At 43.2% G+C, this 121,896-nt stretch overlaps 1 protein-coding gene across 1 annotated transcript; it reads left to right on the top strand.

Annotated features, from left to right (window-relative positions):
* Positions 1-56,215: 56,215 nt before the first annotated feature.
* Positions 56,216-108,403, top strand: ISM1 (isthmin 1). Its single transcript, XM_069954367.1, has 6 exons — positions 56,216-56,881; positions 88,653-88,874; positions 98,213-98,477; positions 98,809-98,952; positions 104,311-104,400; positions 105,924-108,403. The coding sequence occupies exons 1-6, from the start codon at positions 56,762-56,764 to the stop codon at positions 106,439-106,441; spliced, it is 1,359 nt and encodes a 452-aa protein (XP_069810468.1). The 5' UTR covers positions 56,216-56,761; the 3' UTR covers positions 106,442-108,403.
* The last annotated feature ends 13,493 nt before the right edge of the window (positions 108,404-121,896 follow it).

The following is a 121,896-nucleotide window of genomic DNA, read 5'->3' on the forward strand; positions in this document are numbered from 1 at the left end:
AGGGCAGTACTAGCAGTACTGCTCTAAGGGGCCCGGACTAGATGAAAGATTAAGGGGGGCCCGTCTGACGCCACCTTCTCAGCAGCTCTCATCACCCTTCTGCCTCCACATACTGGCAATAGGACTGTGAGTTCGTTAAATGACCAGCCCCTTGCAAGGCAGCAGGGCACGATTATTCTCCATATTAAAATAACCAGGGCTTCAACAGCCCCTTGCCCCATTCTTGCAGTCAGCAGCAGTGGGTACAGAAGATCAGGAAGACTACCACTGCTGCCGGGGATGTCATCAGAAGCCAGACACCAGGGAGGATGAAGAGGAGGAGGGGTCCTGGCATCCCTTGCCTGTATATACATAATAGGGGAGATTTATCAAACATGGTGTAAAGTGAAACTGGCTCAGTTGCCCCTAGCAACCAATCAGATTCCACCTTTCATTACTCACAGACTCTTTGGAAAATGAAAGGTGGAATCTGATTGGTTGCTAGGGGCAACTGAACCAGTTTCACTTTACACCATGTTTAATAAATCTCCCCCAATGTGTGTGAATCTTTGTCTATTGTGCATGTGCATCAAGTATGTATGTGAGTATTGTGCATTGTCTGTGCGCCAGGGGCGTAGCTAGGGGTTCAGCCTAGGGGGGGCGAGCAAGTCTGAGTGGGCCCCCAACCGATTATGTTACCCAAAGGGAACCTCGCTTGACAACAATGCTTTCTAAATAATAAAGGGTATATTCTGCTCCATTACTCATAGTGAATTAAGAGCAGTGTTAGAGGCTTCTACATTTACATATATAGACACATAAAATGAAACAGTGACTTACAAGGGGTGTCTTCTCATCGGAGTCGCTCACTATCCCAATGTCATGGATGTATGGGCAGTATAACAGGTTCACCTGAGATCTGTAGTTAAAACTGTAAAAAAAAGTTAAATCCATTATGCAAAGACTATTATTTTCCCTATACACTGACTGACCCATATACCATAGAGGTAGATAATTTGCATTCTGCCTAAGACAGGTGCATCACTCACAGGGAGGTACCTCAGGCTCAATCACTAGCTAACTCGGGCAGCCACTACAGGCTGCTGCACCCTGCTCTCTGTGATCCGAATCACAGCTTTCTGATTTAAACATACTTGTCCCTTATCCTGTAAGAGACTGGGGTGGAGGGGTCGGACCTCTGCCCCCATTCCCCCAGGATCTCCAGATCAGCCCCCAGCTCCTCTATGAAGCTGCCAGAGAGAACTGGGCCAAATAGGGTTAAATCAGAAAACCACTGTTTTCCACATGTCCAGCTCCCCCTGGTTTCCACATGTCCAGCTCCCCCTGGTTTCCACATGTCCAGCTCCCCCTGGTTTCCACATGTCCAGCTCCCCCTGGTTTCCCCATGTCCAGCTCCCCCTGGTTTCCACATGTCCAGCTCCCCCTGGTTTCCACATGTCCAGCTCCCCCTGTTTACCAGCTCCCTCTGTTTCCACATGTCCAGCTCCCCCTGTTTCCACATGTCCAGCTCCCCCTGGTTTCCACATGTCCAGCTCCCCCTGGTTTCCACATGTCCAGCTCCCCCTGTTTACCAGCTCCCTCTGTTTCCACATTTCCAGCTCCCCCTGTTTCCACATGTCCAGCTCCCCCTGTTTCTACATGTCCAGCTCCCCCTGTTTCTACATGTCCAGCTCCCCCTGTTTCTACATGTCCAGCTCCCCCTGTTTCTACATGTCCAGCTCCCCCTGTTTCCACATGTCCAGCTCCCCCTGTTTCCACATGTCCAGCTCCCCCTGTTTCCACATGTCCAGCTCCCCCTGTTTCCACATGTCCAGCTCCCCCTGTGTCCACATGTCCAGCTCCCCCTGCGTCCACATGTCCAGCTCCCCCTGCGTCCACATGTCCAGCTCCCCCTGTTTCCACATGTCCAGCTCCCCCTGCGTCCACATGTCCAGCTCCCCCTGTTTCCACATGTCCAGCTCCCCCTGTGTCCACATGTCCAGCTCCCCCTGTTTCTACATGTCCAGCTCCCCCTGTTTCCACATGTCCAGCTCCCCCTGTTTCCACATGTCCAGCTCCCCCTGTGTCCACATGTCCAGCTCCCCCTGCGTCCACATGTCCAGCTCCCCCTGCATCCACATGTCCAGCTCCCCCTGTTTCCACATGACCAGCTCCCCCTGCGTCCACATGTCCAGCTCCCCCTGTGTCCACATGTCCAGCTCCCCCTATGTCCACATGTCCAGCTCCCCCTGTTTCTACATGTCCAGCTCCCCCTCTTTACCAGCTCCCCCTGTTTACCAGCTCCCCCTGTTTCCACATGTCCAGCTCCCCCTGTGTCCACATGTCCAGCTCCCCCTATGTCCACATGTCCAGCTCCCCCTGTTTCTACATGTCCAGCTCCCCCTCTTTACCAGCTCCCCCTGTTTACCAGCTCCCCCTGTTTCCACATGTCCAGCTCCCCCTGTTTCCACATGTCCAGCTCCCCCTGTGTCCACATGTCCAGCTCCCCCTATGCCCACATGTCCAGCTCCCCCTGTTTCTACATGTCCAGCTCCCCCTCTTTACCAGCTCCCCCTGTGTCCACATGTCCAGCTCCCCCTGCGTCCACATGTCCAGCTCCCCCTGTTTCTACATGTCCAGCTCCCCCTCTTTACCAGCTCCCCCTATGTCCACATGTCCAGCTCCCCCTGTTTCTACATGTCCAGCTCCCCCTGTGTCCACATGTCCAGCTCCCCCTATGTCCACATGTCCAGCTCCCCCTGTTTCCACATGTCCAGCTCCCCCTGCGTCCACATGTCCAGCTCCCCCTGCGTCCACATGTCCAGCTCCCCCTGCGTCCACATGTCCAGCTCCCCCTGCGTCCACATGTCCAGCTCCCCCTGCGTCCACATGTCCAGCTCTAGTCTATTCCTAAAGATACAGACTGCCTGTGCAGTCTGTATCTTATGCTTTTACCTATAGCTGTGTAGCGGAGCGGAGCGGAGCGGAGCAGTAAGGCCGGGGGCGGCCATCTTGATGACGTCAGTGGTGCGTTCCAGCGCTGGAACGCAAGGGACGTCATCAAGATGGCGCCCGGCTTAGCTGCACCGCTACAGAGGACTGGGTAAAGTATAAGATACAGACTGCACAGGCAGTCTGTATCTTCAGAAATAAACTTCATGAAGATACAGACTGCCTTTGCAGTCTGTATCTTATACTTTACCCAGTCCTCTGTAGCGGTGCAGTAAAGCCGGGCGCCATCTTGATGACGTCCCTTGCGTTCCAGCGTTGGAACGCACCACTGTGACGTCATCAAGATGGCCGCCCCCGGCCGTACTTCTCCGCTATACTGGATTAGGTAAAAGAATAAGATACAGACTGCACAGGCAGTCTGTATCTTCAGGAATAGACTTAGGGAGAGAAAATTCAATAGCGATCTGAGTGGGCCCCTGCCAGAGTGGGCCCGGGGGCGGCCGCCCCCCCTGCCCCCCATCAAATTTCACTACTGCTGTGCGCGCTCTATCTATATATGCACTGTACATTTCCACCTCTGCCCCAGCTTTAGCTGAATATATGTGTATCATTAACCCCCTTATGAACTGTGCCAATGCCTCCCAATAAACTGTCACTGTCCCCTAGATAACTTGTGCCACTGTCCCCATAAATCAGTGTTTCCCAAAATGCAACTCCCATCATGTCCTGTCAGTAGTGCATGATGTAAGTTGTAGTTTTGCAGCAACTGGAGAGTGAGTCACTTGTTGAAGAACACTGCACTAAACTCTCCTCCTAAATCTGTGTTTCCAAACGAGTGGCTTTTCAGCTGCTGCCAAATTAGAATTCCCATCATGTTCTGCCAGTAGTGTACGGTGGGAGTTGTAGTTTTTTAGCAATTGAAAAGTCATGTTAGAGAACACTGGACTAATAAACTGTCCCCTAAATCACTGTTTCCCAAGTGACTTCAGTCATGTCCTGCCAGCAGTGCATCGGAGTTGTAGTTTTGCATGAATTGGAGAGTCACATGGTCTCTAAACACTCCACAAAACACTGCCCCCCCCCCCATTCCTCTTTGTAAATTCACCAATCTCCTAGCATCAGGAGCTGCTCTGGTCTCTAACCAGGTCTGGCCAGAGCAGAAAGATGCAGGAAGTGCTGATAGCACTGTCTGCATCACAGAAGAGACGCTGGCCGGGCAGGGAGGTGAGTGTTCCTAGTCTGATTGAGTGAGTAATGAGAACTGCCCTGGAAGGACTGGGCCCCTAGGGCTGCTGTGGTCCCTGGCACTTGCCTAGGCAAGCCGGGTGCTGACGCAAGCCCTAGGCCAGGTGCAGAAAGCACCCGGCCTATGGAGTGCAAGACATTAAAGGGGTTCTCCAATGCTATAAAAACATGGCCACTTTCTTCCAGAAACAGCACCACTCTTGTCTCCAGTTCAGGTGTGGTTTGCAATGAAAGGACAACTCCGGCATCCCCGTCAGCTCCAGTCGGCGTCTTTGGATCTTTCTCACTTCCAGGTTCCAGTGAAGTGGATGGGGGAGAAAATGCTACTGGTGCGCATGTGCATCAGCAGCCTTTTCATTGGCTGAATTGCATCACATGGCTTCTAGCTTACTCAGCCAATCAGGGCTGAGCAAGGTGGAAGCCATGTGATATGCTCTAGTCAATGAAAAGGCTGCTGGTGCACAAGTGCACCAGTAGCCTTTTCTCTCCCATTGATTTCTACAGGAAAACGCAGAGGAGGAAGAAGACCAGGTCCGCCCCCTCCCAGCTCTGACAACACAAGATGGCACCAGGAGAAGAGGATGTGGTCGACAGTTATTGGGTATGTATGCTTTCTTTCACTTCCGGGGAGAATCCGGGGAGGGCGAGGGGGGAACAGGGCCAGATAGCTTATTAGCATACATTACAATATCTTTGTACTGTGTGTTAATTAAGATAAAAACATTAATCGCCAGAGTTGTCCTTTAAGCTCCATTTATTTCAATGGAAACTTTGTTAAAAAAATGTTAAAAAAACACAATCACCAGAATATCCCTTTAATGGGTAAGTGACACAGTGCAAGTTAAAAACTAGTATGGGGGGGGGGGGCTGGGCACTCTCACCGTGTGGGGCCCCACATTTCTTGATGGCAGGAGCTGTATAGTGGAGAACTAGAGGTCTCAGCATGTTCATGTTATATATATTTATCACAGCAGGAGCTGTATACAAGAGAACAAGAGGTTTCCGCATGTTCATGTTATATATATGATAACAGGAGCTGTATACACTAGAACTAGAGGTCTCAGCATGTTCATGTATTTTATATATATCAAAGCAGGAGCTGTATACAGAAGAACTAGGGGTCTTACCATGTGCATGTGTTATATATATCACTGTAGGAGCTGTATACAGAAAACAACTAGAAGCCCCAGCACATGCAGAGCACTATTAATTTTCAGAGCCTACCATTCTGCCCTCCATCAGGTGTCCGATCACATGACCAGTGACATCATCAAAGGTCCTTCATCTCCCATAGCTGCTGCAGCTACTCAGGCTGTAGGGAAGTTCTGTGCCGAGAAACATGTGCCCCGGGCCAGACTCCAGTATGTACTGGCACCCTCTAGCTGTCCCATGCGGGCCTCTAGGGGCCCAGTCCCATCTGTTACTACACTTTTTACTGACGGGAAAAAAAAGTGTCTTCTGTCTTCTACAGGCGAGGTAATTTCTGAAAAGGCAGATCAATAATTGTATCTAATTAAATATAAGTTCACTACAGAGATGATCCTGGGGCACCCATAACAGAAAGGATCACCCTGAATATAACATCAGAGCCAGAACAAGATCAAGATGACTACAATCCTCTGATTGAGATCCCAGGAGAAGGCACCATGGTGAGATCTCGTGCCCACAAAACCTATAGAAAAAAAAAGCATATCTTGGACCACGTGGGTGCTAATCATCTATATATGTCTTTGCATACGCTTCATCAGAGATATGTGGAACAGGCATGGCGACAAGATACCCGTGGATAAAATTTGAAATATATATTACAAGCTGTAGGACCAAGGATAACACCTTCCACCTGCCTGGAAACCTATAGTGGAGACATTACCATCCTTTCTAAAAGATAATACTGTGACTGTCACAAAAACACAGGAGATAACAGTAAATTCGAACACAAAAGTCACCACTTTGGATGCTGAAGCTCTTTATACAAGCATTCAGCACCACTTGGGAATACGAGCAGTAAAATACTTCCTAAGTACCAGAGGGACCCCTTTTCAAGCAGATAACCATTTGGTGACACAACTATTGGAGTTTCTGCTTACCCTCAACATTTTGTTTTGAAAACAAATATTACTTGCAACGGACTGGCACAGCGATGGGCACTTCATGCGCACCAACCTACGCCAACTTACTCCTCGGATGGTGGGAAGCCGAAGTAATTTTTACAGACACCTCGCTCACTACACAGAAGACATCATATACATTGATGACATCCTAATTTTGGCAGATGGAGATCCCAAAACAATGAATTAGGCCTCAATTTCACCTCAGAAATTACGATCACCATACCAGCTTGATCTCACTATCACCACACAAGACACTGGGTGCATCTCCACACAGATATACTGCAAAAAGACAGCAACCAACAGCTTCCTGCAATGGACCAGCCACCACCCTCTCCCATTCAAGAAAGGCATACCAATTGGACAATATTTACGTGCGAGACGCAGCTGCTTGGGGTCGAGTATGAGCTTTGTGATTTAATCAACTGCCAGACCATGGGCATTGTCTATGCGGTTAAATACCTGTGTGATCTAATTTATGTAGCAAAGACCATACAACAATTTTGACAAACGCTTTAGCAACGTAAATACAAAGACTGAAATTAGCCTAGCAAGGTGTGTTAATGAAATATATATGGGTAGTCCATGAGTTTTTACCCTATGGGACATAGAATCTGTTAAAGAGTGAAGCAAAACATCAAGAATCAAAAATATACAAAGAACTTATTATCTGTAGACTATGTCCCAGTGCACGCGCATTGGTGTATTTTTAACCAACATGACAATAAGTCTACCTACTTACAGTACAAACGAATGTTATGGACAGGAGTAAGAGAAGGCGAGGTATAAATACATGCGCAATCATGGAGAAGACCTGGGTTCAAAAGCCTACGTGCAGACTCTGCATGAGCAAACAATAAAAAATTAAAACAACAAATATGCGATGGCATTGCATCATATACTCTATAATTCAGTATGACGTGTGTGTGATGGGACTAAAGAATGAATTGTTTGGGGATAGTAAAAGCAAAAAGGGGTTCTTCATGTTGCTCAATCCTAACTTGTTAGAAGGGTTCAATGAGAAAAAAGTGATCACAAACATACCACCATTCATTTTGGTCTAACACCACCACAGGGGAAATTGAGCATTGCAGAGTGCACATTCAAGTAAATGGTTTGTCTGTGTAAGGCCATGTTCACATGCTGTAAGAGACTGACCGTTCTGTGACCCGACTGGGTAACGGAACGGCTGGTCTGTGAATAGATCATCCCAGCCAGTACTGCAGTACCGGCCCGGATGATCTTTCAGGCCGCAGAGTTCTGATGCGGGCGCATCTTTGATTTGTCCTCTGCTCAAATCCATTCTTGGCTTTGGCTTCAAAAATCTGTCAGAAAAATCTGTCTAAGCACACCATTATGCAGGACAGGATAAGCCCTGCAGAGCAAGAGATGCTCCTGGTAACCATTTTTTTGGTGTTGAGCGGAAAGGCCAAACTGTTCGAGTTCAGCAACATTCTCCAAACCTGAATGCTGAGCATTTGACTCCCTGCCACTGTAGAAGCGAGATGCAGCCCTAGGGCTACAACTAACCTCTGCAGCCCAGAGGAGTCAAATGCCAATTGCTCAGGCTCGGAGAACGTTCCTGAGCCCGAAAAATTCTTCCTCTCCACTCAACACAAATGATACCAATAAATGAGTCAGTGAGTATTTATAGGTGGACATGCTCCCTGCTAAAACTTAGCTTACAAAAAAAAAATTCCTTTCTGCCCATCCTCAAAAATTTCAAATCTAGAGATGATCGAACAGCAGTTCTATCAAACTCGAACCTTCCGCATTTGATTCCCGATGCCCTTCCGGTCCATGGGGAAGGAGGAGACAGCCCAGGTACCACCTGGAATCCTGGAATACCAGGCAGGACCCAGGCTGTCTCCTCCTTCCCCACAGACCGGGAAGGCATCGGGAATCAAATACGGAAGGTTCAAGTTCGATAGATCCTAAGATTTTCTGCTCCTTCCCCACGGACCGGGAAGGCATCGGGAATCAAATACGGAGGGTTCGGCAAGGTTTGAGTTTGATAGAGCCGAAGAGTTTCCGCTGTTCGATCATCCCTATTCAGATCTTTATATTTCTGCCAACAAGTGGTGACCACATGCCTGTTGAGTGCTTTCATCAGCCTGAAGTGCTCATTGCCTCTCCCTGGGGAAGCCTTTCAACCATGTGTGCCCTCTACAGTACACCTTAACAACAAAGTATTTTTGTTACAGTACATAATGAACATTCCTACATTTCAGGGTTACACGGTGATGCTCAGGGACTTTATGGTATATGGCATTCATCAGATACGAACACTCTAAAACTTTAAAATAGCTTGTGTGTATTCTGAACTGTGATCATAATGAAGAATTCTTTCAGCACTACGCCGGTCCTGCCAGCCAGAACGCAGCCAGCACATCTGAACCCTAAAGTGTTGAAAGATAAATACCATTAGACACATCCACTATAGATTTAGAAAACAGCTTTCAAGTGGTCGGACGGAGTCTTGAAGATATTTTAACAGATTTCTAAATTGACTGCTGTTTTGGTGCTAGAAACAAGTAAAATATTAAAATCTGCTTTGGTACAGAATGATAGCATGAACACTGTTCCATAAGATGAGCAGATTTACAGTGCGAATCGCCAAATCTGAATATCAGGCATTGGCAAGTCATTCATTTTGTCTAGAAAAAGTAGTCCTAGTAGGGGATGTCTAAGTGTCATCTCAGACCACTTTACAGAGAATAAGGGCACTGGCAAAGCCACTTTATTTTCTAGACAAAATGAATCGTCAGCCAATGCTTGAGATGGAGATTGGATATTCGTAATGTAAATTTGTCCATCTCTACCAAAATTTTTGATGGAGGGAATAAACTCCCTTTGTCAGCACATAGACCCCATACACATATGCATCTGCCTATTGGATTGCTTGTCAGTGTAACAACGACTAACAATAATAAGTATTCCAAGGCATTGTGTAAGTGATCACACTATCGCTGGTTAAAGTCTCCAAGTAGAACAAAAAATAAGAAAAATTGGTCCAGCAATGTGGTAGCAATAAAATTCCACGTATAGGAAAAAGAAACAGTCAATGTGTTCTAGGTTCACAGCTCTTACTCATAGACAAAAAAGGGTATAAGAACACCTTTTGTATCCGGTAGTTTGGGATATGCGTGTACACAAGAAGTAGTACTATTTTTGACCAATAAATAGTTTGCATATGGTCTCTTCACCAGATTTCTGATATCCAATTTTTAGCTGTCCCTAGTGTGTGGAGCCTGGTTTCTATGATTTCTACCATTCTGTGCGCAGAAGAGGGGAACCGATTTTCAATGTCTCTACACAGCAGCATGGGGACACTATAGAGAAATAAGAAGTCTACTTGTGCATATATGGCCTTGGTCTGCTTCTGGCTTCTTCCAATCACTCCCCTTCCTATCTCCCTCCTGAATCCTATCTCCATAGACATGGATGGGTTCCATGTAATCTTATTCCTAGCAGTAGGAAGATGGTGAAGAGGATGTTCATAGGGGCTCCCTCTGTTATTGTTGCCTAGAGTTCTTGTGCTGTGGTCTGCCCTTTCTTCCTTCAGGTGCACTCTCTCTTCTCATTCATCATATACCCCGCTCCCTCCATACCTTAGCTTTGACCCCCTAAACCTCTGTGTTCGCGTGTTGTTCCCTACTCTTGTATTACCATGACCTCTGTTCCATGTTTCTTGCTTTTCTTTTCCAATTTCCCAGTTCATGTTTTCTTCCCATGTATTAATCCCTACAACTGTGCAAAACAAAGAGCCTTCAGCTCTTCAAATGCAAAAAGATGACAAAAAAAAGTAGGAAAACATAAAAAAGCTATATATATTTAACCCAGGAAAATCTTCTCAAAAGTCAGGGGTCATCTTATACACCAGGTGTCGTATTATTGGGTGGGTGGTGAAAAACTTCGGAAACGGACTAGAGAATCTGCAGTCTACACATACAGTGGGGGGAGTTCAAAAACGTCCGCATCCCCGCCGTATACGGCGGCCGTATGAAGGACAGAGCAAGCTGCAGGCGTCTGGGATATGGAAAAAAGAGATAAGGTAGAGTGGCCCTGTGCCCAGAAAAACACACCTCTTTCACCCGTCTAGCCCGCCCTTGTATCCTACCGGTATTACTGTAACTCGTGCTATGCCTCTCAGATCTCGCTGCTGTCTGATGTTTTTTTAGTAATTCTTATTTGGTCTGTGTTGGAAGAGGGGTAGAGTATATCCCAAACTCTATATTTTAACTGGAACAGTAGGGGGTTGTCTTATATGCCGGAAAATACAATAAATATATATTAGCAACCATGTCACTGCAACAATAGTGATTTATCAATAGTAAATAAAGTGGATTCCCACTGACCCATATCGTTTCCTTATTTTAGTGATATCTAATTTTTGATGACATCATAGCTGCCATTATGAGGTCATATGTGTATTTCCTTGTTAGCATTACTGGGTGCTTATGATAAATATGGTGAAATATGGTACATAACTATTCACAAATAATTGAAATTCCTACTGAGCTAAGGCAATAGATTATTAATTTGCACGCTCCATATAAAAGTTTAATATTAAGGTCTTAACAATCCTTTAAACCTCGCCGGAGCTGAAATACACCGATGTTTTCACTTAACTAAAACCAGAGGAAAGAAAGATTAACATTAAAACCAATATACATAGGCTTCTTAATATTTTTATGCGACCCGATCTAGGATTTCAAAAAAAAAAAAAAAGCCAGACTATCAGACAAGGTGGTGGGATGTGGTTTCTTTCCAAAAATATTGTGAAAGTCAAAACTTGATTGAAATGAATCGCGGTCCTAGATCTGTTCGAGAACAAGTGAACTCAATAAATACAACTTCCATTGAAACCATTCCAAGTTATATTATGAAGTGTGTCACTTTTTTTTTCTTTTTTTTTTCTTTTTCCAGAATGCTTTTTAATCTTTTTTATATAATGGGCCCGGGCTGATATATTGACTGAGAAGTGACCTCTGGATATTTGTTATTGTCATTTTAATCATCAAAGTTCAGTCCTCTGGCAGAACTTCAGATGTTTTTTTTCCAATGATCCGTCAGCAAGTTAACATTTTCAGACACTTACGGAGCAGACGTGAAATCTATTCTACCGATGTCAGCATGAGTAAAACCATTTAACACAGCTCTCTTCTTATTGTACACTCAATATATATGATGTATGGGACTGTATTAAACGGCTACAGTCACAAAAAGAAGAAAGACGGAGAAGGAAGGGGGGGACACGACTGGAAAAAGTCAAGACAAACATCACCTTCCCTTAGCTGAATAGCCTGTAGATATCCTGTCTCGCCATATGGTGAATTACTGTGGTGAGGGTGATTCTATAAGAAATTACAGGATAACAAAACTAATTTTCAAAGAAACTGCAGGAGATAAAAGTCTGCCTCCCAGGACCCAGCAGCGTGAGTTAGGTTTACTTTATGTCGGCCACACACAGCAAAGTCCTACCAGCTGGTCAAAGCACCACGAGAGAGGATCAAAATCCGATCTGACCACACATGGATGTGACCGAAATGAATGAAATCTGTTCATTTTTGCTCTCGGACTAGGCAGCTGCACCACTTCTTCTGTAATAGGTTTGATTTACTGGGGTTGGACTGAATCTGAATTTACGTAGGCCCTCTTTCTCAATGTAAGATTTGTTTGATGGTCTATGACGGGAGAGACTGACATTTTTTTTTGGTCTGACTTTGCAGCCAGTTTTGATGACACTTTCACTAATGTAAAGTAATGTACAGATGTTTTCAATGAAAGATTCAATATGTTATGCTGTTCCTATCAGGAAAGAAAGAGTTACACTGTCATAGCATAATATAACTTGGTAAGTTGTCAATTTATTCAAAGGTTCCTGGAAGAATTAAAAGGGAAAATCTTTTTTGAAAATCAAATTATTTCAGAAATGTATATAGTTTTGTAATTTACTTCTATTTAAAAATCTCCAGTCTTCCACTACTTATCAGCTGCCGTATGTCCTGCCTTTCCAGTATGACACAGTGCTCTCTGCTGCCACCTCTGTCCATGTCAGGAACTGTCCAGATCAGTAGCAAATCCCCAACAGGTCCTGACATGGACAGAGGTGGCAGCAGAGAGCACTGTATCAGACTGGAGAGAATACACCTCTTCCTGCAGGACATACAGCAGCTGAGAAGTACTGGAAGACTGGAGATTTTTAAATAGAAGTAAATCACAAATCTATATAACTGTCTGAAACCAGTTGATCTGAAAGAAAAAGGTTTTCTTCTGAGTACAACACTTTAAAGAGAGACTAAAGCCACAATACAGAGTTCTTCTGATAGGATGATCCTGATATATACATTTTACAGAATGAGATGAAAAGTATACAGAGGGCCTCCACAGAGTTTATTCAATACTCAATATACTTTTTAGAGTTAACCGTCTGGCATTGAAAACCTATATCATATTGGGACTTTTAAAATTCAGAACTAGTCTCAGAACTAGTTAGAGGAGAGATGAGCTGCAAAGAGTGTCTCTTGGATAGGAGGACTGGTAGCTCCGTGCATTACAAACAGACTGTAATACTTTATTTTTTTCTGTGGTGCTGCAAAAAACCTTAAACATTTTCTTTAACGTGTCCCTGTCGTTATAACTTTCAAAATCTAAATCAACAGTAGATGTGATATAAAGCAAGTTTACAATTTACATTCATTAAGTTATCATGGAAAAAAACTTCCTGTTTTCTGACAGTTTTTTTCTCAAAGAGTCAGAAAACATGAAATCCAGAGTATCCCAGGCAATCTGAGCGCTCACAGAGAGAAGGCAGTCATGTGACTGATGGACACATGGAGCCGTGACTCTCTGTACTGGCCGGAATTCCTGTGTTTAGTCAGTTTTTTACAACCAGGACAAGTCAGAAAATCTGCCGTCAGGAGACTGGACCTGGATTTCTGGTAGGTACAGCTTTGTTTTACAGCATGATGACAAAAAAAAAATAATGAATGTATATTGCAAACTTGCTTTATATCACATCTACTGTTGATTTAGATTTTGAAAGTTATAATGACAGGGACACTTTAAGGGGCCTATTCCACAGGAGCGATTCGGACGATTTTCGCTCTGTGGAATAGAGAGAACGATCAGAGAGACCGTGTCATCGGCTGATCATTCATTTAGGTTCAGACCTTAAATCGGCATTCGCCACCAGCGCATCGCTACTGTTGAATAGCGGTGTGCGGCAGCGACCGACGATATCAGCAGAACCACACATTACCTGTCCGGGCCGCAGGTCTTCTTTTCTTCTTCTGAACTTACAGACCGCTAAGCCAATCACTGGCCGGGACTGCCGCGGGCAGTGATTGGCTGAGCGGTCTGTTCAGACAGCCCCGCTCCGAAGCTGCTGCGGCTCGTGGGACAGGGAGAAGAAGACCTGCGCCCGGACAGGTAATGTATGAAGCAAGGGCTGCAAGGACATCAGAAACAATGTCCCTGCAGACCTTGTTTCACGATCATCGGGCCGTGGAATAGGCCCAGTAAACGAGCACCGATCTAGCAGATCGGCGCTCGTTTACGTCGTTGATCAGGTCCTGCTCGTCCGGTGGAATAGGACCTTAAGGTTCCTTTGCGGTCTTGAACTAATTGCTATTTCTATTAGGAATAACTTAGGGCTCTATTACACAAGACGATGATCTGCGGAATCGGGTAGAATTGGTCAGATATCGCTCTGTGTAATAAAGACGATGATTAGCCAAGTAGGCAATCATCAGCTGATCGTTGTCTTTCAATATGTTATAAAATCATCGGCCACCAGCTGTGCATCGCTATGAGTAATGGTGCTGTGCCGCCGATGGCTGATGAGAGGGAAAAGAAAAAATAAAGATGTATGCTTACATGTCCATGCTTCCCCGGTGTTCTCCTGGCTTGTTTCTTGGATTCTCGTCTCTGATACTTCTGAACCTTCTCTGAAGTGACTGCCAATGGGACAGTGATTGGCTGAGCAGTCTGTCACTTCAAAGATGGGTTCAGAATCCCACAAACCAAGATGAGCAGGGAATCCCACAAACCAAGGGGACAACCAGAGGAGCGTGGAGAGGTAAGCTTTTTATTATTTTCTGTACAAAGCAAGGGCTGCACAGACATCATTAACAATGTCCATGCAGCCATTGCCACATGAAAATCAAGCCTTGTAATAGGCTCGGTAAGCGAGCCGCTTCTGACACTTACATAATATGGCCATTAAGAGTGGCAGGTCTAGGTCTAACAAAAGGTGCCCCATACAGGGTTTTAGTGTTAAACTAGTCTCAAAGTAGTGTGGAAAAAGTGATTGTATGAATTATTCTGCCTCCTTTTCTAGCTCAAAAGAGTGTCTAAAATGGAGAAGTGCAGACACATTCCTTTACAACTTGAAGGATATCACTTGTTTTCAAGTACAATTAACAATACATCCATAGTGTCACACTATATACATGTATTGCCTTCAATGAACTTAGGCAGTATACAATGAACCAATAGTAGCAGACAAAACAAAAACTATGTATTAAATAAACAATACAAAAGCGATGGACTGCCTTCAAATCATGATTACGTAAAGTGAACAAATGCTTTCAACATCGTGAAATGTCAAGCCCTGGGGATTCCTCCTATGGCATTCCCAACATGTTTCACGACGGATGCATCTTTATTCCCGAGTACATTCCTTACATGTTCAAGGAGCCGACGTCAAAATTGTCAAACAGTTTTGCCTATATAATTTATTGGACAAGAGCGGCATATGAGGTAAACGGTTCCATGAGATGTACAGTTCATGATACTTACTGATAGTGTCATTGACAGGACTTTAGAACATACTGCTGGTATGAATTCCATACAATTTCACAGATGGAAAGCCGCATCAGGCACAACTTAAAGTTGTCAAATGACTATGGATGAAGAGATCTTAAGAATTCTGTTGTCTATTTAAATTGGTGGATGGATTTCTTGAAACAGCTTAGCCGCTCAATAAATTTAGCCTCACACCACTTCTCCATTCTTTCATTGGGGAAAGTTGGCAGGTAGAGAACGGTGTTTGGAAGTTTATAGAACAGAACAGGGATATTCTGTATTGATAACTCTCTGATCCAATTGTTAAAAGAATCCAAGAGGAAAGAATCGTTCTGCTGACGCCTTAATGTTTGTAAAGTGTACGATGGTCTCTTCTTTGAGTTAAGGAGTTTCCAAGATCTAACAAGATCTTACAAATAGAGATGAGCGAACCAGGTTCGGGTTTGAGTCCATCCGAACCCGAACGTTCGGCATTTGATTAGCGGTGGCTGCTGACCTTAGATAACGCCCTAAGGCTATGTGGAAAACATGGATATAGTCATTGGCTGGTAGGTTAGCATCAGCCTCCACAACAAATCCATGGTATCACTCTATACATTTGATACCTTCAATAAACTTTCATAGTAGACAATGAACAAATAGCAGCAGATAAAATCAATTCACATATCCCACCTATGAAACTACGTTCCACTGATGCAGGACTGCAGTGCCCATTGTGTTACTGACACATTGCACCTTACATGTTTGCAGATGGTGCATGGCTTTGGCTGCAACTAGATGCTACCATTTTGGTATACAGCTCTAGGCTCCATAAAAAGATAAGTTTATTTAAGTTTATTTAACAAAGCAAAGATGTTGAAGTTTGGGATGTACTTCATGTCAACAGCTTTTTGTGTCTCTAGTAGTTATCATTTTATAATGTAGTCCTCGGAAAAAAAAAAAAAGCTGTGCATCACTGCTGTACAACAGGTGTGTACGAAATACATATGTTTTCCTTTACATGTTAGCCTTTATATGTCCAGATGCTATTCTATGGTAAGTGCTATGCATATTATACAGATGTTTAGATGTTCTAAGTCTCTATAAGTCTCCTCTTATAAAGTTTCAATATCCTAAGGCTCCATTATTTTTTTTTTTATACGTTCAACCACACAACAAAGTAAGGGTCCACTTAGTTGTATGATTTTGATTCATCTTTGTGGCAATGTAAATGTTTCCATCTAGAAACTAGTCTAATGTTGCGCAGACATGAAAGGAAACCACATTCTCATAACTTTATATCACATCCATCTTTTGTTTACTATAAGGAAAAATCTTTTGTCTTTGATTGTTCGTCAGTCTCTGCGGTCAGGTTAAATTGCACTTTTAATTTCGGAATGATTGCATACAATTTGGCAGAAGTTCAGTATGTTAAAGAATAATATTTGGTCATCTAATTTTTTTATTTTTTCTCCGGTGAAATACGTAGCAAGTTAGAAATGTTAAAGTCTCTTGACTTTTAGTAGTAGTAGTAGTAGTAGTAGTAGTAGTAAGGGTGCACCTGAGAGCAAAAACAGTAAAGTTTCTATTTTTGTGGCAAAAAAATTAGAAAAAAAATAAATTACATAGTCTATTATATTACATTGAAGGTCAAATAATTTCAGTAGACTTTGTGTTCTGTATAGGAGGACCAGGAGTACAGTCTTAACATATCCTAAAATAGTTAACTACTTTAATATCTGAAGCACCATGTTCTTCAAACAACTGTCATAAAAGGGGACATCCTTATAAAATTGATGACATATCCACATAGGGCCGCACCATGCAAGTGCTATAACTACAGATGAGTATACTTTGAAGCAAAGTTCAGGTTTGTCCAAACCGAACCTTAAAAGAACCGCACCAAAAAAACATGTTTAAAGAGGGCCCGTCGCCAGCCCCGACCCCCCCCCCCCCCGTGCCGGGTGACAAGCTCCCAACCCCCCACTAGAGCACCTTATACGTACCTCATCGCTTCTTGAGACGGTCGGGTGAAGGAGATTTCAGGGCCGGAAGGCCGGCGCTCGCGCTCCTGGGATGAGACCGACGCTCATAGAGAATGAGGGAGCGTCGGACTCACCAGTCATTCTCTATGAGAGTTGGACTCATCTAAGGTGCTCTAGAGGGGGGACGGGAGCCTGTCACCCCGGCACCGGGGGTGACAGGTTCCCTTAAAGTTTGAATGTTGCTATTGGAAAAAAAAAATACAGTAACATTGGAACGGAAACATGCTGTCATATATACGCAAAAGAAGCTGGCAGGAAAAGAAAGCAATTAACATACATGGGGATTGCATCTATGCAAACCTAGCATACAGAAAACTAACTGTATGCAACTGCTTAACACACTAAAATAAAATAATTTAATAAATAGTAGGTGGTCTATTCGCGCTCCTATAGCCAACAATAGTACCCCTGGTACTGCAAATTCTTGCCAGGTAACTGCTAACATATTTTATGACATACAGTAGTTCTAAGTTGTCAGAGGGGAAGTCCAGGCTGTATGAGGATTTTCCTGCTGGTATAATACTCAGCAGGTCTTGTTCTTCTGCTACTGGACACATCTGTAAATCTTATCTGCAAGGTGTGCACTCTGGATGGTGGTGTGTATTTTATTCGCTGATACAGTGCTTCCAAAAAGTTCATGTCTTGTGTGAGGTTACCAGCATTAACGTTAACCAGACCAGATATCTTGTGAAAGATTTTGAGTCAACCATAAGATATGCACAGTGGCCATTTTCCCTTGAGAAGAACACTCTCGTAGAAGACCACTTTTTATGTTAACTCTGAGTTTATTAAAGTTTTTCCAAAATTTTTAAAACATACATACACAATCTGCATTGTATAAACAAAGTACACTCAAGTAGAGCACAGAGAATCCATGTGCTGATACAAAAGCTTAAAGAGTAGGAAACACATAGATAACAGTCAGCTTGATGCAAATGGTGAGTCCAGGTTAAACAAATGAACACACATCCCATCTGGACAGTAGTGAAGCCTCAGGAAAATGAAAGCACTCAGGACATATCATGAGCTCTCGGCACCAACTAGCAAACCAGAGCCTGGACCCCGTGTTGGGGAAAGATAGGACACACACAACACAACACATTCATGACAAGACGTGAAATAAACATACTTAAGACCAAATGTACTCTGACGAGACCGGGTAAAGGGAAGGGTAGGGGGGAAGAGAGAGGAGAAGGGGGTGCTGAGGGGGACAGAAAGAGGAGGGTTGTCAATGGTGCAAAAGATCCTTTCCCACTCGTCCCCTATGCCAGCGAGAAATGAGAGTCAACACAGCAGATTAGCAAAATTAGGAGAGCCTACCCTACGAACAGAATCCAAGGGTTCCAAACCTGTGAGTATTTTCCGGAGCGATCCTGCGCCCCAGCCACCAACTCCTCTGCCCTTTGGATATTTGTGAGTTCGCTATACCATTCGGACAATGAGGGGGCACGGTCCGTCTTCCAGTGCCTCGGGATCACTGTGCGGGCCGCTGCCAGAAAGTGTCTCAGCATGCTTTTTTTCTGACTTGCCAGCGTGCCTCGCAGCAGGGACAGCAAGAGGACCTGTGGTGTGTTCGCCAGTGTCTTACCCGAATAAGCCTCATAGACCCTCAGGACCCCCTCCCAGAACGGTCTCAGCTTGGCACAGCTCCACCAGATGTGCAAAATAGAGCCTTCATCTATGTTGCAGCGCCAGCATCTGTCTGATACCTCCGGGTAGAAATGGTGCAGGAGTGTGGGGCACCTATACCACCTGGACAGTATTTTGTAGCTCTTCTCTTTCGAGTGGGAGTCCAGGGACAGGCCGTGAGAGAAAGTACAAATCTTAAAGATATCTTCTGTTGAGAAAGTGACATTGAGATCCCTTTCCCAAGCAGCAAAAAAGGGTGCTCTGGAAGAATTGCAAATGGATAAGAGTAGCGAATACATCCGCGACAGTGTCCCCGGACTCCCCTCGTCAGACAAGATCCAGTGGTCGAATTCTGTCAAGTCAGGGCTCGAGGGGGACCCCATCCGAGAGGTAAAGAGGGGACAGAGGACCTTACTCCAAGATGGTGGAGCCTAGGGGCATCCGCTCGTGCCCACAGCAAAAATGCTTGGCTGGCGAGGCCAGGTGGGAAGGATGGGTTAGAGAATAATGGGGTCATAGGACCTGGGCTGAAAGATAACCGATTTTGAGTCACCCATTTGTCCCAGATGCAAAACGTGTGCCTAGTCAGATAGGCCCAAGAGGGCCATGGGTCTCTGTCAGTTTTGGTGATCCAAGGGGCCCCACTTAGATCGATGAACGCAATTTGTGATTCCACTTCAACCCATTGCTTAGCCGTCGTCCCCCGCCCCCAGTCGACGATCCTGGAAAGGACAGCTGCTTCGTGGTATAGCTGCAAGTCAGGCAGGCCGGTCCCCCCCCCCCCCCCCCTGAGTTTAGGTTGCGTGAGAATTTGGGTTTTAATCCTAACTTTACCGTTTCCCCAAACATACTGGGAGAATGCTTGTTGCAATTGTTTAAAGTAGGCTGCAGGGACGGTCTGGAAAACATACAGAAAGCGAGGGAGGACGTCCATTTTGAGGACATTCATGCGGCCAAACCAGGAAAGGAACTTACGATGGTAGGCCTGTAACATGTCCAGAATCTTCCGGTGCATGGGAAGGTAATTCAGAGTGAACAAAAGCTCCAGTCTGGCTGGGATCTGTATCCCTAGGTATTTTATACTCTCCTGCTGCCAGTGGAAGGAGGTAGAAGACCACTTTTTAATGCAATTGTGGTAGATCTTGTCAAAGAGGTTTCACAGTAAATTTGTAAAATAGGTGTAGAATGATGATTTCTCCATAGGAGTTACACATCTTAAAGTGTTCCTGTCGTTATAAAAAAACAAAAAGTTTTGATCGGTCTGGGTCTGAGTGTTCAGACCTGTACCAATCAGGAGACAGAGCGGGGAGAAAACGTGCGTTCACTCTCCGCTCTGAATTTTATAAAAAAGAGTCGGACTTCTAATGGGCTCCTATAGACTTTTTTTTAACTCATACCGGGGAGAGGACGTGCTGCAGCTGCGTTCCTCTCCTAATCGGTATCGGTCTTAACACTGAGACCCGAACCGATCAAAACTTTTCACATGTCTCTATGACATTTCAAATGTTTTTTGTAATGACGGGTACACTTTAATTTACAGAAATATTACGCTTACAAAATATCAGATCACTCAGCTCGGCATCAATAGATTACTACCCGAAAGTAATCTGATGGATGCTACGAGACTTATCAGATCAAACCTATGCGGCTCTGATTAATCAGACGAGCAGCATCCTTCCACTTTCATAGACCATCTGTTTTATTAATGCCCTGTGCCTCTCATGTACTCCGGATTTTGGAAGGATTTTATCATGGAAGCAATAGTTCAAAGGAGGATAAATCAGTCAGCATAAAGGGCTTTAAAAACATGTGTTCAGGTAATGAGGACATAAATTATGGTTTCAAGACAAACAGATGAAGGGACTGAACTCTGCATCCCAAGTCGCCATCATGTCCACCATAACAGCTAGCACAAATCTTGAACCACAGTCATAGTATTCCATTAAAACTATTTTTACCTCAATTTTTTTTGTTTGTTTGTGCATTTGAATTGACCTTCTATAAAGTCACCAAATTGACTTATGGAATAGTTAAAATGGCCCATGACCATCAAAGTTATTGATGGGACATAACTAAAAAATAGAAGTCACTGTCTTTGGGAAAACTTTTGACTTTTGACCGGTCAAAATTTTGATCGGTCCAGGTCTGAGTGTTCAAACCTGTACCGATCGGGAGAACAAGCGCGAAGAGGACGTACTAAAGAGAGGTCCACTCCCGCCCTGTGTTAGAAAAAAAGAATCGGGCTCATAATGTAAGTCTATGGAGTTTGACTTTTTTTTTTTTCTTACACAGAGCAGGTCTCTCGATCGGTAAAGGTCGGTATGCAACAGCTCACTGCAATGGCAAGATGCAGACCCAATACAGATATGAAAATCACTAAAAGCAGCCCCCACTAGCTGCTAAAAAAAAACTCCATAAAAATAATGAGGTTCTTGGTTAACATTTGCAAATAGTGTAAACCATCCCATTAACAATAAGGTGGCCTCATGCTTGGGATGAGCCTACACTGTACTTTGGCCCCTTCATGGAATATAATAAGCCTATGCTCTGGGCATGCAAGATCCATCTAATACCAGCAAAAATAACCCCTTGGGTGGTATGGGTGGAGTGCACAACCAAGTAGAGGCAGCCACTGCCCCCATCAGAAAAATACATATTTGGTAGGCTCTCCTACAACACCATTCACACTAGGCAGGAGCACGTTGCTACGGCTAAAATTGTAAACACACAAAAACACAGAAAAATGCAACAGCTCACCGCAATGGCAAGATACAGGCAAGATACAGATATAAAAATCACTAATGAGGCATTAGGTTACCATTTGCAAATAGTGTAAACCAGTATAGGGCTAGTACAGTATAGGCCCATCCCGAGCATGAGGCCACCTTATTGTTGTTGGGATGGTTTACACATATATATTAATGTCTTAACCCCCTTCACGTCGGTAATACATAGATAAACGTTCCTACTGCACATACCCCCTGCAGTAGGAATGTATATCTATGTTCCTGACTTTAGGGGCTGACTGATGTGTGAGGGACCGCTGTAGTGAGAGCGGCCCCACACACATCAGTGTGTCCGGGGCTGAGGATAATCCTGTGATTGCTATAGATCGCAGCATTTAAGGGGTTAATGAGGGGTTAAGGTACTCATTGACAGGTCAAGCTCCTGTCACTTAGTGATCGCGACCCATGCTGCGGGGGTCACGATCACCTGTGCCGACGAGTGGGGGTAAGTCACTTACCTCCGTCCTGTTGGATCGGCCATCCATGCATAGAGTCTGCTCACAGGCAGGCCTTAGGCATAGACCGCTGATAACACTGATCAGTACATGCAATCTAATAATTGCATGTGTTACAGTGAAACAAAACTGTTAAAGAAAAAGTATAATAAAAAAAGTTTTTAAAAGTATTTAAAAAACCCTTATAACCCAATAAAAGTTTAAAATGCACACCTGCCCATTATAAAAATAAATATATTTTAATAAATAAATAAATAAATAAATAAACAAACATATTCTATATCGTAGAGTGCAGAATTGTCCAATCTATTTTTCTTACCTTTTATATATGCAAACAGTCGACATGACGGCAGGATTACAGCTGTCCTACATGTTTCAGGGTTACCCCCTTAATCATGAACCATCGGTACCTAGGTTGTAAATGTGCTGGACGTCTTCTTACATATTTGTTTTTGCTTTAGGCTGCAATACTTATCAGCTGGTCTGTGCACATTTGGTGGTGAGAGGATAATAGACCGCTTATGCCTTTATTGTGGTCCATTGGGTATCATCTCTGTCATAAAAAAGATCCAGCACAGCAAGGTTTTTCATTATTTTGTTCTTCCCAAGCAGAACATTGAAAACAATTACGGAGACGTGAATAAATCCTTACACTCATGTGAAAATGCCCTTATGCATAGAAAGTAGACTATATAGTGCTATAAACAAAGGCTTTGTATGATGTGTATGAATTCCGGTGGTGGGTCTACATCTGTTTGATTCCTCTAGGCTGTGGCTTCCTCCTGTACGGTATAAGTAAACAGGTATTATATCAGTGTTTACCATTCATTCAGGTGTTGACTTAAAGTTGTTCTCTATGTGCTTATAATAATCCCAGACTTCCTCTCTATGCACAGGGATAGCATCACCGTGCCTGCCAGAGAGAGACAGACCTATTCATACAGAAAGAAACTTTCTCCTTGCATACACAATAATTGGGATTAGTGAATCATCACAATTATGTGAAGTCAGTAAGGATGGGGCAAAGCCTGAGAAGTTCTTTGTTTAAAGTATAGACTGTACATACAGAATAGGTGAATACCTGTGCACAGAATATAATATATGATCACACAGATGCTTGACTTATTACATGGGACAATAATCGTGCAGAAAATCGTTATATCGTTTGAATTTAAATGATAATCGTCCTGTGTAATTGGAGGCAACGATCGAAAAATCGTTGTGTGTCATTGATCGTTGATTTAGATCTGACCCTAAAGGGCCTATTCCACGAAGTGATTATCGGCTGTATTTGGCCCACTATCGGCCATTATGGTTGATAATTGCTTTGTGTAATAAAAGGCAACAATCAGCCAACATGCATGATGTCGGCTAATCGTTGCCTTTCAACATGTTCAACAGTCAATCAACAGTAGATGCGAAATAAAGCAAGTTTGCAATATACATTTTTTTTATCATGCTGGTGCTAATTAAAAAAACAAAAAAAAACAGACTAAACACAGGAATTCCGGCCAGTACAGAGAGTGACGGCTCAATGTGTCCATCAATTACATGACTGTCTTCTCTCTGTGAGCGCTCAGATGGCCTGAGATACGCAGGACTTCCTGTTTTCTGACTGTTTCCTGTTTTTTTTAAGAAAAAAAGAGCAGAAAACAGGAAGTGACGCGGTTTCCATGATAACTAAAAGAAAATAATGAATGTATATTGCAAACTTGCTTTAGATCACATGTACTGTTGATTTAGATTTTGAAAGTTATAACGACAGGGACACTTTAAAGAGACTCTGTAACCACAATCTGACCCGCTTGTACCTTTAGATAGCTGCTTTTAATCCAAGATCTGTCCTGGGGTCCGTTCGGCAGGTGATGCAGTTATTGTCCTAAAAAACTACTTTTAAACTTGCAGCCCTGTGCTAGAGTATCTGTGCCCTAGCTTTGCACCACCCCTCCATCCCTCCTCCCCACCCTCTTCAACATTAGGAATGCCACTGGCAGGATTTTTCCTGTTCCTCTGCAGTGAACACTACACAGGTGCCTTAACGATCCATCCCATGTGCAGTGTTCACACAGCTGATGAATAGGAGAATACCTGCCTGGGGCATTCTTAATGAAGAAGAGGGTGGGGAGGAGGGACAGAGAGGTTGTGCCAGCCTAATTCACAGACACTCTAGGTTCTAGTTTGACACAGGGCTGCAAGTTTAAAAGTTGTTTTTTAGGAAATAACTTCATCACCTGCGAACGGACCCCAGGACAGATCTTGGATTAAAAGCAGCTATCCGAAGGTACAAGCGGTTTGGGGGGGGGGGTCAGATTGTGGGTACAGAGTCACTTTAAAAGACACACAGACACATATATGAAAGGTACCATGTGTCTCCTTAACCTAACAACTATCTAACAGTGTCACCAGTTTGGAATGTGAATTTCAGCTGACAGAATCCCTTTAAATAGAAACTGTGCTGGAGACCCACACCAGCAACAGCACCAAAGTCTGCTCAGTGATTTGAATGTGGATTTTTAAGCACAGTTTTTCTCCCACGAAACCTGACTTATCTATAGTAGTTTTATCCTTATCTTACAGTACTTTGTTAAAGGGGTTATGCCGACTTAGAAAAACATGGCCGCTTTGTTCCAGAAACAGCACTGCCCCGTCCTCCGTCTGGGTGTGGATTCTACAGTTCATTACCATTGAAGTCAATAGAGCTGAATTGTAATACCATACACAGCCTGAGGAAAGGGGTGGCGCTGTTTGTGTACAAAAGTTGCTGTGTTTTTTCAAATCCTGGATAACCACTTTAATTATACTTCAAGATTTAAGTTTAAAAAAAAAATTGTTTAGGAAAGAAAAAATACAACCTCACAAGTTATAAAATAGATTTTCTCTGGAGGAAGCCTAGCATTGAAGCAGTTAATACTGGATCCGCATCTCATTGTGCACTGTTTAGTCGTATTTATCTCATCCAGTGGAATATTATTTACACTGTATATTACAATCAATGCGGAATCTCTCCCTATTGTCCCCATCTGCTTTCTTATTCATTACTCCGGCCTGTAAATGGCTCAATAGGCTCTTACATGTTGCTATCATATATCAGGACCTAAAAACTAACTCTAGTTGCCATGACAATCCCTGTTATCTGCCTATGTGAAATTTAACACATGGGCTAGAAAGAAAAGCTTTTATTAGTTGTTTGGCCTACTCACTTTAAACATTCGGCCCAGTGACTTTAACAAGCGTCTACATTAGAGCTGAGCCGTCCCCTCTCTCTGAGTAGTCATATGGTGATGTAGAATGAGGGCAGATAGCCCATACAGCCCCCAACACAATCATCACACTATTGGGCTACATAACTACTGGTTATGTGACATGAAGATGCTAGGCCTCAATGCAAAATCTATAACCGGGCCCTAAATTATAACACCTCATTTATGATACTGGTCTCCTCATATAGGAAAGAGAGACATTATAGGCTTCCTCAGGCTCCTGGGTCCTCTGCACCCCCTATAGTTATGCCCTTGACTGACACCTCACTGACACCTATAGCAGACGTCATCCTGGGGTCTTAATAATGGCTCCCGGTACTCCATTGCCCCCAGGTTCTAATAGAACAGGAGAATAGGAAGGCAAACCACTGCCTTCACACTGCCTTAAAATCTTGGAAAAACTAAAATTAAAACAACATTTTTTTTGTTTGTTTGTTTTTGCAAAAACACCAGCGGCCAGATGTTAGGTGGAGCTCAATGGAAGTTTATGATATGCCTTACATACATGGTGTTTTTTTTTTTTTTGGTGCAGCGTTTTTCTCTTCTCTGTGGCGTTTTTGAGGCTCTTTTTTCCAAAACACAGCTTGCTGGGGGTGTGGCATTTTATCTACCATAGACTTCAATGGGATTGTTCTGCTTGTCTCAAAAATGCCATTGCTGTGTGTATGGCTTTTTTTTTTTTTTCCCTGGCATTTTTTTTCTGGTCCAGCAACTAGGTCATGTGATGGCAGAGGGAAAAAAAAGTTCAGCACACAAAAACGCCTAAAAAAGATCATTCACACATAAAGTCGAAAACGGAAACAGAAAAAAATGCAAATGCATGGAAAAAAAACACCATGTACCCCGTTGAAGTTTTTTTTCGGGGGGGGGGGGGGCACCAGACAGAAAGTGTGAGGGCACCCTTAAAGCAAATATACCATCATGTACATTGCTTTAACATTTTTACATCAATAGACTGGCCAAGGGATACCAGTGCTGCGGTCTTTATTTTTGAACCGTGGCGGGTCTATTCCTGGTCACCGGCATGGTCTGAAGCACTGGAGACAGTCTCAGTGTTACGATCTCCTCTCCCCTCTGTGACGCAGCTCCATTAGAATTAATGGAGCCACGTCACAGAGGGGAGGGATTTCATCACACTAGGGGTGGGCAAGCCTGCCCCAAGTGCTTCAGGCTGGTCTATTGATGTCAAAATCTTAAAGTGATGTACCTTATGGTACATTCGCTTTAAAGAAAATAATTTCTTTATCTAGCTGTGCTCAGGGCCCAGTTAAAAAAAAAAAATCTATATACTTAACCTTCTCACTCCCTGACCGTCACTTTTATCTTGTGCTGCACAGCTCCCTCTGATCTTAAAATGGTGTCATATTTGTTTTTGTGGGAATATTGTGTTTTTGTCATGAATTAATAAAAAATATTGTAATTTATTGGAGTATATTGAGTTTTTATTTTATTTTTTTCACTTTGTAGGACATGTCCCATCAAATAAGCTCTGTGTGGCACACAGCTCTATGAGCCCTACAACCTAATAACTGCTAGGGCTGATGAGCCTAGACCATAACATAAAGATTATTATTATTATTATTATTATTATTATTATTATGTGGTTAGTGTTGTTGCTTTATAAGAGCTGGGATCCTAGGGTCTGAATCTAACCAAGGATAACATCTGCATGGAGTTTGTATGTTCTTCCCATGTCTATGTGGGTTTCCTCCAGTTTTCTCCCACACTCTAAAAATATACTGAGAGGTTATTTGGCTTTCTATAAACCTGACCCCAGTGTGTGTGTCTGAGATAGCCTCGCTGGGCACAGGGCCTGATGTGAATGGTGACAAGAATATATATTTGGCGCTGAGTAAACCAAAACAAGTAAACTGACCAAATTTGTCTGGGCCACATTTATAAAACTTTTTTGTTCACATGTCGGTTCTTTACTCTGCTACTTTTATCCACTTTGTGTACTTGAAATAGTTATGAAATATTTTATGGATATGTAGGCTGGTGACTGACAAATGTAAACCTCTCTATGTAAACCTCTCTATGTAAACCTCTCTGTATATAGCAAAAAACAAAATCAGCATCCATTAACATAAGTTTTTATCCCTCTCAAGGAGTACAAACCATAGTGAGAACCCAGATCTATATAAAAGCTTAAAGGCTTTATTTTAGTTGTATCTCTTTGCCAGCAGCAGTGACTATGGATTGGATAAGTATAGGCAGTTTATTGTAGTGACACTATAGACATACACAGGCAGATCTAGTTGAATATGAACATGTGTGAGCCAAGCACATGAGCCAATAAAATCTACAGGAACAATGTCAGACTATGGTACGTTGAACCTATTAAAGAAAAATTGCTTAACAAAGAATGCCGTGGTGGTCAAAAGCACAAACACAATAACAACACCCTCATACAATATAGTCCCAAAGGGCCAGAAGAAGACAGCCCCAATTGGAACTGGCTTTGGAGCTTTGTTCTTATGGAGGAATTCTCATTTTACAAAGTGCCTCATTTAAAAAAAAAAAAAGCCTGCTACCACGAATGATTTGCCCCCCGGCACCTACTACAGACTGGCACTTGATTCAATAGCGCTGAATTGTTGGATCTCTTCAGAGAACCAACAATGCTGTGGCTACTGAGTGGGCCACTAGTCTGCCCTGCTGCACCGGCATCAGTAGGGTCTGACTGGGTCCTGGTGTCATTATTCAGAGTACCCAGTCAGATGACAGCAAAATTCAAGGGCCCCCTTTAGAGAACGGGGCCACAAAAGGTCGCTCCCCCATAGTTCCGGTGCATAAGTAACGTCACATCACTCATGCGCTCAGAGCGGGGCTTACTACCAGGAGACAAAGGCTATAGGTGAGGGGAGAGAGGCTTACTACCAGTGGACAATGGGGGAAATTTATCAAACATGGTGTCAAGTAAAACTGGCTCAGTTGCCCCTAGCAACCAATCAGATTCCACCTTTCATTTTCCAAAGAGTGTGAGGAATGAAAATTGGAATCTGATTGGTTGCTAGGGGAAACTGAGCCAGTTTTACTTTACACCAGTCTCCTCCAATGTCAATATGTGAGGGGAGAGGAGTTTACTACCTGCTCTCCCATATCTCTGGCCTGGATGCCCCCACTCACTCCTATGCTACTGGGGCTTCTTTCTGGAGGAGCAATATCCCTGGGGGCCGGCTCCTCCTAGTCAGTGTGTATGCAGAACCCACAGAGCAGCCCCCAGCCATATTCATAGGCACCGTCAGGCTGTTACATACCCTATATATTTCTGTAGGGCGAATATTACATAACTACAGCAATGCTGACCCACAGAAGTGACAATCAGTCTGCAGTTTTATTGATCAGCTTTCTAGGCCAGCTTTATATATGTATAAAAACGGTCTAGCAGTAACACTGTCTTTGTTACCCATAGCAACCAATTAGAGCTCAGCTTTCATTTCATATAGGACTTTGAAAAAATAAAAGCTGAGCTCTGATTGGTTGCTATTAGCAACAAAGACAGTGTTACTGCTAGACCATTTCCATACATAAAAATTAGAATAAAAAGTGATCAAAAAAACACATTCCAATATGGTACCAATAACAAAAAAAAACACTTCAAGTGTAAAACACATCGTATTGTGTTTAACTGCTTTTTGAGTAAATGTAACATACAGGGCCCGGGCCCCGGATGTTTTAGTACTCTAGCAACACCCCTGTCTCTGTTTATAGAGAACGTGCCATTCATGCGTATGGGGGGACATGGTAAGATAGCTGTTCATAAACATTGAATAAACATTTGACAGCGATTGTGTGGCCACCTTTAAAGAGTGATGCCTTTTCAGCAATGGGATATAGGCTCAAGGCAGCTGTAATGATATCTAAAGATCTCCATACACTTTATACTTATATCAGTCTCCTGAGACTCCACCAACAGACGATGGGGGAGATAGGGGTCGGACATAAGGGAATTTTACTGCCTGGCCCCTTTGTTCTCAGAGAGATAAGCCACCAAAATAGCTGCTATTTACCCTTCCCCATCGAGAACATAGCCTAGTGAATGTTCATGTGTATAGGGAGGATGAGAGAGATAATTGTTGAGCTGACAATCACTGAGGCTATGTTCACACTGCGTATGAATCCGTCCGTAGTTCGTACGCCGCTGTACATGTGCGGCTGAAACTACGTGGGAAAAATCCACATGCGGCCGGATGCGTACGAACCGCGAACATACGCCCGTAGTACAGTTATGCTTCCCTAGCTTGATTCGAAGCGATCTGAGGCAGGTCATGTACTTGAAAATCTTTGCCCAGCCCCGTAAACCACACAGAACCTTTTGGATCGAAAAATCAAGTTCAATTTGGCTGAAATAAGTACTGCGTACAGGACCGCATGGAAATCCACGGCCGTGAGTTTCAACATTTCCATCCTCAAACAATGGTCTTGTTCATTTTTCACAAGGCCGTATACGGTCCGGCCATAAGCTCATACGTAGTGTGCACTGTGCGGGTGTATATCGTATACTTTCACGCGAACGCATTAACCTCAAAACTACGTGCGTATATTCGCGGTTCGCACTATGGACGGATTCATACGCAGTGTGAACATAGCCTTAAGGTGTGTTAGCACCTTAAAGGCCCTTACACGGGCCAACTATGGGCAAGAAGCATTGCTATAAACGCTCATGCGGCCGATAATTGGCCTTTGGAAAAGCATGAGTGATCAGCCAAGGAGCAGAATAACGCCCACTTGTCAGCTCATTGCATCTTTTCTGCAGGCAGTAAAATGTATCGCTATTGGCCCCACATCTCCCTACATATACAGGAGATGTGCAGCCGATAGCAATAGATTTAAACAGCTACACAAACTATTCAGTGATTAGGCCCTTGGGCCTTCTAAAGGCAATGCAAACGAACACTGATCCCACTGATCGACGCTCACTTGCATCCTTGCACGGTCCCATATCGGCCCATGTAAAGGACCGATAGTCTTTGCAGCACAGATGCCCCTCTAGCAATGGAAACAATGGCTCAAACCAGTAGGAACTGTGTCTAAGGTTAGACTAAAGGCCCTATTACACAAAGCGATTATCGGCTGTATTCGGACGATAACGGCCATTACGACCTATAATCGTTTCGACTAATAGAAGACAACGATCAGCCGACATGCAAGATGTCGGCTGATTGTTGTCTTTCAACAGGCTGGAACGCCAACAATCAGCCTGTTAACGATCTGTTACCATCGTTCCACGGAACAGAAGCGGCGGCAGCAGACCACCCCCGTCTCCTATGAGCTGCTCTGACGATCAGACTATCGCCCGGGCAGCCCCTCCCCCACAGCTCCCCGGCTCTTACCTGCGTCTCCTTGTTCCCTGTCGGCACATGTAATAGTGCCAGCAGCGGGCTGGGAAACAAGGTGCAAGCGAGCGCTGACATGACAGGTCGGCGCTCGCTTGCTCTCCACATTGCCCCGTGTAATAGGGGCTTGAGTATGAGGATGCTAACCTTCCTCTTCCTCTAACCTTCCCTCCCTCTTCATAGAGAAGCTGAAACTATCTTCCGCCTAGATACACGTAGACCTAGGGGGATGAACTATAAAAATGACCTCTTATTTCATTATTTATGATCTTCTAATAACCCCCACACATAGTGTTTCTGCCCTTCCTAAGCACATCAGGTATTCTGGATCCAAAAGGGTTAACATATGTTCATTGCCCCAGGATCCGCCCCCACGTATCAGGACGTGACTTCCATACAATTGGATGCTTTGTGTTTTTAACTAACTTTTTGCTCACTTACACTCAGACCATGATTAAGCGCAGTCGCGTGAAACGCGTTGGTCCGTCTAGTGACATCCTTTTTTAATGCATATTTATTAAACGCTAAGTTTTAACCTCACGTCTGGAGTGCCGGTATCCACCACTTTTTTCTTTCATCTACGCTCAGTAATCAGTGCCTAGCCAGCACCGGACATCCGTGCACCCTCCACACTCTGTGATTGCTGCAAGGAAGACAACGCCTAGGTGAGCTGAATCCCCTTTTTAATCTTTTTTTCTCTGTTAATTTACAAGGCCTTTGTGGGATTCGTGTCTCCCTTTGGAATTTTCGGGGTGCATAATATGAACTTTTCTCATTCATTCTTTCTATTTTGCTTTTTGCACCCCGTTTTCTAATACTGCAACAAAGTTTATGCAACAATCATTCTTTCAAACAAAAACATATACCTGGTAGCTTCCCCTTTTTCACCCTCATATGTGATAAACCATGTCACAAGAACTTGCACTAACCCTAGAACCTGCTCAGGCGACTGTACCAGCTGAATCCGAAATTGCTAATTTTGACCTGAATGGATTAATGGAGGAAAGGAAACGCAAAATAACCGCTGTGTTTGACTTAACAAGCACCGGTAATCCCGAGTGCAAAAACTTGTTCCATAAATGGGAGAAACTCCGGTCACAGGAATTGCGCCTGTGGTGGGATCTGAATACCCTCAATACGTATGCAGAGAAAAATATGATCCCCAGAGGCTTACGAATATACAAAAGCCCCAGTGCAAACATATCGGAGGACTTCCAAAAAGAGTGGATGGAGGCCATTAATGATTTTTCATTCCGACTAATAAAAATTATCACAAAACATGAACAAATTAAATTGGAAGATCTAAAAACGCAGCTTGAAACCACCAAAATTGAACTACAGACTTTTTCCAACACATCGGAATATGACCAGCTCAATAAAACAACTAAAAACCGCATTCAGGAACTAGAGGAATACATCCTAAGCGTCAAAAAACGCAAATTCCAGAGAGACAATGATGACTATACCTATGACCAGGTTTACACCTGGAAAAACAACAGACGACAAACACCAAAATCTATTTTAAAAAAAGTCAACAAAGAGCAAACATACCAAGACAACACAGCACATGTTAGTTTTTCCTCTATAGACCTGGACACAACGGATTATACAGACTCTGAATCAGGACTGGAATCCAACCAAGAACAACACAATAAACCTAAGAAAAATCAAAAATACACTACTAATAAAAAAAACAAACAGGAGGGTGCACGTGGAACTACAACAACTAACAAACAACCTTCAAAAAACGGATACGACGTGCGGGACGAAAACACAGAAAAAGAAAACCGATATCCCGCACGGAACAGACGACACAACAAAAAATATTAATGCATCAACTGGAAAATGTGGAAAAGTCTACAACCAACGAGTCTACAGCATCAGAAAGCATAATCAATCTATCCTCTTTTCCTTTAAAACCTAACCATATAAGAATACTATCCAAAGGACTTACGTTTGTTCCATCACAAAAATTTTAAATTTTTAAAACCTTAATGGATGTGAACAAGTTTGCAAGGTTGCTCACACTGAAGCGTCATTTTTATGACTCATGTCAAGGGCATACCAACACTCTCAACCCTAACTCTCATGCCTCATATGAAAATGAATTTGTCAACTTATTATTTTCAGAACAAGTCAACTTAACCGAGTTATTGGATTTGGAATATGAAGGCAGGTTAGAGAAAGAAAAAGAACTGCACAGTGTACACATACATACGTGTAACCCCACATATTATCCTCTCAAGTCCAGGGTAACTGCGCTAGATGAATTTCAACACGCCATGGAGAGAGATCTCAGAAATCTGCATCTTAAATCCTGTGTGAATAGCTATCAATCAAACACTACTTGGTCAGATAGGCAGGCCATTAAAGAACTACAAGCAACTAAAAATATAGTGATTAAAATGGCGGACAAGGGGGGAAAGATCGTGGTCATGAACTCTCAAACATATGAAGAAACAGCATATACAATTCTGAATGATATGTCCACGTATAAAAGACTCACCCATGACCCAACGCTTGAATTTGTGGCCATCCTCAAAAATCTTGTACAAGAGGGCGTCGCCCTAGGCATTCTGGATGAGAAACAAGCGGATTATCTTATACCATCTCACCCCACTTTGTCCATATTTTATGGACTTCCAAAGATTCACAAGGGACTACACCCTCCACCATTGCGTCCCATAATATCGGGGGTAGGCTCGCTCAATGAGCGAATATGCGAATGGGTTGACAAGCTATTACAACCCCTGGTGACACGTGTGCCGGGCTATTTGAAGGATTCAGGGTCTGTACTTACAGCTTTTGATAATTTTACATGGTCTCGGAGTTTCACTTGGCTGACCTGTGATGTGACAGCCCTGTATCCTTCGATCCCCCATGATCTTGCTATTACTGCCCTGGCTTATCATCTATATAGGTATAGCAATTACTCCAATGAATTGAAAGAATACATTATTGATGTCACGGTGTATCTATTGAAACATAACTTTTTTGTGTTTAATGAAGAATTTTTCTTACAGATTAGGGGAGCCCCTATGGGGGCGCGCTTCTCACCAACTCTTGCCGGTCTTTACATGGCATGGTGGGAAGCCACATACATTTTTTGCCCCATCAATCCATTCCTCCAATGCATAAAATGGTATGGTCGTTTCATAGACGATCTCTTGCTGGTTTGGGAGGGAGATCCCATAAACATTGAAAATTTCATTGTATACATTAACAATAACGACTTAAATCTTTCCTTCACCCATCATTATCATCCTACCAATATGGCATTTCTGGACATCAATCTTACCATGTCCACATCAGGCACTAGGGTATGCACATCAATATACAGGAAACCCACAGCTGGCAACACCATACTGCACGCATCTAGTCAACACCCCCAACATACCATCAGAGCTATACCAGTCGGTGAACTCACCCGTGTAAAACGCACCTGCTCTGATGCAGCTGAGTATAACATCCAGTGTGAACTGGCATCAGAGCGCTTGCGTGCCCGAGGCTACACTGGCCACCACCTCAAAAGAGCCAGGAGAATTGTAAATAACAAACACAGGGGTACCTTGCTACAGGGCCGTGTGAACAAAAACCCTGCCAATATGGATAACAAGGAGCCCCATCCTCTTACTTTTTCTACCACCTATTCTCCGGAGTATCCTGATATCATAAAGATATTAAACAAAAATTTATCTATTTTAAGACAGGACGACACTCTGGCAGAAATTTTAGAGCAAGGCCACAGATGTGTAGCATGTAAAGGCAAATCCCTGGGAGATATTTTATCCCCCAGCATGTATCATGCTCCCAATACAAGCAATGCTGATAACATTAAGGGGAATTTCAGGTGTGGTCACAGCCGCTGCCAGGTATGTGTTCACACTAACACCAGGAAACGTTACACTGACAGCACTAACACCAAATCTTATGAAATTACCAATTTCATTAATTGTGAAAGCAACCATGTTATCTATATCATTGAGTGCAACCAGTGTAAGCTCAAATATGTCGGTTGTACTATCAGAAAATTGAAAAACCGCATCAGTGAGCACATCGCCGGCATAAGAAAGGGCAACACCGTGAACTCTTCTGGTGCGGTAAAACATTTTCTTGAAGTACATGGTGGCAGCTTAGAGACATTTGGTTTCTATGGTATAATTAAAGTCAGCAAACCACATAGAGGAGGGGATTGGCGCAAGATTTTGCTTCATAGAGAAGCTGAAACTATCTTCCGCCTAGATACACGTAGACCTAGGGGGATGAACTATAAAAATGACCTCTTATTTCATTATTTATGATCTTCTAATAACCCCCACACATAGTGTTTCTGCCCTTCCTAAGCACATCAGGTATTCTGGATCCAAAAGGGTTAACATATGTTCATTGCCCCAGGATCCGCCCCCACGTATCAGGACGTGACTTCCATACAATTGGATGCTTTGTGTTTTTAACTAACTTTTTGCTCACTTACACTCAGACCATGATTAAGCGCAGTCGCGTGAAACGCGTTGGTCCGTCTAGTGACATCCTTTTTTAATGCATATTTATTAAACGCTAAGTTTTAACCTCACGTCTGGAGTGCCGGTATCCACCACTTTTTTCTTCCCTCCCTCTGCACATAGACGGCTCTCAGAACTTGTTTGTAGTATTTTGTGCCTGTTTACCATAGGCAGGTTTGAGTGATTAATTCTATTGCTCAATAACCAAGGGATAATTTTGTCTGAACATGCACTGTATATGTTGCTGTTTAACTCTGACAAATTATGAATAAATATTGTCCTGCGTCTATGACTCACATTGAAGCTTTGATATGTTGGCTAACCCCTTCCTCACATCTACAAATATTCCTGTATCCAGTTTCTAGAGTTTCATATTATCAAAAGGAATGACCTGGATTACAATACAGTGAGTGTATAGAGCTGCTAAAGTTCTTGCAAAACTTCAATGGGAACACTGCAAGTTATAATTTAACTGTTGTATATTCGCAGCTAAGTTTATTTTATTGTAGTAATCCAAGCAAATCATGTCCTCAAAGTAAAGCTGATTTACACAAAAGGTTTTATGTCCTAAGGTAAACCATTAGTAGTTCTTATCCATCTGCTTTTGTGCGGCTTTTTTTTACTTGATTGCACTAAAAGCAGTGATAGATTTAACAGCTCACGGTCTCCAAGAGCCAAAATGACTGCCAGAAGGGAGTACCCAGCTCAGTTTTCAGAGTAGATAGGTCAGGCCATGCGTAATTCTTTGTAATGACTATTCCCAATTCTAACATTATCTACAGAAACATAGTAGTGTAAAATCTGTCCAAGAAGAAGGTGGCCATGGCACTCGCCGAAGGCTGTTTGGATAAAACAATGCTTTGCTGTCTGTCAACGTGTCACTTGGTACAAATAGAGTATCGATGATTCTAACAACCACAGGGCCGCACTTGGCTCTGCAAATGGCTCAAAGGATAAGCAATAGGGGAGGTTTACAGGACAAAGTTCAAACAGGCCCCACACATTCTGTCTGCTGCATCAGACTTCCTCAGGGGAAGTCAATCTATGTTGTTGGTACACCAGAATACCATAGTTTATCATTGCCTCGATGCAACTTGGGTCCAAAACTGTGTAACCTTACACTGCTTCTACTAAAAGTACATTACAGGTACTGAGCACATGAAAACACTGAAGAGGCTGTGGTGTGCTCCCACAAGCGCCATGGCACCTCCAAACAACTGATCATCCAATATAACATCAGGAGGATAGGTGGATAGGTCATTTTAAATACCCTGATAAACCTGTTACCAAAAAAATTATAATAATTAAGCAAAAGGCAAAAATTTTAAATATAGAAGACGCTGAGGTGATCAGCACAGTATGATAGCTAAAATAAATAAATAAAATAAAATAATAAAAATATAATAATATAATCAAAATAAAATAATAAAAATGAATGTCTGTCCTCTATAGACTTTCCAACGCCTGAACCGTTTGACCCCAAATTTGGTCAGATACAGTAGGTATCCGGGAGGGTTAGAGTGAAGGTCTCGTCCTTGCCAGATGTACAGAAGAGGAGGGGGATGGGGAAGAGCGCCCCATAGAAATGAATGGGAGAATCTCCACACTGCACACACAGGTGACATCATTAGAGCTGAGTATCTCCCCCACAATGCACAGGTGAGGGAATTACCCTCAGCCAGACCTATAGAGACATGAATGTGCAGATCCAAAGAATCACAGTCACAGATATGACAGCCAGGCCTGTTGGTAGTAGAGGGTTGGGGACAAACTGACCCATAGAAATAAATGGTAGAATGTTCTGGAGATCAGATTTTACTTCACAAAAATTATGTCTGACCACCCCCCCTCCTCACATATATATATATATATATATATATATATATATATATACATACATACACACACAACAATGGCAGTTGGGAAGGTACACTGAAGCCTTAGCAACCAATAGGATTACTAATTTAATTTTCGGAGGAAGCTGGAATCTGGTTGCTAGGGGCGGCTGCCTCAAAACACACCCATAGAAATAAATGTTAGAATGTTCTGGAGATTTTATTTTACCTCACAAATATGATGTCAGTGTCTGACCACACACCCCTACACACACACACATACACAATAATGGTAGTTGGGAAGGTATACAGGATGAGGGCATCGATTGGCCTAAGCACCCTTGGAATAAATCTTATTAACACACTGACACTTTATACCAGAGCAGCGCCAGGTATTTTCTAGTATATCAAACTGTACCCTGTTTGTGAGCTGTTATCTATTGACCATTGACAAGTGGCTTCCCCCATATGGTATTCCCCCATTATTAGGGCCTATTCACACTACGGAATCGGCACTGATTCCATAGTGTGAATGGGCTGAAATTTATAACTGAGAGCATTCAGTCGCCTATAGGTACAGCGTTGCATCTTTTTGTAAAACACCTTTAAGTAAACCAACTAGTGTGCAGGTAAGTGTTGGTTAAAGGAATTAACCCTGGGCTCATTGTAAATGCCAGGTGTGTTGTTTCAAACGTCTCACAAACATCTGCCTTTTTGGGATTCTGGCGTACAATGGACTCAATGGTCTAACAAAAATAGCACCACAAATAAAAAACATCAACCTAAACATTCCTGTGTCTCAAAACAACCTCTTCAAACAATGGTATTGACATGAATTGGGTAAGCAAGCTTGTGCCTCATCACTGGACAAATTGCCCATCATTGGGACAATAGTTTGCAGACAACCATGCCCAAACCCCATGACTTATTGGACCTTGTCACAAATGAGCTTTAACAGTAATTAAACAATATGTCCTCCTCCAACATCTATAAAATATATATATATTTGCAGGTCGGGAACCAAGACTAAACAAATGACAAGTGTATGCTAATAATATGATTTTGGCATATGCATATGCATCAGGGACGATATATGTTCGGTAGGGGTATAATATAGAAGAGAACTTTATTACCAGGTGCAGCACTCTATGGTTACTTTATTGTCTGTACCAGATGAATACTTCAAGAAGGACCATTCATACCTGATTGATTTAAAGGCTATAGTTAGTGGCATCCCTGCTTTCTATTGGTCTACTTAGTGAATATTGCTTAGTAGAAAATAATTTTTGAGGTTATAATAACACCAGGGCCAACCCTGGGAAAAATAGCATGTTGTGCAGAATTTTCTTTGCCCCCTCGTGAGAAAATATGAGATCAACTGATTATAGAATTTAGAGTAGCTTAAGGGGTTCATCTAGCGCTACAAAAACACAGCCACTTTCTTCCAGAGACAGCACCGCTCTTGTCTTGTCTCTCTTGTTTTGTAACTTAGTTCCATTGAGGTCAGTGGAGCTTAAAGTGACTCTGTATCTACCAACCCACCCCACTAAACTAAAATTAATTTTTAAACTTGTAGCAGTCATACTGGTGTGGCCTAGAGTGTCTGTGCCCCAGGTCTGCGATGCCTCTCCTTTCTTCCTCCCCATCCTCCTCATCATTAGGAACACCTCCAGGCAGGATTTTTATTCATCACCTGTCTAAACAGTGCATATGTGCCATAGCGACAAAGGTGCACTGTTTAGACTAGCAATTCAAATAGAATAAAAAATAGAATAGAAATCCTGCCTGATGATAAGGAGGGTGGGGAGGAAGAAAGGAGAGGCATCACAGACCTGGGGCACAGACACTGTGGCCATGTTTGTAGTGCTGGAGAACCTCTTTAGGTTGTTTAGTCCACTGAGAAACAACCAAACTTCCTGCAGTGCAAATCAACAAAACAAGATCTTTATCGGACTCCTTGTCGATGTGAGATTGGTTCAGCAGAATCACTGGATGCCCAAGTGCTTTGCATGTTAATATAGACAGTAAAATGTCCATATTACAGCAGTGTGTAAGCTGCCTAAGCCTCTTGCTGGAGATTTATATTCACTGCCAATTTTACACCTATAGTAGAGGTCAAGCAGGTTCATAGTCAAGCATTCAAAGTATTAAACAGAGTGGAATAAAGTACAGAAAATGATTATCAAAAATCAATTCAGATCTCAAAATAAATTAAAGGGGTAGTCGGTTTCGCTGAGTTGTTCTGCACACACCATAGTTGTGTGTTGTCTTTGTACAGTGGATCCGTGTAGAATGTGAGATGTACATTATTGCATTCAGTTTGTGTGTGACATCGGTGCGCCCAGTCTAGCTGTGTGTTTTGGGTTCTTAGTAGCCGCCTGCTATTTGTACAGAGTAGCTTTCCCCCGAGTGTTCACTGTGTGCTCAGGTGGTTAGAGAGATGACCATCATAAGCTGTCCATTGAGTGTAAATCAATCTACGCCACTGCCTGTTAATGTGTTACTGTCATTGAAAAAAATACTTTTGACATGTCAAACGTTTTCATCAGAGCCTGGGTGCCCGTGGATTTGGGGAGGTTTACAATGAGCAGGGAGAAGCGCTCATATAAGCACTTTTTTCCTTGTCTCTCTCCTCACTAAGAGTCAGGTTTTGTACATATAGGGGGAGATTTATCAAACATGGTGTAAAGTAAAACTGGCTCAGTTGCCCCTAGCAACCAATCAGATTCCACCTTTCATTCCTCACAGACTCTTTGGAAAATAAGAGGTGGAATCTGATTGGTTGCTAGGGGCAACTGAGCCAGTTTCAATTTACACCATGTTTGATAAATCTCCCCTACAGTGTATATATATAAAAATTGGGGTAGTCCAATCAAAAAAAGTTTTTAAATCAACTGGTACCAGAAAGTGTATACCAGTCTGACACAGTGCTCTCTGCTGCCACCTCTGTCTGGAACTTTCCAGATACTCTTAGCAAATCTCATCTTCTATGGACAGTTCCTGTCACAGACAGAGATGGCGGCAGAGAGCGCTGTGTCAGCCTGGAAAGAATACACCTCTTCCTGTCATACATAGAGTAGCTGATAAATACTATAAGGGTAGCTTCACACGTACCGTATCCGCAGCAGATTTCACGCTGCGAGTTTGCAGAGAAATCGGCTGCTGATCCTGTAGTGTGAAGCTGAATGGGTCCCATACACGCAGCAGATCCGCTGCGTGTATGGGCCCCGGCCCCTTTAACACTAGAAAACCCTCTTTTAAGGTACTTAGGCACTGTTATTTATTAAAAATGTTATGTGTGGAGATGAGTGAAGCCAATCTGACGAATTACGATTTGCCCCTTTGCGATTCATAAATTCGCCAGAATCGCTTCACAAATTCGCTAAACATGGCTGCAATAGCAAGCGCACATTAGCTTACAGTTACACAGTTGCGTACATCACGAGATAAACGTTTGCATGTTTAACCATTCCGATCATCGAACAAATTGTTCGTATCGGTGAACACAGACAATTAGCGGCATGTTCGTACAAACATACAAACATTTACGAACATGTTCGCCACTATTTTTAATAAAATTCGTTTGTACGCAATTCTCAAATATTTGCGAATTTTGCGAAATAAATTTCAAAGTGATTCGCTCATCTCTGGTTACGTGTATTTCATCATTAGGTATAAAAATAAATATTTCATCTACAGTGAATGATTAAAAATGATTTAGAATCTGTTATGAGCTATCTCACATTGATGTGATTGGTGGCGCCCTCTGCTGCTCCCTACTCCGCTGATTTCTTTGTCCACCCCTCATGCACCCACAATTCCATTGCTGACCTTCTCTCCAGGTGCACTGATACCTGTTTACATCTAATATACTTCCTTTGCACTTCCATGAGCCTCTATATACAAAGATATGTGGTATCTTGCAAGGTCTGCAATGCATCCTGGGAAATACAGCTGCTTCCTAGGACATGATCAAACTGAAACCCTACAGGTGGATTCAAAAAAGATGGTGAATAACAAAAAAAATACTCTGGTTATGGTGCTTTTTTTCTGGTGTGCACTATAGCTATCGACTCCGTGAATTAACTTTTGGTAGATAGACCTAAACAAGAGGGATCTAAGAATATCCGATGCATCGGTACCTATGATGTCAACAACCGAAAAATAATGGATATTTTCAGAAAACACTGGCCTATTTTATTAGCCGACAATGATCTCAAAGAAGTTCTTCCACAATACCCGTCCATCACTTACCGTCGTGGGAAGAACCTTAAAGATTGTTTAGTGAAAGTCTCTATCGAGAAGAGAAACCAGAATGTTGGGTAAGATCCATGGAAAAGGGATCTTTTCCATGTGGTCATTGTTCCTGCTGTCACTATATGGAAAAAAAAGAGAACATTTGTTAATCCACTTGATCAAAAAATATACAATGTAAAAGAATTCATCAATTGCTTCACAATTTGAGTGATATATTGTATACAATGCCCATGTATGAAACTATACGTAGGCAAAACAATACAACCTTTGAAAAAACGAATACAAAAACATATAAGTACAATTAGGACCCTTACTGACTCACCATTGTCAAGACATATGAGAGAGACACACAATGGCGACTTTAGAACGCATAGGGAAATGTACACCAGGCCCAAGGAAGGGCAACTTTAACCAACTTTTGCGTCAAAAAGAAGCTCGGTGGATATCCGGAGGTTAAAATTCTGCGCAGCTGAACTTGCACATACCCGGAAGTATTGACATTTAAACATCAGTCCTAAGGCTAAGTCTTTGTACAGTTCCTCTTGCGCAAACCCGGAAGTACCGATACCTGATACTATACTAGTTTGGGCGTAAGTTCTCGTGCAGCCGCCGCAGCGTATAATCGGATGTATGGCTACCTTGTTCTGAGACTAAGAGCTTGCGCATCTCCAACAGCGTAGGTACGTCATTGGCTTACGCCAGTCGGCGGGTGTGACGTACATACACTCTATCATGTAGAAGCTTATTATCCAACTGACACGAGATTTGTGATAGGGCAACGGGATGCGAAGAGTGATAGGTCCAAAGTAGTAAGTATGAGAGAATGATGCATGGATAGGTAGCCTATCTGCCCGCCCACACATACGTCATAGCGTGAGGTTATTTAATCCCCGGAATGGCGTGCAGCGTCCAGTCTCCATAGCCCTTGACAAAGCCACTGATGTGGTGAAACTTTGGGTGCATGGGGAACGCATATGATTTTAGCAGAACTCAGCAGCCTCTAGATAGATACACAGTAATAGATACACAGCGAGCAGAGTCAGTACATGACAGTATAACAGGGCTAGCTGGGCTAAAAGATTTTAATATTGGCATAGAATAAAGTTTATTTCATTTAATCATGTTAGTTGAGTTGGAAAAAGAGTGGGATTGAACCCTAGAGCACTTCTAACAACAACAAAAAAGTCTAAACAATCTGTATACACTATATACTGTAACAAATGACATCTAGGTAGACAAATAAATATTGCTCAGCTGGTATGAGGCGTAGTAAATGGCAGAAACGTATATACGTGTCACACAGTCGCCTTAGTGACACAACAAGCACAAACAAGTCCTGAAATGGAACTTGGCATTCAGTACATATGGTGCTGACAGTGCACGGGGTCACACGATGGTAGATCATCTCCAATGTGCCTGTATACACCGGCTTAATGGGATGTATGTTATGACAAAGTACAGGTTACTCTGCGTGTCTGCACACCATTTGCAGGATACAACTTTCTCTCTGGAGTGATGAGTTCCTTTCTGTCATTGCTGGTTTCCATTTTCCTTAGCACATTAAACTGGACACCTGCAAATATTTAGAGAGAGAAAAGAGAAAAAAAAAAACACATTGTCCATTACAATTCTGATGAGTGCTATATATAGTGCACAATTTACAAGTCACAACTGCAGTTAACAAGTGACAAGTTACTTAGCTGTGCAAATAAAGTGGTGGCTGCAGGTCTCCAAACCTTAAGAGGGTGTTCCTTTTCTGTTTTTTATTTTCATTTTGCCCTATTTCTAAAAAAAAAAAAACAATACTTTTATGAGTATATATATATATATATATATATATATATATATATATATATCTGACATCCACAGGACTATGCAACCCTGCAAGAAAACATGGCCGTATGCTTAGTGAGTATATAGTCTCCACCTTTAGGGCCAGTTCACACAGAGTAAAACTGGCGGAATTTGGCGCAGAATCCCAACAGCCTCCATGTCAATACAGTCTATGGGAGGGCTCGCGCCTCTCCTCTCCGCGTGGAAGAATTAACAATGTCAACTCTTCCGAGCAGAGCGGCGCGGAGAGACGAGGCGCGCGAGCCCTCCCATAGACTGCTGTGTGAACTGGCCCTTACACCTGCACACTGCACAAGAAAGAGATTTATATTGGGGCAGTGTCACATACTGATGCAGGAGGACAGAATCACCTCAATGCAAAATATGGGTGTAAATGAAATGCAAAATATTTTTTAAAAATTTTAAACAAATTACCAAATATGGAAATTTTAATTTTTTCGAGATATAACGCTTGTAAAATAGTTCTTTGTAAGTTGTCGGAAGAAGATCAAACAGTTTTTATAACAGTGTTGGCTGGCATATAGTTAGATGAATTTGGATTACCCTCAGTATTAATAGGGGTATAAACCCTCACCCCAAATGTTGTCCATTCCTCCACTATTAACCCCATTGAATGGGTATTCCTGCCCTGTAAAACTTTTGATATGTTGCTGCCCTGGCAGAGCCCTTAACAAACATGCTATTCTTACCTCTTCACGCTCCCCCAGTGTCCGCCCACAGCATCTCTGTGTCCCCCATTTAACAATCCAACCTTCATTTCCAAGATGGACTTTTCTCGGCAGTGACAGGCTGCTCAGCCAATCACTGACTGGCTGACACAATCACTGACACTCAATGATTGGCCGACACAATCACTGACACTCACTGATTGGCTGACACAATCACTAACACGCACTTATTGGCTGAGCGTGTGGAATAGGGCTGCGCACTATTTCCATGGGGGGTGAAAATTGAAAAACAGTCATTTATTTGAGGAAATATCAACTGCACTATATAGTTTTCGATTGCTCTTAGGCCATAAGGTTTATTTAGTATTTACTCAGTATTTACAGTTCGATAACACAAGAAATCAGCATTTTATGAGAAATCCGCATTTGTACATTCGTACACTTTGTTAGTATACCATCATGTCATTAGAACAAATTTCTCACATGTAATAGTCAGATGTCAGAAGTTTGTATGGTGGGGGTTCGGGTGCTGAGACCCCCACCGATCGCTGGAATAAAGGGGCAGCGCTTAGCAGCATGCGCCCTGCCCCCTTGTCTCCGCTCTTGCTGCTATTGTACCAAAAGGCAGAATTTTCAATGTCATTTAAATGTCACTTTGCATAAATGAATAAATATCAATAGTACAAGTGACTTTAAGAAACTATTTAGAAATAGGTTTATTGAGCAAAACAGTTTCCTTCTGTACTCAAAAAGCTGTTTTGCAGCCTCCCCCTGTCACTTCAGAAGAAGCTGATTTTCCGTGTCCATCATGGTCTATGGAGGGAGGAGGGGCTGAGTTGGCTTGAGTGAGCAAAGAGAGGAGAAAAGGCAGCCTCACACAGCATAACACGCTGCAATCTTCTCTCAGCAAGTTCCCAGACCAGCACTGATCAGTCTGACCTGTGAATCCAGCGTTTTATGTGCCCAAACTGCAGGGCTGCTTCTCTCCAATTCCTTCTCACTCCCTCCCCCTTCCATAGGCTATAATGGACTCAGGAAACCAATCTTCACTTTGTTCCTCTGTAATGTAGACAGATCTGCCTGAAGTGAGGGGAGAGGCTTTAAAACAGCTTTTTTGCGTACAGAAATTTTCCAGACCTTATTTCCTATTCTGTGAACCCTATTCCATAGAACGATCGTGGTCCTGTATGGCTTATAATCACTCCATTTACAAGGGTCCTAAGTTCAAACCTTAGAAATATCTCTAGTACTTAGTATTTTTCACCTATTGCTGGGGATGACTGCTGTAAGATATATACAGGGACTTGTTTGCCAGCAGTACAGCAAGTTATTATAGGATTGTTCCTTGTTGGAAGGCGAACAATCCCATTTTATTTTATTGAAATGCTCTTGTGCTTCCAAAGTCTTTTTCCCTGTGTGTAAGAAGCCGAAAGTATTGCTGCGTACAGCCTCCTGTCCTCCTGACCCCGGCCTATAATATGTTTCAAGATCTAGGGAATACAGATCAGGATTTCTGTTATTAACATACATTTTCTGCATACCTATAAACCTGCAGTCTGTGGAAGTTATACCCAGCCTATAAATAATTTTCTAACCTATTGATTTCTTTGTCTGGAAAAATTCAGTCCAGAAAATGTAAAGAAATATGGAAAGATTAAAGTATAAACCGGCTGCATTTTTCTCAGACATCGCAGATCGCAGTGTGTCAGTCGCTGCTGATATCGCTTATAGGGCAGTGTCCATTAAATTATAAGGTCATTGTGTTAACTTGTCAAGTTGGAGGGGAAAAAAAATTCTATCCAACTTTTTGATGGGTTATATTAATTTTAATATAAACCGGGTGACACAAAAATAAAATTAAACATTTTCTTAAATTTCTTCATGGCAAATCAGCCAAAGTTTGCAGTGATACAGTCCTTGCATAGTAAGACCAAAATGCCGCACATACCTGGTTTCTATTGATTTGGCTTTGGGTTAAAGGGGTAGTTCGCCCCCCAAAAAAATTATTTCAAATCAACTGGTGCCAGAGATTTGTAACTTCTATTAAAAAAAAATCTTCCAGTACTTAACAGCTGATGCATGTCCTGCAGGAAGTGGTGTATTCTTTCCAGTCTGGAGAGCAGGAGAGGTTATCTATTGGCATTTTCTATTGCTCTGGACAGTTCATAACATGGACACAGGAGGCAGCAGAGAGCATTGTGTCAGAATTCTCACCCCAGGATTGGTAGATTGGTAGGTTATAGGTAGGTAAAGCGTCACAGCCATGCAAGACCTGAACAACACCACCGCACCAGACCTCACCATACCTCCCCCCACCCCCCTCAAAAAGACACCAGATTTATTCGCAAGTCTGAATGGGAGGTGGGAGACAAAAAAAAATTTTAAAAAAAATTTCTTCCTGGTGCTGCCCCCCTGCAAGGTGCTGCCCTAGACACTGGACCACGGGTGCCTAGTGGTAAATACAGCCCTGGAGAGAATACACAATTTCCTGCAGGACATACTGGAGGTGATAAGTATGGAAGACTTGAAATTTTTTTTTTCTAAGTAAATTACAAATCTCTGACACTTTCTGCCACCAGTTGAGTTGAAAAGTGTTTTTTCTTTTGTGAACTACCCCTTTAAACCTGTGTGTACCTGTCACCAGAGAGACATAGCAAATGTTGAGTGTTCAGACCCTGACCGATCAATAGAATGAGCAGAGAGATGACCACGTGGTTGTGCAGTCAACTCCCCATTCAACTTATACAACTTTGTAATGTGTGTTATGTAAGTGAATGGCCCCCTTCCCCGTGTTCCCCCCCCCCCCATCCCAGAAGTGTGGTGCTTTATACACAACGCATAATCTTGGGACAATGACAACATCTTTGGGACGCCGGCCGAACCGCTCCAGCCGTCCCCCATGCCGGCCCCCCCTCTGTCGCGTAATCAGCTGCTTAGCCGCGATTGGCTGAGCACAGTTATGCTCTATTAGGGGCCGGCATGAGGGAGGGCTGGAGCGGTTCCGCCGGCCTCCCGAAGACGTCGTCATTGTCCCAAGATGGCGTCCGGGGGTTGACAGTAATGCGGTGAGTATAATGCACCACACTTCCGGGGTGGGGGGGGAAACACGGAGAAGGGGGCTATTCACTTACATAACTCACATTACAAAGTTTTATAACGGCTTCTCCTGATCAGTCAGGGCCGGAACATTCAGACTCGAATGTTCAGGCCAGGGGACAGGGTGGTGCTAGGGGCCCAAGATCCACTCTCACTACTGTGAACCAAGATTCTTGTCGGGAGCGGAACTGCACACACCTGCTGGACCTTGCCATTGTACCTGCACTGCTTTTTATGGTGGGTGCTATAGATGTCTTTAAAGCTTAACTGTCAATTAAATGTAATATGTCAGAAATCAATAAATATCAATAGTACAAGCAATTTTAAGAAACTCTGTAATAGGTTTTATTAAGCAAAAGAGTTTCCTTCTGTACTTAAAAAGCTGTTTTCCTACCCCCCCCCCCCTTCACTTTAGAAGAAGCAGGATTTCTGTGTCCATTATACTCAATGGAGAGGGGAGGGTTCGAGAGGGGTGAGTGAGCAGGGAGAGGAGAAAAGGCAGCACTGTGCAGAACATCATCCTGCAATCTTCTCTCACCAAGCTCCCAGATAACCATTGACCTTTCTGACCTCCGAATACAGTCTCCAAACTGCTGGGCTGCTTCTCTGCTCTGCCTGCTCATTCATCCCCCTCGACCCCCTCCCCGATCTCAGCAATCTCCTAAAACCATGAACATCAGATTAGGGAACACATGTGAGGACTTGATTGTACTTTCTTACATAAACAGATAGGAAACAAATTTCTTCCACTTTGTCAGACACCAAAAATTGTCCTAGCTGAAAAAAAGGATTTTCTTTTAAGCATGCCCCGAGCATTCCTTAGTTATGAGTTGCCATATTTATGTGAAAGTCAGTCGCTATTAGTCAGCGTACTCGGAACGTGAGGATGAACCCTCCGCCACTGTTTATCATGCCATTTGGCCCAGGCACCATCTGCAAATCCTTTTTACAACCCCATAGAGCCGGGGCCACATTCCCACTTCTTATTCATATTTCCGTTCCTATGAAGAACACTCGGAGAACACTTACAGCGAAGGCACTTGGGAACCATGTGGCAAAAATTACAAAAACCACAATGAGGCTCCTGTCCACACGCTGCCCAGGGTCGACCTCAGTGACCTTTCACTGTCATATCCTACAGTTTATTTTTGTTCTTTTTTTTTGTACACTGTGTTGTGACCTTGTGTCTGATGTTACGCTTTATGTACTGTAAGTATGCCAGCCTGTCATCTCCGATATAGGCATTACATGGAATCTTTCTTTCTTACGGGAAACTTAAGCTTCTGAGACTTCAGTTCTCTAACACATGTGAAAAACGCTCTCTAGGAAAGACAGAAATTTCGATAGGTAGTAAAAACATCCCGGTCATTGATGGAAAGCATCAGTGTCACATGAAGGATTAGTGCTGTAATTCACTTACTGAAGATCAAACTTGGGGCAAATTTCCAGAAAATATTTGGGAATTGCTCAAAGAGGATCTGTCAGCTCGGCTGACATGGTCTGCTAAATACTTGGATTTCCCATAAAATAAGAATAAGAATTCTGTTCTGTGACGCTCTTCTGTTACTCTTGGAAATGTATAAATAAATTGACAACTGGTGCTTACAGTTCTCCATGTAAAAATGGCATGGGTGCTTCTGAGACCCAAGGAAATTATTCATCACCCACACATATTCAGTATTTATATCTGTATATGTGGTGTGAGCCCCCGGAGATGATGTTGTTATGTCGGCTGGTCACTTGCTTGGTGGCGAGGTGTGACTCCATTCCGGTAGTGGTTGGCCGAGATACAGCCGGACCTTGGGGTGTTATATCGTGATGCCAGTGGCGGTTGGGCACACAGGTGTGATGGCACGTCTGCTTTTATTTTACAAGGCTGGCTGTACCCTTTTCCCCCTGTGGTCAGTGTCCTGCCGGGTTGCTACTGGGTGCCTTGGGTTAGTGTGATCACAGATGACCTGAGTGGTATAGTGACCCTCCCGGACTATCGGATCTGCCACCCACAGAAAGGGAAGGTGTCCCAAGGTTGCGGTGTGTGCTGTGTCGGTGTGAGGTGAAGAATCACAGAGTCTCTTTATCATAAATAAATTGGATTTTACTGGAAAGACTTGCTGGAGCCGGATACACTATTATGAGGTTTCTCTTGATAAAGCACTGGATAAAACACTTGATAACACTTGATAGGCAAATACTTGGCAATACAGCGACTGAATCTTCGACAGGAATTCAGTGTGAAGAATAGTCGTGCTAAATAAGTAGCTGGCTGAGTGATACAGAAGAACAGAGTAGCAGAAAGGAGGATGTCGTGAGAGTCTCAACCCAGGTAGTACTGTGCTCTGCCGGGATGTTGGAGGATGAGGAGAATATTTAGAAGAAGTAGAACACCTGTGCCCGTGTATTGACCTTTGATTAGTCTTCACACCACATTATGCCCACTAGACTCGGCTAAACCTTCCTAGAGGGTGACACAGGCCCCAGACCTTGTTACCTGGGATGAGCGGAATGCTGAGGGTTTCCTGCTGACAACCGTGTTGCGAAATAGAGTTCCTAGGCTTACTGCAACTTTGCTCTATCTGGATCAGTTCCTAGCTTCTGTGGCTTTTGTGGATACTCTCCTGCTCGGTTATTCTCCTAGTCCAAGGCGTAGGTTGAGGTTGTCTCTAACTTGTCCTCTCTTAAAGGGGCTTTAACACTGTATAGTGTTGTGTAGCATTAGTAAGAAGAAACTGCTGGCGGTGTACTGTCTTGCTTCCTACTTATACAGGGTTCTAGCTAAGACTGACCTACTCTTCCTGTCTCCCACGTGACTTCCTTCCTCAGCGTAACTAACGTGGGCTGTATGTGGGTGAAGAGTGCAAACAGATAAAGTAAAGAGAGAGGTGATAGGAGAGAAGAACAGATTCCTGTTGGTTCGCAGACACACAAATGTGACACACAAATAAACAATAACCCTTTACACTCTTCAGCTGTGCAGCATCTGAATATACACTTATAACATAGCGACATCTACTGGTGAGACTCTATCACTACATTCATCAATACAATAAGTACAGGCTTTTATGAAGGGTGTATATAGCAGTAACACCCGTGGTAGGACACTACATATAAATCATGAAGACAGGGGGGAGAATTTCAAACTGCTTTTTCATGATAAAAATAAATTTTTCGGCTAATAAAACTAATTACAAAGTATCTTAAAATTGCCTGTACTATATATTTATGTAAAGTTTGTTGAAATTACTTTTCACAAGTCACAGAGGTTTTAATCTGTCGGGCCTTAATGCTGAGACCCAATCAACTAGAACAGGTGGTGAAAAATGCTCCACTGAGCCCATCTCTTCCTGCTCCTTCTCTCTCCTCACTGCAGGAGATGGATATTACAGTGAGTCTGTGAAGCTCTTCTCCTACAATAAGGAGAGGAATGTAGAGAGAAGCTCTTCACCCAGCACTTCTCCCAGCTTATTCTAGTGATCAGTGGAGGCCTTAGCACCTAAACCCCAACTTTTCACATGTCTCTATGACAATTTAACCTTAAGAGGTGGGGATTTGTGGAATAGATTGAATAAGTAGCTGCTCACAACAGAAACAGGTGATTTCTTCATAAGGGGCCTAGATGTAAGAAAATAACAGGAATATTTCTGTGAATGTAAATTATGATTGTTGATGCAGTTTCATTTCCACTTGAGATCAAGAGAAAAGTTCCTCCTTTCTATTGCTGACTGGGTCAGTGGGAAATGTATCATCTTCCTGAATCAATAGGGAAAAGTTATCCATACCCCTTCCCTTCATCTAAGTGTAAGTCTAGATAGATAGATAGATAGATAGATAGATAGGCGATAGATAGATAGATAGATAGATAGATAGATAATAGATAGATAGGAGATAGATAGATAGATAGATAGATAGATAGATAGATAGATAGATAGATAATAGATAGATAGGAGATAGATAGATAATAGATAGGAGATAGATAGATAGATAGATAATTGATAGATAATTGATAGATAATTGATAGATAGATAATTGATTGATTGATAGATAGATATATAGATAATTGATAGATATGAGATAGATAATATATAGACGATATAGAGATGATAGATAGATAGCAGTGTTGCAAAACTAGAGCTCTGCTATCTCCAGGCAGGCTGTGGGTAGTAGTAATGCTGGGGGTAGTAGTGATGCTGGTAGTAGTAGTGATGCTGGGGGTAGTAGTAGTGATGCTGGGGGTAGTAGTGTTGCTGGGGGTAGTAGTGATGCTGGTAGTAGTAGTGATGCTGGGGGTAGTAGTAGTGATGCTGGGGGTAGTAGTGATGCTGGTAGTAGTAGTAGTAGTGATGCTGGGGGTTGTAGTGATGCTGGAGGTTGTAGTGATGCTGGGGGTAGTAGTGATGCTGGGGGTAGTAGTGATGCTGGGGGTAGTAGTGTTGCTGGGGGTAGTAGTGATGCTGGTGGTAGTAGTAGTAGTAGTGATGCTGGGGGTAGTAGTAGTGTTGCTGGGGGTAGTAGTGATGCTGGGGGTAGTAGTGTTGCTGGGGGTAGTAGTGATGCTGGTAGTAGTAGTAGTGTTCCTGGGGGTAGTAGTGATACTGGTAGTAGTAGTAGTAGTAGTAGTAGTAGTAGTGATGCTGGGGGTAGTAGTGATGCTGGGGGTTGTAGTGATGCTGGAGGTTGTAGTGATGCTGGGGGTAGTAGTGATGCTGGAGGTAGTAGTGATGCTGGTAGTAGTAGTGATGCTGGGGGTTTTAGTGATGCTGGTAGTAGTAGTGATGCTGGGGGTAGTAGAGATGCTGTGGGTAGTAGTGATGCTGGTAGTAGTAGTGATGCTGGGGGTAGTAGTGATGTTGGTAGTTGTAGTGATACTGGTAGTAGTAGAGATGCTGGGGGTTGTAGTGATGCTGGTAGTAGTAGTGATGCTGGGGGTAGTAGTAGTGATGCTGGGGTTGTAGTGATGATGGGGGTAGTAGTAGTGATGCTGGGGGTAGTAGTGATGCTGGGGGTAGTAGTAGTGATGCTGGGGTAGTAGTGATGCTGGGTGTAGTAGTGATGCTGGGGGTAGTAGTGATGCTGGGGGTTGTAGTGATGCTGGGGGTTGTAGTGATGCTGGGGGTAGTAGTGATGCTGGAGGTAGTAGTGATGCTGGGGGTAGTAGTAGTGATGCTGGAGTAGTAGTGATGCTGGGTGTAGTAGTGATGCTGGGGGTAGTAGTGATGCTGGGGGTTGTAGTGATGCTGGGGGTTGTAGTGATGCTGGGAGTAGTAGTGTTGCTGGGGGTAGTAGTGTGGCTGGGTGTAGTAGTGTTGCTGGGGGTTGTAGTGATGCTGGGGGTAGTAGTGTTGCTGGGGGTTGTAGTGTTGCTGGTAGTAGTAGTGTTGCTGGGGCTAGTAGTAAAGATGCTGGGGGTAGTAGTGATGCTGGGGGTAGTAGTGATGCTAGGGGAAGTAGTGATGCTGGTAGTAGTAGTGATGCTGGGGCTTGTAGTAATGCTGGGGGTAGTAGTGATGCTGTGGGTAGTAGTGATGCTGGTAGTAGTAGTAGTAGTGATGCTGGGGGTAGTACTGATGCTGGTAGTAGTGGTGTTGCTGGGGGTAGTAGTGATGCTGGGGGTTGTAGTGATGCTGGGGGTAGTAGTGATGCTGGAGGTAGTAGTGATGCTGGGGGTAGTAGTGATGCTGGAGGTAGTAGTGATGCTGGAGGTAGTAGTGATGCTGGTAGTAGTAGTGATGCTGGGGGTTGTAGTGATGCTGGTAGTAGTAGTGATGCTGGGGGTAGTAGTAGTGATGCTGGTAGTAGTAGTGTTGCTGGGGGTAGTAGTAGTGATGCTGGTAGTAGTAGTAGTGTTCCTGGGGGTAGTAGTGATACTGGTAGTAGTAGTAGTAGTAGTGATGCTGGGGGTAGTAGTGGTGTTGCTGGGGGTAGTAGTGATGCTGGGGGTTGTAGTGATGCTGGGGCTTGTAGTAATACTGGGGGTAGTAGTGATGCTGGGGGTAGTAGTGATGCTGGTAGTAGTAGTAGTAGTGATGCTGGGGGTAGTAGTGATGCTGGGGGTAGTAGTGATGCTGGGGGTTGTAGTGATGCTGGGGGTAGTAGTGATGCTGGAGGTAGTAGTGATGCTGGGGGTAGTGGTGATGCTGGAGGTAGTAGTGATGCTGGAGGTAGTAGTGATGCTGGTAGTAGTAGTGATGCTGGGGGTTGTAGTGATGCTGGTAGTAGTAGTGATGCTGGGGGTAGTAGTAGTGATGCTGGTAGTAGTAGTGTTGCTGGGGGTAGTAGTAGTGATGCTGGTAGTAGTAGTAGTGTTCCTGGGGGTAGTAGTGATACTGGTAGTAGTAGTAGTAGTAGTGATGCTGGGGGTAGTAGTGGTGTTGCTGGGAGTAGTAGTGATGCTGGGGGTTGTAGTGATGCTGGGGGTAGTAGTGATGCTGGAGGTAGTAATGATGCTGGGGGTAGTAGTGATGCTGGAGGTAGTAGTGATGCTGGAGGTAGTAGTGATGCTGGGGGTTTTAGTGTTGCTGGGGGTAGTAGTGATGCTGGTAGAAGTAGTAGTAGTGATGCTGGGGGTTGTAGTGATGCTGGGGGTAGTAGTGATGCTGGAGGTTGTAGTGATGCTGGGGGTTTTAGTGATGCTGGGGGTAGTGGTAATGCTGGTAGTAGTAGTGATGCCTGGGGTAGTAGTGATGCTGGTAGTAGTAGTGATGCTGGGGGTTGTAGTGATGCTGGGAGTAGTAGTGTTGCTGGGGGTAGTAGTGTGGCTGGGTGTAGTAGTGTTGCTGGGGGTTGTAGTGATGCTGGGGGTAGTAGTGTTGCTGGGGGTTGTAGTGTTGCTGGTAGTAGTAGTGTTGCTGGGGCTAGTAGTAAAGATGCTAGGGGTAGTAGTGATGCTGGGGGTAGTAGTGATGCTAGGGGAAGTAGTGATGCTGGTAGTAGTAGTGATGCTGGGGCTTGTAGTAATGCTGGGGGTAGTAGTGATGCTGTGGGTAGTAGTGATGCTGGTAGTAGTAGTAGTAGTGATGCTGGGGGTAGTATTGATGCTGGTAGTAGTGGTGTTGCTGGGGGTAGTAGTGATGCTGGGGGTTGTAGTGATGCTGGGGGTAGTAGTGATGCTGGAGGTAGTAGTGATGCTGGGGGTAGTAGTGATGCTGGAGGTAGTAGTGATGCTGGAGGTAGTAGTGATGCTGGTAGTAGTAGTGATGCTGGGGGTTGTAGTGATGCTGGTAGTAGTAGTGATGCTGGGGGTAGTAGTAGTGATGCTGGTAGTAGTAGTGTTGCTGGGGGTAGTAGTAGTGATGCTGGTAGTAGTAGTAGTGTTCCTGGGGGTAGTAGTGATACTGGTGGTGGTAGTAGTAGTAGTAGTAGTGATGCTGGGGGTAGTAGTGGTGTTGCTGGGGGTAGTAGTGATGCTGGGGGTTGTAGTGATGCTGGGGCTTGTAGTAATACTGGGGGTAGTAGTGATGCTGGGGGTAGTAGTGATGCTGGTAGTAGTAGTAGTAGTGATGCTGGGGGTAGTAGTGATGCTGGGGGTTGTAGTGATGCTGGGGGTAGTAAAGATGCTGGAGGTAGTAGTGATGCTGGGGGTAGTAGTGATGCTGGAGGTAGTAGTGATGCTGGAGGTAGTAGTGATGCTGGTAGTAGTAGTGATGCTGGGGGTTGTAGTGATGCTGGTAGTAGTAGTGTTGCTGGGGGTAGTAGTAGTGATGCTGGGGGTAGTAGTGGTGTTGCTGGGGTAGTAGTGATGCTGGGGGTTGTAGTGATGCTGGGGGTAGTAGTGATGCTGGAGGTAATAGTGATGCTGGAGGTAGTAGTGATGCTGGGGGTTTTAGTGTTGCTGGGGGTAGTAGTGATGCTGGTAGTAGTAGTAGTAGTGATGCTGGGGGTTGTAGTGATGCTGGGGGCAGTAGTGATGCTGGGGGTTGTAGTGATGCTGGGGGTAGTAGTAGTGTTGCTGGTAGTAGTAGTGATGCTGGGGGTAGTAGTGATGCTGGGGGTAGTAGTGATGCTGGAGGTAGTAGTGATGCTGGAGGTAGTAGTGATGCTGGGGGTTTTAGTGTTGCTGGGGGTACTAGTGATGCTGGTAGTAGTAGTAGTAGTGATGCTGGGGGTTGTAGTGATGCTGGGGGCAGTAGTGATGCTGGGGGTTGTAGTGATGCTGGGGGTAGTAGTGATGCTGGGGGTAGTAGTAGTGATGCTGGGGGTAGTAGTGATGCTGGGGGTAGTAGTGATGCTGGGGGTAGTAGTGATGCTGGGGGTAGTAGTGATGCTGGGGGTTGTAGTGGTGCTGGGGGTAGTAGTGGTACTGGGGGTAGTAGTGGTGCTGGGGGTAGTAGTAGTGATGCTGGGGGTTGTAGTGGTGCTGGGGGTAGTAGTGATGCTGGGGGTAGTAGTGGTGCTGGGGGTAGTAGTGGTGCTGGGGGTAGTAGTAGTGATGCTGGGGGTTGTAGTGGTGCTGGGGGTAGTAGTGATGCTGGGGGTTGTAGTGGTGCTAGGGGTAGTAGTAGTGATGCTGGGGGTAGTAGTGATGCTGGGGGTTGTAGTGGTGCTGGGGGTAGTAGTGATGCTGGGGGTAGTAGTAGTGATGCTGGGGGTAGTAGTAGTGATGCTGGGGGTAGTAGTGGTGCTGGGGGTAGTAGTAGTGTTGCTGTGGGTTGTAGTGATGCTGGGGGTAGTAGTGGTGCTGGGGGTTGTAGTGATGCTGGGGGTAGTAGTGGTGCTGGGGGTAGTAGTAGTGATGCTGGGGGTAGTAGTGGTGCTGGGGGTAGTAGTGATGCTGGGGGTAGTAGTGATGCTGGGGGTAGTAGTGATGCTGGGGGTAGTAGTAGTGATGCTGGGGGTAGTAGTGGTGCTGGGGGCAGTAGTGTTGCTGGGGGTTGTAGTGATGCTGGGGGTAGTAGTGTTGCTGGGGGTAGTAGTGGTGCTGGGGGTAGTAGTAGTGGTGCTGGGGGTAGTAGTGATGCTGGGGGTAGTAGTAGTGATGCTGGGGGTAGTAGTGATGCTGGGGGTAGTAGTGATGCTGGGGGTAGTAGTAGTGATGCTGGGGGTAGTAGTGGTGCTGGGGGTAGTAGTGATGCTGGGGGTAGTAGTGATGCTGGGGGTTGTAGTGGTGCTGGGTATCCCCGGGTTTGGGCTCTGGCGCTGGAGCCCTGTGCACCTCTGTGAGGAGAATGAGTGGGGTCAGTGGGTGACCTGTAGGCATGACCTCTGACCCCGACCCCCATGTAGCAGTGCGGGCGGCATCATCCCCCTGAGGAGAAGAGAAAGGAGATTGTTTGTAAAGTGTCCGTGACTGATCCGGAGCAACCTCCAGCACAGGGGAGAGAGGAGAGAATGGAGGGAGGGAGGGATGGCAGGGGGAGGGGGAACACACACAACACCCGGGGACCGCACTATAAAGCCCATCTCACACACCGGCCGTCTATGTGCGGAGAGGCTTCTGTCTAGGAGGAGTAAGAGTAGTAGTAGGGGCAGGGACACGCAGACCGGAGGAGGGCGCTGCGCCCTCTATACGTGCGCTAGGTAGGAGATCGCATGGATTCCTGTGGGATGGATCCGCCGCGGAGCCCTGAGATGTGACTGTCGTCTGTCACACGGCATCAGTCCCGCACAGCGACCCCCGCACCGGAGCCGGCGGATTGCGGTACTGCACACCTGTGCACACTTTGGGGATACGGCCCATGTTGACTCTGGATCTCCGCTGGCTCAGACTAGTCCTGCCCGCTGCTGATCCGCCTCCACCCCCGGCTTGGGGAGACCCTGTGCCGCCTCCTCCGCCCTCTCCTGCAGCTTTCCCTGGGGCTTTGTTCCTTCCTGTCCCGCAGTGGCTCCCAAGTGCTGCTGCTGCTGCTGCTGCGGTGGTGGTGGCGGTGCTGGCGGCGGCTCCTCCACCCAGCCCGCCCCCCTGGACCCGGAGAACGGGGGAGCAGCTGGCCCGAGCCGGAGGGCACTGAAAGCTGGACGCATCAAGAGGATGGTGCGGCTGGCGGCGGAGCTGCTGCTACTGCTGGGACTTGTGCTGCTCACACTGCACATCACTGTGCTGAGAGGGAGTCCTGCCAGCCCTGCCAATGTCAGCAGCAGCCAGCACCAGGTGAGAGGGCATGCAGCACAGCTGGGGGGTCTCCTGGCACAGCAGCTCTATGTGCATGCAACTTTATAGGAAACTTATACTATGTTATCTGAAGAGGAAGCAATGTCTGCTCCAGCTCTGCTACATGGGATGGAGAATGTTGTACTACAGAGCAAAAAAAATGTAACTGCTTAGGCTAGGTTCACACTACGCTTTTGCAATCCGTTTTTTTGCAAAAAAACAGATGAAAAACGCATAGCAAAAAACCGATACATGTGTTCGTTTTGATCCGTTTTTCCATTGACTTCCATTATTAAAAAAAAAAAAAAGGATTAGTTTTTTAAAGGGGAAACAAAAATGAGGTTGGCCACGTTTTTGTGTACGCTAAAAAATCGGATCCGTTTGGATCCCTTCATTCTATAATGTAAGTCAATGAAACATGCACACAGTTGCGTCCCTTTTTTTCGTCAGTTTTTCATCCTTTTTTTTACAAGAAAAGGATTGCAAAAACGTAGTGTGAACCCAGCATAAGGCTAGGTTCACACTACATTTTTGCAATCCGTTTTTTTCATCTGTTTTTTTGCAGTTGTGTGCATCCATTCTTCCACTGACTTCCATTAATTAAAAAAAACGGATCCGTTTTTTTTAACCGACACAAAAATGAGGTTGGCCACGTTTTTGTGTACGCTAAAAAATCGGATCCGTTTGGATCCCTTCATTCTATAATGTAAGTCATTGGAACATGCACACAGTTGCGTCCATTTTTTATCTGAAAAGGATTGTTAAAACGTAGTGTGAACCCAGCCTAGGGCTAGGTTTACACTACGTTTTTGCAATCCGTTTTTTTTCACCCGTTTTTTGCATTTGTGTGCATCCGTTTTTGCATTGACTTCCATTGTAAAAAAAATTTGGATCAAAACGGATCCGTTTTTTTTTAAATGGACACAAAAGCTAAGTTTTTTTGTCCGTACAAAAAAAAACGGATCCGTTTTTTTTTTTTTTTTTTACAATGGAAGTCAATGGAAAAACGGATCAAAACAGTGCACACAAATGCATCCGTTTTTTGCAAAAAAATGGATGAAAAAAACGGATTGCAAAAACGTAGTGTGAACCTAGCCTAAGGCTTTATTCACACACCCGTAGTGCAGTCCGCAACCGCGGGACTGTGGCCTGCACTACAAAAGTTCACACTTCATTACCCTAGCGATCCGTGCCGCAAAAAAACGGTCAGAATTACAACATGTCCAGATTTTTGGTGGCACGGATATACATTTACAGACGTGTGAACGGGGCCATTGAATAACATTGGTTTTATGTTCTGTCCGCAATTGCAAACAGAACAACGGACGTGTGAATATAGCCTATAGATTTTAACTAATATTTGGAAATCTACAGTATCCCATCCCATTAACGTACGGTTAGGGAACCTTGACTCTCCAGCTGTGTCAAAACTACAACTCCCATCATGCCTGGACGGCAAAAGCTAAAGCTTTGGCTGTCCAGGCATGATGGGAGTTGTAGTTTTGTAGCAGCCAGAGAGCCAAGGTTCCCTACCCCTACGTTAAGTTAACCCAGACATCTCAAGCCATTACAGATTCCATTCCTTCCTCCCCTGGTAGTGTTGGGATGTCAAGATGGGAGTTGTAGTTTTCCAATGGCTGGAAATCACACACTGCTTTAGAAGAAAAGAAGGGCATTTACTTGGTCTTTTACTTTCTTGCTTTACGTACAGGGCATGATGGGAGTTGTAGTTTTACTGTGAACACTGACTTAGCGGAACAGAAAGGCATTTACTTTTTTCTCTGTGCACAGATCATGATGGGAGTTGTAGTGCTACAACAGTTATAGTCCCAGGTTAGGAAACACACTGGTTTGTGGGTATGTGTGAGATGGTAAGGATCTGCCTTTGTGAGGTTTAGTCGTGTCTGTATACATGTATGTGATTATTATGGTATTAGTATTGGACAGTATTCGGGTGATACTATGGAGCATGTTCCGGTTACTGCGCAGCCGCCACATGCAGCGCAATGTCAGATTATCGGTGACAAGTAGGTGGTGAAAATGGCCGTGTACATATTCCAATATGTGATAAGTGTTAAATAACTTCATCTAAAACAGATGCTATCAATGCCAGAAAGCATAGGAGGATTCCTACTAAAGTGGTGTATCACTGCTGTATACATACAAGATCCATGCTGGATATTCCCTTTTAGTAAGTAAACCCTTCCGAACCCTACCCTTCTTTCCTCTAGATCAAGGGTAGGGAACCTTGACTCTCCAGCGGTTGCAAAACTACAACTCCCATCATGAATGTTAAGCCAAAGCTTTGGCTGTCCAGGCATGATGGGAGTTGTAGTTTTGCAACTGCTGAAGAGCCAAGGTTTCCTGCCTCTGCTATAGTCTGCTCTTTAGTATAACCTATATATTGGCGACCAGCGGCTGTACTATGTGTAGTCTAAATATTACTACCGTAGCACTATACTAGACTTGGCATGAGATTAAGAGAATCCATCGCATGAACCATCAGAACCTATTCCATGGATCTGCTAGATTCTAATTTATAGAGGAAAGAACCAAGGGGGAGATTTATCAAACATGGTGTAACGTGAAACTGGCTCAGTTGCCCCTGGCAACCAATCAGATTCCACCTTTCATTTTCCAAAGAGTCTGTGAGGAATGAAAGGTGGAATCTGCTAGGGGCAACTGAGCCAGTTTCACTTTACACCATGTTTGATAAATCTCCCCCCAAATGTCCAAGGGTAAACTTCAGGATTCATTCCCTGTACCATAGCAAACCTGAACACTTCAAAGTTGGCATCAAACTCATAAGTAGTGATGAGCGAACATGCTGATGTTCGGTTCGGATCTGGAACCGGAAAAAAAATTATCATAATCGGTTCGTGTTCGCCAAACATTCACCAACAAATAACGAACATACAGTAGAATCGTACGTTTCTGTCTACGCACATGCGTACATGATTATCAGGCGCAAAGCTTAAATGACTTAGTTGCGCACGCTTGCAAGTTCGAATATTGTTCAGAAATGATCGTTATAACCATTCCGATCATCAAACAAATTTTTCCGTGATCGACGAACAGTTAGCGTCATGTTCGTGGGAACATACGAACATTTATGAACAGGTTTGCTTATGGCTATGTTCGCACAACGTTTTTTCAGCTCCGTCCGTCATTTTGAGTCTAAAATAACGGACTTTGTTTAGCTGTCTGGCCTCCCCTTAGTTCAATGGCGGCTGTTGGTACATTATTCTAGTTTGGAGTTCCTAATTGTCCTTTGGGTGCGGCTTAAAGGGGTTATCCAGTGCTACAAAAACATGGCCACTTTCCCCCCTACTGTCGTCTCCAGTTCAGGTGTGGTTTGCAATTAAGTTTCAAAACCCCACCCAAGCTGGAGACAAGACGGGGAAAGTGGCCATGTTTCTGGATAACCCCTTTAATTGAGTTTACTAGTAAAAACGGAGAAAGAACGGTAATAAAATAAAAGCTGTGTGAACTAATAAAAGACGTCCGAAAATAATGATCATGTTCATTATTTTGACGTCCGCGGTAATAACGTCCGTTATTCAATACATTGTGTGCATTGGACGTCCGTCTTTCCATTAACTTCAATGCAATGCCATTGCAGTCAGTTAAATCGCTGCAATAACGGACGTTTTAAAAATGTCAAAATCGGCCGCCTTTTCTCTGTTTTTGACGTTGTGTGAACACAGCCTATCACTACTGATAAGGTAGCTGGGATAACAGTCCTGTAGATAGGTAGTAAATTGAGAATTTTAACACCGGGTGCGGGGGACGCATAAAAGATGTTGGTAACACGGAACAAATAAGGCGTCGACAGTGGTTGAAATATTAAAATACTAACCCAATCTGATGAGGATTGGATGAATTTCCACCAATTATTTAGATGTAGTTACGTCCGATGAACATTGGGGTGGTGTCAGTCTCTGCAGGAACAAAAAAAATCTGACTATTTTCACTTTACCAAAAGTAGTTTCTGGCTTTAAAACTAGAGCCGGACTGTAATGCATTGAGTATGTGTATATCCGACCCCCACCTTCCCATTACGGATGAACACATATTGAAGCAATTGTAACGAGGAAGTTGAAAGGCGCACAGCGAGGTGCTGCTACTACTGTGCGCTCATCTCATACATTGTGCAATACTTACATGGGCTTAGAACAGGGATGGGGAACCTTCCGCCCTCCAGCTGTTGCAAAACTACAATTCCCATCAGGCCTGGACAGCCAACGGCTGTCCAGGCATGATGGGAGTTGTAGTTTTGCAACGGCTAGAGGGTCGAAGGTTCCCCATGCCTGGCTTAAAAGGGTTGTCCAGCGAAAATCTTTTTCTTTTTCAAATCAACTGATATCAGAAAGTTATGTAAATTTGTAATTTGCTTCTATTAAAAAATCTCCAGTCTTCCCATACTTATCAGCTGCTGTATGTCCTGCAGGAAATGTTGTTTTATGCTCATTCAGACACAGTGCTCTCTGTTGACATCTCTGGCCGAGACAGGAACTCTGTCTCGGTTTACTATGAATGGGTGCGTTCAGACAACGGAATCCGCGCGGATAAATTCCCCTGGATTCCGTAGCTCGTACCTGCTCACGGCCGCACGCCTCCATAGACACCATTCTATGGGCCGTCCGATTACGTTATCCGACAAAAGAATTGACGTGTCAATTCTTTCGGCAGAATGCGGAATCCGCCCGTGCATAGAATGGTGTCTATGGCACGGGTGGAGAGGCGCGCGGCCATGAGCGCATACAGGCAACGGAATCCGGCGGAATTTATCTGCGCGAATTCCGTAGTCTGAACGCACCCAATCCCCATAGAAAACCTTTCCTACTCTGGACAGTTCCTGTCTCCACCAGAGATGTCAGCAGAGAGCACTGTGTCAGACTGAAAATAAAACATTTCCTGCAGGATATACAGCAGCTGATAAGTATGGGGAGAATTACGCTTTTTTTTTAATAGAAGTAAATTACAAATCTATTTCACCTTCTGACACCAGTTAATTTAAAAGAAAAAGATTTTCACTGGACAATCCCTTTAATGGTGCGTTCACACCTACAGGATCCGCAGCAGATCCGCAGCAGATTTGATGGTGCAGATTTGATGGTGTGTTCAGTTATTTAAATGAAATCTGCTGTGGATCAGTGTGAACGTACCCTAAAAGGTTATATATTCCCTATATCAACTCTATAGTGATGCATTGGCTGAGGGCATGTACCAGCGCTTTTGTGTTTCTGGTCTATGATGTGCAAGAATATTGGGGCTGTGCAAATGTATAATAATCATAACTAAAGTGTATGTGAGTATCCGCTGTGGCCAATGATATATGTGTCGGTTTTTATCAATGGTGGCAGGAGCTGAATCTTCACGGGGAAGTTTTAAGTCAGCTGCGAATGGGAATTACAGTCCTATTGCTTTCATGCCAGCACCATTTATTCGTATGTACAGAAATGTCCTATTAAAGCCAACAGAAGGGACTGAGCGTCTATGTTTATAGAGATTCCTTGGGATTTATGCTTATATGACTCCGTGATAACTTCTTTCAGCATGTCAGAAGATTATAAGGACCCTCTGAGGGGAAAAAGAAACCTCAATGTACTACATATAAGATAAAGATTGTGGCATCAGCTGGTGGCTCTCTAATAATGGGTAGAGCCGCAAGTTGAGGGCTCCTGACCTAAGGGTAAACAACTTAAAGGGGTACTCCGGTGATAATCTTCTTTCAACTGGGTTCAGAAAGTTATATACATTTGTAATTTACTTCTGTTTAAAAATCTCCAGTCTACCATTACTTATCAGCTGCTGTATGCCCTGCAGGGAGCGGTGTTTTCAGTCTGACACAGTGCTCTCTGCTGCCTCCCCCGTCCGAGACAGGAACTGTCCAGAGCAGTAGCAAATCCCCATAGAAAACCTCTCCTGCTCTGGACAGTGGGCAGGTAAGAGTGTGTGTGGCGGGGGCTACATGACATGGGGAGCTGGGAGAGGAGCTCGGAGCCCGCAGGAGATAGCGGCGGCTCCTATTGCTCAGACTGCCGTTATCGTTGAAGTTTTTTTCAACATGTTGAAGGACAAGGATCGGCTGACAACGTGCATGTCGGTGGATTGTTGCTTTTTAACACTAGCTATTACACCAAGAGATTATCGGCTGTAGTGGACGATAATCGGCCAAATATGGCCGTTAATCGCTTGGTGTAATAGGGCTTTAAGCCAGTCTATGTAGCACTGAAAACTAAGAAACTACAAAACTGGTCCTTAAAGGTGTCCATACACATTAGGTAAACGTAGGTTGGTGGTTCAATCAATGATTATCCAAAGAGCTATCATTTTGCAGGCACAGGCATACACATCGCGGGAGATTTATCAAACATGGTGGCTCAGTTGCCCCTAGCAACCAATCAGATTCCACCTTTCATTCCTCACAGACTCTTTGGAAAATGAAAAGTGGAATCTGATTGGTTGCTAGGGGCAACTGAGCCAGTTTCACTTTACACCATGTTTGATAAATCTCCCCCATAGTGTAAAGTAAAACTGTCTCAGTTGTCCCTAGCAACCAGATTCCTCCTTTCATTTTCCAAAGAGTCTGTGAGGAATGAAAGGTGGATTCTGATTGGTTGCTAGGGGCAACTGAGCCAGTTTCACTTTACACCATGTTGGATAAATCTCCCCCTATGTGTACCCTTCAACATCTGTATATAAGTGACACAGTCACCTGCATTACCACGTGAGATGTTATAAAGCATCAGCACATGGTGTGTTGGTTCATAAGTTTAAAATCAGAACTTTATATAGATTTGTAATTTGCCTCTATTTAAAAATCTCCAGTCTCCCAGCACTTATCAGCTGCTATATGTCCTGCAAGAAGTGGTGTTTTCTTTTCAGTCTCTCTGCTGACATCGCTATCCGAGACCGGAGCTGCCCAGAGTAATAGCAAATCACCATAGAAAACTTCTGCTCTGGACAGTTCCTGTCTCAGACAGAGATGTCAGCAGAGACTGAACAGAAAACACCATTTCCTGCAGGACATACAACAGCTGATACGTACTGGAAGACTTAAGATTTTTAAATAGAAGTAAATTACAAATCTATATATTTTTCTGAAACCAGTTGATTTGAAAGAAAAAGATTTTCGCTGGATAACCCCTTTAATTTCCTTTAGAGTCCACAAGATAACCATTAGAAAAGCCAATTGCTCCCCTACCTGAAACTTGAAAGCTAAATATACCCCAATACACCCTAACATTCCTGAAAACATCTACTCCAATATTGAAGGGTTTAAATTATCCTCTTGGATGTAACAGGATTTGAAGCCTCAGTAATGTAATTCTATCTCCTCGGATCCTTTCAAGTAAACTATTCTGGTTTAGGCAGCTGTATAACTATAAATTGTAAGAATAACAAATATTAGCAGGCCCATATTTATCGTGTACACATCAATATAATCTCGTATGGGCTTAAAAGATCTTGTGTATATATATTCGGATGTGGTTAGTGCTCAGAATATACAGAACTATTGTGTCCTTTCAGTTTTTATTGTCTCATTATAAACTATTTCTGCTCTGGTACGATGTCTAGAAAGAGGCCACAGTCTTCGTGACCAGGGTCGGAGTAGAGGTGTCTCTCTTTATCATCTTTAATTTTATGGGTGCTAAAAACATCTTCTGTGGGAGCATGCGGTCGGCCTCCTGCAGGTGACTGGCAACCGGTCCGGCCAGTTGTGGGGATCGCGCCAACTGTGTCCCTGACAACCAGCCAGCGTCGGCGAAGGTGTTCTTTGTTCTTGACGTCCCTTGGCGATCCACACAGGTGTCTTAAATAATGTTATGCTGACTGGCGACCAGCACCACCAGTCAGCTCTGTGTATTGTTGGGGGCGGAAGTCTCTGCTCCAATCACAGCCTCCATAAAACTACTACCACTATCATGTCTCATTGCCTGCGATAGAGCCTATTTTGAGTGTGACTAAGGGTCCCAAGGGCCAATTATCGCTCCCTGGAATAGAGACAATGATCAGCCGATCGTGTCATCGGCTGATCGTTTATTTAGGTTCAAACCTAAAATCATCGAGCACCGACCGCGCATCGCTGCGTGGAATAGCGATGCGCGGCGGGCGACCGTCGATTTCACAAGCACCATGCTTTACCTAAGCATGTTGCAGGTCTTCCCCTGCGCTCCTTTTTCCTCCTGGTTGCGCGCACAGCAGCAGCTTCGGTGAGGCCTGTCTTAGCTGAAAGACCGCTCAGCCAATCACTGGCCAGGACCGCCGCCACCCGTGATTGGCTGAAGGGTCTGTCAGCTCAGACAGGCTGCACTAAAGCTGCTTCTGCGTGCGGCACCAGGAGGCAGAAGGAGCACAGGAGAAGCCCTGCAACATGCTTAGGTAAAGTATGCTGTTTAAACAAGTGCTGCAAGGACATTGGTAACGATGTACCTGCAGCCCTCGCTAAACAATTATCGGGCCGTGTAATAGGCCCAGTAAACGAGTGCCGATCTAGCAGATCGACGCTCGTTTACATTATTGATCGGGCCCCCCTCGGCCCATGGAATAGTACCCTAAGCTAGCGTTTGTATCTTGATCGTGTATTTCCTGGTTTCCTGATTTTGGCTTGACTTTCTGACTATTCCCCCTGACTTCCGATTCTGTGCTGCGGCGACCGATAATTACCAACCCGTCTAGTTGACCTTACGAGTATTGTGTTTTGTCTTGTCTTTATCTTGTGTTCCACTAAACAGCGATCAGTCTTCAGGTTGGGTGTGGCCTGCTAAGGAGCCGATCACTCCAAAAGAAAGAGACATCGGGCAGGTGCCAGCGTTAGGGCTTCACTTTTCCTGTATTCTTGGGTCCCAACCTGACATATAATAGATTTATGTGACATTGAAAGTGTGGGGAAAAAAATCTGGCTATTGGTTCTCTCCGTTCTTTGGAGTTGACTCATTTACCTCATTCCATATGATCTTTATAGGTTGGCAAATGAACTGACCCTGTCGCCTCTCCTCACATGTCTGACCTCATAAATCGCTGTATTCCTCATGAAATTACCATCTTTTCTTAGACCACTATGTTGCGTTGTTCCTCAGTAATATTAATTATTATGTTTATGAATTAATTGACAACTGGGTATTACCAGATGGGGAAGTGGCCAGTTTGACTTAGGAATGGTAACGCCCAGTTGTCATATTACCGTACTCCTAGTTGAATTCTGCACTGGAAGCAGTCCCACAGTATCAGAACGTGCTGCTTTAACTTGGGATTTGTAATGCTATACAGTCCCTTTTGCTGCGTGTTACCGCACTTCTGGGTGGATTCTTCCCACATATTTTTGTGTTTCTTCAGCATTATGTGAACATGGCTTAAGATTTTCCTCCACAATTAATCATTGGCTTTGCCACGTCTCATTGCTCCATGGAAAGTTTAGTGGTGGAGCATAAAGAGAATTTCCCATAAGTAACCATGTCACTCCTTACTGAGATCTGCCGGAGATCATAAACCATTGTCTATTTCTATTCTGTATCTTTATAGACTTCAGCTATGTAGTGACCAAGCATGCACAGCTTGGAATGTGACAGGAATGAAATCCTGCCTCCTCTTTCTTGGAATTGTGTGTCCCTCATAGTCCCAGCCTGGCCTAGAGATCGGTCACATAATCTCTGTAATAAATCCCTCTAAATTGAACAGGCGTTCCCCATGATGATCAACGACATGTAAGTATTGTTGTGCACAGGGTGCTGAGGCTGAAGGTAAGTTACCTTCACCCTCAATGCTGTTTCCGTGCAGTTGGTAGTTAAATCCCTAGGCTAATTGGGTAGTTTGGTGCACTGGGGGCAGGATTACTGACCCCAGTGTATCAATCCAGCCCACTCACTGATAGGGAGGCCGGGGTGGATCTGTACACTGGGGGTGGTAGCCTTGACCCCCAGTGCACTACACCACCTTATTAGCCTAGGGATATAACCACAAAATGCACGGAAACGGCGCCAAGGATGAAGTAAGAAACTTTCCTTCATCCTGTGCACTATATGGACATATCAACAGGTTGCCTTAATCTTTAACTTCCCTTTAATTATTACCAATAATAGCAATTTGATTCATTTGGGTTATAGCTTCCTTCTGGAAGAGCATGCACCTGTAAAATATACATAGAGAACACAGGACTATTATATGGCTCTTTGTTTAGTAGTCCCTTTTTATAAGATAAAGAGTGGTGGGGTGTCAAGTTCCCACAGTTGGCAGCGGTGGATGTTGATGAAACCTTGACAGGCGCTGGCCGACAGTAGATATGGGACAAAGTCCAAAGCAGGTACTACTAAAAACACATTTTTATAAGATAAATTATAGTCCCAATGATCTTAAGGTCCCCATACACCTTAAATAACTGACAGCAGAACAGTCCAGCTGTCAGTTTTTTCCTGCCCGGCCCCTGTCCTCCTTATACAAAGTAGTTCAGCACAGCTGATCCTGTGTTTTCATTGAGGAGGGCAAGATTTAAAGGGGTTATCCAGCGCTACAAAAACATGGCCACTTTCCCCCTACTGTTGTCTCCAGTTTGGGTGGGGTTTTGAAACTCAAACTGCACCTGAACTGGAGACAACAGTAGGGGGAAAAGTGGCCATGTTTTTCTTGCGCTGGATAACCCCTTTAAGCCACAGAGCTCTGGCTGCAGCTTATCTCTTCCAGAACAAAGGGCTTGGGCGGTTACTTTCCATCATGCCCGAATCTTATCTCAACTGTCATCTGTTGGTGGATGGTCGGGGGGGGGGGGGCAGCAGAGACTTCATACCAAAGGCCAATCCCACCACGAGCAGGCAACAAAATGTAAGGTATATGGGGGCCATTATCACCCTCTGTATTTGGGCTGGCTATTAGATGACTAGCAATCCAATCCTTGTCAAAAAATTCTCTGTCATCACATCTCCCCATAAAATAGGGAATGTATTGCCAAAGACTGATGGCAGAAAAGGGCCACACAAGTGATCCATCAACCCATGCAATAGGCTCTGTAAATAAGCGCTTGTTTACAGCACGTCTCAGGCTTTATAACATATGCAGTCGAAACCATACCCCTATTTCTTTGCTAATAACCACTCTAAGTTGCCATTTTTGGCAACATCTCGTAGTTATGGGTGACAGCATGGGACATGGTTTCGGAAACCGAGAATTAGAAAACACGGCCTTAGAGTATGCTCTAATGTTGCAGCTGCTGCGTATAGATAAAACCATACCTGCATGCAATAGCCAATGGCTGCACAATGTTGCCAGTATTACCAGAACGTTTGGCAATTGACCGCCACATCCTATATAAGTCTTTTGCTCACTACGTTTCTGCAATGTTCTTTTCATCTGAAGGGGCTTGATGCCATGGAGGTTCCTAGGACTTCTTCTATAAGACTCCTATCAGAGTCCATATGACTCCAGCGAAAAATAATGCCGTGTTCCATCAAATTCCTCTATGTACAGAGGTATTCTTTCCCAGTGTAACACTCCCTAATGGAGCTTCCAGTGTAAGGAGAGGGTTTTGGTTTGTTTCACCTTCTCACTCCTGAATCTTAACAAGAGCTTGTGTGGTATGCAGGAGGTCGTCACTCTTCTGCCAGGGGCTGACTTAGGAAATCCCCACCTAGCTTGGTACACACTCAATACACTATAAGTGATATACTCACAGAGAGTATGGAAGTAACATAGAACCAGGAACCAATGTAATGCTTAGTAAAAATCAATACTGGGCTTGACAATGGGGTAAGAAGAAACAGGCAATGGGTATGGCATAAACATAAATGGGGCAACACAGAACTCTTCCCCTGAAAGTGGAACACTTCAGCAGCAGGTAGGGGGGTTGTTTGGTAAAAAGGGTGACTAGTGTGAGCACTCTAACGATTTAGACTGTAGGAGGTGACTCTCATCACACACAGTCACTGCACACCAGATTCATTGGAAAATGAAAGGTGGAATCTGATTGGTCGCTAGGGACAACTGGACTGGTTCTACTTTACACCAGTTTGATAAATCTCCACCATGGTGTTTGTAAAAAATAAATAAATTCCAAAACAAAAATATTATTCCGTCATTTTTAACAAAAAAAAAAAGTGCCTAAAAAATGACGTATTAACATGTAAAACCACCGCTGTTCTAAAAACGTGATCAGAACGTTGAACAAGTAGCCGCTAACATTGAGTTTCATGTAGCTTTGGTAATGTGTTGGACGTTATTTAAGAGCAGACATTGTCTGGGGGATATACATGAGGATTTTCCTTAAGCGATTTTGCCAGTAGCTTTGAACTTGACTTTGCTTCTGATAAATTGGAGAAGAGCAGTCACAGCTGGAGAAGTGATAAAGAAATGATGGCACTTCTAAAAAGAAAACCACTGACCATCCCCGAACAAAATCCTTCTGTTGAAAAGATCATTGATTTCCCCCCTGACAATTTAAGTGAACATCTGTGCGGTATTGAAGTGGATTTCTTCTGAGGTAGCATGTGCCGTGGTGTGTGATATTTGAGATCACAATGCCAGGCCTTCTTTCCGCACCCTATAATGAATATAGCAGGTCTGTTGATATTTCATTATGCCGCGCTGTTGTGTTTCATCACTATTTAACGTGCATGTTCCAGGAATGATTGCTATGTCTCGTCTCTCATGAATTTTATTTATGCGCAAAAAATATTTAAAGGGTTTCGTCAACAGCCTCCATTCTTTTCTTCCCTCTTATGTCATAACAAGCTGGAATGGCAGTGATAAGGCGCTCGGCAAGTCTTTACAAGATAAAAATATTGTTGGGGGGGGGGGAGAGAGTAATAATTGTCTTCTTTTACAAGCAGTAAACTAAATTTATATTTTAAAAAACTAATTTATAATGCTAATGTTTTATTAAAATTCATTCTAGAAATTTTTGCATTTTTTTTTTCTTTTTCTGTTACGTCAGCAATCACTGATTGGTAGTGGTGCAAATATTTTTTTGCAAAAAAAAAAAAAAAGTGCTAGGACCTGTGCTAGCCAATACTAGACAGGTTGGAAGATGACCATAGAGCTGGGTTCACAAACATTGTTTTGAAGGGCTTTAGGGTATATTCACACGGGCGGGCTCGCAGCGAGATTCTCGCTGCGAGCCCGGCAGGTCCTGTCAGTTCCCATAAACTACATACTTGCTGCGGACCGCAGCGAGTATGTAATTGTACCGCGCTTAACCCCTTCTACTCCCGCCGGCTCCCCCGCTGTAAGCAGCATACATTACCTGTCCTTGCTGCACGGGTCCGGCGTCCTGCTCTCCCGTCCGGCCAATTAGTGTGTTGCCCAGCCGCAGCCACTGATTGGCCGGGCGGGAGAGCAGGACGCCGGACCCGTGCAGCAAGGACAGGTAATGTATGCTGCTTACAGCGGGGGAGCCGGCGGGAGTAGAAGGGGTTAAGCGCGGTACAATTACATACTCGCTGCGGTCTGCAGCAAGTATGTAGTTTATGGGAACTGACAGGACCTGCCGGGCTCGCAGCGAGAATCTCGCTGCGAGCCCGCCCGTGTGAATATACCCTTAGAGAGGTTGAGGAGGCAAAATGAACTTGAGATTGTGGGGGTATGACCTCCAGACCCCCACCGTTCTACGTATCGCCCCGTCGGCTTCTTTGTTATAACTACAGCCGCGTGACCAGCATGTGACCCACCAATCGATGATCGGTCGTATTTGGCTGATTATCTCCTGTTAAAAGGCAACGATCAACATGATGTCGGCTGATCCTTGTCTTTTCGATAACTATGGTCTGCTCTGGCTGTCGCTCCGTATAATAGGAGTGGTGGCAGCAGACCACCGCTATCTTCTATGGCCTCTCCTATGAGCACCTCATGCAGCTCCCCTTTAGGGTTTTTTTTTTTTTATTTTCCCTCACTTTTTTCAATAGCACAAGGAGGTGTGTTCACACAGGTTGTGCCATTTGTAAAAATTCCAGAAAAAAAGTGCCTGAAACACATTAACATACCGTAAAGATCTGAAACCACTGCTCCTCTAGGAAAAAATTATCAGAATGTTGAACGATTCACTAACATCGAGTTTCATGTAGATTTGGAAATGTTTTTGGAATTATTTTAGAGCAAGCGTTGTCTGAAGGACTTGAATAAAGTCTTAAAGAGGTATTCCACTATCTTAAAGTTTTTCATATGTTGCTGGGGAAGCAGTAAAAAAGAAAACGGAAAAAAAAAAAAAACTCCCCTACCCAGGTCCCCTGCAGCTCTTGTTTAATTGACCTCTTTTCCTCATTAGTTGCTTCTTCTGAGTCTAGTCTATGGATGATCTGCTCACTCAGCCAATCACTGACTGGGGGTGGGACCCTGCTGCAGCCAGTGATTGGCTGTGTGGGCAGGTCCTGCTGAGAAGACTTGTTTTGGTAGTAACGGGTTGCGAGTAGGAAGTGGTAATGAATGGGCACTTGGAGTTGCCGGAACAGGACCAGAGAAAGTTAGTATAAATTTTTATTTTTGCCCACTAACATAGAAAAATGTAAAAATCACAATTTAATAAACCAGCCCCAATGTATCTACATGTAGAAACTCTTAAATTGCATACTGGTATCCACTATTGAAGTAAATGTCAAAATACGTGCCCACTTGTGTATTTTCTGTTTATTACCCCTATAATCTAACTTCTGTGACCTATAAATAATAGAAGAAACTCTTGGGGCTTAATATATGGTCATATCCCAGTACTTTTTTTTTTAACAGAGCCATAGTATAATTACTATAGAGGTGCATGAGGCCTCCACTTTCTTTTCTTTTGGATTCTATACCACTTGTGTATGTATGGAGATAGTCTCCCATAGAGGCATTGGGCCTCATTTACTAACAATGCGTTAATTTTAAGCCATTTTGCTGTTTGTGTTTGGGGGGTTTTTTGCGCCAAATTCATTATTGTGGCCAATACCCTATGTAAATCCGGCAAGTTTTTCACAGGACAAAACTAAAACCCAACCATCCCGCCACACTATAAGAGTAGAGAACTGCAGTACCAGACGGATGTACTTCATTTATGTTGATTTGGGATGCGGGCGCATCCGTGTGTGCCTGCATCCCAATTCACCATAGCACACAATGGAAAGTGCGGCCGGAGCCATTGTGTGAACTGACAGTTTTGTGCGGCTGCTATTCAAAATATGGTGGCCGCACAAAACTGACATGTCAGTTTTCCATGCGCCCGCTTGCAAACCTGTCCGGAGCATTTTCAATGCAAAGTATCTTTTGAATTAAAGGGATAGTGCGGCGTTTCAAAATTATTCACTAAATAACACACATTGCAAAGTTATATAACTTTGTAATGTATGTTATGTTAGTGAATGGCCCCCTTCCCCGCGGCAGAAGGGGGGCGGCATGAGGGATGGATGGAACGGTTCGGCCGGCCTCCTGAAGACGACGTCATTGTCCCAAGATGGCGGACGGTGGTCGACACGAATTAGGTGAGTATAGTGCATCACACTTCCTGGTCTAGCGTGGTTGGGGGGGAACACGGGGAAGGGAGCCATTCACTAACATAACATACATTAAAAAGTTGTATATCTTTGTAATGTGTGTTATTTAGTGAATAATTTTGAAACACCGCACTGCCCCTTTAATCACAGCAATTTGCAACAATGGCCGTAATTAATTAAAAAAATACGTTGTGTGAACTTAGCCTAAATCTGTCGGTTGTGGTCGGTTTTAAAGGACACATCCACGACATGTCCACTTGGCGGGTTTTAAGACAAAAATGTCGGGTTTTTGGAAAAATTTGTCACAAGCCTTTAGTAAATGTGTCGGCCCACAAAAATTGGACAATAAAATGGACAAAAACCTGACCGTTTGCTGCCGGGCACACCTTAGTAAATCAGGCCCATTGTCTCCACGCATCAGAGGTTTTGTCAAGTCCTCCTTTTGGAGTTTCTCTACAAAATAAGGTAAGGCATAGTCTGATGTGTCTAAGAGGAAAAACTAGAAACGTTGAGCAAATAGCTGGAAATACATTAAGCTTTTCCTCTATACACCTTCAAAATTGGTTTGTAGCTGCAAAGTGTTTCTGCTCTATTCGGTGTAAGACTCTTTTCGACCACAGGTATTTTAAACTACAGTTTTTCCGGTGCAATCAATTTAACAAGTGTCAGGTGGCGTTACTGGTACTGTAAATGCTTTGTGTCTATAAATATGGCTTTTCCAGACTTCCTGGTGCTAATTATAAAAGCGAGCCCAGCGAGCTCTCCATTATCACAGGGTGTGCAGCAGAACTAGATCACTGACTTATGGAACTATTCTATGTACCTACATGGTTCTTCAGCCTCAGTGCTAGCTGGATATTGACAAAAGGGAAAATCCTTAGGCTGTGTTTACACGGAACGATTATCGTTCGAATTTGCACGATAACGATCGAATTCGAACGATAATCGTACATGTAAACGCAGCGAACGATCAAGCGACGAGCGAGAAATCGTTCATTTTGATCTTACATCATGTTCTTAAATTGTCGTTCGTAAAAAATTCGCAGATCGTTCCGTGTAAACAGTCGTTCACCAATTTAACCTATGTGCGAGATAGGCTTAAGCTATCGCAAAACGATTTTTCCGTACCATATATCGTTCCGTCTAAACGCTGATCGTTATAAAAAAAAAACATTACTTCGAAATTGTTAATTGTACGTTCGGACGATTTATGGCTACGTGTAAACCCAGCATTAGTCATAGCAATCACTTAGGGTTATTGGCTGCTTTATGGTCTCCCGGGAATGCCCTGCCTTATGTTGCACCAAAACCTTCTTGGAACAATTTGGTTTTCACTCAAGTAGTCACCACTTGTTATATCCTGCTTAGACGTGTCCTTAGCTTGTACCTCACCTCTCTAACACTTTTGTGTTGCATAGGCGCTGCAGTTTTAAGCAAGAAATATGAAGAAGACTCCTAAGGGTATGTTCACACTACAAAATCAGCGAAGAATATCAAGTGGAGTTTGTGCCACGGACTCTGCTTGAAATTCTACCTGTTCCGTTGATTCAATGGGATTTCTCATGCGCGATCTGCAGATTGCATCGAAAAAGCGTAAACTCCACTTGAAATTCCTCACCAATTCCGTAGTGGGAACATATTCTAAGGATGCCAATATAACGGCCAATAAGTTTGCCATTAGTACATCAGTTTTACAAGGTAAATTGTGTGGCCATTTGTTACCATGATTTCATCTGCATGCGCTGTCCACATTGTCAGAATGTATCCTAAAAAGCAATGAGATTAATCATTATGTCTTACTTTATAAAATGTATTGGGGAGATATTGTCGGCACACGATGATCGGGATATATAAGCCCGCTCCCTTCACGTCTCACAAGGCTTAGTTCCGAGATTGGTAAGTTCAGGGGAACAGAGGATTTCAGCCATCTTCTGCTCCCTTGCCAAAGCCCTTGAAAGGGAAACTGTCATCAGGTTTGAAAAATCTAACCTGCTGATAGCTCTGCATGGGGCATACCTCCATCCTGAACTCATGTCACCATCTCTGATCAGCCCCTCCAGATTATATCATCTTCATATATATCTTCATTGGGAAATTTAGGGAAGAAAGGTGTGTTTACAGCATGCTGCCTTGTGATGAATGAGGCTGCCAGGGAATGCATGCAGCAGGTGCTGCTGATGTACTGACTGCGGGGGAACAGCCAGCTGTGTACTGAAATGTTGTGCACCAGCTCTTTGTATTGAACTGACAGCTGTGCTATGGGAGTGGAGTAGGCAGGATGGGGTGGGCTGTAGTAGAGGGATTAGGGAGGAAACAATGCATTCTGGGTTCTAGTACTGAGCAACTGCTCAACCAGGAAGTAAGGGTGGTATTACACGGAACGATTATCGTTCGAAAAAACGTTTAATAGTTCGGATTTGAACGATAATCGTTTACTGTAAAAGCAGACAACAATTAAACGAGCAACAAAAAATCGTCGCATTAGCGGCGAACACAGTGGCGACGACAGGATGAACGCAATAACTATCATAAGTAACTATCATCGTTCCGTGTAATTGGGTCAACGACTTCAGGTCGTTCGCCATAGTGGTCGTTTGAGTTCGTTTATCATTAATCGTTGATTGTCAAAAAATCGCTTCGTGAGAGATTACAAACAAATTAAATTTGGTGATTTTAGAACAGGGACAGGCAGGTAAGCAATGCTGAATGCTTCTTACCTCTTTAGCAACATATACCCTTTTAGGTGTTATGTACTTTAATATACACTTCTTTTTTTTTTAGTTTTTCTATTACCTTTGGCCTTCACTGTCATGTCCCCCATAAAAAGTCAACTTTTTGTTGTGGTGTCAGTTGTTTCCCCACTATTCACAAATTTGGGATAGTGATAAATCTATTATGGCCGACAAAAGTAGGACTATCATCATGAATGAGCTAGGTTATCAATAGACTATGGGGGAGATTTATCAAACTGGTGTAAAGTAGAACTGGCTTAGTTGCCCCTAGCAACCAATCAGATTCCACTTTACTTTCCTCACAGACTCTTTGCAAAATGAAAGGTGGAATCTGATTGGTTGCTAGGAGCCAATTCTACTTTACACCAGTTTGATAAATCTTTCTCTATGTGTTTAACCACTGTAGTTCTTAAAAACTAAAGAAAAATCTCAGGTGGTTAGTGGTCGTTTTTATATAAACTAATCTGTGGGGCATGTAATTGATTGAAACGTCTTAAACGCCGACATTATAGGTGTTAGAAGTTCTCATGTTGATGTTTAGGATTGTAAAATTTTTTCCACTTACCCCATGTAAAAAAAACTCCCAGTGCACCGTCCTCCAGAATCGGCTTTTGGGGTTTCTTGGCTTATCCAGGTGGTTTAAATTATTGCAATTAACATATTTTCTAGCTCCATGCCAATGCATCCTAAAGCAGGTGCTGGCACACCATAAAAAATATGGAAGATTATAAAATGCTCAAATGAGTTTTATTTAAGCTTGATTAATTTTTATTTGTGGTAAAACTGGGCTTTCCAGCAAGTATAACAAATACTAACTTTTTTTTTCTTCTAAACTGCAGATTTTAAACGTTTGCACATTTAATGTTTGCCATATTCCGTTCTCCAGCGGCCCCACCTTCATCTGTAGGAGTGTTTCTTATAGCAGGGCCTGGTACAAATTTAAAACTAGATAGTATATGCAGCAATGTAAAAGGGGTGGGGGTGGGGGGTGCCTTTTTGATTATTTGTTTTATACATCTTGAGTCTTTTATGCAACACATTAGGGTGTTAAAGCGACTCTGTACCCACAATCTGTCTCCCCCAAGCCACTTGTACCTTCTTATAGCTGCTTTAAATCCAAGATCTGTCCTGGGGTCCGTTTGGCAGGTGATGCAGTTATTGTCCTAAAAAACAACTTTTAAACTTGCAGCCCTGTGCCAAATGGCAGTGGCCTAGAGTGTCTGTGCATTAGGCTGGCACACCCTCTCTGTCCACCCTCCCCAACCTTTTTCATCATTAGGAATGTCCCCGGCAGATTGTCTCCTATTTATCAGCTGTGTGAGCATTGCACATGGGCTGGATCGTTAAAGGGGTTGTCCGGCGATAAAAAATTATTCACAGAATAACACACATTACAAAGTTATACAACTTTGTAATGTATGTTATGTCTGTGAATGGCCCCCTTCCCCGTGTCCCACCACCCCCACCCGTGTACCCGGAAGTGTGGTGCGCTATACATTACCTGTCACGTGCCGACCACGGTCTCCGATCCTCAGCAGTGACGTCTTCTTCGGGAGGCCGGCCGATCTTCCCAAGTGCCGGCCGCCCTCTGCAGCGTCATCCGAAGCTCAGCCGCGATTGGCTGAGCATAACTGTGCACGAGATGCGGTGAGTATAATGCACCACACTTCCGGGTCTAGCGTGGGTGGGGGGAAACACGGGGAAGGGGGCCATTCACAGACATAACATACATTACAAAGTTGTATAACTTTGTAATGTGTGTTATTCTGTGAATATTTTTTTATCGCCGGACAACCCCTTTAAGGCACCTCTGCAGTGTTCACTGCAGAGGAATAGGAAAAATCCTGCCAGTGGCATTTCTAATAATGAGGAGGGTGGGGAGGAGGGACAGAGGGGTGGTGCAAAGTTAGGGTACAGATACTCTAGGCCATGCCAGTTTGGCACAGGGCTGAAAGTTGTTTTTTAGGACAATAACTGCATCACCTGCCGAACGGACCCCAGGACAGATCTTGGATTAAAAGCAGCTATCTAAAGGTACAAGCGGTTTGGGGTGGGCAAATTGTGGTTACAGAGTCACTTTAAAGGCGCTTTTACATGGGCCGATTATTGGCCAGGAGCATTGTTAGAAATGCTCATTCAGCAGATAATTGCCCCATGTAAAAGTGACAGCAATGGGCCGAGGACTGGGGAAATGCCCGATTCTCCATTGATTGTATCTTTTGTAGTGCTGCAAAATATATCTCTAGCTGGGAGATGTGAGGCTGATAGCAATACATTAAAATGGCCACATGAACAATCCTCCATCTGTAGGATAAGCTTCTACCACTGGGATCCCCTGCAATCTCAGCCACTGCTTTATTTATCATCTATATAAGTAGGTGCCAAAGCTAGCTCTTTGGCAGTCCCATAGGCAGTGGATGGAGCATATGTTGAGTCTTGTGCTGCCCCTCCATTCAGGATTCTGTTTTGGAGTTCTGTTCTATAGATTGAGGTGGTCCCAGCAGTCAGACTCCATATGATCACATATCTCCAATCCTGTGTCTATGGTGGCAAAACTTTGCTAAACATCTTTAAAGATCCCTTCAGCAATTCGATTTTCTTTTATCCACATAAATATGTTGAAAATGGGGTCATACCTTGAAAAGTAAGTAGTCTTCTTATAGCATCATGACAGGATGTTTTAGACCATGTTTATATGGCGTAAGACATCGGCCGCTCCATGACCTGGCCAGTCGGTGTCTGAGAAGATCATCCCGGCCAGTACTGAAGTACCGGCCAGATAATCTTCACTTCTGATGAATTGGGATGCGGGCACATCCATGCACGCCTGCATCCCAATTCGGCGCTGCACACAATGGAGCGTTCGGCCAGAGCCACACGCTCCATTGTGTGCACTGACAGGTATTCACTAAATAGCGGCTGCAGACAACTGACGTGTCAGTTTTTTGGTAGCGCCACTAGGGATCCCGGGCGGAGTGTATACTATGTGTATACACTCCGGCCGGGATTCCATAGACGGCAGCACTACGTAAGGTCCGTAGTAATCACAGCCGTTGTTGCCAATTTGCTGTCGTTATTATTACGAAACTTACGTAGTGTGAACATAGCCTCAGAGAGAGAGAGCGTCTGAAACCCTTGCTGAAAATGTAGTAGTTATTATTTATTTATATATTTTAGATTATTTATGTTTAATATAATAACATCTAATAAAATATTTTTTTATTTATAGCAGCAAAAAGTGTCAAGGACCAAAGTCGCCTTAAAAAAAAAAAAAAAAATGTACCAGACCATAAACCTAAAGACTAGCACAGTTGTTTCTGAAATTAAACCACTTAAATGAAATCTTAAATAAATCTGCTGTACTACACTCAAAAAGTGGAACACGGCTAAAACAACACTGGTAAATGCCTTATTGTTGGCTGGGATATATATATATATATATATATATATATATATATATATATATATATATATATATATGGAATAGACAGCGTTACCTGGGTGTATATCTGCATCCATCATGTAAGGCTGTATTGCTCGGCCCGAGCCAGTCCTGTTATTCAGCGCTCATTCACTGACCCTATTACATGGCTCGGTAATCGTGCAGTCAGGGCTGCAGAATGATCAGTGGATTATTTGTGTGGGCCTCGGCTTTATTCTGCTGCCGGCTACACATCCTCTGTTACACGAGGAGATGCGCAGCCGACTGCTCATGATGTTTTAGCTTGTCAACGTTTCCTCATTTGTCAGCTAATCGCTGGCCCTATTAGACAGGGCGATATCAGCCTGTGTTATAGGGCCTTTATGTTGTATACCTTTTGCATGAAAATTTTCTTTGTCTTTACCTAAAAAGTAATCCTTGCACTGTCTTATTTCACATATGGCATTTTTTGGCGTCCCAAGACATCGAGACAATCGTAGTGAGAACAAAGGTGATCCACCTTTAGTAATGGCTGAACAACTAGCAGTAAAACGTGAGAAGTTTTACCTCATGGCACGCTAACTACATGTGAATGGCAGCTTTGTGAGCTTCTTACGGTCACTCACCAACCCAGGGGTCTTGCGGTAATCTGTAATTACGTAAAGCGTAGAATAGGCGAAGGATCATCGGTGCCAGAGATGCTGGAATAAACGTGTAAAATATGGCAAAGCTCCTGGGTTGTTGGCATGGAAACATAAGGCCTAGATGGCAAAGACCTTAGTGTTCAGAATCTAGCCAGAAAGTCAATTTAGAAACTATGGGGAAAAAAACTGATGGGATTATGGGAAGTATAAAAATATCCATTTTATGTTGCCAAGTAAAGACCATGTTCATCCATTAGTGAAATCTGCTTGTAAAATTTACACCCCGCTTCAGCAGATTGTGGCCATTATACTGACACTTAAAGGGCTGGCAAAATGTTTTCAAGAAATCAACTGGTGTCAAAAGTTATACAGGTATGTTACTTCTATTAAAAAAAAACTAAAATTCAAGTGTTCCAGTACTTATCAGCTGCTGGATGTTCTGCAGGAAGTGGTGTATTCTTTAAAGGTGCTGTCTGCGGCCACCTCTGTTCATGACAGGAACTGTCCAGAGCAGTAGCAAATTCCCACACAAAACCTCTCCTGCTCTGGACAGTTCCTGTCACGGCAAGCAGAGAGTACCATATCTGACTGTAATAAAAACTCCCCTTCCTGCAGGACATACAGCAGCTGATAAGTACTAAAAGACTTGAGATTTTTTAATAGAAGTAATTTACAAATCTGTATAACTTTCCAACACCAGTTGATTTGAAGAAGAAAAAAAATCACTAAAGTACCCCCTTAAACTAAGCCGTTTTAACAATGTATGAAACTGGCATTAATGGAGAGGGAGAACAAGGTTGTCTCATGAAGACAGTACATATCCATCCACACTATAGTGAGGGCCCCTGTTAATAATACCGCTATAATGGAGAGCTACACTGGCCATTTGACTGTCTTTTTGGATGTCCGTCATTTTGCGGCCAAATAACGTCCATTATTTTGCAGTGGTGTCCGTGTTTTCAAAATAACAAATGTTATTCGGCCTAAAAATTACAGACATCCAAAAAAAAAGGATGTCAAATGGTCAAAAAGATGGTGGGTGAACCTAGACTGTAGAAGCAATTCCTGTTCTAGCAGACGTTGTTCAAACAATGCATATTTTCGTAAAAGTACGGCCGTTGTACGAAAATATACGTTACCTTGCCTTCTATGGAATCCCGGCCGATGCATATACACATATAGTTAATAGCGGGCGCAGAAAACCCTGTCAGTGCACACTATGTAGCGAGTGGCTCCGGCAGTGTGCAGTGGGGAGTTCTGATGTGGGCGTGCACGGGACGGACGGTCTCTTAAGGCCCTATTCCACAGGAACGATAATCGGCCCCATTCAGCCCGATTTGGAGGATTATCGCTCGGTGGAATAGAGTGAACGATCAGCCGATGATCGTGTCATCGGCTGATCGTTCATTTAGGGCCAGACCTAAAATCATCGGTAGCCACCTGCACATCGCTACGGTGGAATAGCGGTGCGCAGCAGGCGACCGACTATTTAAGAAGCAGCACCATACATTACCTGCAGGGCTTCTCCTCCGCTCTGTCTTCCTCCCCGGGTCCCACGCGCTCTAGCTTCAGAATGGCCGGTCAGCTGACGGAGCACTCAGTAAATCACAGGCCAGGACCACTGCGGCCTGTAATTGGCTGAGTGGCCTGTCAGCTGAGAGGCCATTCTGAAGCTAGAGCGCGTGGGACCCGGGGAGGAAGACAGAGTGAAGGAGAAGACCTGACAGGTAATGTATGCTGCAAGGACCTCGCTCAACGATCATCGGGCCGCGGAATAGGCCCAGTAAACGAGCGGCGATCTAGCAGATTGGCGCTCGTTTACATAGTTGATCGGGCCCTGCTCGGCCTGTGGAATAGGGCCCTTAGGGTACTATTACACGGAACAATAATCAGGCGAATCGGCGGGACCCGGGGAGAAGAAGACCGCAAGAGAAGCCCTGCAGCCTGGATAGGTTATGTATAAAGTAAAAGCAAGGGCTGCAAGGACATCGGTAACAATGTCCGTGCAGCCCTTGGTAAACGATAATCGGGCTGTGTAATAAGCCCAGTATATGAGCGACGTTCCAGCAGATCGGCGCTCCTTTCCAGTTGTTATCGGGCCTTCAACGGCCCATGTAATACTACCCTTACAGTGTGTGAACATGGCCTTAAGCTGTATTTGTATGCCACAATTAACCAGTTTCTCAATGGCTGCCATGTAATACCAATACTGTAGGTGCTGGGAGCAGGGACACAGGGAGATCAACCAGGAACCAGACTATTGGGTCAGGGGTGTAGCCTGCTTTATAATCCAATAGTAAATAAATGTATATAGTATGATATATGCTGATGCTGTAGACCTGTTATGTTATGTGTAAAAAAAAAAAATTCATGCTCTAAAGTCTATAGTATTGGTATTGTACTACATGGCAAACCTGCAGCTTCTACAGCAGGGATGGGAAACCTCTAGCCATTGCAAAACTACGATTCTAGTCTTGTATTTGAACCCAAGACGCCAGTGCTGCAAAGCAACAGCGCTATCCACTGAGCCAAGAGCTTCCAACTTGTAATGTCCTATAGCTAAAAACGACATCGTATAATCATAATACAAGGCCATTTCCATTCAGCACATAAGATTGCATTACATATACGTTTTTGTAACTTGTAGTATTATTATATTGATAATATAGATATATGTTGGTAAGTGAGGGGTCATTTATTGAAAAACTTTTAAAAACACTATTCAGTTGTCCTGTGAGCGTTGCTCATGTTCATTTGGGGGGGGCTTCTTTTGAAAGCAGAAGTTTTTATGCAGGATCTTACCGGGAGGTTACACCGGACAGACCTTTCTTTGGGATTTGATGAGTGTGACTGTCCTATTTAAAGGGAATGAAGTCAAGCAGTAAATTCACTGTTCACCCTTTTCACATTGACTGTCTCTCCCAGCATGGAGTCTTTGATCTTGTAACAATAGAACATTGACATGGTGTAAGATTAGGACCCTTGAGGAATAAAAAGAGAGGCCATGCTGTAACCCTTTGTTTGAATATAGCCTTCCCTTCTACACTGCACAGTATCAGTAGCTCCACAATACTTTATAATCTGTAAAAAAAAAAAAAAAAAAAACTGGCACCACCACTACTCAATGAACGGAGTTGGACTGTTCACTATGTATATGTTCGAGCTGCGATGAGCGGCTGTTTGGCAGGGGATCCAGTTGTCGCCACCTTGCTGATCAGACACTGATGGGTCTAGCCTGTATATAGGTCATCAATATAAAATACCCAGGCAGGTAGTAAACATAAAATAAACAATATGTACCTTGCTCACTCCACCACCCAGACCTAATACACAGTACTTCCTGTGTTTGGCATAAGGCATTGCCTGCTCAGCCAATCAGCAGCCGCATTGGTGTTCCACCTTAGCCCCTGATTGGCAATGCCCCGTGCTGACCCCAATGCTGAAAATGCTGTCTATCCTGCATGCTGCCTGCACATTAAAATATATATATATATATATATATATATATATATATACACACACTCACCGGCCACTTTATTAGGTACACCTGTCCAACTGCACGTTACCACTTAATTTCTAATCAGCCAATCACATGGCGGCAACTCAGTGCATTTAGGCATGTAGACATGGTCAAGACAATCTCCTGCAGTTCAAACCGAGCATCAGTATGGGGAAGAAAGGTGATTTGAGTGCCTTTGAACGTGGCATGGTTGTTGGTGCCAGAGGGACCTGTCTGAGTATTTCAGAAACTGCTGATCTACTGGGATTTTCACGCACAACCATCTCTAGGGTTTACAGAGAATGGTCCGAAAAAGAAAAAACATCCAGTGAGCGGCAGTTCTGTGGGCGGAAATGCCTTGTTGATGCCAGAGGTCAGAGGAGAATGGGCAGACTGGTTCGAGCTGATAGAAAGGCAACAGTGACTCAAATAGCCAACCGTTACAACCAAGGTAGGCAGAAGAGCATCTCTGAACGCACAGTATGTCGAACTTTGAGGCAGATGGGCTACAGCAGCAGAAGACCACCCGTTACTAGCATGGTGTACCTAATAAAGTGGCCGGTGAGTGTATATCCTTGGATAACCCCTTTAAAGTAGACTATGTCTACAGAGGTGTTTTGATGGTGTAAGAAGGACCTATAAAATATTACGCTTATTGCAGGGGCGTAACTAGAAATGGCTGGGCCCCACAGCAAACTTTTGATTGGGGCCCCCCCCCTCCTCGACCAACCACTATGCCATCAACACACCCAGCTCTACACAGGTTCTATACACCATATAAATTACACTGCAGTTATATTAAGTGACTCACAGGGGACGCCTTCTCTCATTAGAGTTGTTTCCTTTTCATTTTCTTCTCCATCTGTCCTGGGCCATTATAAGAACTCCGAGCCACGAATCCACAGAATCTGCCAGACAGACAAATTAGGCTCTGTGTAGACAGCTTATAGATTGCCCCTTCAGTCCTCCATATAGATGGCCCCATGTGCATCTACTATAGTAGAGATCCCCCTCTGTGTAATCCATTTATAGTAGATGACACCCTCTGTGCATCACCTATATCAGAGGTAGGGAATCTCTGCTCTCCAGCTTCTGCAAAACTACAACTCCCATCATGTACGGACAGTCAAAAATAAAGCTGTAGTTTTGCAATAGCTGGAGAGCCAAGGTTCCCTATCCCTGCCCTACAGTATATGGTCCCCTCTGTGTAGTCCTCTTAGATGACCCCTCTGTGTCAACCCCCCCAGTGTAGTTCCCCTTATAGATGCCCCCTAGTCCCCTTCATAAATGGCCCCTCTGTGTAGTTCCCCTTTTAGATGGCCCACATTCCCCATAAAGGTAGCCCCCAGTGTTGTCCATCCCCGTCCCGCATATAGGTAGCCCCCAGTGTTGTCCATCCCCATCCCGCATATAGGTAGCCCCCAGTGTTGTCCATCCCCGTCCCGCATATAGGTAGCCCCCAGTGTTGTCCATCCCCCATATAGGTAGCCCCCAGTGTTGTGCATTCCCATCCCCCATATAGCCCCCAGTATTGTGCATCCCCCATATAGCCCCCAGTATTGTGCATCCCCCCCATATAGCCCCCAGTATTGTGCATCCCCCATATAGCCCCCAGTATTGTGCATCCCCCCATATAGCCCCCAGTATTGTGCATCCCCCCATATAGCCCCCAGTATTGTGCATCCCCCCATATAGCCCCCAGTATTGTGCATCCCCCATGTAGCCCCCAGTGTTGTCCATCCTTAGCCCCCAGTGTTGTCTATCCTTAGCCCCCAGTATTGTGCATCCCCTTCCCCACATAGCCCCCAGTATTGTGCATCCCCTTCCCCACATAGCCCCAGTATTGTGCATCCCCTCCCCCACATAGCCCCCAGTATTGTGCATCCCCTTCCCCACATAGCCCCCAGTATTGTGCATCCCCTTCCCCACATAGCCCCCAGTATTGTGCATCCCCTCCCCCACATAGCCCCCAGTATTGTGCATCCCCTCCCCCACATAGCCCCCAGTATTGTGCATCCCTAGTCCACACATAGCCCCCAGTATTGTGCATCCCCAGCCCCCACATAGCCCCCAGTATTGTGCATCCCCTCCCCCACATAGCCCCCAGTATTGTGCATCCCCTTCCCCACATAGCCCCCAGTATTGTGCATCCCCAGCCCCCACATAGCCCCCAGTATTGTGCATCCCCTTCCCCACATAGCCCCCAGTATTGTGCATCCCCTTCCCCACATAGCCCCCAGTATTGTGCATCCCCTTCCCCACATAGCCCGCAGTGTTGCCCCTCTGATTAAAAAAACAAACACATAACTCACCTAACCCCACGCTCCCCCGTCGGTCGCCGGTCTCCTCTTCTCTCTGCCTCCGCCCGATGAGCAGCCCTCTGGTGAAGTCCCGGCAGCGTCATCGCTGAGCGCTCAGTGTGCGCCGCGGCGGCTGGGACTTCCGGTTTGTGTTCTTAGTACCGGAAGTCCCAGCCGCGGCGGCGCACACTGAGTGCTCAGCGATGACGCTGCCAGGACTTCACCAAAGAGCTGCTCATTGGGTGGGACACTCTTGTGATCGCAAGCAGAATGCTTGCTTGCGGTCACAAGAATGATTGACAGGGCGGGAAGCCTATGGCTTCTCGCGCTGTCAGTCAGAACACTGAACACCCGGGAGGCCCGCTCGGCCGCCGGGTGTTGCAAGCGGTCATCTTCGGGGGGCCAAGGCCACGGGCCCCCTGATGTTAGGGGCCCCGTAGCAGCCGCTACGGCTGCTACGGCGGTAGTTCCGCCCCTGGCTTATTGGTGTATATGGGACAGTTACAGAAGCCTGTATTCCGTCTGTATATCTTGGTGGATGACCTGTTTTGGATCCTTTTGAAACACTATTTTTGCTTTGTAGTATTTTTTTTTTTTTTTTTTACACATTCTAGATCTATGCTTTGTACACAATATCATATAGACACTTGGAACTACTTGAATCATTTTGTAGAATGCCTCTTTGACTGCTGAAGTGGAGACTTCTCCTACAAAAGACCTATCCATTACTTCTCTTGGGACCGGTGTCTGAGGTCCGCACTGTTCATATCTGGCGAAACTATAATGCTTCCTGGTGATAATTGTGAGGAGGGTGTGGATAGAAAGCTGCTGGAATGTATAGGCCAAAACACAGGAACATGTTCAATAACAAAATCTTCAACCACTATCCGAAATCTTAAAGGAAATTTGAGCTGGAAAACCTACATCACTCGATACCCCCAAAGATAGTTTGGTTGTTAACAGCTTAAAGAGTGTTACAAATATTAAATGATCGAAACTAAACAGGTCCTAATATAGGAAGACTTTAATATCCTTGGGGAGTAAAGGAAATTTCTGCTTTATGTTAAATATAAAGTCAAAGTTTTCTCAAATTTCTTTCTTAAAAGTATTTGCTGGAAGAAGGAAAGTACATGTCCGTGGCTGGAAGAGTCCATTGGATTAAATTCACCTACTCTCGGATTTGGCATATAAATTTTATATGAATGTAGCTGGTGTTAAAGTATCTCTAGTTGTAATATATATATATATATATATATATATATATATATATATATACATACATATTCCTTTTTACATGAATTAATTTAAATGGCTGCATAAACAATCAAGCGTTGCGCACAACTGATTGACCCTTGTGAAGCCCGATAAACAATTGCAGATCACTGAGGCATTTATATGCAGCCAGTGTAAAAGTCCAGAGTGGTAAATTCCTGGAGAACTCCTTTAACAGCCTAGCTCGGTTCACACACAGTACAAAAAATATTAAAATATGGTCATAATTTTGAGGTGGAAAAAAACTAAAAAGAAAAAATGGACGTATTTTGCAAAAATAGTTGGTTAATAATGAGTATGTTCCTTACTTGGACAGTTTTAATCAGTTACAGACTGTGTGTAGGCACTGCTAGCCAACTTCCTATTGATTGCAATGGAGTACATTTTAACATTAAAAATGCAGCCGTAGTCTTTTATTTTTTAGTGTTTGAACATAGCCTTGTAATGCTTTTAGACAGTTTAGGATTACTAATCCATTGGTAAATAGAATACAGTGTATACCTTCCAGAGATCATTGCACCAGTACAGACAGCAAGGAATTCTGGGAATTTCTATGTCTAGACTTTAGAATAATGACGGCTTCTTTGGCTTATAATAGAGGCGTTAAAACAAATGATGTCCCAATCTTTATCATAATCTAAAGGCCCTATTACTCAAAGCGATTATCGGACGTATTAATCACTTGGTGTAATAAAAGACAATGATCAGCCAACATGAACGGTGTCGGCTGATCGTTGTCTAACATAGCAAAGATCTGCTAGCAGACCGCCACTATCTCCTATGGGTTCCCCAGATCGTGTCCCCACCCCCATCCCCCCCCCCACACACACACAGTTTCTCACACTTACCTTTCCGCTGTCGGCGTGTGTAATAGTACCGGCAGTGAACGAGGAGCAAGCGAGCTCTGGCCTGTCAAGTCGGTGCTCGCTTGCTCTCGGACATCCCCCCGTGTAATATGGGCTTAAAAAGTATATGCAAGTGGGGTCCCGTAATAAAGATTTAAAACCTATGCACCCTCCGTAACCATTGGCCAAATGATTGTTCAGCTAACGGTTATCATCCTCCCTATACACATGAGTGTTCGGCATGGCCAAACGTGCCCTATGTTCATAAATTTTAAAAAAAGAGAATATTTTTTTAAACCATAAAATAACATCTCCTTAAAATCATTTGTGAATATAACCTCACACTGAAGTCTGAGCAAAGACATAAAGGGACTTTTATAAATGCTCTCTTAAAAAAAAAAAAAATTTTTTTACGAAACCTATACAAAAAAAAAAAAAAAAAAAGTAAATTCCCCAAGAGTGGTTGCCATGCAGTAAACTCAGCTGCTATCAATGTATATTCTTATAAGATAATACTAAGAAGGCGATACTGTTACTGTGGTATCCTATACTGGAGGAATGTATGAATGGCGGTATACAGGAAAGGCTGGAGTGGCTGGATAAGTGCTGCGTTTACTGCTCGCCTCCCCGGGGCTGCTGTATAAAGTGATTGTGTTGTTGGTCGTTTGGCTGCCGCTGTAGCGTGGACCTCACTTTAATACACTCCACAGGGTGCACTGTACACTGCTGGCTCTGAAATTCCTCTCATTCCTGTGTGTTAGTGCAAGGTTATTTAAACTCCTCATTTAAAGTTCAGGAATTGCCATCTGACAGGTCGGCGCTATGATGTGTTTATTTGTCAGCACAGAGATGTAATTGTCCCGGGTCTCCTCCATCCAAATGTTCAAGGGGCTGTAAAAGAAGTATATGGTGATATTTATAGTGAATAAATATACCCCCATCTGAAACTAGTAGACCACCGAATCTCCTCTTTTACTATTTCACACTGGTTCTTCACTTTCTTTCCCCCCTCCCACATTCTGGTCACCTTTGCATCATTTTACTGCAGCGGACAGATGTTATGGAGAGAACTTATAGAAATCCCATTTGCCGTTCCCCTTGCGTTGGATGGTCAGCAGTAAGGCCGCTTCCCCCCCCCCCCCCCGGTCAGCAAATTTTGGAGATTGTGGCACAAAAATTAGAATTTTCAGAGACTTCATTCCTTTTATTACAGTCATCCTTTTTTATTTCTCTAAAAAGTTATAAATGAGCAAATCTTTCAAATGCAAATGCAGAGGACTTTATCCTTGTTACCCACAACCCTGTTGGGATATTTTTTTCTATTCCAAGTTTTATTAAAGAATTAAACACATTTGCTGTGCGGAAAGAACAAATGTCACAGACAAAAAACACCTGACAAGTCAGTTATTAGGCAACTGGGCGGGAACTTAAAGTTAATGGGGAGGGTGAATATCAGGTTACGGGTGTAATTATACAGTCAGGGGGTGTGGATGTTTTACTTCCTACTGTAGATTCACTCATCTGTACTTTGGGTTATCCTCTGTTTCACAGCATAAATCTTTTACAACATAACATCAAGTTATAATTCCTTGTGTCATTTCTTTTACAGAACGGCGAATCCTCTTCTGAATCAAGCTTTCCATTTTACCATGGTGAAAGACAAGAGTATCTCGAGGACCAGGCTACGCGCCGGTCGCTTCCCAAGCATCACCTTATGACCAATGGACACTCCTCTTTACAAAGAGATGGACCGGGCTCATTCCTTTTGGATCTTCCAAACTTTCCGGATCTGTCCAAGGCTGATGTTAACGGACAAAATCCAAACATTCAGGTACAAGGCGACTCTTCTATTTTGAAATGTTGGCCAAGGAAGTTGGCGGTCCATAGTGCCAATAGCTTTGTCATTGTGCCAGTGGATGAAGCGTCAATAAAATTCCAGGGCAGTGACAACCATAATTTTGTTCATAACCATAATATAACACAATATAGCTAAAGCCCAAACCTCATAAAGTGTGTAGCCCAGTAGGTTGCTGGGCCGTCTAGGCAGTAATTGTGGTCATCTGTAAAAATAAAAATGTTTTTGTGGTTTAGTGAATGGTTTCATCACTCCAGGGACTTAAACCACAAGTCCCTGGAGTGGTCCCCAAAGCCACCTGCCATGACTGATTGATATATCTCTCCATGTTTGGGTAGAGAAAGATCTAGATGGTGGAAGCTATCCAGGACCTGATGACCTGTGGTTGAGGCAGTACGAAAATGATGACAGGTTCCTTTTAACGTGTTTCTTAATGCAAAATTAAAGTGGTGGTTACAATGTGTTTGTGTTAAGTCACCTACTGATCAGTAGGAAACCCAATTGATCCTCAAATGATGTGGCTCTGGATAAGTTATGTGGCTCTTTTCTGACATTTCCCTTCAAAGTGACTGACCAGGAGCGCGTGTGCTTGAAGCACCTTCTGTGTCTTTGTTGACTCTCTATTGGTCCCCCATGATCATAACATTGAACTATAGGTCTACCCCCTTTAAGGACATTTATTAATGTCAAATTATGGGCATTAGATTTCTGGTGATACGCTGATCCAGGGATTATTCTGATCGCCATTGGAGTCGGAAGGAATTTTCTCCCTATGATGGGGCAATTGTCGTCTGCCTCATAGGGGTTTTTGTCTTCCTCTGGACCAACACAGTAGGGTTTCCCTAGGTTGAACCTGATGGACTCTTGTGTTCTTTCAACCTCATGAACTATGTTTCCATGTAGGCATTTGAATTTTTTTATTATTTTTTTTTTACTGTGAGTGGCTCAAGTTCCTTTTGGTCAGGCCCTCATTGGAAGACACTAATAAAATCATATGACTACTTTGACTTACCGAAGAAGCCTTTTCTCAGCAGAGAGACAAAGTTGATAGATTCCTGGGCGCTCACTTGTCACAAAAATGGAGCCTGCAAGCTATACAAAGACAGATGCAGGTATTGGGAGTAAGATATTGATTTGTAATATAGGAAATGTGGACGTGTTTCAAGGAATCTTCTCCTCCCCTTCAGGTCCAAATATTATATATCCATACAGGTGGAGACAGCAACTTGTTCTAGTCAAGGTCATGTGCAGTGCCATGCTTAGAGCATGACCGCTTCATGGTGAGGGCACACTATACCTGTACTCTTTATACTACTATTCTCCTGGGATAACGGCACATGTGGCGCCCCCTCTGTGTCTCCTTTCTTCCTTTCAGCATACCAAAAGCAAATGACTGCCGTCCGTGTTGGTAGCACGATACATGCCCAGCGTGGTCTACATTCTCTTCTGTTAGGTCTCTGTCTTTCTGCTGACCTAGCGTTGCCATTTCGCGAATACTAGACAGACTACATGTTTACATGCTTGCACGTTGCTGACGTTAGTAGCAGATCGTTTTGTGATCTGTATGGGATACTAGTTACAACAGCTGTCTTAAGTCTGTTGATGATAAATAACATGCTGCAAAATGGGTAATACAAAGAGACCGGCTGACGTAAGATTGTTACACTAAACATAGCACTCTCTCATTTCCTATCTTGTTTGCAATTGTATAAATGAGCAGCTGGAGATCCCGAATTCGTAACAGCTGTTGTGGGATTGTGGAAAAAAATTAGCAAAGAACCACTAGCTTTTTAAATTATCTATTGAGGAGTCTTGGGTCCATACAGTGTAATGATGTTTCCATATGGCTTGTTGTCTTCTGTACAGCCTAAATGATTAAATCTGCCTATAGTATCATTATGCTTACTGTAATCCCTCCGCATGCTTTCCCTATCCATCTAGTTACAGTGAAGTAATATAGTCAGGAAGTATAACATGTATATTGTGCATATATATATATATATATATATATATATATATATATATAATATGAATTTTAAAAAATCAAATTTTAGATGACGTTATTTCTGGCGTTTTAACCCCCAGTTACCAGAGTTACCGGACCATTACCCCTTCTGTTCTGCTAATTGTTTTCCATGCCCCACCCGTGTCTGTTCTGCTATGTTTCCTCTGGTCATGTAATGGTTAACCTGGTTTTGCCTCAGTGATTGACAGCTGGTCCCACCAATCACCTTCTGGACCAGGTCCTGGTTTCCATTTAAGTTCTCTGTCTGCATTACCTTGCCGGTTATTGAGCTCTGTCTTGTGCCTGCTATTTTGTCTGTTACCTAGTTCCTTGTATTCTTGATCTTGATCTGCCGCCCTGACCTCTTGCCTGACTTTAGACCGTGATATTGGATCCTGATTTTGTACTTTTGCTGCCCGACCGTTGTGACCCGGATTACTGTCTATTCTTACTGTGTTTGTTTGTCTTTTCTTTTGTTTCATGTACCCAGGGACTGCCACCCTGTTGCCTGCTGCCGCTTAGGGCAGATAGTGGCAAGTAGGCAGGGACAGTGGGCGGGTTGAGCTTAGGGTCCACTGTCCGTGTCTCTCCTGCTCTCTCTCTGGAACCTGAGTTGTGACATTCATATACAGTAACCCCTTTTAAGGGGTATTCCAGTAAAATAACCTTTTTATATGTTGCTAAGCATGATGCAAAAATAAAAAAAACAAACAATAAGTACCTACCCCACCAACTCACAGGTCCTTTTTCACAGACTTAGGATGCCCCACTGCTTACTGTTTGTGCTAGCTTCCATGTTGGGCACTTTGAGATGCAGAAGTATCCTATGTCAACCATTGGTTAAGCCTCCAGTCGTGCTCCGACTACTTGACTTGGAAGCTGGCAGAAGCAGTGAGCTGCAGAGCACTTGAAGTCCATGGAACAGGAGCTGGGGTTGGTAAGTATCACTTATTTTTACATCATGCACAGCAACCTAAATTTTTCACCAGAATACCCCTGGGCTCTATTGCTACATATAGATCAAGAATCTCAGAATAGCTATTCTTGCCCCCCTCCCACCTCCCTTCATTACGAAGATATAGAAGGGCTTCCTGTGATGTTTTTTTTCTCTTGATCAGGGATAGAGTATGGCTCTACAAACCCTTTAAGATATAATACACGTGTGAACAAGACTTGACATAAAGCATAAGGAAAAAAATACTATGACTTAAAAACCAGAATGAATGCTTAATATTTTTGGAACTGTATAACAATTTACCATCCCCCCTACCCCCTTCCTTACTATTATTTGCTTGGGATTACTGGGAACCAGATTAAAGACTAGACATAATACCATTTTTCACGACAGATCTAAATACAGATGTTAACAATTTGAGTGTCCTGTTTTGAGTGCAATTTCCTACCTTTAATAATGTAAACAGTTATTTCAGTAATGCCTATAATTTCTTTAATCGGGTCGGTTTATCCTGAAGTGGGTTGTCTACGTGTCATCTTAGTTGGTTTAGAAAGTGCTTGAACTTCAGAACTAGTCTTGTACAGCTGGCGGGAAATGGAGCTAGAGAGCCCGACCTATTACCATGGATCTGGATAGTAGTCCATTTACAAGAATGACTTTTCATATGTAATGAACTCTACTTGTAATTCCTTAAATAATATAAAACTATAAAGTGACTAAGTAGTCAACACCATAAGCTTCCAGTAGGTGGCAATGTAGAGCAAGTTCTTTTCATTCTCGAGGAGAGCTACTTGCCATACTTTTTCCCATGAAGCATTTTATGGCTTGTAAGGGCCCGATTATATGGCTCAAGGACATTTGAAGGCAGGACAAAATGAACAATTGGTGGTTTATGCGGTTATTTCTAACAATCGGCCATCTCCCACACATCCCCCTATGATACAGGAAGATGTGCCATCATTTTTGCCATTCATGTCCCATCAGAACAGCCTGATGAGCCAAATAATGAGTGATGAAGGCCTGTTTGGCCAATAATGTCTCATATAATAAGGGTGTAAGACCCCGTACATGAAAAAAATACATTAAAGGGGTTATCCAGTGCTACAAAAACATGGCCATTTTCCCCCTACTGTTGTCTCCAGTTTGGGTGGGGTTTTGAAACTCCGTTCCATTGTAGTAAATGGAGCTTAATTGCAAACTGCACCTGAACTGGAGACAAGAGTAGGGGGAAAAGTGGTCATGTTTTTGTAGCGCTGGATAATCCCTTTAACCGCCCCCTCCCACTTTCCCCAGTTCAAAGATTGGTTGCGTAAAAAAAATCAAACCCTAAAAAATTTATAAATAGAGGGAAAATACTAAATTTAACCCATCTCAAGTAAAAATAAACCATACCGGCATACCTGTCCCAGGGACATGTATATGTCTTTTGGGGTCTTAGTGTATGTGTGACATGTCAAAAGTTGTTTTTTGTTGATGACAGTAACGTTTCAATATATTGAAATGGCCTTAGCTCTGTATATCAATATAAAATAATTAAAAAAAAATATATATAAAAATAATAAAGGTTAGGGTAGTGGTAACATTTATTTAATTTAATATATACTGTGTTTCTCTGAAAATAAGACATCCTCCAAAAATAAGGCATAGTGGAGGATTTAAATGATAGTTTAAAATAAGGCATCCCCCGAAAATAAGGCCCTATGAGGGGAAGAGGCTGTCCGCCAGTGTGATAATGCCTATGCACCACTTTGTGAAGAGGCCGGGCGGCCTGCTGGGGATGCACAGCGTGGGGGTGTCCGTAGCTACAGCCATCCCGCTGTCTCCCCCTAGAGGTCTGGCAGTCACCGCCTTGTGCAATCACTGTGGTCTTACACTTATCTCTGCACGTACTGATGGGACAGTGAGGGGAGAGACAGGACTGATGGGACAGTGAGGGGAGAGACGGGACTGATGGGACAGTGAGGGGAGAGACAGGACTGATGGGACAGTGAGGGGAGAGACAGGACTGATGGGACAGTGAGGGGGGAGAGACGGGACTGATGGGACAGTGAGGGGAGAGACGGGACTGATGGGACAGTGAGGGGAAAGACGGGACTGATGGGACAGTGAGGGGAGAGACGGGACTGATGGGACAGTGAGGGGAGAGACGGGACTGATGGGACAGTGAGGGGAGAGACGGGACTGATGGGACAGTGAGGGGAGAGACGGGACTGATGGGACAGTGAGGGGGGAGAGACAGGACTGATGGGACAGTGATAGGAGAGACGGGACTGATGGGACAGTGATAGGAGAGACGGGACTGATGGGACAGTGAGGGGGGAGAGACGGGACTGATGGGACAGTGAGGGGAGAGACGGGACTGATGGGACAGTGAGAGGAGAGACGGGACTGATGGGACAGTGAGAGGAGAGACGGGACTGATGGGACAGTGAGGGGGGGAGACAGGACTGATGGGACAGTGAGGGGGGGAGACAGGACTGATGGGACAGTGAGGGGAGAGAGACAGGACTGATGGGACAGTAAGGGGAGAGACAGGACTGATGGGACAGTGAGGGGAGAGACGAGACTGATGGGACAGTGAGAGGAGAGACGGGACTAATGGGACAGTGAGGGGAGAGACGGGACTAATGGGACAGTGAAGGAAGAGAGACAGGACTGATGGGACAGTGAGGGGAGAGAGACGGGACTGATGGGACAGTGAGGGGAGAGAGACGGGACTGATGGGACAGTGAGGGGAGAGACGGGACTGGTGGGACAGTGAGGGGAGAGACGAGACTGATGGGACAGTGAGGGGAGAGACAGGACTGATGGGACAGTGAGGGGGGAGACAGGACTGATGGGACAGGGAGGGGGGAGAGACAGGACTGATGGGACAGTGAGGGGAGAGAGAGGACTGATGGGACAGTGAGGGGGGAGAGACAGGACTGATGGGACAGTGAGGGGAGAGAGAGGACTGATGGGACAGTGAGGGGAGAGAGACGGGACTGATGGGACAGTGAGGGGGGAGACAGGACTGATGGGACAGTGAGGGGAGAGACAGGACAGTGGGGGAAGTGTGATTTTTTTTCCTTGTGGAAAAATAAGACATCCCCTGAAAATAAGACATAGCGCATCTTTGGGAGCAAAAATTAATATAAGAGACTGTCTTATTTTCAGGGAAACAGAATAGATATATAAATATATACAAAATTTTATTATGAGGAATAAGACCCCAAACATTCTCGTAATACCAGATCAGTTATAGCTTTAAAAACCTTTGCTAGACTGTGGTCAAAAAGATTTTATCTTGGAAGAACCACTGACAAAGTGAGAGAATTATTGGTGTATTGGGGTACGTCCTCACGTTTTTTTTTTGTTTTCAGGCTTCTTATCAGATCACACAGTAGTAAACTTATTAATAGGGGAATCCTGGCTGAAAAGTAGCAGTCTGACAGCTACAAATGCTTTCTCTGTGGAGCTGCCAGACTGCACAACATGTTCTGCCCATGCATGTAATTGCCAAATTGGATTACATCCCGACCAGTCACCATTGTATCTCAGTGGTTACTGTATTACCTCTTAATGTCTAATTGTATTAAGAATCTCGGCATTTACTTTTATTCCTTTGTCTTCTTGATTTATTATATTTGTGTCAAAGTTGTCATTGGGCGCCCGTTTTATGTTTTTTGTTTGCTTTTTTTTGTTGTTGTTTGCTTAAATAATTCAACTACAAGAAGTTAGTTGAAACAAGGTGAAAACGTCAAATCTGCTTACTGAGTAGTAAGAAACCGTTACATCTCTCATATAAGCTTTTGTTATGCCAGAAGTTGTTGGAGGGCGACTAGCTACGGGTCCGATTTAATTTCAGTCAGATGTGAAGGTGTTTTGGCTTCCCGATAAAGGAAGAAGAAACCGTCTTTAAACTCTCGCTCTTGCACAGTTTTGCTGGATTTATTGCCAAAAAGTTTTTTGTTTTTTTTTTTGCTTTCAGTCGTACGAATCCCAAATCATATTCTTTATGATAACTCCCAGTAAAAAGAATATTAACTTGCTGTGTCTCTGCCTTTTTGTGATATCTAAAACTTTATTTTATTAGTGTGAGCGCTGTCTGACCCCTAGGTGTATGCGCACGTGTATTAAAAATCCCGGGCTTAGAGCAGATGTTACTGTCCTTGAAATTGCTCGGATCCTGAAACATCTGTGACCCACATGGATTTCCTCAATAGAAAGCCAGTCCATAGTCTATGACAAGCTGGTGGAATTTGTGAATATCTATATATCTATCATATGTAACGCCAAGTTTAATGTAATCATTTTAGTTCTTCTATTTTCTAATATAGAAAAGTACAGAAGGAGGTGAATCTCTTAGATCAGGGAGAAGGCTAATATCAAAGAGGTTTCCAGCCAAAAGAACTCATTGGCCGTATAAGTGAATGTGAAGTTTACATTTAATAGCAGATGTGGAAATTGTGCTATTTCATTGTCATGGCCAGAAAAGTGCAGCTTTATAGTCAGCAATCCCTACCCAAAGTGGATACAGGTGCATTCAATCCAGGCAATGCTCTGCAAGCTGATCGGTGTGGACCCCAAACTTGTTTTGGTAAACTACCAGAGCATTGCCTAGACTTCATACAACTGTATCAGCAAAGACTAACACTATGCACCACCCCTGCCTTCAGGTTGTGTGTGGTATTGCAGTTCAGCTCCATTCACTTTACTAGAATGGAGCTGTAAAATCTACACCCAAACTGAGGACAGTAGTGGTGCTGTTATTGGAAGAAACCAGCCTTGTTTTCTAAGCATGGACAACCCCTTTAAAGGGAAACTATCAGCGGGTTTTGGCTGCTGACAGCTCCCTTCAGCCACGTACCTAATTTTTCCAGTGCCGGTCTTCTTTCCTTAGTCGGTCCTGACGTTTTTGAGTAGTTTTATCAAACAGAAATATGTAAATTAGCGCTTTAAGAGCAATGAGGGCATACCTCGGCCCCCCAGAGCACTGTTCAGCCTGCTCACCTCCTCCTTTGGTCTTGCCTAACTAAAGACCAGCCTGTTTATGCATAATAGAATCTGCATAGGTAGGCGTGACCAAAGGAGGTGGCAGGCGGCCAAACGGTGTTCTGGGGTGCTGAGGAACGCGCCCAGTGCACCTAACACGCTAATTTCCATATTACTGTTTGATTAAAGTATAAGAAAACAGCGGGACTGACTAAGGGTCCTATTAGACAAAACGATTTTTAACGACTAACGATAAATGATCACAAATGAGATTGTTGTTAACCTGAAATAGTTTACCATATTACACAGAATGATAGTCGTTAGTTACGATTGTTTACTCCGTCTGATCCCAGCAAAAGAAGGAACGATGTGCAATTACACTGAACGATTAGTGAACGAATGTGGAATTACAGCAGACGATTAGCGAACGATTTTTCAATGGTTGCCTGCAATTACACAGGACGATTATCTTTTACATATGAACGAAATAACGATTTTTCGCACGATAATCACCCTGTGTAATAGGGCCCTAAGTAAAGAAAACCATCCTGGAATAATGAGGTTCGTGGCTCACATAGAAGTCAGTAGAGATCCCTCCAGTCTATTGTTTTTATGCCTATGGTGCTTGCTGCAAAGCGTATTTCTTAAGTCTGTTAAAAGCAGCTCAAGGCAAGATGGCTGCCCCCTAAGAAAAAATAGGAAAAAGAGTTGAAAAAATAATAAAAAGAAATCCCAATAAGAAAATAGGAACAGAATTAAAAAAAAACATGATTTATGAAGATGGGAGATTTATCAAACATGGTGTAAAGTGAGACTGGCTCAGTTGCCCCTAGCAACCAATCAGATTCCACCTTTCATTCCTCACAGACTCTTTGGAAAATGAAAGGTGGAATCTGATTGGTTGCTAGGGGCAACTGAGCCAGTTTCACTTTACACCATGTTGGATAAATCTCCCCCGATGGGTAAGAAAAATCTAGGTGATACTTCCAAATATTCCTTTTTTGAATCTGTATATAATATATTTACCTGGTGTCAACTGCCTATACTGTCTACATACCTATACTTTTATATTTAAAGGTGCTGTCCATGTGCCCTAATAAATCTTTATATTTTATATAGATTGATAGATTTGTTTGTGTGATTTTTAGTGTTCTTTGTGTGACTTTTTAGGGATCTTTTGTGTTCAGTTTATAAATGTCAAAGCAAAAGTCATATGTCCATAATTTTACTATTCACTTTGTTAATATACTAATATATGTAATATAAAAAAATATTCTATGCAGAAAAAAGATTATAAGCGATCGCAGATATTAATATATGGGTTCCTCTTGCATGTCAAACAGGCCACAGTTTTTACCTCTCTACTTTGTACTTTCTCAGGTTACAATAGAAGTAGTTGATGGAGCAGACACGGAGCCGGAAAATGAAATGCCAAAGGACAACAAGCCCAGCTGGCCAGTTCCATCACCTGACTGGAGGAGTTGGTGGCAGAGGTCATCAACATTACCCAGGATAAATTATGGAGGCCAGGATTACAAATATGACAGCACCACTGAGGATAGCAACTTCTTAAACCCTCTGAGTGGGTGGAATAGACAAGTTCCCAGTCACCGTACACTTGATCTGAAGGAACAGCCAGAGTATGGTAAGTTCACGTTACCCAGCATGTCCTGCACACACAGATTAAAAAATTGATAAAAAGTTGGGTGTATAGATTTTCAAAGGATTTTATTTATTTTTTATATTTTCCCTAATAGTAATGGGCTTCTATAGTAATAATAGAATATAGTAAGGTCACTTCACATGACCATGGCAGGCAGGTACAGAATCATGTGGTACATACAGTACATTCTAGTGGAGTGGTCGCATAACAGCTGGTAGAACTAAAAATTTGGTCTGGACAAGAGAGGTGGGAGAAGCTTCCCTATTCACTTATTTAATAGAATCCTTCCAACTCTTTTTGCTGCCATCCATAGATTACGCAGATGGAGAAGGAGACTGGAGCACATGGTCTGTGTGCAGCGTTACATGTGGCAGTGGAAACCAGAAACGCACCAGGTCCTGCGGATATGCCTGCACGGCCACCGAGTCCAGGACCTGTGACATGCCAAATTGTCCTGGTACGTGAAATTTTTAGTCCTCCATATATGTATATATATTTTTTTTTTTAACTACTTTTGCCCAATAATGGCACATTTCATGAAAAAAAAAATGTCACCACATTTCAAAATCCTTAAGATTTTCTATTTTACTATCTATGGAGCTGTATGTGGGCTTGTGCTTGTGGGATGAGTCATATTACAAGCCATCTATTAGGTAGGTAAACAGCTATGACAGGCCTAGGAATCTTGGTTCCATGCTGCCATAACATCACAGGGAGCGGATGTAATCAGAGGGAGAGGGTAACTAAAAAATGTGGCACACCAGTACATCCATTTGTGAGAAGAGAGTAAAGTGTTTCGGAGGGTCTGCATTATAAGGCTTTGTTCACTTACAGTAAAATAAAAGTAAAATACAGCCGTAATTTTTAGGTTAAAGAGTGACCGTATTTTTTATATCATAAGGCGCTGTAGTTAAGTCAATGGGAAATTGGCCGGCAGTACACACACACTATATAAAATAATGGCCGCAATTGATTATGACCATCCTCCTGTTTTTGCAAAATTCACTCATTTGTTTCCAACTGTTCACACATTGTTTTATTTTCACCCAAAATTACAACCATATTTCTATATTTTTTACTGTGTGTGAACATAGCCTAATAGAACATGATGGTATTTTTGTAATAAGTCATTATACCAGTCTATAGCTTTGCTCTGGTTCTTTCTTATGGGCTAAAAGACAAAAAATTGTATCCAAAGATTACATGTTCCTTTCGCCTTTCACAGGCTCCTGAGCTTTCTCCAGCCATTTTGCACTTGTGGCATCTGGCGTTGAGCTTATACATGGCAGCAGGGGAGGCATAACGGAGGATTTGGTATAAAAATTTTATTTTATTTCTTCACTTAGCGTCCCGTACCACTTAATTCCTTTTAGATAAGTCATTTTTTGGCAGTTAAGGGCGTTTCCTAAAGTCGGTAAGAAAAGTGTAGCGTTTCATAGCCAATGAGGTGTTTGTAATGAAAGTTGTGTGTGGTCTCTGATCCTCTGAGCCTTTTACAAAGCTGACATTTCCAGCACAATGCATTTACAGTAAGTAAGATTTTACGGTTCGCAGGATGCAAGGTTAAGATTGAATTTTTTTATAGTAATACACGTATTGCTGTCTTTGGCTAATGACCGAACATGTCTGGGTACACTTAAGCAGCCCTGGACTTTACAACATCAATTACAAGGGCAAAATTGTGTTGGTGTCTTTTTGTGACTGGCTTCATTGCAAAAATAACATTAACATGACAGGAAATCTCACAGGATTCCATTCACCACGCTGGTAGCTAATCCACCACCTCAGTGCTTGCTTACAAAATAGTGGCCGGCTTGGCATCGACCCCTCGAAGTCACTAAAATTAGTTAAGGGTGTTATATTTATAATGAAACTTTATACATTTCATAAAATCAAAGTACTTGCGTTGTCCGCTTGTATGTAGTCATAAGATATTCCATTCAGCTGTTTATTGGTTATGTCCTTAAAGGAGACCAACGTGATTGGTAAAAAAAAAAAAAAAATTTGTTTATCTATAACATTTTATAGTCTCTGGCCCCCTGACTACAACAGTGTCTTTACCCTCTTGTTAAGCCCCTCCATTCCCGAGATCTAAGGATTTTATTATTTTAGTTGCCTATCTGTACTTTTCACTGGATAGTCAGATGGGTGGGACGTTTATTCCAAATGGAGTGTAGATGCGAGGCTGCAGGAGTGTGACTGATGGCATGGGTAGGGATGGCACACGTTATGTATCAAAAGTATATAAGAGATCTGAGTTGTAGGGAAGGCTCCCCTTTTGGCCAGAGATGCTCCAAGCCTCCCAAGCAGTCTGAAGTCCTGAAGGAAAGACATTTCCAGAGGAACTTAACGCATCAGAGAGAGAAGCTTCGGTGAATGCCTAAACAGGATTAAGCCTCTCCACACTTTCAAGTATGCCTCATTATGACCATGATACTCTGCTAGTAATTCCTCATATCTACTGATGGCATTGAGCTCGGTGAGCCACTCATTGAGGGGCACTCTGGAGTCTTCCAGCGCCTGGGTATGACTAGCCGTGCCACCGTCAGAAAGTGACTCAATACCCCCTTTTTATTAGCTGACAAGGGTTCTGGAAGGAGACTCAGCAAGGCTACTTGGGGAGTGTTATCAAGTCGCTTCATAGAGTAAGCAGTATATACGTGAAAAACCTGGTCCCAAAATGCCTTAAAAACCCGGTCCCCAAATGTGAAGGATACCCCCCCCCCTCACCATAGCCACATCTCCAGCAATCTCCAGAGGCTGTAACGTACATGAAATGTTTTTAAGAGGGGCAGCAGTACCACCTTGATAAAATATTATAGTTCTTCTCCTTTGCATGCGAGGCCATGGAAAGGTATGATTAAGAAGCTCCTATTTATACCCTTTAGGCCTAGCATGCATACCACATTCTGCACTAAAGTTCCCACCCATCTGACTGAAAAGAAAGTTCATCAAGTAGTAAAATCCCTCTATATTAGAGATGAGCAAACCGGGTTCGGGTTGGAGTCGATCTGAACCCGATCGTTCGGCATTTGATTAGTGGTGGCTGCTGAACTGGGATAAAGCTCTAAGGTTGTCTGGAAAACATGGATACAGCCAATGACTATACCCATGTTTTCCACATAGCCCTAGGGCTTTATCCAAGTTCAGCAGCCACCGCTAATCAAATGCCGAAAGTTTGGGTTCGGATCGACTCGAGCATCCTCGAGGTTTGCTCATCTCTACTCTATATCTCTGAAACGAGGAAGCATAGGGGATAAAAACACAAATATGATCACGGCACCCAAGGGTATAAAATTATATAAAACTAATTCTTTAGACTGACCATAGGTTTTGCTTAAGACTTTGAGACTACCAATATCGTTGCCCCTACCACTCACAGGGAGGTACTTAGCCTTGCCACTGTCAAAGAAGTGAACATACCCTAACAGTAGGAATTGTATTTTCTGCATTTGGTAGGCTTTGATGGTTGAATAATAGTAAATATAGACAGCTTTGGTTCTAGGAAAAAAAGATGTTTGGGCAATTTTTTTGTATGTTTCTTTAGGAAAGTTTGATGATATTCAATATGGCTGCCAAACTGTTCTACAATACGGAAGCACAATTTGTGTGAGATGTTTTACAGCACGTACAAGAGAAGAGCAGCATTTAGAGGGTGCTTTACCTTTACTAGCACGCAACACAACTGTAGAGTGTGAACAAATCTTAACAGTTGGAAGGGCATTGGTTCCTTTGTGGTGTAACTGTTTCAGCCATATCAGCTGGTGATTGTACCATTGTGCAACCCGGTGCAGCATCAGTAACATCAAAACACATAGGCCCAGATTTATCAAAGGATGTAAAATAGACACTGGTGTAAACTGCCCATAGCAACCAATCACAGCTCAACTGTCAGCATTGGTAAAGTGAAAGCTAAGCTGTGATTGGTTGCTATGAGCAGTTTACACCAGTGTCTATTTTACATTCCTTGATAAATCAGGGCCTATGTTTCCAGAGGATGGCACAACTGTCCGTCTAGTTACAGCCACGAGCTGATCACTGTTATACTGAAACAATTACATTTGCTAATGAAACACTTGAATAGCTCACGCATTAAAGACAAAGTCCGGCAATTTGTAAAAAAATTCACAGCTGGCAGGGGAGAACAAGATAAACAATCATTACTTACTTACTGGTTCACAGGCTCCGGGACCCCAGGCGGAAAACATTTTCCCCCTAGTTCTGATGATGTCATGATTCAGGGGGAGAAATGACCGCCCTGGCCAATGGATTTCACGCTCAGCCAATCAGTGACTGCTGCAGTGTCCCGCCCCGGTTACTGACTGGCTAAGCGGGCAGTCCATCACTGGGTTGTGTCATCGGCTGTGTATGAGATCCCAGAGCCTGGTGAGTTTCCCAGAGTGGCAATCCAGCACTGGAGAGGCACAGGGAGAGGTGAGTTGGGATTGTTTATGTGTCCCCCCTGCCCCTGCGAGATGAAAAAAACTCATCCAACGCATTTCAGTCAGCTCAATTCCTTGGACAGCATTAGTCTATGACTAACAGTCCTTTAACATTGGCAAATTTTTTGCTGACAAAAAGACTCGCTGCCGACAAATCGAAAGAGCCAGCGATCAGCCGACAAATGAAAAATCCCTTGTTCACTGACTGATTAAATCTTTTGAAAACATCTTCCCGTGTAAATGTGGGCGACTATGATGACGTTATTAGGCCACATGAACTATCATGTGACCTAGCCACACAGTTGATTGAGTCTTGTAAAGATTGCTGATCGGCACTGCTGTGTCTGCCCGTAAAAAAGGACCCCAAAACTGTTCACATTTTTTTTGCCATGTACAGTACTTACATGTAGTCCTTAGTAATTGACTATAGCTATTCAAAATGCGTTGTTCTAGTTTTGAATTGCACTCGGAACGATTTACTCCATTTTCTGCGTTTATAACCCACATCATTTTTTAAACTGATAATTTTCTCTCTATAAACTGGAGCATCCCTGTGTAGATATCCGACCGTGGAGTGTGACATAACAGCAAATGAACAAGCTTTCCGTGGATCAGTATCTGTGTGAATCCATATTAGAACAGGGGAATCGAATGATCTGAGCAACTTTGAGCGAGTCAAGCTTATCGGCATTAGACTGGCTATTCGGGGCTAGTATTTATTTTTTTTTAACTGAAAGCTCATGAAACATCCATTGAGATTATATAGAGTATGGTATGATCAAGGAAAAACATCCAAAGGGGATCCTGTGGATGAATGCAGCTTATGGATGAAAGAGGTCAAAGAAGAATTTCAAGAATTGTTCTGATGAACAGGAGGCGTATAGTCTGTCGTTGTATTGGAGGATGTTGATTTTATGGATCTAGAATAAAGGAAGACATGTTAATTTTGACGAGATTTGTCGGCTTTAAACTCATCGTAAATGGTATTGTTTGGTGCCACTGTTAGATGGCTATACTGGAGCTAGAAGGTTCAATGCTATTAACATGCCGCTAGACCATATACAGTACAGACATGCTATTTGCACCTTTTTTTACTACACAGCGTCTGGGATGCAGGTGCCAGCGATGGCTTTATGAATAAAGTATGGCCTCTACAGTGAGGGGCATTTCAACGATGCAACTTTTTAGTGTGTGTTCTCACTAACCTCGTGCCCTTTACTTAATGAAAGCCATGCTTTACCACCTGCTTTGATCTGTTAAACCACCTGCAAATACTTGTGTGCAAACCACATTTGTCTTTGCACATTCTAGCAGGAAAGCTGTAGCTGCCATTTATTAACTGGTTTTCCTTCTATTTTTTTTTTTTCTTCCAGGAATTGAAGACACATTTAGAACGGCGGCAACAGAAGTGAGTCTTCTCGCAGGGAGCGAAGAATTTAATGCTACAAAGTTGTTTGGCATTGGTAAGTTATAGGCTGTATCCATGTTTTCTAGGACTCCCTAGGGCTGCTTCCAACTTTTGCAGCCACCACTAATCAATCGCCGCTCGACATTCGCTCATCTCTAGTGGTCATGATGGTTCCTTTATAAGGCTTGTCTTCTATCTGACTAGTAGATGTGCGTATTTAACAGAGGTATTTGAAAATGGTAACGTGGGGTTTTTTTAATATTTTTTTTTTTTACATTAAATGATGATATTGTGTACTGACCTTTGTTATGCCACTTACTTGTCAAGAGAGCACAAGGCTCCAGAATCCATTACTCACACATTGACTTAACTACGATGGTCCCTGGCAAATTCTCCTAATTCCACCAGCCTTGCTTGATCTGTCTCTACGCCCAGTCAAGGCTGATGGGGCAGATAGAAGGCAGCAGGGACTAGAGATGATTGAACATCGGGAAATGTTAGGTTTGATCGAACTCGAACCTTCAGCATTTGATTCCCGATGCCTTCCCGTTTCGTGGGGAAGGTAGAGACTGCCCAAGTACTGCCTGGAAACCAGAGATACAGCCTAGGCAATAGGCTGTATCCCTGTTTTCCAGGCGGTACTCGGGCAGTCTCCACCTTCCTCATGGAACGGGAAAGCATCGGGCATCAAATGCTGAAGGTTCGAGTTCGATCGAACCTAACATTTCCCGATGTTCGATCATCTCTAGCAGGGACCACCATTATGACTTGTGGATCAGGCAGCATGAAAGTGATGACAGCAACCCTTTAATTTAAGTATAACTCTGGATTAGGGTGGTGGCATCTAGCGCATTCTAGTGCTACCATGATCTGCTCCTGTACAAGAGCAGGTACCATTATGTTTGGAATGCTTGTGGACTTAGGGCCCTATTACACGGAGCAGTAATCGAAGATTAAGGCCGTTTCGGACAATTATCAGTCCGTGTCATAGAGACAACCATCAGCTGATGAAACGATCATCGGCTGATCGTTTCTTTAGGTCCAGATATAAAGTTATTGGCCACCGACCGCGCATCACTATGTGTACTGTGAGGCCGATGGCTAAATAAACTCATCATACATTACCTCTCCATGCTCCCGGTCTCCTCCTGCCTTCTTTTCTCTTCCCGACACCACGTGCTGCAGCTTCTCTGAGCTGATAGGCCGCTCAGCCAACCACTGACCATGACCGCCGTGGCCAGTGATCGGCTGAGTGACTTTTCAGCTCAGAGAAGATGTCAGAAGGAGACCGGGAGCGTGGAGAGGTAATGTATTAACAGTTTATGGCTAACAATGTCCGTGCAGCCATTGCTAAACGATAAACGAACTGTGTAGTAGACTCAGTAAGTGAGAGCCGATCTAGCTGATGGCACTCCGTCGGCCTGTCTAATAGGACCCTTATGGGTTCTGGAAAACAGTATATCAAGTAGGCAAGGCTTCTATAGCACCTATATGGTAGGATATATTTGACAATTGTTACAGTTCCTAATGTGACCTGGAGTATTCACAAAATGGTTGTTTTTCCTTTCTTGTTCCTAGATACAGACAGTTGTGAACGTTGGATGAACTGCAAAAGCGAATTCCTCAAGAAGTATATGCATAAAGTAGCCAATGATCTTCCGAGCTGCCCTTGCTCTTATCCTACGGAAGTAGCCTACAGCACCGCTGATATATATGACCGCATTAAACGGAAAGAGTTTCGTTGGAAGGACGCAAGTGGTCCAAAGGAGAAACTAGAGATTTACAAGCCAACAGCCAGATACTGCATACGGTCAATGCTTAATTTGGAGAGCACGACTCTAGCCGCCCAGCACTGTTGTTTCGATGACAGCATGCAGTTAATAACCCGGGGTAAAGGTGCAGGTACCCCAAATCTTATCAGCATAGAGTTTTCTGCAGAACTCCATTACAAAGTAGACATATTACCATGGATCATGTGCAAAGGTGACTGGAGTCGGTATAATGAGGTGCGACCTCCAAACAATGGACAAAAATGTACGGAGAACCCCTCAGAAGAAGACTATTTAAAACAGTTCCAAGAAGCTCAAGAATTCTAGACGTTTGCCATGATGAAAAGATATTTATAGCAGGATGGATTCACCATTTTAACAGTAGTCTTGTGTACTGTGGGGTGTACAAGACTAGTGTCAATACCTACCTTGTTTGTAACCAATGTGGATACATGTCTGTATCTAGATTACCCTAGGCATCTCTATAAAAAAAAAAAATTGGCAGATAGCAATTTTTAATCTGGGTCCTGTGAATTATTTTGCATTTACCGACCATGTTAAAGTTGGAGCTCTGCGTAGAAGACATTAACAGCTTTTTGGTTATGGTAACTTGATGACCTGCCGTTGCTTGCTGCTGCATAGATGGCTTGTGATGCTGTTGCAATGGCCAGATAGTCCTCCAGTTGCTGCATGAGATTTATTGTTGGTAACCCTAGCTTTAAAGACTACATGAAAATTTCATGTAAATGGTCCATAAAGCCCCTTTGCCCCTACACATTTCTGTATAAATAGGTTAATGTAGGCTCTGACGTCCCGCCATCCTTCCATTCTCACAGTAAAAGTGTCTTGCCCTTTCCCAAGTAAGCAACAGTGGGGAATATGGCAGCCACTCACTGTACCCCTCCAATGACTATAATTCGTTAAATGAGATCAATGGATGTGTTGGATCCTCCAGAGGAAGAGATGACTAGAAGATGAGAGTCCTGAAGAGAAGACCCCATAACTCACGATTTGTAATGGGGTATCTGAAAATTGTTTTTCAAATTCAGACAACCCCTTTAAGAGTTTGCAAGATGTCATTGATGGACTGTGTACACTCTCATGACATAGATAACCATGTACACACTCATGATGTAGATAACCATGTACACACTCATGATGTAGATAACCATGTACACAGTCATGATGTAGATAACCATGTACACACTCGTGAAGTCTGTGGACAACTAAGCCAGAAACACAAATCTTCTTTTATTGGAAAGCTATTAATGACAAATCTATTAACTATCATAGATTATATAGTAAAATACACAATGGTAGCATTTTTAGCCTTTATCATTGCCTATAGTAAAAAAAAAAAAAAAAGTAAGATGTATTTGAAAGTAAAAGTGCACTCGATTGCTTGCTACAAGCAAGGGAGAGCCCAACTTCTAAATAGATAACTTGACAGGAAACCCTGTATTTGTAGAATATAATCATTCGCATAGTCATGTCTGTAAAAAAAAACTCTTATAAAGAATATTTTTAAATACATTTTTCAGAATATAATTCATAGCTCATATATATTCGGATTGACTTGTGTTTCAGGTTTAGTGACTTTTTTTTTTTTCATTGGAGCTTCCCTTTCTGGAGGTAAAAATTTTATATCAAAGTTTTCAGCACGGGGCTGTAAAAACAAAAATAAGTGAAGGAAAATAGATGGTTATTTTAATTGTAAGTATTTTTTTTTTTATTTTTTTTTTATGAAAACCCTTCCTTTTTAGTGGGTGAACTATAGCATGCTACCTTTTTTTCCAAAATGGACACAATGGTTATTAATACACAACTGGGGGAATGCAGGGTAGCTCAGTACATGTGACTTATTTTTCAGGGACTAAAAATAATTACAAAAGTGGCACTTTCTCAAAAATACAGTATATTCAGTGTTTTGTCTTGTTCTACATTAATATGGTGTTTTGGCCTCACATTTGTTTTATTTTTTTATATTTTTTTGGCGGTAGGCATCAACCAAATGGAGTATAAGAGAAGAGATTATTTGAAGAGTGTGTGGGGTTCACCTGTTATTGCTGTTTACAAATACTATAATATTTTTGTAAAGTATTTATTACGTTGTAGTTATATCATGCGTTGCGCATGTCTATTGTATTGTGATTTTGTTTATGCTTTGTTTTTATTTTTTTCCTCTGTTGGAATGTGATCGCAAATGTGGGACACAACCACCAAGTTTGAAGCTGGTCATCTGTTACTTTTGATGTCCATTAAGAAGGAAATGCTAAATAAATTCACCCAAAGAGTTGTTTTTTTCCTTTCTGTCTTTATTTATTTAGTGTTTTTCTTTTGTTTGTTTTTAGATTGATCCTTACTGTATTATTATTATTATTATTATTTTTTAAATAAATTCTTTATTTGTAGAAAACAACATCTTCGGCAGGGCGGTAAAGTGAGGACAACCCCCAAACAGGTGATTGAATGGGTGTGTCCATCACGCCTCAATTGGCTGGGCTCCTCTGAGAAGCTCCTTATAGTAATCAGTTTTCTGAAATTCCATCCAAGGCAACTAGGTCCAGTAAAACAAGTGATGTTGGTGAAGATAGGGGTTGAGTATGATGCCAGAGTAGTCTGGCTGCAGCTTATGCTGCGTTTACACGGAACGATTATCGTGCGAATTTGCACGATAACGATCGAATTCGAACGATAATCGTACGTGTAAACGCAGCGAACGATCGAACGACGAGCGAGAAATCGTTTATTTTGATCTTTGAACATGTTCTTAAATCGTCGTTTGTCGTTCACTAAAAATTCGCAGATCGTTCCTTGTAAACAGTCGTTCACCGATTTTACGTATGTGCCAGATAGGCTTAAGCAATCGCAAAACGAATTTTCTGTACGATATATCGTTCCACCTAAACGTTGACCGTTATAAAAAAAAAAACGTTACTTCGAAATCGTTAATCGTACAATCGGGCGAATTACCGCTCAGTGTAAACATAGCATTACCCTTCCCCATAGAGAATACAGGATCGCTTAGCTGTGATCAATGATCACTGAAGTGTCCATTAAAATAGCAAACAGTAGGACTTATATGTGCTGTAATTTTCTAATGGGTGTCATTCGCTGTAAAGGAACTGAACCAAAGAAAATAAAATAAAACATAGTTCTGACATATTCTGCAGTGCTGTACAGAGACAGCAATCACCCATATCTATTCCTGTCCCCAGCGGGGCTCTAATTTCCCTCTCTCAGTTCTCACACACGTAACAAATAACCTTGAGGAGCATAGCTAGCTATAAGTGACTATTGAAATCAGAACATTACATTATTTTTTTAATCATCTGCATTTTTAAAAAAATGTTACGTCTGTATAGTGATTGACATCCACCTTAAGGCTATGTTCACACACCGTATCTTTTCGTAAAAATATGGCCGTTGTTGCAATCGGCAACAATGGCCGTACTTTTTACGAATAGATACGTGTCCTGTTTCTTAATGGGATCGCGGCCGTAGCGTATACAAAAATTAATACTAGATGGTCTTACTCACCAAGTCCCCCTGAGTATTCTGAGCCATCTCCTGTCTTTTTTGCTGCTGCCATTCCTGAGTTATTTAAAAGCCGATCTGTAGCAGAGATAGGAAACTACATTTCCCATCATGCATCTCCCCGATTAGCCTGTCTACGTACTCGCCCCTTAGCTTTCTTTCCTGTCCACTGCTGTCATTACTATTGTACAGGATTGTTTTTTTCACTGATTTTGCATCACATCACCCCAATATGTATTCCATACTAGCCAATGATGTAGCAGAGCTGATGCGCGCATGGTGTAGCTATGTGCTACATAACGGGCATCTGTTTACCGGGGGGTGTAGTGTAGGTTTAGATCTCTGCTTGCTGATTGTAAATAAAAACATTGTAGTTCCATCCAGACCCTAAGAACATCCATACACTTACACTATACAGAGCTGTACACAAAGACAGGTACATATGCCTGCATTCACTGACAGCAAGCAGAGATAGAGCTATAACTTTTCATATTACAGAAACCTGGGCTCAGGGACACATGTAAGTCTATGGAAGCAGCACAGGTGCATGGAGATGATGCAGATTATGTCTCCTGGGGGTCGGGTTATCAAGTCAATAGACAGCTAACCTGGTCCCCAGAGAGGAGATCACGTGTCCTGTGACTACAAAGGGAGGGGGAAGAGGGAGCTGAGCGTGGTCAGAGTGGACCTGGAGCAGAGAATTTTAGACAACCAGAGCGGATAAGAATGAGAAAAAAAACAGGGAAAGGGTGCAAGATAGGTTATACATTTATAATAGGTAGGTATTGGGAAGGGGGATTGTTTAGAATATTGTTTTTGTTACCCGGATAACCCCTTTAAAATCCTTGGCAGTCTTGAAGTAAACTGTCAATGTCGTTATAACTTTTAAAATCAAAATAGACAGTATATGTGATATAAATCAAGTTTGCCATATACATTCATTTTTGTTGTTATCATGCTGTAAAACAAAGTTGCACTTACCAGAAATCCAGGTCCAGTCTCGAGAAGGCAGATTTTCTGACTTGTGCTGGTTGAAAGAAAAACAGACTAAACACAGGAATTCCGGCCAGTACAGAGTCACGGCTCAAGGTGTCCATCAATCACATGACTGCCTTCTCTCTGTGAGCGCTCAGGTGGCCTGGGATACACAGGACTTCCTGTTTTCTGACTGTTTCCTGTTTATTGAGAAAAAAAAAATCAGAAAACAGGAAGTGCCGTGTTTTTTTATGATAACTAAAAAATAAATAATGAATGTGAATTGCAAACTTACTTTATATCACATCTGCTGTTAAGTTAGGTTTTGAAAGTTATAATGACAGTGACACTTTAAAGGTCTATTGCCTGATAATGATTACAATTACATTTATAACTATCTAAATATTCACTGAATTGTCAGACAAATTTTAAAGGGGTTGTGCAGTATAAATGGCAATTTTATGTGGCTGTGGGTTACAGAACAGTGCTGTTATACTTACCTGTTCTGCTCCACTGCAAATGCCAGTTCCTGGGCCGCTCCCTGTCCACCCCCGTCATCATCTTCTGACCTTTCTCTGATGTGCCGTGCGGATGGGAAATTACCACTTAGCGCACTCATTTGCCACTCAGCACACGGTGGAGCAGGATGGGTAAGTATAATAGCACTGTCATCGAGGCTGTTGTATACATAAGCATACTTTTCTGATGATATACCCAGGCATACCAGAATGTGTGCATTTTTAGGTGAATCCTACAGTGGTCAGGAAATTATCAGACACAGGAAGAAAGTAGATAGAAGACAAAGGCCAGAGGGAAGCTAAAGCACAGCATGCACATGGATATTTGCCAGACAAGTGACATTTAATCTACGCTAAAAGGGAATATTGACAGGAGGATTTGCCACAATTGTGTAATCACAGGGGTCTGACTGCTCTGACCCTTAGGGTACTATTACACGGAACGATAATCGTCCGATTATCGCTCCATGTAATAAATACAACGATCAACCGATGACAACGATCATCGGCTGATAGTTGATATAGCTTCTGACCTATTTTCGTCAGGCGCCGACCGCGCACAGCTACGTGTAATCGCGGTGCGCGGCCGGCGACTGACGATATACATTACCTATCCACGTTCCAGGTCTGCTCCTGCGGTCTTCTCCCCGGGTACCGCTCGCTCTAGCTTCAGAGTGGCCTGTCGGCTGACAGGCCGTCCGGCCAATCACAGGTGGTCCCGGCCTGTGATTGGCTGAGCGGCCTTTCAGCTGACAGGCCACTCTGAAGCTAGAGCATGCGGGACCTGTGGAGAAGCAGAGCGCAGCAGCAGCCCTGGAGCCTGGACAGGTAATGTATGTAGTTTAAACAAGGGCTGCAAGGACATTGGTAACGATGTCCCTGCAGCCCTTGTTAAACGATTATCGGGCCGTGTAATAGGCCCAGTAAACGAGCGACGATCTAGCAGATTGCTGCTCGTTTACAGGTATTATCGGGCCCCCATCGGCCCGTGTAATACCACCCTTACTGATGATTCCCTGGAGGCTTGGCTGTGATGTATGGTCACTATTTATTTGGGATTTAAAAGAACAGTTACATTATGGTGTGTGTCCTAGCAGTAAGTCCGCCCCCCAGTCTTTTGATATTCTATTTCTGTGCATTTGATTAAAAAAAATATATATATATATAATTTTTGAAAAATTGCAAGTTAATTCTTTAAGGAGTGTTTGCACCAGATTTCCAGGGTCGTTGTTCTCCTACCTACAGGACCAGGCTTCTCACAGTTAATGTCGATTGTAGAGTTGATCAGCTGTTAAGGATGCATTAGGCATCCCAAGTTGCAAAGAAAACAAGCTATTAGATCCCCACTTATTTACAGAGCCTATTACACGACTCAAAAATCGCATGGTTGGAACTGCATAAACAATCGCTAGAACGTTAGTTTGGCCCTAGAAATAACCAAGCTTATTGCTTATTCGTCAGCTGATCAACGGCTGTATTGCAGGGGGCGATATCTGACTTACTGGGCGGAATCAGCCTATGTATCAGCCCCTATTACATCAGCGATCAGCAGGAGCAAGCGAGTGCCGACCTTTCAGGTCAGCGCACGCTTGCTTCTCGTAAGTACAGAGGGGGGGGGGGGGGGGGGGGGGGGGCGCGGGGAGCTGTGGAGGGGGCTGCCCGGGCAATCGTTAAATCATCCAGGCAGCCCATAAATATAGCAATGGTCTGCTCCCGCTGCTCCTATTGCACCGGGAGACGGCAGCAAATCATTGCTATTTAGATCGTTGGTCCCTCAACATGTTGAAAGACAACGATCAGCCGACATTGTGCATGTCGGCTTATCGTTGCCTTCTATTACACAAAGCAGTTATCGGCCATAATGGCCAATAATCGACCAAATATGGCCGACAATCGCTTTGTGTAATAGGGCCTTCAGAGCCTTTAGACATGCCTAGAGGAAACGAGGAATGGATCTGATTCTGTAATTTATACTTTAATCTGGAGATAAGTCCTTGGGTAATCCTACAATATGTGGGTAGGAGGGCTGAAGAAGACATTATAAGATTATACTAGATTATCTAGTGTAGCCATTTAATCTCACACTATTTAGTTATATAATAGAAGGTGTTTTGTATTTGTGCATCAAACTTTGATCCTCTTGATATGGTGGTTTACCACTAAAGATGAGCGAACCTCAAGCATGCTCGAGTCCATCCGAACCCTAGTCTTCTGCATTTGATTAGCGGGGGCTGCGGAACTTGGATAAAGCCCTCCGGCTATGTGGAAAACATGGATAAAGCCAATGACTATATCCTTGTTTTCCACATAGCCGGAGGGCTTTATCCAACTTCAGCAGCCACCGCTAATCAAATGCCAAACGATCAGGTTCGGATGGACTCAAACATGCTCGAGGTTCGCTCATCTCTATTTACCAGTAATTTTGTTGCGTAGTATGATTTATATATATATATATATATATATATATATATTTATATATATATGTTGTTTTTGATCACTCTCTATAGATAATTCTATATATCCCTCCTTCATGTATTACGTTAACATGACAATCACGCCCTTATTCACAGTCAAGTTATTTCTGCCGGGGAAAAAAAAAGTAGTTTCTGTTCCTTAAAAAATAACATCCTCCGTATTTTTGTTGGCATTGTGACAGCAAACTCTCTGTTTCAAGTGGAAATGACTGATTTTATACTTCATATTTATTTTTTCTACCTTTCCGGCTTCAGACGTTCGGCCAGTCATTTATCCATTCATATTTCAGAATCCATTTTAATGCAGCAAAGGAAAAATAAAGCGCACAGGTAGAGCTATAAAATATGTTACTAGAACATGAGTCCATGTCACAGAGCGCTCTTGTGTTTCACCGACTCCTGGGTGACTACACTGGTAACACAAGTCAAGCTATTTTAATGAGCGCCACACTCTTCGGAGCTGCTGATGGATCTCTGCATTTGTTAAAGAGCAACTCAGGCTATTTGGAAACAAACTCTGGAAATACTTTGATGATTGACAGGTTTCCTACTCTCTAAGACCCATATGCCCCTAGAACGTAAAATGACTACAAGTGCTATTAGAAATAAAAAATAAAAAAAATGGACAGGAATAAAATCTGTTTTATTTTTGACTTTACAAGAAACTAATACGACGTCATCCATAAATCTATCTTTCCGCACCTCTAAATACATTTTTTTTCCTGTTATGTAAGACGTTGTTCATGTTAGCATTTTAGTTTCAGAATTTTTTTTTTGTTTTCTATAGTAAGTACCAAGTTACAGGTCTAGGTGTGAGATTGTGTGTGTTCTTACATACATACACTAATGATGGGGATAACTTTAAAGCATTCCTCAAGAGAACAATAAAAAAACTTTACAGTGCTCTTAGATCTTCATGGTCAGTGTCTTTGTGGAGCCTTTGCCTTTAAAGCTTACCCATTTATACTGCAGACCTCGCCTTTATGGAAAATTATCATTGTCACAGATACAGAGAAGCTGCTTCTAGAAGTCTTCCAGCTCACAATACACCTACTTATCCTCTTTTTCTCAATTGCACATCAACACATTGCATAGATCAGTGCAGAGGCTGCTGGAATCACAGGGCTCTATTAGCAAACTAAAGGCCATATTACACGGGCTGATCTGCGCTCGCCTTCTTTTCGTTCCTCACTTGCTGCCGACACTATTACACGTGCCAACAGCGAGTGGGTAGGAGCGGGAAGCTGTGGGGGAGCTTCGGGGGAGTCCATAGGAAAAAGCGGGGGTTTGGTGCCGCCACCCCTATTAATCTGGGTTCACACTATGTATATTTCAGTCAGTATTGTGGTCCTCATATTGCAACCAAAACCAGGAGTGGATTAAAAAAACACAGAAAGGCTCTGTTCACACAATGTTGAAATTGAGTGGATGGCCGCCATATAATGTTATTTTAAAACAACGGCTGTTATATTGAAATAATGGCAGTTATTTATTGTTATATGGCGCCATCCACTCAATTTCAACATTGTGTGAACAGAGCCTTTCTGTGTTTTTTTAATCCACTCCTGGTTTTTGTTGCAATATGAGGACCACAATACTGACTGAAATATACGTAGTGTGAACCCAGCCTTACACCGAGCGACAGCCAGCAGACTGTTGCGATTGTTCTAATTTTTTTCAACATGTTGAAAGACATGGATCAGCCAACATTGCGCATGTCGGCTGATCGATGCCTTTTAACAGGAGCCATTACACCAAGCGATTATCGGCCGCAATGGCCAATTTTTGGCAAAATACAGACGATAATTGCTTGGTGTAATAGGGCCTTTACTCTACGCACACACTGGTATCTTGTAATTTCCTACATAGGGCAGCACAGCAAGAGGCTGTGAGTAAAAGGTCACAGTAATTTTATTAATAAGTATTTTTAGAGATGAGAGAACCAAACTTTCCCATTCCAAACTTTGCAAAAACGTAATTTTAGTACCCAGGTGGCCTGTGTCTGGGTCTCCGATCCCTGCAGCCACCAAAATCTCGTTATGCCAATCACTGACTGATATGGGACAGCGCCGCGGTTAGAGATTGGCTGGGCGGGCTATCACTAGAGTAATTACAATTATTAAGTATAACAAACCCGTAATTATAGGTTAAAGTTCATTGATTTAGCCAAACTGAACTTTTGAATAGTTCGCTCTAGCTAGCTTTTTCCTGCTATACCTTATTGCAAGTGAATTAAATTAAAATGTTTTTTTCTGGATTTTTAATTTGGTTATTGGAGGTATAAGTTAACGTTACCTGTAAAATATCTTAAAAGGCTCTGGCAATAGTCTAAATGCAGAAAAAAAAACCAAGTGTACATAACTGTGGACCAGATCTGGTCCACAGTCTCTTTACATTAGATTCCCGGAATCTATGTCTGTCTTGCTGATCTTGGATATGAAAATGCATATGTGAATCCAGCTACAGTGTAATAACATAAAGGCGGGTGAAAGGAAAGCACTGAATCTAACCCCATGTTATAAAACAACTAATATCAAAAAATAGTTTTTGTATATGGTGCACACCTTACCGGTTCTGGTCCACAGTCTATTTACACCAAAATGGTTCCTGGAATCCATGACTGTCCATGTATCCTCATCCAATCCATCATCTTCAGTTCTGGTCATCTGAATTTCTAATCTCATTCTTGTCACCTTTCAGTGTTTATATGTTCTTGTATGATTCCCTAAAAATTCCATTCGTCTGTACTCTCTCCAGCAGCTCCTATAGAAAATAATTGGTGCAGCATTTTTAAGGTAAGTCTGTCGTGCGAATTCTGAATATGACCCCAGTTTTGCTAGATTATAATTTTGAAAACAATGAATGCCCCATTAAAAAAAACATACCAAATTGCGAAAAACTTACTGATCAGATGTAACCTACTTACAAAACACAATACTTAATCACTTTGTACTCAGGACTAGTGATGAGCAAACTTTTCAAAAGTTTGGTTCAGTAGGTTCGCCGAACTTTAACGTAAAGTTCAAGTTCATCTGAACCTAACCTTAAAGGAACCGCGCTAAAAAAGCTAAACAATTGGCTTTTCTTTTACCATTCCCATTGTTGTAACGTTTTAAAATGTATAAAATTCAATAAAAATTATTTGATTAAAAAAACAGCGATTGCAGGTGTTTAGCTGTTTTAGTGTGGTTTAAAAAATTTGCTCATTTATACTTACCTATCCACCTTCCCCCAGTTTCCTTTTTCTCTTGCGTCTGCTGCAGCCGCTACAATCTCATTTAGCCAATCACTTGAAACAGGAGTGACAGCCCGCTCAGGCAATGACTGGCTGTGCCACTGTACTATCTCAGTCAGTGATTGGCTGAGCAGACTGCATACGACTGAAGACACTGGAGACCCGGAGGAGGAAACTAGGGAGTGGGGACTGGTGAGAAAAACATTTTATTGTCTTTTACATGTGCCTCCCCCATCTTTCCAAACTTGTTCCAAACTCTGCAAAAAGTTTAATTATCTTGTAGTATTATATGTAGATATGTCCTTGCTTATCTAGTCCCCTAAGCTGCAAAAACAGAAAAAGTTAGCTTGGTGGATGTTCCCTTTTGAGTGTGAATATTGAAATATTTCAGGATTTTTCATATGGATAATTATGGGGGGGGGGGAATAAAAATAAAAAAAAAAAAAAAAAAAATATATATATATATATATATAATTTAGGCAATTAGTATTTCTCTGATATTATCCCCATAAACAAATACCTGCCATACCTTTCCATCTAATGTGAGGGGGGGGGGGGGGGGGTAAATGTCTGCTCCGCTACAACCTCCACATCTGACGTTCCTGTGTGTGTTTTTGTCAGCACAGAATTACCATATAATGTCCCAAAAACCTTAATAATTCTTTAAAATACAAGATGGGAAGCAACTGTACAAGGTTTGACAATCTCATCCATCCAATCCTTACAGAATCACCTGCAGCAAATTTACAACAGGAATGTGAGTAGGTCGTTCTTGGAGTGGCTACAGAAATAGTTTGCTTTGAAGACTCCAAACTGCATTGCTAGTAAAAGCGCTTGGAACTTCACCATCAACAATTGCCAGCCAAGGAATTTTACAGAATTGTTCGGCTCTTGACAGGAATCCAAGCTTTGTAAAAAAAAAAAAAAAAAAAAAATGTTATAGAAGAGCCGCAGGTCAATGGATGGACAGGGTTTACGGACACGGCTCCCTGACGTATCGGTATGTTACTTGACATAGTGAGAAAATTATCCTGAGGATCTGGAACACTTAACATTTTGTTTATCAGTCGTGAGCAAATGTGTTTTGCATTTTTATGTCCTCTTGACTGCAATTTGTGTGTGTAAAAGAGAGAAGCCATTCAAACGCATAGAACTTAAGGGCTGCCAGTCACTTAATGCAAAAACACTCAGCTCCCTCCCAAGCAGACCATGAAAATGAATGAAGACTATGACTGTTTCTAATATATGGCAGCCAAAAGAAACCATGGAGGAAGCGAGGAGGGTAAACTTCATACAACCCAGCCTATGTTTTCTCCTTTCAAAAATAAATATTTCTTTTGGCATGGCTCACATCAAATGCTTTGTAGGTTATTCTGGCATCGTAGAGTTAACACTAAAAAATAAGACTAATTATCTTAGATGTCATTTTATTCGGTGCTCCTTGAATTGGCACTTAGAGTTAAATAGGTGAAGTACAGACAGTATATTATATTATTATTTATATGCAAGAAGTATAGATAAGGACTTTACAGACAAACGTGTGATGTGGAGGGTGTATGGCAGGAATGGGGGAACCTTCCGCCCTCCAGCCGTTGCAAAACTACAATTCCTATCATGCCTGTAAAGCTTTGACTGTCCAGGCATGATGGGAATTGTAGTTTCACAACAGCTGATGGGGCCGAAGGTTCCCCATCCCTGGTGTACACAGTAGCCACCAGATAAAACTCAATAAAGTGGCCGGTGTCCAAGTAATAGCATACTCCATTATTGTTCTATCTTCTTCAGCCATGTCAGTTAGTGGTTCTACAACCCTGCACCCATGTAGATGGAAATCATTTGTTCACATCAGTTATTATTGTGAGTTTCTTAGCCTAATACCATGTAGAAATCAAGAACCTCAGAAGACTGAATGTCTAATTTACTTACAGCCCAGCCTCCTTTCATCACACAGAATCTCTTGTTTGCACGTAAGCACATCCTATTTCACCCCTTCTCATATCTCCCATGCCCATAGTTTATACATTCATGAGATGATAACCATCTGTATAATAAAACCCACATCAATAGCAAAAAAAAAATAGGCATACAACCTTCGAAAACACCAGGAATATGCCCAGGGAATAAAAGATGTGTCCACTGACCAAGAAAAGCAAGCATTAGATATTGTATGAACAGTAGAAAATAGATGATATCCGTAACCGTAAGAGAACAGTCAACAGTGCGAGGAAGGTTGGAATGTCTGGTGTTGGCTTGTCCTGGTTATTAGAACCAGTTCTGTCCTTTGGATTATAATATTCTTGGCGTAGCATAGTTGCTGTGTACTATATCCAAGAGGAAGCCTTTGCTGTCTTAATAACCATTTCTAAGAATTTGCTCAACCAGTTCATACCAATTGGCTACAGATGATATGACGTGATCCCAAGTTGGTGCTCTTCTGAGAAGTGGAATTGCAATCTCAAATAGATATAGCCTACAAAAAGACTGATTTACTAAAAAAGGGCCAATATTTGCCTTTTTTTTGTTCTGCCCCATCATAGCAGAAAAGCAATGAAAAAATCCAACCATACAAGATCCATTGCATGCTGGACTTTAATGGGCTCCGTTGGGTTCCCATTATGGTGCCCGGCACTTTATCAGCTAAGGTTGCAGTGCTATTCTGTGTGGCATTTTTGGCGGAGTGAGTGACAGATCGTCCTTGAGGAACCTCCACCTTAGCCTTTCATGTTCTAAGAATAATATACATGATGTACGATTTACGTAAAGTGTTATTTTTCTAAAGCTGACAATAGTATTACATTGCATGACCTCATGACAGCATAATGGCATGCAGAAATATTACCCAATATATGTCCATGTACTGCATGCAAATTGTCATATGGATTTGCAATAATTGGTGAATTTCACTACAAAAATATGCAGTAAATTGAGATTTTAAAAAAAAATATATATATATTGTACAATTGTGTGTTATATTGTACAAAAATTGTGCAGATTTTACTACAACAATTTAACCAAGCCCAAAACCTGTACAGAGGCCAAAGGATGACGCTTAAAGCTTATTACCGGTAGGTGATACTCAGTCTCTCTACATTCAAATTTTCATTCATACAGTTTTTATATGTTGAATTTCATATGAATTTCATGGAAGGCAAATGTGAAAACACAGAAAGGCTATGTTCATGCACTGTTGAAATTTAGTGGACGGCTGCCATTTAATGGCAAATAACGTCCGTTATTCAAAAACAACAGACATTGTTTTAAAATGACGTCAATTATTTGCCATTAAATGGCAGCCATCAACTTATTTTAACAGTGTGTGAGCATAGCCTTTCTGTGTTTTCAATCCATTACTGGGTTTGGTTGAAAAATACTGAGCAAAAATACTGTGTGTGTATCCTAAATGTGTAAATTCCAAGAAAGGGGCTTCTATAGGGTATACAGAATTATCTTTACAACCATAAGAACGACTTCCCTTTCAGGTTAAATGGGATAGGATCTTTCCTATTCCTTTGCAGATGACCAGTGACACACTATCTTCTTGTTACATAACTGTATTTCTAATTGTGTTAATCACCTGGAAGCCTCTCGCAAGCTAATCTATAGGTGATACTACACTCCTTTTAGAGTTTCAAGGATCTTCCTGGTGCCTCCAAGATATGTTGGAGATGTTATGGGTAAACAGCTACACTATTGCACATTTGGTGGGGCTATCTGCTTATATCTCCCTTATGGCTGCAAATTAAGGCGCTAAAGCAAAGTCTTCATTATACTCCCTGTATGGCCCAGAGGTTGAGGTTGCCTTGCTTAGGGCCCTATTCCACCGGATGATTATCGCTTGCATAATCGTTAACGATTAACGATCTCAAACGACCGCTATTGCGAAAGACCTGAAAACGTTCACTCATTTCCATGGAACGATAATCATTACTTATGATCGTAATTGCGATAGTTTTTTCTTCGATATTTATTCGTTATTGCGTTCATATCTATTGCGAACGACGTCTTATTCAATGCGAACGATTTGCGAACGTTTTGCGAACGAGCAACGATAAAAATAGGTCCAGGTCTTATAAAGCGATCGGAACGATTATCGTTTAGATTCGAACGATTTAACGATAATCTGAACGATAATCGTCCGGTGGAATAGGGCCCTTAGTTTAGCCTTTGAGTCTCTCTCCTTACCTCAACTTACTGTGATGATTCATCTCCTTATGGCCACGAGGACAGCAAAAGCAAGACTGTGGAAGGGGACCTCTCCCTCTACAGTCACATCTCTTCTGGCAATGGTATCTCACAATCACAAAATGGAGAAGTTGGTGGCCCATCAATTGGATAATCATGATTCCTTATGTCATAAATGGCAGTTGTGGGTTGACATCTACTTAAAGCAACTCTTTACCCCCCAAACCACTTGTACCATCGGATAGCTGCTTTTAATTCAAGATCTGTCCTGGGGTCCGTTCGGCAGGTGATGCAGTTATTGTCCTAAAAAACAACTTTTAAACTTGCAGCCCTGTGTCAAATTGCTGTGGACTAGAGTGTCTGTGTCCTAGGATTGCACTACCACTCCGTCCCTCCTCCCCGCCCTCTTCACCATTAGGAATCCCCCAGGCAGGATTTCTCCTAATCATCACCTGTCTGAACACTGCACAGGTGCCTTAACAATCCACCACATGTGCAGTGCTTAGACAAGTGATGAATAGGAGAAAATATTCTAGGGGCATTCCTTATGGTGAAGAGGGACGGAGGGGTGGTGCAATCCTAAAACACGGACACTCTAGGCCACGCCAATTTGACACAGGGCTACAAGTTTAAAAGTTGTTTTTTAGGACAGTAACCGCATCACTTGCCGAACAGACCCCAGGACAGATCTTGGATTAAAAGCAGCTATCTGACGGCACAAGCTGTTTTGGAGGGGGGGGGGGGGGTCACATTGTGGGTACAGAGTCGCTTTAAATTATTCTAAGTTAGTTAATGGGAGACTACTTCTGTAGTAATATTTTTCATCTTGCGTATTCTTGCCATGTCATTTTACTACTAATG

The sequence above is a fragment of the Dendropsophus ebraccatus genome, chromosome 15, assembly GCF_027789765.1.
Source record: "Dendropsophus ebraccatus isolate aDenEbr1 chromosome 15, aDenEbr1.pat, whole genome shotgun sequence".
Classification (NCBI taxonomy): domain Eukaryota; kingdom Metazoa; phylum Chordata; class Amphibia; order Anura; family Hylidae; genus Dendropsophus; species Dendropsophus ebraccatus.

Excerpts from the sequence above, each read along its gene's own strand:
- ISM1 (XM_069954367.1), top strand. The coding sequence starts at position 56,762 with ATGGTGCGGCTGGCGGCGGAGCTGCTGCTACTGCTGGGACTTGTGCTG. Across the intron at positions 88,875-98,212 it reads GACAAAATCCAAACATTCAG|GTTACAATAGAAGTAGTTGA; the intron begins GTACAAGGCGAC and ends GTACTTTCTCAG. Across the intron at positions 98,953-104,310 it reads TGACATGCCAAATTGTCCTG|GAATTGAAGACACATTTAGA; the intron begins GTACGTGAAATT and ends TTTTTCTTCCAG.